Source organism: Leiobunum rupestre, chromosome 3 (genome assembly GCF_980474605.1).
Source record: "Leiobunum rupestre chromosome 3, qqLeiRupe1.1.hap1, whole genome shotgun sequence".
NCBI lineage: Eukaryota > Metazoa > Arthropoda > Arachnida > Opiliones > Sclerosomatidae > Leiobunum > Leiobunum rupestre.
This window is the reverse complement of record NC_143386.1, coordinates 20,778,229-20,922,407: the sequence shown is the minus strand read 5'-3', so window position 1 is coordinate 20,922,407 and position 144,179 is coordinate 20,778,229. Positions and strand designations below refer to the sequence as shown.

At 35.2% G+C, this 144,179-nt stretch overlaps 4 protein-coding genes across 6 annotated transcripts; 2 read left to right on the top strand and 2 right to left on the bottom strand.

The window, feature by feature from the left end:
- Window positions 1-31,611: 31,611 nt before the first annotated feature.
- Shark (SH2 ankyrin repeat kinase) lies at window positions 31,612-62,507 on the top strand. Of its 2 annotated transcripts, XM_090167914.1 has the most exons (16): window positions 31,612-31,730; window positions 33,171-33,313; window positions 39,350-39,514; window positions 39,577-39,714; window positions 46,119-46,303; window positions 48,081-48,221; window positions 49,132-49,237; window positions 50,933-51,000; window positions 51,515-51,652; window positions 54,605-54,731; window positions 54,802-54,821; window positions 56,039-56,129; window positions 57,180-57,250; window positions 60,356-60,706; window positions 61,145-61,236; window positions 61,968-62,507. In XM_090167914.1, the coding sequence occupies exons 2-16, from the start codon at window positions 33,205-33,207 to the stop codon at window positions 62,323-62,325; spliced, it is 2,160 nt and encodes a 719-aa protein (XP_090024040.1). In that variant the 5' UTR covers window positions 31,612-31,730; window positions 33,171-33,204; the 3' UTR covers window positions 62,326-62,507. The 2 variants fall into 2 exon arrangements, with proteins under 2 accessions (XP_090024040.1, XP_090024041.1); XM_090167915.1 differs by lacking the exon at window positions 51,515-51,652.
- A 738-nt stretch (window positions 62,508-63,245) lies between these two features.
- MED4 (mediator complex subunit 4) lies at window positions 63,246-67,366 on the bottom strand. Its single transcript, XM_090167912.1, has 4 exons — window positions 67,141-67,366; window positions 66,274-66,514; window positions 64,946-65,237; window positions 63,246-63,480 (listed from the first exon to the last, which is right to left on the bottom strand). Exons 1-4 carry the CDS (start codon window positions 67,200-67,202, stop codon window positions 63,311-63,313), a joined length of 765 nt encoding a protein of 254 aa, XP_090024038.1. The 5' UTR covers window positions 67,203-67,366; the 3' UTR covers window positions 63,246-63,310.
- Mpi (mannose phosphate isomerase) lies at window positions 66,893-101,924 on the top strand. The gene is made up of 8 exons (XM_090167911.1): window positions 66,893-66,972; window positions 77,733-77,860; window positions 80,373-80,573; window positions 94,766-94,907; window positions 98,063-98,245; window positions 99,009-99,161; window positions 99,849-100,051; window positions 101,585-101,924. Coding segments are annotated over exons 1-8 (1,230 nt in total). The 5' UTR covers window positions 66,893-66,971; the 3' UTR covers window positions 101,804-101,924.
- Window positions 101,925-103,269: 1,345 nt separating this feature from the next.
- Window positions 103,270-112,173, bottom strand: Upf3 (UPF3 regulator of nonsense mediated mRNA decay). Of its 2 annotated transcripts, XM_090167910.1 has the most exons (10): window positions 112,083-112,125; window positions 111,234-111,350; window positions 111,128-111,174; window positions 110,600-110,706; window positions 109,907-110,013; window positions 107,672-107,899; window positions 106,967-107,265; window positions 105,405-105,841; window positions 103,893-104,136; window positions 103,270-103,607 (listed from the first exon to the last, which is right to left on the bottom strand). In XM_090167910.1, exons 4-10 carry the CDS (start codon window positions 110,677-110,679, stop codon window positions 103,353-103,355), a joined length of 1,650 nt encoding a protein of 549 aa, XP_090024036.1. In that variant the 5' UTR covers window positions 110,680-110,706; window positions 111,128-111,174; window positions 111,234-111,350; window positions 112,083-112,125; the 3' UTR covers window positions 103,270-103,352. The 2 variants fall into 2 exon arrangements, with proteins under 2 accessions (XP_090024036.1, XP_090024035.1); XM_090167909.1 differs by lacking the exon at window positions 111,128-111,174 and having other exon boundaries at window positions 112,083-112,173.
- Between the last annotated feature and the right edge of the window lie 32,006 nt (window positions 112,174-144,179).

Here is a 144,179-nt window from a genome sequence, read left to right as displayed (position 1 = left end):
GGAAACACTACCTCCTTGTCATCGATTAATTTTCAAAATATATTGAAGTCGAGCTTATGCATGGTACCACAGCGCCTGCGGTGATAACGGCCATGAAAACTATCTACGACAGATTTGGAATACCCGAAGAAGTTGTTAGCGACGGGGGTCCACCGTTCGACTCTACAGCGATGCGAGAATTTCACAGTCAATGGAATGTTTCTCATAATATGACGTCACCCCATTATCCGCCTTCAAATGGGCAGGTTGAACGAGCTGTTCAAACTCTTAAGAAAGGCTTGGTCAAAGCCGTTGAAGATGGAAAGGACTTGCATCTTGTACTTCTGAATTATCGCATTACGCCGACACACGGTCTGGCTTCACCCGCCGAACTTCTAATGGGTAGAAGACTTAGGTCTCTTCTACCGTCACTACCAGAGCGATTGAAATATCATTACGATGAAGCTCAAGCTTCCAAAGAACTAGAGGTACGCCAGCTTAAGCAGAAAAAACACGGAAATCTCAGAACGAAGCCACTTAGTCAGCTGAATGAAGGAGACAGATTTTGGTTTCGAAAACGCCTTAAAGACCGAGACCAGAACGAATTTCCACCCCTCTTATCCTGTACTTAATTTTTGGACCTAGTGACAACTGATTGACAGCTCTGACAGCTTGAGTGACCGCCTGGACAATTCCATGTATTGTAGCTTACCTCTTTTTTTAATGCTCATTGTATATATTCTATTCACAAACAGTCAGAGCCGTCGGTCAAGCTGTCGACGCTGTCACTCAATTTTGCGGGGGTCTAAATTCGCGCACGATAAAATGGAATCTCTGTTCTCGGCCTTTAACGAAAAATGGAAGCAGGACTTATTATAAAGATTGGACCCCAAAAGCGCTCTTATGGAATTCTCATCATTTGATGGAGCCGTCTACACTCAGAATCGTTTTTACATTCGTCCAGATCACTCGACTGTAGAAGACTATCATTCAGATGATCAGACCACTGTTCCAGATACCATACCAGAGTTAACCCACGTTCCTGAGGTTATTCCGGATCCAATAACAGAACCAACAGTTCCAGAACTAGTTTCGGAATCTATCTAGTTCTTGAGTCACTTGTCAGTAGTATAATATTTCAGTGATTAATATTATCTTGTATAAGTAATTCGGTAAATTTTTAAATGCGGTTTAATTTGGCTCGTGATTAATTTTATATTGTACAAGCCCGTTCTGTAGCTTTTTGTACCTTTTTTACCTATAAATAGATAAAAATAAATAAATAAAAATAAATAAATAAATAAAAATAAATAAATAAATACATAAATAAATAAAAATAAATAAATAAATAAATAAAAATAAATAAATAAAAATAAATAAATAAATAAATAAATAGGTGACATATGTACTTTTTCGCTGAATTTTACGTAAACCTCATTAACGGGAAAAAATAGGTGATGATTTTCGAGGCTTTAGTCTTGTGCTATAGCATAAGTAACATAATAAGGATCGATAAGGATACGTATGACAATTAGATTTACAATGAAACTTATGTGGTCTAAAGTACGCGAGACTTCCGCCTAAACCGACATATCTGGTTTCAGATAGATAGGCGGAATATTAGGCTTCAATGATAAAAAAGAATGTATTTATTATGGTACTTATGGTTTTAGTTAGTGAAACCTAGGATCAACAAACACAATGTGAACGCAGCTAGCCTTTAAACACGCTAACGAAGGGTTGTGTACGAATTTCATTGGACGAGCGTCACGAGCCTTTACTCTGAACGTTTTACGGGCGGAGGGGAAGACAATTTCCGAATTTTCCCCTTCCGACGGCAGCAGGCGCTAAAGCGTCTAGCCAATGAAAAACGTACACAAGAAAATCCATACCTAGGGAGAATGTCTATGTCGAGACGGTTTTTAGTCTTTCTCTCAATCCACCCGTTGGTCCCCCCAGTACGCTCCTCCGCTTAAAATAAAATGAATAGTCCCGGTATTTCATTGGCTGCTTAAAATTTACGTCACCTAACGCGATGGTAATCAAACGCCGGTGACGTTTTGTCTTTCCCCCGCGCGAGACTGGGAAAGGCGTTCAACGTGCCCGGCGATTGTCGCAACATAATTATTCTTCCTAAATATAAAAAAATACATTCTTGCTAAGATCTATTGTTCTGAAAATTTAGTCCCGCTATGGTTGTTTTTTTTTAATGACAGTTTTTGGCACTATTTAAATTTTTAAGTCTTCGACCAGTGTAAGTTTCTTTTACCATTTTTCGTCCGAAATTAATTTTAAGTGAGCAAGTTTATTCGGGGTTTCCATGCCTCATTTTCCCGTATCCAGAAAGCGACGAATTGTCGCCCGCGAACAGTGGGTCCATACGGAAAATATTTGTTCAAATCATTGCCTTCTAAATACTAGGATGATAAAATACGCGAAAAAGTAGATAAGTCCATAATTAAAAGGGATAATATAGCTAAATCCTAAACAAATTTGAAGAAATTTAAAAACTTACTAATAACTCGTACCGATAGGTCTTCGAGTAACGCGAAACTCGGATCAAATAGATCTTCGAGTAATAAACTAAATTAAAAATAAATAAAATAGTCAGAAATTCCAACGGTAGACCGGTTTCGTTCTATTTGGAACTCATCAGTACCGTGCGGGAAATCTGGCTGGCGACTATCAAATCGAAAAGAGAAACTAAGCCTAAACATTAAAAATTTCAAAACGCGTTGCATATAGCAACGGAAAGCCGAAAAGGGGGGAGTGTGGTGGAGAATAGTATATACGATAAGTTAAGTTAGAAGAAACCACCTAAATACTAGGCCGGTAAATGTAGACCGTAGAGATTTTTTAAATGAAATTTTGAATCTGCACCTATGCTCCGTTAGGTGTCTCTCTTTTGCGGATTTTTTTGACGATCACGTGGTTAAAATCATTGCTTGACGTCCTTCTAATATGGCGGACGAAATACGGCCGAAGAAACTCACAGGTATTTATGAATTATATTTTCCATAATTTAGAATAAATTTGGGAAATAACGTGTAAATTAAATAATTGTATCTGCAAGATTACTCATTATTAGTAACCCACCAAGTTTTATTAAGAATTGTTGTCTAGGCATGATGTTTTACTTAAGCCTTGGCAATAGATGGTATAGATTTAATGTTTTTCCCTTTTTCTTTTTAGGTCTCCGTCTGATATGTGCAATCTAAAATAGAAAGTTCCTATATTTAAATGCTTTTAAAAAGTTCCTGATTTTTTTAGTTAAAATGGTAAATTCCTGCTTCATTAAGAATTGTTCTTCTAAGGACTCTAATAGTAAAGTGGAAAGTACAAGTACAACGTCACATGTATTAAGTTATCATTCAGTTCCTAAAAGTAAGCAGTTGCGTGATAAATGGGAAGCTGTTATTTTTAGAGAACTACCCGAATATGCAAGAATTTGTAGTAAACACTTTAACGACTGTGATTTTAATATCTCAACGAACAGAAAGAGAAGACTATTACCAAACGCAATACCATCAATATTTGATGGCGAACCACTTATTAAAACATCAAAACTGGTTATGGGAAAAGACGCTCAAGTTGCAAGTTCTAAAATTCAGAATAATGGGTACTCTCCAGTGCAAAAGTTAACAACTCCCGTCTAATGTACAAAATCCAAGGAAAGGCAATCGCCTCAAATGATCAAAACTTCAACACTCAAGATGAGGTCGCCAATGGCACAAGTTCAAATCACAGCTTCAGTTGTTCCTAGTAAGCAGGTCTCTAATAATTTCTCACGGAAAAGGCTTTTCCAGGACACTGCCTTCTATAATACTAGGCCTAGAAGTAAGAAAAAAAAGGGGCTGGCGGTAACGATTTTGAAATATCCGATAGAGGTCGCTTTTTTGGGTAGGGAAAGTGCGGGAAATTCAAACGTACGCGAAAAATTTAAATATTAATAGCGAAAATACACTTTATAATGTCAACATTCAATTTAAAGGACTTTAATTTCTCTTAACAAATAATGAAATAGATTTAGTAAAAAAAAATATTTAAAAATAAGCTTGGATCTTCTACACGTTTTTTAATCCATTAAAAAAAAATACAATGTAATATCACATTTTGACATGTTTGCGTGAAATTGGTTTAGTGTTCAATTTCTTGACCCGTTGTTTTAAATCAGTTAGATCTTTGGCATAGTTATCTAATAAAGGTCTAACAAATTAAGTTAGAAGGATTTCAGATAATTTTATGTAATTATCACAGTTGCACTTTAAGGATTTTGTAAAATAAGGCTGAATTATGTATAAGAAGATCTTTAATGATCCATGTTTGTAAACGTATGGCATGGCTTCTCTTACAAAGTCCGAAATCACACTTAAAATGTTTATCAGGTACTGACTAGGGTATCTTAAACCTCCTCGATCAAGAAAGTTTACCAAACTCAAAATAGGAGAGTTCGATCTAGCTCTCTTTCTTGATATATTTCCATTAATGAACTGCTGGCTTTTCATGCTTCAAGCTTGCCTTTGAACTAAAGGTGACCTCTTCTGAGGTCTTGGAGTTTGGGTACGAGAAGTTTTTTCAACAGGCAGAATTGATTCATTACTTTTTTGGTTTTCACTGACTGAATAAAAACTAGGAACTGGAGTTGAATGGGTATCCAGACTTGTAGGAACTTGAGTGGACTGAGTATCCAGATATATAGGAAGTGGAGTTGACTGGGTAGCGAGAGGTATAGGAACTATAGGTGTATTTTTTATATCCAGCTTTAATTTCCTAACTATTGGTTCTCCAACAAATACTGAAGGAATAGCATTTAGTAGTAATCTCCTCTTTCTACTTGAGGAAATATTAAAGTCTGCGTCTTTAAAGTGCTTGCTGCAAATTCTTGCATTTTCAGTAACTTTGCAATTCAAAACTTGTTGCCATTTTTCCAGCAGTAACTTATTCTTGGGAATAGAATGAAGACTCGCTGTTGGGCATGTATTTGAACTTTCATCATTTAATTTAGATTTGTTAGTTGAACAATCTTTTATTACGCAGGAATTCACCATTATTAATCTTTAATTATGACTAGAAAATCCTTTGGGGGGAAAAAACGTTTGGTATGACCAAGACTTATTTTTAAAACTTTTTTTAAATTATTATTGGTAATTATTGAATCGGAGAAAAATTATATTTATGTATCATAAGCTCGAAATGGGTTTCAATATATCACTAACCAAAATCATATGTATTAAGTTTAAAATAATAAAAGGATAAATACCTGACTTTTTTAGGCATTTAATGTTTTGAAGCCACCAGTGATAGGAGACTGCTGATTGGCCGCAGCCGTTTAACCTTTTTACCCCAAACCAAAAAACCCCAAAAGAGCGACATCTAGCGCGAAAAGTGGGGTGGCGGAGTGGTTAGCACTTTCGCCTCGCAGCAAGAGGAGCCGGGTTCGATCCCAGCTTGTGGCACTGGGTGAAAACTCGGAACAACTCCTTCTGCGTTGAGTTTGCAAGTTCTCTCCCCACTGGTTTAAGGGGTTTTCCCCCGAGCTCTTCGGTTTCCCCTTCCATAAAAACTTGTTGAGGTTAACGGTAATAGTGAGTGTAGGGAGCTGTTGGCTCGATCGCGTGGCATGCAGGGCTTGCCACCACCCTCCTACGCATTGTAACCCGGCCACCTGAATTAATGGCTTCAAAAGTCGCATGATGACTTAGGCCTAAGGTGGTGCCTTGGGTATTAGCCTAGCTGATTATTATTATTATTATTATTAAAAAAATCATGTCAGTTAGAAAATGTCACTTAAAAAATCGACGTAGCTACCATTTCTAGGCCTAGTATTATAGAAGGCAGTGTCCAGGAAAACTTAATTCAATCAGAGGGCATCAATCTAAGCCCTACAACAATAAAGAAATCCAAGAGCATTCTAGCTTTCTTGTTTCCTGAAAATCCAAAGAGAAAAGTTCCTAATATGATAAAAGAAATTCAAAATGTTCATTTATGTCCAGATCCTATAACTGAAGGCAAAGATAATTTCAACGACAGTATTAGCCACTTTTATGTTGACCTTAATGAACAAGTTCATATTTTTGAAAATTCGTCAAGCATACCTAAACCTGTTGGCATAGGTATTCAAGTTTCAAGCTCAGGAAGAAAATACAGAAACACACCAAAAACATCATCTCGTAAACAAGGCCGAATTATAGAAAAACTTTAAAAAAAATTGAAAAATGCAGAAGCTCGAGCCAAAAAACTTGTATTAGAAGTTACAGCATTGGAAAACAAAAGTACAATTTTAGGGAAAAGTGTAATACCACAGTTAGTAAAAATTAACGCTGCTGTTAACGAAGGAAATTTAAAAGCAAACTTCTTAATTGAGCAACTGTTTTGTTTTGGAAAAAAGAAAGCGAAACACCAAGAATCAACATTGAAAGTCAGTGTTTTATGGAATCAAAAGTCTCCAGCTGCGTATCGTTATATTAGAGAATTAGGCGTTTTGCATTTACCCCACCACCGTACCTTAAAACAATACCTCAGGAGAAACCGGTGTAACTTCACTTGTGAAATTTAGACTTAAGGAAGAATTTAAACGTCTAGAAAGCCAACATCAACGTCTTGGATCATTGATTTTTGATGAAATGTCCATAAAACCAAAGTATCTTTATGATCAGAAGATGGATTTATTCTTTGGAGGAAACGACATTTCACGTGAGGAATTAGGTGTATCAGAAACTTTGGCGACCCATCTTCTTTGCTTTTATTATCAAAGCTTAACATCCGACTTTCGAATGCCAGTGGCATATTTTTTTGTAGCAAAACTCTATGGAGAAAGCCAACACAAAATGACCCTGCAAGTGATTGAAGGAGTGGAACACGAAGGGTTTATAATTACACATTTAGTCAGCGATAACGCTAAAATAAACGTTGCAACCTTCAAAATGTTATGTGGCGGTACTATGAAACCGGTAATTGAACATCCCCTTGATAAATTGCGTAAATTATTTCTTGCATTTGATCAAAGCCACATCCTTAAGAATTTGCGAAATCAATTTTTGGCTAGAGAGTTTATTCTAATTGGCTCTGTCGTTTCATCCAAGTTTATCGAGAAGCTTTATCAGCTTCAAAAAACAAAGTCGTTAAAGCAGTCAGAAACCTCACGCGTAAACATGTTTACCCAACGAATGTAGAAAAAATGAACGTATTAAGAGCGATTCAGCTGTTTTCCCCTGAGATGATATCTGCTCTTAAAACCATATTAAAGCTCAAACACTGTGACAATTAAGAACGTGAAGATTTAACAGCAACCATTTCTTACATGGAATATATCTCAAAGTGGTTTGATATTCACAATGTGCGGAACTTGAAACAAGGTGTTATAACAAGAAACGAGAATAAATTGCCATTTTTTGATATCACCGATGAAAGGCTGGATTGGCTCGAAGATGATTTTATCCCATTAATGACCATGATTCAAGATACTGCAATGGACAAAATGGGGAAACTAAGTGAGGAAACATTCGAGTCAATGATGTTAACTTCAAAATCTACAGTAGCTTTGGTGAAATACCTCCTGCAGACTGATTTTATGTTCGTTCTCACTAGCAAATTGTCATCTGACAGTGTAGAAATGTTTTTCAGTCACCTTAGACCCAAAGGTGGCTAAAATGATATGATGGACGCCAGGTCTTGCACGACTTCAATTGAAAATACCCTAAAAATCGGTCTTATAAAGCCATCCAAATTTGGTAACGCATACACAGTACCTGAGAAAATGGAGCAATTTACCACCACTATTAAGTCATTAAAAGAATCGGTGCCATTGAGACCAAAGATAACCCCAGAGGAAATTGAAAAACAAGTAAAATCATTGCCAGATTGGGTAGTAAATATCCTCTTGAGAATTACTACCATTTCACCACAAGATTCTGTAATGCCCACCTTAACAAAACCTGCAATTGCATTAATAGGGGGTTACATTGCTCGAGTAACGGAAGAACAGAGCAAATGCGACATGTGTTTGGATAGAGTTTCGCAAGTTTCGCAACCAAGGTCTAATTCCAACGCTTTAAGTCTGATACACTTTTTGGATCGAGGAGGATACCGGTATCCCAGCAACTTTCTTATTAATATTTTAAGTGTAATAGCAGATTTTGTAAAAGAGGCTATGTAGCCCAGGGCAGATAGACTAAAAAAGGGCTTGACCCGGAACATTTTCCCATAAATATGAAAATTGGTACATAGGTAGTTTTTGACCCAAAAAAAATATACTAAAAGTCCCCACCTCTAGAGCGTGAGCTTCCGGCGCCATCTTGAAAAATGGCCGCCAAGCACGCCTGACGTCATAATGAAAGTGTCCAAAAATGTTAAAAATTGGTACATTATATATTTAGGGCTTTCTGAATTGTATTGTAATTTTGTTTTTGGTTTAAAACCGTTATTTTTGCCGCCATCTTGGAAAATGGCAGCCAAAACGGTTTTCCACGTAACTTTCCACTATATGTTTCAATATGATTGAAAATTGGTATATAGTTCGTTTGCGGCTGTGTGAACATAATTACAAAATCTTGTGGATCTGCGTCCATTATTTCGTCCACCATCTTGGAAAATGACGGACTGCAATGCTGAATTTGGCCTTCAAAATTGTATGATATAGTCCGATTGTTTTAAAATTTGGTACATTTTCTGTTTAGGACGCTGAGAACACTATTACAAAATCTTAAAGGTATCTGACGGTTACTTCGTCCGCCATCTTGGAAAATGGCCGTCTGGTAAATACTCACTTTGTTGATAGCATTTTTACAACTATTTCGAATCGCTTTAGGGTTAGATTGTTACCTTTTAAAATACGGAAAATGAAAACCAGTGATACAAATGTATATGTATATATAAATAATATAACACATTAAATAATAATAATATAACACATTTAATTAGGAAATTCCCAAAACTATTTAAATATTCTTAAAATACTCAATTAAATATTTATCAGTTACTCCAGCTCGTACAGTCCTAATCCCAAATAATAATAAATGTCGTTGCCCATCTCTCTATAGGCCTAGCAAGACATTTTGAAATTAAAATACACCGGTTTATTTATGTAGATATTAAAATTTAAAATCTAGTAGTCGTTACATGATTAATATTTTGCTAACTAACCATTCTGGTGGAAGTAACCGTTTTCTGATTACTTTGAAATTACCACTTTACGATAGAGCGTTTGCCTTTAAAACACGTACACACACATATTCACACTCATTTCGTGTAACTGTAGAACGACTTTCCTTAAAAACTGCGATTGCAAAAGATCTGGTGTCATTTGTTCTGAAATGTGTGGTATGAGCTGAAGTAACCCTTAGATATATTTGATTGAAGAAGACGACAAGTTTTATAATTTGCGATTTGTAAATATTAGGAAGTAGCTGGGGAGCCCGACCTTTGACCGGGTTCCACATAGTTGCATTGATCGTATAATTCGTAGAGCCATAAATTTAATAACTGATATATTAAAGGTTTTGTATTTCCAAAAATAACTGTGTACCACTATAAGAAACACAGTTTATCCTTTAGAACCGATTTATTAGATTGTATAACGCCTATACTCTAAAATTTCGAAGTACTCCTATAGACTCCTCTATGAAACCTTTTAGACTGCTTTAGAACTCGTACTCATATCAGTAACCTAGCTGATCCCTGTAACGTCGTGTACCGTGTTCCTCTATTAATATCAGTGTACTCTTATAAGGAGCCCCATGAACCTCTTTATACTACCGCCAGAGCCGTGCTAAGTGTTTTTGACAAATGTTTTAGACCCTGGGCTCCACTAACGTTTTCAAAATGTTGTTGACTTTCTCTCCCTCCTTGACCTAGGGTCCCCAATCAGTACCTCATGGGCCCTTTACCGCTAGGACCCGGGGATATAGACCGTTCTCTATTAAATGAACACACGCGGCCTGTAGAGATAAAGGAAAGCCCATCGACAGTTCTAATCCAAAACGATACATCGCCAAATGGCGAATACGAACCAAAGAAAACATCATGTGCTTATTATATAGTTAATTAAACAGTTTTGGGCATTTCCTAATAAAATGTTTTCTACAAATAAATGTGTTATATATGTATCATTGGTTTTCATTTTCCAGATTTTAAAAGCTAACAAACTAACCCTAAAGTGATTCGAAATAGTTATAAGAATGCTATCAACAAGTTGAATATTTACCAGACAGCCATTTTCCAAGATGGCGGACGAAGTAACCGTCAGATACCTTTAAGATTTTGTAATAGTGTTCTCAGCGTCCTAAACAGAAAATATACCAAATTTGAAAACAATCGGACTATATCATACAATTTTGAAGGCCAAATTAAGCATTGCAGTCCGCCATTTTCCAAGATGGTGGTCGAAATAATGGTCGCAGATCCATAAGATTTTGTAATTATGTTCACACAGCCGCAAACGAACTACATACCAATTTTCAATCATATTGAAACATATAGTGGAAAGTTACGTGGAAAACCTTTTTGGCTGCCATTTCCCAAGATGGCGGCAAAAATAACGGTTGTACACCAAAAACAAAATTACAATACAATTCAGAAAGCCCTAAATGTATAATGTACCAATTTTTAACATTTTTGGACACTTTCATTAAATTTATGACGTCAGGCGTGCTTGGCGGCCATTTTCCAAGATGGCGTCGGAAGCTCACGCTCTAGAGGTGGGGACTTTTAGTATATTTTTTTTGGGGTCAAAAACTACCTATGTACCAATTTTCATCTTTATGGGAAAATGTTCCGGGTCAAACCGTATCTGTCCTGGGCTAATGCCTTTTATTTAAAAAAATGGTCACTCGATGACTTAGGTCTAGGGTGGTGCCTTGGGTATTAGCCTAGCTGATTATTATTATTATTATTATTATGGTTCATTATTGATACTAGTCCATGTCATTAAACCTTATTTTTCAAGGGCTTTGAAGTGTAGCTGTGATACTTATCTCCCACTAACGGAAATTTTGTTAATCAAATTTGTCAGGCCGTTACTTGATAATTATGCCAGAGACCTAGCAGATCAAAAAGAAAAGTACAAAAAGCTCTACTCGAAACCACTTTCTCGTAAAATAGTTAAAATGTAACTGTGATATTTTAAACAAATAAACTATTAATGAATTTTAATATTTTTGGTTTTATTTGACCTAAATTCTATGATTATAAAAAAGGAGAAACTTCGTTAGATTTGCATATTTAATTAAAATCTATGATAATTACAGTGATTAGTTTAAATGCTTTCAAAGTGTTTAGCATTTTATCGTCTGATGACAAAGTGCTTAAACACTTTGAAACTGGTGAGACTAATCACTGTGAATATAATTGATTTTAATTAAATATGCAAATTAACAAAGTTACTCCTTTTTAATAATCATTAACCAGCATATTGGACTAACAAAAATCAACTAAGCCTTATAAAATCCATGTACTTAAAATTCCCTTCAAATTTACCTCAGGAGAGCGACATCTAGGGAATTTTAGAAAATCTATGTTTACACCCCTTTATTTTTGTATCTCCAGGCCTAGTATTTAGAAGGCAATGTTCAAATACTCTCGTTTATATCCTTTCTTTTGTCGAGATTATCCCGGCGCCTCGAAATCGGGACAACACTTGTACCGGTTTTTAGTTCCACATCGAGATATATATATATCGAAGTGGGACTATTGCTATGGATGGATTGTCGTTAAGTGTTGTTTGTTTGTTTGTTTGGTGTGGAAAGCAACGACACGGAAAATAATTTGCAGTTTTGGCGAAAACGGGATTCGAACTCACAAACGGCCAGTCAAGAACTCCAAATTATGACGCTTTTACGCTCTCGGCCACTGGAAGCTTACCAACATATGTTCGGGACTTCTACTGTATTCTCGTCAGCTTTAGCGACGCGGGGGGAGTTGTCTAGTTAAGTTGTCGATATTCTCGTCCGTTTTTCCGCCTTATTTTACGTATATCTTCGGAGTTTAAGGTCAAGTGAACCTCAAACTTCGCGTCGGGTGGTGGGCACACTCGCTTAAGATGCCTCACTCGAAAGTGAGTACTCGAATAAACGAGCTCGAAAATTTTAAATGTTCGGGTGGTGAGCAGTGGTAGGTGGGCACACTTGCTTAAGATGCCTCGTTCGAAAGTGAGTACTCGAATAAACGAGCTCGAACATTTTAAATGTTCGGGTGGTGAGCAGTGGTAGGTGGGCACACTCGCTTAAGATGCCTCGTTCGAAAGTGAGTACTCGAATAAACGAGCTCGAACATTTTAAATGCCCTCTTCCCCATATGTATTTATAAATGCTCTAAAAGCCCCACAATGAGATACTTATTTTCTTATTCAAATAAATCAACAAGAGACATTGAAAAACTTCATCACTCGTTACACCACACAAAAGGTTCAAAGACAAACTACGAGTTCAATCCACACCTGACGAACTTCCTTTTGGGTAATAAAAGCAATAATGGAACCATAAAGAAACAATAATAAATTGAAGTAACTATCGGGAGAAGGTATTATATTATTAAGAACACGCGTACGCTTAAAAAGTTAAAGCATTGAAGACTCTATTTCCCTTCACACACTTACGTACCGCCATTATTAATTATTGGACTCCCATACTCATCCAAAAACTAGGGGCATTCGGGCATATGTATTTTTATATCTATGAATGTAAATTTTTATTACGATAATCTTTGCCGTATACCATTCGCAAAACTTAGGTATATTAACTTACAAGTTCACGTAAAGACTACCCGTTTATAGCTCTACCACAAATAGATCGAAATTTAAAATATAGCTTTTTGTCAAATTACCTTGCAAGTTAAGTCAAAACCAATATGCATTAATCAAGAATGAATTTATGTATTTAGAATATGGGAGACCAAAAAATCCAAAGCAGTCGGACTTAAGCTTAATTACATTCAAGGGTATCTTTTTTTTGAATTTGTGCAATAATAGGAATTTTGGTGTTTGAACCATACCCAAATGTTTGATATAAATTTCCTAAAATAAACATATTTGAATCCCAGTTTCATAATTTCTTTAAATAATTTTTCCACTAATTTCAATAATTAAAAAAAAAATTATGTTTGTCGTGTTTTGCTTACCTATTTCACCTTTGATACTTTACGTCTATCTAACGATAGGAAATCAAATGGCCTCAACAGCTTATGAATTGGTTTGCCCACCCGTGTATCCTGAGGGTGGGCGGTGGCCACTCTTTAACATAGGATGGTAAATAGTATATCTAACTATAGGAAATCACATGGGCTCAACAGTTTTTATATTAGTTTGCCCACCCGGGTCTCCTGATGGTGGGCGGCATCCACCCTTTCACTTAGGGGGGCAATTTATATATCCAACGATAAGAAATCACATGGCCTCAAAAGCTTTGTATTAGTTTGCCTACCTATGTCTACTAAGGGTGTATGGCTTTGCCCACTCGAATACACTGATGTGGAACTAATATTACGGCCTGGGCCGACTTGTTTTTATCGTTCTTCAACGCCCGCGAAATCTGCCCAAGGCGGTTACGGTTACATGGGGCTCTGAACGTCGACGTTCCGAAAAGGGGAGCGGTTACATGATCGTCGTTTCAAAAAATACAACGGATTTTTCCCTCCAAAACACGGTATTTTGGCGCTTAAAAATATGCTTTACTTGCGTTTTATTAGTATATAATTTTAGGTAAAGTTTCTATTGCTATTCAATTATAAAATAATACATTTTTAAATATAAATATATCAAGTATTTCATATAATAATAATATATAAAATGACATCTTTCATACGTTGATTAATTTATGATATAAATTAATTATAAATTATGTTCATTATATTTTCAGTATAATTTAAAAAGTTTCATAAATTATAAATTGCAATTTGTAGTTAGTAAATTGTTTCGAAATATTTGAAATTATTTATAAATTAATAGGAGCGTCGACGTAAGGAAACGTCGACGTTTATTTTTCTCATGTAACAGCACGAACGTCGACGTTAATGAAAACTACCTTGTACCGTCGATTTAACGCTTTACGTCGACGTTCGGCGCTGCATGTAACCTCTTTACGACGACGTTTCCTTGGCTAGTAGGGATTTTTCCTACCGCAAATCCGACTGTTCCGAAATAAATTCGTTTTAATTTGAGTTTTTTTATATTATTGACTAATTTTTTATTTTTATATTTATATAATAATTATATAAATATTATTTTATATACTTAATTCTATTTCCTATTAATTTATAAATAATTTCAAATATTTCGAAACAATTTTGCTAACTACAAATTGCAATTTATAATTTATGAAACTTTTTAAATTCTACTGAAAATATAATAAACATAATTTATAATTAATTTATATAATAAATTAATCAACGTATGAAAGATGTCATTTTATATATTATTATTATATGACAAACTTGATATAATTATATTTAAAAGTGTATTATTTTATAATTGAATAGCAATAGAAACTTTACTTATTAAATTTTTTGGCTTGTAACTAGTGGCTGACGAAGGACTACGGTCCGAAAGCTCCCAATATTTTAATCAAAATAAACAATTATAAATCCATGAAGTAGCAGTCTTTTTATTATAACTTTTCAACCAAAAACGGCCCTTTTCAGGGCTTCTCTCATTTTGGTTAAAGATACTTAAAGGCCGAGTTTCACTTTGAATCTGGAAAAAAGGGTTCAGGTGGGTATGTGGCTACCCTTCTGACCCCTCTATTCATCTCGGACGCACGGTGACCGTCCCGCTCTCGCTAATTATCGGCTTATCTCTCCCGCGCTCTTTCGGGTTAACTGCACTACAAAATTAACTTTTCGCTAAGGATATAGAAATGCGTGTACAAATAACATGATAGCTTGTTAGCGCAGCCATATGCTGGGCAGGTTAAGATTTTCACTCCATATTTCGCAAGGAGTGAAATCAGAAAAAGAAAGGGCGAGTCTAAATTGTAATATTGTGCGATAATTTTATATTCTTAGTTCTAAAATATAACATGAAAATATATATATTTTATTATTGGAATTTTACTTTTTTTTAATTTTTTCCGTTTGACTGATATTTCCACGTATATAAGGATCATTTCCTAAAAATTTTGAATTTTAAAAATATTTTAATGTAAATTTAAATCGTTTTGGATTAAGATATTGAAAGGAATACAATTTGAATAGCAGCTAAATTTTATTTAATTAGTACAATGGGTTTACTACAATTATTCAATAAAAAAATGTTAAAAATGACCGCCATTTGTGAGCCATATAGTCCACCCCGTCCGGATTAGGATACCTATTCCTTACACAATTTAAAACACATTTTGGCATAATTTGCCTCCGATGAAACAGTGTTCAAATTGTTCCGGGTCAATTCTCTACTTTTCATAGCTAAGTATCTTGGATCGGTCCACGCTTCGAGGTTGTACAACATTTTCCAAAAATGATCGTACAATGTTCTCCTTGCGCGACTGTTTCTATCACACGGAGGTCTTCCAGGTCCCATAAAATCATTCGGCCTGCTAGTTGCACAAGGCAATAAATGGCGATATTCGCATTCATTGACTGAAACAAAACAAGTACATTAGTAAAAAGGTTTCCTTTCGCAAGAAGCTAATACTTTGAAACTTCTTACCAAAGGAATCACAGTGGATTTCTATCGTTCCCCAGCTCAACAACCTCACTCGTTTTGTGCGACAGAGCAGCGGGATACTCCACCATCGTCGCAATCACTCGGTCGAACCCAGCTCTCCCTCCTGTACACCAACATCGACTCGCTTAAGACGAAGCACTACGCACTCCATGCTTACATTGATACACATCGTCCTCCCTTCATAGCGCTCACCGAAACCAAGCTAGATGCTACCATATCATCTTTCTAGCTTTTTGGTCCTGACTTCGAGGTCTACCGGAAAGACAGGAACTTAAACGGAGGTGGTGTTTGCCTGGCCGTCCACAAGGACCTCAAGTCCTACCCATTGGACCTGAAGACTGAAGTCGAAGCGGTCGCCGCCAGGGTGACCATCGGCTCCTCATATCTCCGTCTCTGCTGCATTTATCGGCCACCGTCAGCCACCCTCACGTACACCAAGAGACTTAATTCCCTTCTTGGATCTCTTGCCGGGGGGAAGTCCGATCTCATCATCACCGGCAACTTTAACTTTCCCAGTATTGACTGGGTTATGCAGACAAGTTCCTCGTCAGTGGCAACGAGCTTTCTACATAATCTCCTGGCCTCTCACCTCAGCCAGCGTGTCACTGAGGCCACCAGGGTACGTGATTCTGCTGCCCACATCCTTGACCTCGTTCTGGTTTCCGATGACAACATTCTTGAAACTGTCAGTGACCATGATTTTCTCCTGCTCAATATTCGTGGGATCCGCCCCTACCAAGGAATCCTCCTCGATCGGTCCCTGACTTCAACAAGGCCGACTTTGCGTCCATGACACGCTCGCTCTCTGATATCCACCTCCCCGATGCCACTTCTATTGAAGAGACGTGGAGCGCTTTCACCTCGGCCGTCAGGCAAGCGGTGACGGACCATGTTCCCACTAAGCATCTATCCTCCAGGCATAAACTCCCGTGGGTAGGGTCTTTCCTCAGATGTCTGATGCGCATCACAAAGCGTAGGTACAACCGCTCCCGGAAGTACCCTTCTGCTGCCAATGTACAAGCCTTCAGTCAGCATAATTTGCACTCCGAGCCCTCCGCTTTGCTGCCATCGTTGGCTTCGCGTGGAGTACCTCCATGACGAGGGTTCTTCATAACTATAAGTGGAACACCATAACTGCGCGCCGCCGTCTGAAGAGGCTTGTCATTGTCAACTGTGTCGTGCATCGCGCTTCTGGTGCCCTTGCTCCAATTTCGACGGTCATTTCATGTAGCCTCCATGGTCCTCCCGGGTTTCCGTCTCGCATTTCGGAAACATTCGTTTCTCCCCTCCACCGTCCAAGAGTGGAATTCCCTTCCGGAACACCTGAAGGACATTCCAAGTCACGTGCAATTCCGGAAGGCGCTTTCCTCGTTCATAGACCTCTACGAGTAATGCTTCCCTGTCTCGACGTGATGGGTTTTTTAACCCTTTGTTGAGCAAAAACCGAACTCAAGAACTCAAGAACTTGACGCTTCCATTTTTATACGGCTTTGGCTTCCCAATTGCACCACAGAATCAGTTCTTGAAATGACGTCGCGTACGAAGAATATATGAGAGGTCCGAGAGGGTTTCTGCCTGGTCAGAAGAACTGGTTTTTCATTTAGTACAACACCATTCTTCTATATGCAATCGCCCATTAAAAATTTCAAATCACAAATATAAGGGGCACGTCCTTGAAATGGTAATTCAATGCGACTGAAATCATAAAATTCTTATGTCGTCATCCGAAAAAGTTGGTAAAAATTATTCCGCTAATATCAGTCTGTATTTAGGATTTTTATCAAGTGGAATGTTACAATCACAATACAAAAAATTTAGGTACGGCTCTGACAGTGTGAGGGCAAAAACTACTACTACACAAATAAAACTTTCGAATTGTTTAAAAGATTATTGGAAACCTTTTTTTGTCTAAAGGCGTATCTTTTACAATATAATTATAATTTAATTGTTCTGTCTAACCTTTGTTGTATATAAAAAAAAATAGGTATTTAAATATAATCTTCTTTATACGGGTTTTATTATTTGAATTTAGCTTTAAAATTTCTAAATCAACATATAATGAATATAATATGAATATAATGAATAGTATATGTATATATATATATATATAATATCTCATATAAAAAAAGAATATAAAATACAGGAAAATAAGTAAAATTTCAATAATAAAATATATAGGTTCATGTTTTATTTTAGAACTAAGAATATAAGATTATCGCACAATGTTACAATCTTTCTTTTTCCGATTTCACTCCTTGCGACAGACAGGGTTCATACAAAATTTTGAAAATTAATTTCCCTGATATTTCCAGGTTTTCTCCTGGAAATTTCCCTGATATTTCCAGGTGCTAAAGCACCTATGTTTTCGTTTAATCGAAAAACATTATATATAATTATTGAGGCACTTCCAGACTCAAACGAATTTCCCTGATAAATCCAGGTTTTGGTTAAATATTTAAAATTTCCCTGATTTTTTTGGAACGAATCTGTTTCACTGACTACTTACAGGCATTATACACTTATGCTAGTATAGTCGTAATCCAACCTCCTACTATAAAAATGAAACGTACGCAGTATTCAATAGTCGCGAATTTCCCGCCAAACCGCAGAAGCGTACAACTTGAACACGCAGGGTTCATACAACATTTTTAAAATTAATTTCCCTGATATTTCCAGGTTTTCTCCTGGAAATTTCACTGATATTTCCAGGTGCTAAAGCACCTATGTTTTCGTTTAATCGAAAAACATTATATATAATTATTGAGGCACTTCCAAACTCAAACGAATTTCCCTGATATATCCAGGTTTTGGTTAAATATTTAAAATTTCCCTGATATTTCCCTGATTTTTTTGGAAAGAATCTGTTTCACTGATATTTCCAGGTTTTCCCGGTTCTCCAGGTTTGTATGAACCCTGTTGCGAAATACGGGGTGAAAATCTTAACCTGCCCAGCATATGGCTGCGCTAACAAGTTATCATGTTATTTGTACACGTATTGCTATATCCTTTGCGACCAGGCCCGTACATGGGGGGGCGCCAGGGGATGCTCAGCGCCCCCAAATGAGTACTTGAGCATCCCCAATTTACTAATTTCATAGGTGGGGAGATAAAAATAACTCAAGGCATTGGCACCCCCAAAAAGAATTTGAGCGCCCCCGAGTTTTGGCGGCTGTGTACGGGCCTGTTTGCGACACGTTAATTACCTCTCCAAGAGTACTATGTAACCTAGGAGGGGTTATACAATCACCGTGTCTGTGTGTGTGTCCTGCGAACGCGTTCGCAGTTTCGGGGCAAAGCGTAATGCGTAATCACTGCGTACGCAGTTTCTTTGATTCTAAATTGTGGCAAAACTGCCGTGATGGTGAGAGTTAACGGATAATATTTGCGTTTGGGGTTTTTTGGTGTTTTGTTCGTCAATGCTCACTGTCACGACAGTTGTGACTTGGTAGTCTTTTTCGAGATGTTGCGATTGTAATGTAGATGTATATTGTGCATTTGTGACGTGTTGTGGTTTTGTGATGTTAGTGTTTCGTTTGTGTTCTACTCTTCAACGTCTATGTATTGACTTTTCGAACGGACCGAATCCCCTGTAGCACATGAAGTCGTTTTAGGGTCGGGGTACGGTCGAAAAGTCGCTTTATAGTCGACGACCAAATGCCGACCTAAAAACGTCCGAATGTTTTTCGACACTAAAACCGTAAATCCTTTTTTGGGACTATTTATGGTCGGTATGCCGACAATTATCCGACTTAAAATAGACCTTACATTTAATTATTACCCCTGCGATTTAATAAAACAAATTGAAATATTTTTCAAATAACGTCCTTTCTATATTATATATTTTTCGAAAAAGATAATATATTCAATCTGAGAATATTTCCTTATTAAAAATATCTCAGCTCAAGTAGGTTACATTCGTATAGCTAAATATGTTAGGCTAAGATATTATTAATGAAGATTTAATCGTTACTCTTACTAAGCCCCAAGAAACTCTAGAACTCTGTACTCTACATTCAAGCGCTTTCCGATTGATGGAAATAACCTCACTCCCGTTCATGGGACTTGACCAACTACATACATGTATATAGCTATATTTACGGTTTTATTTGGTCATTTTCTGTCACTTAAAATATCAAAAAGTAAGTCGTTTCGATGTAATGATACAGTACATTCTAAGTCGGGATGACGTCGTTTCGGAGTCGGTTCTTAGGTCTATTAAAAGGCGGTAAAGAGTCAACGTTTTGTAGGCGGCGGCCGACCCGTTTACCCCTAGGACAGTTGGACCCTAAATCCAAAGGTCGGCCGACCGTAGTCCGACTTTAGTGTTTAGTACCTTTTGCCGACGTCGGCCCGACTCTAATTTGCTACAGGGGATGCTGAGGGTTACGATAAACGTCTCAACGTCCATAAGGTGGGTTGTCCACCAAATGTTCACGGTATACGTCTTATTATCAAATTGCGATCGCATCGAACGGGTTTTGAGCCCGGACCCTCCTGCATGACAGGTAAGTGCTCTAACAAAGAACCACCGATGCTTGATTATAACCGCTGTTTTTAGAAAACAGCCTTGACAAAAGTCCTTTCCGCTGTTATAAAGTTATTAACGTCACTTAATCCTATACCGTTTTATTACCTCTCTGAGGTACTATGTAACCTAGGAGGGGTTATACAATCACCGTATCTGTCTGTCTGTGTGTGTGTGTCTGTCCTGCGAACGCGTTCGCATTTTCGGAGCAAAGCGTAACCATTGCGTATAAATTATATTAATCTTATATTTATAAATTATATTAATTACCTCTCCGAGGGGACTATGTCCCCTAGGAGGGGTTATACAATCACCGTGTCTGTCTGTCTGTCCGTGCAAAGATTATCCATTGCGTACGCAGTTTCTCGAAATTTCTGCGTTCGCAGTTTCTCGAAGGGTTGGCAAAACCACCGCGTGACGGTGAGCGTTAACGGATTGATTTGCGGTTAGCTTTGGATGGTCTTTTTTTCGTCAACGCTCACCATCGCGACAGTTTTAATTCAGTTTCATTGGATATTTCGTTATTATAATGTTTATTAGTAGGTTGTGAATGTTGAGTTCGTGTTATAGCGGTTGTGGATGTTCAGTTCGTGTTAGGACGGTTGTGTTTGCGTTATGATGGTTTGTGGACGTTGAGCCTGTTGTGTTTGTACGGGTGTTTTCTCTCCATCTTCTTCTTAATGACTTTGGGACGCACTGAGTGCTGAGTGTTATGCAACCTCTCAACTTCCAATGGCAGTGTTTCCACCAATTGTACACGGTATTCGTCTTATCAATTTGCACCGGCCGGGAATCGAACCCGGGTCTGCCTGGTGCAAGAGATTTACTCTAACCACTCAGCCACCAACGCTTGTTAAATTACAGTGTTTTTCTAAAAAACCGCTTTGGCGAATGTCCGTTACAAAGAAATAACATTAGATACTATAATTTATTCTACATCATTTTAAATATTTATAAATTATATTAATCTTATATTTAATTAAATATTTATAAATTATATTAATCTTATATTTAATTAAATATTTATAAATTATATTAATCTTATATTTAATTAAATATTTATAAATTATATTAATCTTATATTTCATTAAATATATATAAATTATATTAATCTTATATTTAATTAAATATTAATAAATTATATTAATCTTATATTTAATTAAATATTTATAAATTATATTAATCTTATATTTAATTAAATATTTATAAATTATATTAATCTTATATTTAATTAAATATTTATAAATTATATTAATCTTATATTTAATTAAATATTTATAAATTATATTAATCTTATATTTCATTAAATATTTATAAATTATATTAATCTTATATTTAATTAAATATTAATAAATTATATTAATCTTATATTTAATTAAATATTAATAAATTATATTAATCTTATATTTAATTAAATATTAATAAATTATATTAATCTTATATTTAATTAAATATTTATAAATTATATTAATCGTATATTTAATTAAATATTTATAAATTATATTAATCTTATATTTAATTAAATATTTATAAATTATATTAATCTTATATTTAATTAAATATTTATAAATTATATTAATCTTATATGTAATTAAATATTTATAAATTATATTAATCTTATATTTAATTAAATATTTATAAATTTTATTAATCTTATATTTAATTAAATATTTATAAATTATATTAATCTGTTATTTACTTAAATATTTAAGTATTTTAATGTAAAATTTGATCGTGATCTGGAATTGAACTCGGGTCGCATTGTTACCATGCGGATAGTTCACCGCCGAGCCATTGACTTCCTTAGGGAACATATTAAAGTAAAGGAACCGTTATGATAAGGCGGGTTTTGTTACTAAACGGATGAATACAATATATGTGGATATTTTTTATTGTACTTTGTTTTTTAATTTTTGTGAACTTGTTTTTATTTCGTCGGGAATTGAACCGAGAGCGCGGTTTTAGGACTTTGATTCATTGCCGCTGTGTTATTGATTCCTTTTACGTTGTGTTTTAAATCTGTAATATATTATTCAATGACGATGTTAAACTGTTTAATTGTCAGTAGGTCTAGTTTTTTCGGATACTCTTTTTTTAAAATAATATGTATCTGGGTTTTAGGCAAAGGAAGGATCGTATGTTATTTTTACTGATCGAGATAATGTTGTTTTTTGTCTATTCTTTGATTTTATATTTTCATCTTTTGTTTTTTGAGATTATTTTTTTTCCACGAAAACGTACAGTTTTGGAGGAGACTTCATAGTGTGTACGTCGTGTTGTTTAGCTTATCCGGTTTCATGACGTAGCCGTTACACATATCTCACCCTGATTAATCAGTTATTGTGTGTGTGCTGGTGTCTAAGGCCTCGGGTCGACACCGATGTTTGTGTATCTCAAAAAAAATCCGGTTTCATGATAATAACGTCAAAAATTCCTGTTTGTTAATGGTAAGGTGTCGCACTAACTATTCCGTCTACGGTCATTTATTGATATACGAGCTGTGGTTTAGTCAAGTGGCTTTCTGTGCTTTGTGATGGTAAGTTTTTCGCTTCTAGTTAATTCATTTTTATTGGTGTTGGTAGTTGGACATCTACGATTCCTAATGCAGTCATTGATTTCCTGGGTGTGCGAGTCATTATGTGATATTGGAAATTGGACGGTATTGGCCTTTTTCATGCGGCATATGTCACAACGTCAACTGGAGGTTTACGAGTCGTCCACCAGAGCCGTAACTAAGTGTTCTAGCGCCCTTAGCAAATTGAAGAGTTGGCGCCCTCTGAGTGTTGTAGCAAAGGGGGGATTTCGACCGCCGAGGGCCTTGACCAGCAGCTGCCTGGTACAGAGTTGGCAAAACTCTAAGTGAATTTGTGTGAGTGATTTTTCCTCACACTTTTCTCACTCCACTCCCTAATAAAAAACCTCCAGGCGTAAGAGTGTAGTTTACACTTTTTCGTCACTCGGCGAACTCGCTTGCGTGAAAAGAGGGAAGATAGTCAAGGACAGCTCTTTCACTCTTTTCGGTTTCTAAAACTATTAAAAGATCGCGGGAAATTTGAATTTGAATTTAATTTAATGACTTTACTGGAGAGCGTGGTGCCAACTATTAATGGCAAAGGAGGCTAAAATACACTTTTTGGACTGAATTAAACTTTCCCGCCTTAAAATTCCAGTTTCCCACCAAGAATAAGAGTGAAATTGGTGACCTTGACTGATCTCACTCTTTGGCGAAGAGTGCACTCCGCGAGTGACGAAAAACGATAGTGGCAAAGAGTGAACATTTTTATTTAGTTCCACTTTCACTCTTGAGAGAGAGAGTGAAAATCTAAAAATCACTAGCGATTTTGCCCATGTCTGGCGTGGTATGCCCATAGGGTCGGAAAAGGCTGTGCGCCCATGATGGTGCCCCTTTATTTTCCCGTCCGGTGCGGCTTTTATTACAAAGTCCGGGCCTGTCCATTAACGGGGTCGACACAACGATTGGAATATTACACTAATAAGAGCCGACATAGTTATAAAATAATTTGCACTTTCCGTTAGAAATATAAACATACATTACACGTGCTAGACCTATGTTTCAATATTAAACTTTTGTGAAAACAAACTTTAAAGTAAAGACAAACATGTGACGAAATAATATTAAAGCGTATCTTCCAGTCTAGGAGCTTTGAGTGAAGCCAATCTAGAGGCTGGCGACCTCTATTAAACAAATTTGAAACTGCTTTTAATATTTTTTAAAGATTACTAGCAGTTACAATTTAGTTCAATAAAGGTCGCCAGCCACTTGAATAGCTTCGCTGAATGTTAATTTGAATTATTTTCGTTGTTGACTTTTCTTTACCAATTAAAAGCCATTGTTTCAATAATTTCGGTGGGTAATTTCTAGAAAAATATGGCAGGGTCGCAGTGGATTAAAAGTTGGTTTTTGTCGGTGGCCTTCGGAGGTCCTTCTTTACTGTATCTTATACCACGGCCAACTTTGATCACGCGCTGTTCGCGCTACTACGGCCAACACATTCGTCGAAATTCCGGAGCAAGGATTTTCCCCCTATAAACTGTACTATAATGTGTAGGAGTTCAGCGCCACGCTCGGTGGTTATATTGTCTTCAATGTAAAAACTATACTAAAAATAATAATCCGCTAGGGGCGCTGACGTCATACACATCTTTTGCTCATAGGTTAACACAGAAACGTCAACGAATGAGATGGCCGCTGTAGCGCGAGAGATGCGCGAGAAATCAAAGTTGGCCGTGCTTATACTGAGTCACCTCCCCTGTAGAAATTCTATATACCTTAACCGGCGTACATGAAATGAAGTAAAGACGGACCCCCGAAATGTGTAGACAAGTACAAAGCACATAGAACACTCTCGGCGGAAATCTGTATAGCTCGGCACGAAATTTGAAATTTAAATTCCTATTTGTAAGCAAACATTTATATTTAATCAATTTGAGTACTAAATGGTGCCCATCTATTTTAGCGCCCTTGGCAGGAGCCAACCCCAGTACAGTTTTGCTACAGATCTCCGGCTTAAAGTGGGTCTCCTTGGCAATAGGTTTCAGCTTTTTGAACGTCAAACGCCGCCCCTTACCCTCGCGCGCCCTTGGCGAGGGCCAACCCCGCCAATGCCTTGTTACGGCACTGTTGTCCACTACCAGATGTCGAATATAGCTATTCCATGGTATCTTCATCAAGGACGAGTGTTGAAATAAAATGAGCGTTAAAGATGCGGCAAGTATGTCGTAAGCGAGAAAAATTCAAATACCCTCTGTAGATATTTCTTTCATTAAAATTTGCTTCGTATTATATTTAACTGATAAACTTGTTCTGCAAATAGGGTTAAATTCGATTGTGCATTGTTTTAGTACGTCTAACTTGCTGTTGTAACTACTTAATTTATATTATTCTGAATAAATTAAACTCGGTTGTTTCGTCTCAATTATTTTAAATAAAATTAAAATTTTATACTGGGCGGATTTGAACCGGGATTACGTTTTTAGTAAATAACTCTGAATTGCGGAGATATCTTTAAGGGTCATCTCGAGAAATTAATACCACTAGGGACAGTTCTTCCGAGGAGAGGTATATTTTGGCTTGCCAACTTGTTTTGTAGTGCAGTTAACGCGAAAGAGTGCGGGAGAGATAAGCCAATAATTGGCGAAAGCGGGACGGTCACCGTGCGTCCGAGATTAATAGAGGGGTCAGAAGAGGTAGCCACATAGCCGCCTGAACCCTTCTTTCCAGATTCAAAGTGAAACTAGGCCTTTAATAATGTATTTAACTCATTTTATATAAGAAAAAACCTTTTCAGTGGTTTTCGCTTTAAATAGTGCTTTTTATAATCACAACATCCCTTTTTAATAGATCCACTTAGAAAGAGAAACATTTAAATAAGGTTACGTTTAAAACTTGTAAGAAAAATTTAAATAGGCTTACGTTTAAATCTTAGGACGAAGAACATTTAAATAGGCTTACGTTTAAATCTTAGGATGAAGAACATTTAAATAGGCTTACGTTTAAAACTTGCAAGAGACATTTAAATCAGCTTACATTTAAAACTTGCAAGAGACATTTAAATCAGCTTACCTTTAAAACTTGCAAGAGACATTTAAATCATCTTACGTTTAGTACTTAGGAGGAGCCGGGTTCGATCCCAACTTGTGGCACTGGGTGAAAACTCAAACAACTCCTTCTGCGTTGAGTTTGCAAGTTCTCTCCCCGCTGGTTTAAGGGGTTTTCCCCCGAGATTTTGGTTTCCCCTTCCACAAAAACTTGTTGAGGTTAACGGTAATAGTTAGTGTAGGGAGCTGTTGGCTCGAACGCGTGGCATGCAGGGCTTGCCGCCACCCTCCTACGCATTGTAACCCGGCCACCTGAGTTAATGGCTTCAAAAGTCGCATGATGACTGAAGCCCAAGGTGGTGCCTTGGGTATTAGCCTAGCTAATTATTATTTTCAAATCAAATCAAATAAAATCAACATTTAAATCAGCTTACGTTTAAAACTTGTAAGAAACATTTAAATCAGCCTACGTTTAGAACTTAGGACGAGGAACATTTAAATAAGCTTATGTTTCAAACTTGCAAGAGACATTTAAATCAGCTTACATTTAAAACTTAGGACGAGGAAATTTTAAATAAGCTTACGTAAGCTTACGTAAGATAATTATTACTAGGAAACCTTATGAGTTTAAATAAGCTTACGTTTAAAACTTAAGACGATAAACATTTAAATAAACTTCTGAAATATATGGGCGTCAGTAATGAAGATTCGGCAAATATCGGGATATAGAAAAACTCATCCCAAATGCCGAGCTCCCCCTTTCTTATTTGTAACGCGCTGGCGACGGTTCTGATAATTTTTTTTAAACCCCAAGCCACCCCCCCCCCCCGTTTCAATACGCTCTTGGCGTTAAATGTCTTGAACGTCATGAAACTGACGCCTTTACTTATTTTTGTCACTTTTACCAGTGTAGTTATGAACAAATATCATTGATAGATTATTGTGATAACGGATAATAAGTGCATCACTTGACCGGAAATAAATAACCGATACAATGAAGCTCATAAAATTAAAGGCCTAGGTTTTAAATTTACTTTCAAACTTACTTTGCCACACAAATACCCTGGTGGTAGGCCAACCGCAGAACACGTTGGCCTACCACCAGGGTATTTGTGTGTGTGGCAGGAAAGTAGATATATTAAGTAATGAGAGACCAGTACAATGCATCGAAAAATCACAATTTCTAAATTAGCCACTAAAGTGTTATAATGAATTTAAATATTTACCGTAGTATTATATCTCGGGCGAAAACATTGAAATAAGCTTACTTTCTACACAGGACGAAAAAATTTAAATAGGCTTACTTGCTATACATGGACGAAAACTCTGAAATAAGCTTACATTTAAGAAATCTTACATTAAATAGGTAAGGAAGTTCTCTTACAATAAAAATAAATAAGCTTAAAATAAAACACAAATTGGGCACCTCACAATACGAAGCGTATGTTGTTAAGTATGACTTCATCGACTATATTTCATATCATGAAGCTCGTACAATTAATCTCACAAAAGTAAACTGCATTTAAAATTTTTCCCAATAGTTCTTTCTATAAAGTAACATGGCCTTCTTGTTTTAATGTAGCTCTTACGTCACTCTATTTACCTTCTCCAACACTAGGAGCGCGCGCTCGAATAACAAGGAGCTTCCTATTTTCTAACGCTCGTGCAAATCGCGCGTGCTAAAATAATTCTACCAAAGCCAAGTCTTGTGACGTAAGAGCAACATGTTATACTTCTACTTTTAACAAGTTGGATAAGCGTAAAAAATTTATAGAAAGAACTATTATTAATTTTTCGACGGTTTTAATAAATAGAATTTCTGAATTCTCAGCCATTAAAGGGTGAAAAAATATTGAAATTCGAAACTCGCGCCCTTTCGAAGCACGCCACGGAAATGAAACAAGTGGGTCACGTGACCCAAATAATAGTCTTACACGAGCTTACTGTATCGAGTTTGTGAGTTAAACTAAGCCAAAAATAAATAAGCACGACGATTTATTTGAGTGTACATATATTTATTAAACTACTATTCCCCAGCGCCAGTCTAAACGTAGTGACGATTTCCGCGTCCTCTCCCCAGCCATTTGCGGTACAGCTCTACCCCAGCGCCAGTCTAGACGTAGTGACGATTCCCGCGTCCTCTCTTGTGTGTCACGTGACTCTCCCGTGTCTCTTTCTCTAAGAGTTGTAGGAAGATTATTCTAGCTTTTGATTGTTACTTCTAGAGGCTGATTTCCTCGCGTGGCTGTTATTCGAAATCGCGTGCGAGGATTCTTCTAAGTTTAGTAGGATTTCTACGGCGGCGGCGGCGGACGCCGGACAACGGAGCGAGACCAGGAGTCTTACTAAGAGCCTAAACGGCTCGTGTAAGACTAAAAAGCGGAATCGAGAGGGACGAGAGCGTCGCACTTTTAGAAGTGCGGTTCGACGAGAGAGGGACTAATACGCTCTTCGCGTAGAGCCCACAATTGCAAGTGCGAGAGGGAATCAAAATCACCACCCTTTTTTCTGTCGCTCTTCCTCCGGGGGGAGAGCGCATAGAGAGAACGTCGAAAGAGGGGAAAATACGCTCTTCGCACAAAGCAAAGAATATATTCTTTGCACAGAGCTTACAATCGTAAGTGCAAGAGGGGAACGAAAATGTAACTCTTCAATCTGGCGCTCTCGCACTAGAGGGAGAGCCCGAGAGCGGAGAGCGAACTTACTTTTGCCCATCTCATGACATTGCCTGCTATTTTAAAATTTGGGCTTAAATATTTTCAAAGAGAACCTAAACGAAATCTTATTTATCTTCCTCACAATGGCATTTAAATATTCCTTATAATAAGTAAATATGAAAAAAAAACTAAAAGTTCAAAAAATCTTAACACTATTATTAAATAAAAATCCAAAAACGTTGAAGTGATTCATGTGAAAAATTCCAGCAAAAACCCATGGGAATTCTGCGAGCTTGGATCGGATCAAGGATAATAGCTAAAGGATACGAAATGGCGAAGCGAGCTCGTACCTCTAGCGTGAAAGGAGTCTCGCCCGACGGGTGGATGGGGTGGGTGGAAAAAGTGGGGATGGCATCCTGGTAAAACGCTAGCTGTCCTTGCTGTTGCCATCTAGAGGCAAAAATCTTCGACTCTTGGCGCCAATAATCTGTGATTCGATATAGGCTTAGGTCAAGTGGCGGGATAGCTTTAAGACTTTTAACTTTAACGGCGATTTGATTTGAGCTTTGATTTAAATAGTTATTTTGTAAAATGGTAAAATACTGTTCTTTAATCTTTTTTTGCTGCGCCTTAGTAGGTTTTTCCAAAGCCCTTGATGGAAAAACTAAGGATATTTGAAAATATCCTTAGTAGAGAGGGCGCTACAAAGTGGTCTTACCAGGATCATACACATTTCCCCCTTTTTTATATAGTCCCCCCTTTTCTCCCATCTTGTGGGAGTGAAACTATTACGGAAGGGGAGTGAAAATCGCGGGTTATTTCGTATCTTTAGCTATTATCCTTGATCGGATGGATCCCGTAAAAATTGTCTGAGCTTCTACTATTTTTAACCGCCATGTTATGGCGCTAGCGGCTTGCCGTAGTCAATGAATGGCCGCTGATTGGCTGAAGCTTAAGCAAAGATTATATAATCATTAGTCGTTGCTACAAAATGTCTTGGCGTCAGGTTCTCCCGTAGACTGGAGCATTCTAGGTAGGAGTTCAGCGCCACGCTCGGTTTTTATATTGACTTCAATGTAAAAACTATTCTAAAAATAATAATCCGCTAAGGGCGCTCACGTCATACACATCTTGTATAGGTTAACACAGAAACGTCAACTAATGAGATGGCCACTGTAGCGCGAGAGATCAAAGTTGGCCGTGGCTAAAACAGTGCTCTGTTAATCCTGTTCCTTGCGCGCACTTGCTCCGCGTGCGGTCTGTGGAGGGAAGGTGAAAGAAGATGGCAGCTCGCTTGGCGGGTAAATTTCGCTCGTTTAAAAATTAATTTCTCGTCAATAAAAAAAGTTATAATTTTAAGACTGATATTTTTGAGTATATTTAAACATGATCTTTCAAATAGACATAAGTTTCAAGTTTTACCCAACGTGGACTTTTCCTTTAAGAGAAACGTTCTTATGACTTTTAGCATAGAAATAGAAATTAGACTAGAAGCACGATTGGATTGGGCGGGGACGTACCAGCTAGAAGGCTGCCATCAGAGTGGAATCGCGATAGTCACGCCATCCCATAGAAACAATTTAAACTAAATAAATAAATATGGTCACGTCGAATAACATAAAACAGATGGTAGGCAACGTATTAAAAACTTTTTTTATTTATCTGACATTATATTAAGTTATTTAAACAGCTTTAGGAAAATCATTAATATCTTAAGAATCTACTATATCTACCGTGTCACCCTTAAAGTCACACGTTAACTTTGCGCAATTATTGTAAGTCTGAAATACCACAAATCATCACAGTTTAACTAAATTTTAATTATTTCAGTGTGGTTTAAAATATGCCTGTATTAGTCAAGTCAAATTGAGTGGTTTCCGGTAGTTCACTTTTTCCGTAAGTTTTCTGAAATAACCTCTGATAAATAGGGAAACTAAATAACAATTACTAAAATCAATAAATTGGCATACTCTAGAAGATGTAAATATGCTTTGTTCTGGGATAGATATTTTTGGGAGCTCTTTCAAATTCTTGTTTTAATAAAGAAATTATTCATATTTCAGAATGTATAGGATAATTTTTAATTGTGTAGGTACAGCATTTGCTTTCAAATGGTGTCTTCCATTTTGAAAGTAAATTTCATCCGGCAGAAAATGTTTACTACACACAAAGTCATATGAAGTAATTGAAGATGGAGTCCAATTTTCGCGATTTACCGCTAAACCCATTTTCCTAGTAATTCAGCATTTCTCAGAGGAAATCTTAGTGTAAAAAAATCTCTTATTCCGAGATTATTATAAAATATTTACTATAATATTACATACTTATGAAATGAGAATTTTATTTCTTTCCCAGATCTCTCTTTACAATGTGAAAAACCACAGTTTTAAACCATTTTTGCGGATATGCTTTTAGACGCAAAAATTTAAACACGAAAAGACCTCCACTGCGCACGACGTGCTGCGCAGTGGATCGCCTTTTTTTTTCCCTATTCGAAATTCGCGTCGTAGCCATGTCGACAATGTTTAATGCGTTTGTCAGATGGCGCTTCCGTCGCGATTCCATCCTAATGTCAGCCTTCTAGCTCGCCTGTTTCCCTTGGGATTGGCGGAAAGGGCAGTGCTTCTAGTCTAATTTCTATTTCTATGCACGCTACCGCCGTTACGCCACCTAGACTCGTTTTGGTCGGGAATTGAAATTAAACGAAATCTATAATTTTTAGATCGGGTACGTTCAACAACTAGGAAACGGAGTCAACGGTGGCAGCGTTGGAGCGTTGAAAGTTGTTGAACGACTTTTTGAACTTCCGGTATTGACGTCACGATGCTCAACGGTTGAGGAAAAAAGTCAACGCCTAGGGGAGACGTTGTAAGTACGTTGAGTGCGCTAAAAGGTCGTCTGCAGAAGCGTCTGATCAATTTTGCCAACCTAACGCTACTCTTTTGTTAAACCGGGATTTTGAATGTAACTCCAATATATCATCCTCTATTTCATCGTCATTAACGAAAATTATAGAGGCAAGCTTCCTTTTCCTTTCCATGATTTTTGAATACGACGCCCAAAAAAATTCAACAATCCAACGCATCCCCCGTTCAACAAATAAATTCTCAACGCTGAAGCGTTGAATTTATTTTGCCGTTCAACAACTGATGACGTCACGATACCCACCGTTGAAACGTTGAGTTTTTTTTAAGATTACGTTGAATGAACGTTACCTAGTTGTTGAACGTACCCGTTTATATAAAGCTCGCCTAGAAAATGCCGTCTGCTTTATTTTCTGCCCTATTTAAACAGCTGCATGGACGATAAGTCACTCAATGCCTTTATGGGTTGTTTGAATTTATATGGTAGAATAGAGGTAGGTATTTTGATTTGATTTTTATTGTCGTATTTGAAACGTGCTAAATACTTGCACAGTTCTCTTATCTCTGTACTAATGACATAGTTGAAAGTTTATGAAAATGCAAAATTATTAGCTATTGTGTGATTTGTGACTTACAGTACTGTTGGAGTAATGATAAATTGAGTTGTTTTGGTTATCTATTCACGCAGGATTGATTTCAGCCTGATCAAAAAAAATACTAAGAAATAAATGGATAATTACAATGGAACATTAGTGTTTTGATTTGACACTTATTTTATCTGGTTATTCTCCAGCAACACTCAATGCTCCATTGTAATCGTTGTCTGGTTTATCATTGTAAAATGTTTTGTTTTACAAAGTCACTGGCTGGAAGAGTATATTTTATCTATACTCAAATTTATAGTGAGACTACGATAATCAAAGAATGACATTTTTAATTGCACCATAAGTAACAGAATAAACATAAGTATGACACTTCCTATCCTCACAATGGCATGTTCTTTAATGATAGTCTGTTTCACCAATGACAACATGAATCATTATGTGGTTAAGGACTGACCAGCAATTTACTATAGAGTAAAGGCAGTGCTATGTCACACGATGTCACCCATACTTTTTCTTATTTATAACAAATTTGCAATGGCGGCCATGGCCAAAGCTACGGAGTGGTACTACTCTATTATATTAGTTAGCTATTTTCAACTTTGAGACTTGAGTGCGTTTTCGCTTGTATTTATAACCATCAAACTAATTTGACAGTGATTTTGCCAGCTAAGATAAAAAGAAGGGGCGAGATTTGTTAATATAAAATAAAGCGTCTGCTTTTGATGATCTCCTTTCGCTAATTGTGTCTCAAGCCCACCATGCTCTACGCTTCCCTTGTTGTCATCTTGTTGGTTTCTCTTGGAAGGAACTAATTGTTCCTGGGGGGGGGGGGAAACATCTCTGATGATACTGTGGTCCAGAGAAACCACAGCAGGAAAATAAGGCAGACAGGTTCAAAGAAAGACATGACTTTATTAAGATAGTTCTTTACTTAGCTACATTTTATTATTAAAACCACATAAATTAATACAGAAAGCCTAGCTCCTTTGGAGGCTAGGTGTGGAGTGAGGGACAGAGGTTGGTACTGCCCTATATATATCTACCCTTATCTTGGCTAGGTTTACTGATCGTGAGTACCAAGCGTGTATATGCTACTCTTTCCTTCTCGGCTGGAGCGCCATCTATGGGGATAATTTATGTGCAAGGAACCCTTGGTCCCTACACTCTTTTCCCATGTAAACCTTACATGGTGCAATGGAAGGCTGAGATTTTAGTTTGGGTCCTTAAGAACATTTAATGGCGAACTATAGAATTGCTTTGGCGTGTCAAGCTTCTTGTAGTGATTAACTCTATGGTAGAAAATAGTGTTAATAATTTTTATTTTTCAAGGTATTTTCTCTGGAATACCAATCCGTAACTCTCTATGTTGACAATTAAACAGCCTCTTTCGCCTCGTCAGTCGCCAGATGAGGCTATAAGCTGGTACCATGGGAAAATCACTAGAGATACAACTGAACACATACTTACAATTAGTAAGTTGGTTTTTAATACATTGTAACCAATTTATAAAAGAAAAGTGAACATAATAAAAAATTTATGAAAAATTAAAAAATATTAAAAAAACAGTTAAAGGAAAAGTCCAGGTTTGGTAAAACTTGGGTCTATTTGAAAGATCATGTTTAAATAAACTCAAAAATATCAGTCGTAAAATTGTATCTATTTTTAATGACGAGAAATTAATTTTTAAACGAGTGAAATTTACCGCCAAGCGATCTGCCATTTTTTGTTTCGGGGTGACGTTTTAGGACTTTAATCACGCGCTGTTCGCGCTATAACAGGCTTTAACAGCGCTCTGTTCCCCGCGCGCGATTGCTCCGCGTGCGGTCTGGTGAGGGAAGGCGAAAGAAAATGGCAGCTCGCTTGGCGGTAAATTTCACTCGTTTAAAAATTAATTTCTCGTCACTAAAAAAAGATACAATTTTACGACTGATATTTTTTAGTATATTTAAACATGATCTTTGAAATAACCCAACCTGGACTTTTCCTTTAATATTATTAAAAAATAAAACAGATTCTGACAATAATTTTTTCAAATTTATTTTAATCTGAGAACAATCATTATAAATACATAATAAAAAATTAATAATGATGAAATTCTGTTCCTTTTTAAGTATACCTGTTGAGGTTTGGAAAATAAAACACTAATATTTGCGTTAAACGGACATAGTTTATTTTGTTAAATAATATTAAAACTCATTTATTTACAAGCTATGTACAATAAGTTAGGGAAAACATATTTTACGAAGTTATCACTAGAAGAGCTAGTCCAGAACTGACTGATTAGACAAATAGACAAAATAACCTGCATGATGACGCCCCCTAGTGGTGGTAGGTCAAAGTGACAAAACGTTTACACATCACAATACTCCCCCTACTTTGGCATGCCACACTCAGGTTTTAGATGTAGTATTTCAACACAATTATCAAAATTAATTCTACTTAAAGGTTTCGTAAATATGTCTGCAACGTTATCTTTAGATCTAACATATTTTATATCAAAAACACCTTCTGCATATTTTTCTCTAGTAAATTTATATCTTATATCTATATGTTTAGAATTATATTTTTCAATATTATTTTTAGTAAAATGTATAGCGGATTGGTTATCACAGAAAATTAATGTCTTGGGAAAATTTATACCAAAAATGTGTAAATCATTGATTATGGGCATCAACCATAAAAGTTCTTTAACAGTCTCTGATATACCAATGAATTCTGCTTCCATCGTAGATAGTGTGACACTTTTCTGCTTCATAGCTCTCCAGATGACTGGTGATGTTCCGACATAGAATACATAACCGTTTATCGAATGTCTTGAATCTCGATCTGATGCATAGTCACTGTCTGTGTATGCGACTAATCTGGTATTCTGTTGTTTCTGATAATGTAATCCCCAATCTGCAGTTGATAATACGAATCTGGTGAGCTGGCATAGATGTTTCCGGTGTTGAAACCCTGGATTACTGTTAAACTGCGATAGAACTATCACAGAAAACAGTATATCTGGCCTGGTTCTATGGGCTATAAATAATAAGCTTCCTATTAATGAACGATATGGAAATTTCTTCATATGTTCTTTCTCTGCCTCTTCAACTGGACAATCTTCTTTCGTCAATATTACACTTGAATTCATAGGCAGGTTGACTGTTTTCTCCAGATGTATTCCAAACTTTCCAGCCATTTCTTTGATGTAAGTCGATTGGTGAAGTTTCATTCCATTCTTTACATCTTCAAATTCAACACCTAAGAATTTCTTCAGAGGTCCCAGTCTTTTTATACTTTTTCGGTACGTATCTTCTAATATGTTATTATTCTTCGCTAGTACTGCCAAGTCGTCAACATATACTAGGATTATGACGTGATTGGGTATGTGATATATACAATTTGTTCCGGGGAATTTTTGAAAACCCAACTCTTTAAAAGATCGGTCAAGTTCCTTGAACCATTGCAGCCCACTTTGTTGCAATCCATACAAAGCCTTCTTCAATTTAATACAATGTGATAAAACGTTTGCCATTTCAAAACCAGGTACCATTGTCATATACGTCTCTTGATCTAGGGTTCCGTATAGGTATGCATTTTTTACGTCTAGATGGCAGTGTATCCATCCCATTGCGACTACAAAAATGGCAATAAACATTCGTATCAAAGAAAAGTCAACTACGGGTGAAAATGACTCCTCATAATCAATTCCTTCTACTTGAGTATAGCCTTGTGCCACTAATCTGGCTTTGTAACGTAGGATTTGATTGTTGTTGTCCTTTTTAAGTGCGTATACCCATCTGCAACCCAGGATTTTCTTATCTTCTGGTCTTGGAACAACTTCTATTACATCTCTTTGGTGTAACGTTTTCATCTCTTCCTCCATTGCTTCTTGCCATTGTTGATGTTGAGGTGACTTGATTGCTTGTTCATAATTCTTCGGTATAATAACCTCTGCATGATATGCTGCGTATTTATCTTCATCATTGTCTTCCACACGTAGATCTGATAAGAAAATATCCAAATTCTTTTTCGAAAAATCGAATAAGTTGAGATCTAAATTTAAATTGTGCGCCTGGAGATATTTTGCCACATCAGGTTTCGATCTTAAAGTATTTCCTCCAAAAGGACCCTTGTAATAAATATCAACATCTCCTTTCGTTTGCCCCTTCTTACGAACATGAACCTCCCGACTCCAGCCATCGGGTAATTCATCCTTAGATTTGTCAGGTAGTTCCGGAATAACTTTATACTCTTCCTCTGGGTTCTCTTCGACTACAGATGTCTCTTCATCTGATTTGGTAGGAATCTGAATCTCTTCTGGTGATTCCCAATGTATATCCTTATTTTCGTCTAGCAAAATTTCTACGCTCTTTACATTCGGCTCCGAGGTTGACCATAATGGGACTCGTAAGATTCCATGTTCTTGCTTTTGGACTGTACCAGAATCTTGAATATGAAGGACCCCAATCATTTCTTCATCAAAAGTGACATGTTTAGTATCTCTTACAATCTTGTCTTCTGGATCCCAGACTCTATAACCTCTGGTAGAAAAAGAATAGCCCACAAGAACTCCTAGTTTTGCCCTCTGTTTTAATTTGTTCTTTCTTCGTTGTTTTGGAACATGTACAAATGATAGACATCCTATTCGTTTCAGGTGTCTTACGCTCGGTTTGTGACCTGTCCAACGTTCCAGAGGTACTTGATTATCAAGCTTAGCATGCTTCATTCTATTCTTCAGGTATGCAGCCGTGTAAACGAGTATACGTACTAAACCAGTCTCTTCGGTTGCAAAAATGATGCGTTGCCCCAGAGTCAATAATCCACTGGTCTGTGGCGTTGGATGTACAAAAAGCCGTTGCCAAGAACCCCCGTCTTGACATCTCATTTGAACGACCTCTCCGACCCCGAGTGCCTCTCCGGAAACTCCTCCCACGTCCGGGTTTTTCTAGTTGGCAACTTTCCGCCTTGTGTCCTCTATTTCGACAATTGTAACAAATTCCTTGAAATTTATCTTCTTGTTGCTTCAGTGAGTTATCCCGGTTTTGGTTATCTTCTCGTGAACCATTTAACTTTTTCTGGACAACTAATGCATTACCGTTTGATTCCTGAAAAACTGCTCGGCTTTGCCTCCCATACTCGGCCAGTAAAATGTTCTTGATCGCTTACGACGTAAAAGCTGCGTCATCTAATTGATACATATGTTGAACCAAAGGTTGATATGACTCAGGCAATGATCCAATGAGTTGGTACGCAACTTCATCATCATCGATCTTCTTCCCAGCGTTGTCCAACTGTCTCTTAACTGCCATAACTCTTCCTATAAACCCAGGCATGGTTTCACCTGCTTGAAATTCAAGGTTGTTAAATTATTTTCTTAAAACAGCAATTCTTGCTCTTGACTTAGGCTCAAAAACATTTTGAAGGGCATCCCATATGCCTGCAGCAGTTTGTACACCCTCTATTATACTTCTTAAATCTTCATTAATGCTTAGTGCTAATATAGAATAAGCCTTGGCCTCTCTCTCTTTATATTTTTGTTTCAGTTCCTCTTTAGCCTCTGAGCCTGGCGCAGTTTCAGATTTATCTACTATTCCCCAAAGCAATCTTTCGTTTAGAATCATTTTAATTTCATATTGCCAACTTCTATAATTATTGCTTGAATGTAACTTAGTCATATGAGCAACCAAAGATATGCCTTCCGCCATTTTGTTATCTTGACTTATTTGGTTTGCAGTTCTTTAACTTGAAAATCTTGTACAAAACATTTTAACTGGAACAATACCTTGATACATCCTGCAGACCAAACCCTTGGCCAAAATCGTTTTCAAAAACCATGCATGTCCAATGAAGAATAGGCCCGTTTTTAAAACCGTTCTAAAAATCGGCGCCACATTGAGGAAAGTAACCAAGCGTCTGCTACCACTTGTTGAGGTTTGGAAAATAAAACACTAATATTTGCGTTAAACGGACATAGTTTATTTTGTTAAATAATATTAAAACTCATATGTACAATAAGTTAGGGAAAACATATTTTACGAAGTTATCACTAGAAGAGCTAGTCCAGAACTGACTGATTAGACAAATAGACAAAATAACCTGCATGATGACGCCCCCTAGTGGCGGTAGGTCAAAGTGACAAAACGTTTACACATCACAATAATACCAGTGTATGCTTGCTGTTTTATCTGATCACTCACCGCTCTTTAGTACAAGATCCTGAACTCTTTTAGTACAAGACTTTAAGTGATCAGAATGCCACTCTATTGGCCCTTGAAATGTAAATTTGAGCAAATTTAACATTGTTACTTTTATCACCTTACATATATAAAACTCTTTCTTCAACTGAGCCAGCTCAGGCTGCGCCAAAAATTATCTCAGTCTGTTCGTTTACAGCGCGTTGAGCGAGATTGGCTGATTGACGCCCTAACATGCTCACTTTTGAGCGCTGCGTCCTCTAGCGGCCGAATAGTGCACTAGAAAGCACTGCCACATAGTCTAGAGAGATTTGCCAGAGCGATTGAATTCATCTTTTAAAGCTGATGGACCTAATTTTATTGTCTACGTATGTAATCAGTGGCGTACATAATGGGTCGGATGCTTCTGGAAATAATGATTATTATATAATAACTTATTTTAAGGCGTTTACAATGATTAGAAGCCTTCAATATGTTTTTCAAAATCTATTATGTTAACTCTAGCAGGCTGCCCTTAAAGTTGAAATGTCTGGTTTCAGCTTTTTTTATACTAGCCTATATGGAGAGATAACCCTAAAAAAAGAGTGAACAAAGAAGATGGCATCAACGGTCACTGTCTAGCTGAGGATGTGGCAGACGACCACCTGCTGGGTAGTGGGAGTAAAAATACCTTTTTTCCTTGGGGAAAAAGGGGATATAAAACCTTACGAAGGAACTTTTCGAACTCTATACGTAGTGATGTGTAGGCAGTGTCAACTCAAGTTCATACGCGGGCTTGCTAACCATACGTTCCAATTAGGATAACAACTTAATTATGCGCCATAGAAATTCCACATTTAATTTTGCAGGGGTAATCGGTTTTCACTGCAACTAAATTGTTTTTTAAGTGCTCGCTCACTGCAAAGGATTTTCAAAAATGAGCGCTCCCAATTTTTGCTCATCTCTGAACTGAAGAAGTTAGTTAACCACATCTAAAAGTAGACAAGATTAAAAACGTACAGAGCATTCTACGTTAAGGTTTTAGTTTTATTTTCGTTTTGTACATCTACTCACTTTGAAATTCTATCCAATCAGGAAGAATCTATATTTTATCTTCAACCAATAGAATAGCTTAGGCGTTGCAAAGTTTTATATTTTTAGTTTCATACACTTTTCAAAATAAAATCTAATATTGGTACTTGTTTAAAATAAGCTTCTCGAGTACTCGATATATAAGCCTTGGCTTCAATTTCAAACTGGAAATTGTTTCAAATTTCTCTTCTAATGGTTTTTGAGTGCTCGCACATGCCTAGTTATACTTCATATATCAAGATTGATTTGTTTTCACAGATGGAAAAAACGAAGGCCAATTCTTAGTGAGGGAAAGTACCACATCACCTGGGGATTACGTTTTAAGCGTTGTTAACGAGGATGAGTTTATTCACTACCAAATTATAAGAAGAGGAGATGATGCTTTTTACAGTATTGATGAAGGTCCAATTTTACATGGAATAGGTTACACTTTTTCTAAAGTCAATTTGCAAATTCCATGATGACCTTTGATATATTTTCTCTAGAAACTCTGGTAGCGTATTATCAAGAAGGTGAAAGGGGCCTTATATCGAAACTTGGTCCATTTTGTCCAGGACAGCCACCTCCACCAGAAATAAGATGCCATGGAAGATCAAATTTACTGCATAGAGCAACATCAGGAGGTATTGTTTCATTATATTGGTTAGGAAACTATACATGAATACACTTGGAATGTCTAAGGATCCGTTGCTCCCCCCCCCCCATTGCTGCAAAAATGCATAGAGGCATGGGGGGGAGCTTAAACTACATCTAATCCCGAGTAAATTTGGGGAGTAGACATTTGTAGCTTTGATGAGTGCAAGTTTGCACGTGATCCTGTTTCCACAGTGGGGAGACCAAAAAAAAAATAAAGTTTACATTTAGCTATCAAAGAACACTGTGCGCTTGGCTGATGGAGTAACGAAACCAGTCTGTCGCCAGATTCAATAACGTACTGAACCTGCTCTTTTAAATTAATAAAAGAAAACCTTAAATTTTTTAAAGGCTAATTTTTTCATTCTCAAACAACTTCAGTGAAGTTATTGGTTGTTCTGAAATACATTTTCTGGCTGGTTATTGTACGTTATCAGTTTATTATTAGTAGGGATTGGGTCAAGACTAACCTAACAATTCGACCAGAGGTAGGTCCATTGTGCATAAAAAGCACAGACACAGGACATGAGAGGAAGTTTCTATTAGTATTTTATGTATTTTCTTAATCATAAATTAACTAGTCTTTGTTATATTAACTGAACTGAATAGTTCTGAACTAAACTGCCAGGTAGCACTGTACAAGATTCGGAATCAAGGAATTTTAGTTGATTCTCGTTGATTCCAAAAATCATTTTTTTCATTTGATTCCATGATTCTGCCTTAATTCCATTCTGATTCTTTCGTAATCCAAATTGATTTTTCTGATTTCACTTTTGATTCCGTGGATTCCTTAAAAGAACCGTTGATTCTGCTTGATTTCAATATTCTGCTAAAATTCCAAATAATAACAATTTTACGTAAATTCCGTATTTCCTAATTGATCCCTCATACTCTTATATTTAAAGGGAACAGGAAAGGCAATATTTGGCATTTCAAGGGATCCGTAACCCATGTTGCAGCATTTGAAATTATCAGTCTGATAATGATATTTTGTATCCCTCTACCAGCATCAGCGTTCACTTCACCCAACTTTTTCCATTTCTCTGCAAATTAAGTTTTTGCATCTATTGAAGATAACGATAAAACTTTCTATGTATATGTAAAAACCATCCACGTTACGATGTTTTGTTCTCAAGGTTATGTCAGATAAGAATCTGCCTTGTTTTTTATTGTACAGTATGTATACTTGCCTGGAGCTCATTTAGTGTGTCACTTGGGTTCCTTTAGCAGCTCACTTCGCTAAGGCGCATTACCAGTTAATTTAACATGTTGATTTTATAAATAAATTACTTTCATATTTAATTTATATACAGGGTGTTATGGATAGAGAGTACCGAAATTTTCTATATGCATTCTATGGGTCTCTATGAGTAAAAAATGTCTAATAAACATGGGTCCTAAAGTGCTTCGTTTCAGAGATATGGGCTCCCAAAAAACTACCCCAAATACCAGACACGGCCTTATATCTGGCAAACAATATTCTTCCTTGAACCAAATTGTTTTCATTATTATTATTGTTATTATTATTAATGAAGGGGTGAAGGGCTAAGAAAATGCCCGTTCGCGCACGTCGACCAGAGGTCCATTGTGCAAACCCGAACCTTAAGACTTAAAAAGTCCAATATCCGACACAAAACGGAGAATCCTCTTGGCTGGCATATTATAGAAATCAGAAGTTTCCAGTTGATGCATACCAAGATGCTCGAATCTTTGGGCCACGTAGTAATCGCACCTACAAAGCACATGAGAGGCGGTTTCCTCCTCAGCCTGACATGCCCTACAGATTGGATCATCACTGATTCCAATCAGGTAAAGATGTCTGTTAAGGAGACAATGACCTGTTAGTAGGCCAACGAGCAACCTGATACTAGATTTGGAAAGCGAGAGACACGCCTTAGCTCTCTGCCTAGAGGGGCCCGAGATAAACTCTTTAGCCTGCCTTTGGCCATCCATCTCAAGCCAAAGCTTGAGTTGACGGTCAGTCATGGCGTTAGAGATAAGGCCGCGAACTATGCTAGAGCTGATAGGAACGGCAGGTTCAGGACCAAATAACCCGGCCTCTGTCCCCTTCTTGGCTAAGACATCGGCCCTCTCATTACCATAGTACCCCCGATGGCCAGGAACCCAATAGAGCTGAACTTTATTGTTGGTGCCTAGCTCCGAGAGGAGGTTCAAACAGCTATAAACCAGTTTTGAAGAGACCTGAAACTGGTTGAGAGCCTTGAGGGCTGCTTGACTATCCGAATAAATTTGGATAACCTTGCCATGAAGCTTTTTAAGACAAAAGTCAACACAGAAGCAGATAGCGTCAATTTCCTCCTGGAAAACACTAGCATAGACACCAAGGCTTTCAAAGAAGCCGAGATTACTAGTAAGACAATACATCCCCGAACCAGAGCCAGAGCGGGTCTTAGACCCATCGGTAAACCAGACGATTTCTCCTCTGGCCCCGAGGGTACTATGATTGGCCCACTCTGTACGGCTTGGAAAATAAGTATTGAAAGACTTACTAAAATGTAGCTTCGTAGTCATCATATCAGAACCCATTAGATAAACAGGTAACTGACATGAAATTTCCCGAAAGATCTTGGTGTGGCTGTTATCAAAAGTATTCGCCTTCCACCAACCATTCTGGTTAAGCCTATAGGCTCCCATAGCAGCAGCTTCCTCTATGAAAAGATGAAGAGGAAAAATGTTTAGGAGAATTTCTAGAGAAGCACTTGGGGCTGTTCTCATAGCTCGTGTGATGCTGACACAAGCCAGGGTGAGCAGATCGCTCTGCACAGTCTTAATACGGACTCTTGGCCACCAGACCACTGCAGCATAAGAGAGCAATGGTCTGACGATCATGGTGTACAGCCAGAAGACCACTTTAGGGCTAAGCCCCCATGACTTGCTAACTGCACTCCTGGTCCTCCAAAGTAACATCTTAGCCTTCTTAACTATAGAGTCTAGGTGAGGCTTCCACGTTAGTTTGTTGTCGAGAATAACACCAAGGTACTTCACCTCCGTGCTTTCGCTTAAAATAGTCCCAAATAAGGAGATTTCATTAAAAGAGTTTTGCAACCTTTTACGAGTAAAAGGAACAAGTACCGTTTTATTAGGATTGACCGTAAGACCAAATTCCCTGCACCAGTTTTCCACTGATGCAAGAGCCCTTCTTACTAAATCGCTAATAGTGTTGGGGAACTTTCCCGTAAAGATGGCGATATCGTCGGCATAGCCGAAGTAGCGGCACCCATCTCTATCTAGCCTCACCAAAAGTTCATCCACAACCAGGCACCACAGCAGAGGTGATAGAACACCACCTTGCAGGCAACCACGGCTGGTAGTGACCATAAGGGATTCACCGAGCAGGGAGGATACCACCACACGATTCGTCAGCATAGCTTTGATCCAGAGACACAGTGTCGTTGATGCCAAAGCGCTTTGCAGCCTTCATGATGACTGCGCACTTATCAAAAGCGCCCTCAATGTCAAGGAACACTGCTAGAGCTATTTCCTTAAAGTTAATAGCCCTTTCAATGCAATTAGTTATGCCATGAAGGGCAGTCTCAGTAGATTTGCCTTTTTGGTAGGCATACTGAGCCGTCGAGAGAGGAGTATGAGAAAAAACCTCTCCCCTAATATAGTTGTCTACCAATTTCTCCAAAATCTTTAGAAAAAATGAAGTCAACCTTATGGTACGCAGTGAGGGTTTGCTTGTAGGCAACCCAGTGACCCGACCTCTTAGCTTTGTTAAACAGCCTTCTGGACTCTTTGCGAAGCCTGCCAATCTCATGGCTCCACCAAGGAACTAGCCTTGGCTGGTTGGTAGACTTCACCGGACAGTTACGGTGGTAGGAGTCGATAATGGCATGTTGCATGCGATCAACAGCCAAATCAAAATCCAGCACCGATGACAGCCTAGGCTTATCATCCTTCAGATGAAAATTTAAATCATCCCTAAAACCAGACCAATTAGTTCGCCTGGGATTACGAAGTTCGGTATAAACCTGAACCACTTTCATCCTGACTTTATAGCAAATGTGTCTGTGATCCGACAGTGATGGTTCACTAGACACATGCCAGTCATTAATTAGATCTGCGACATTTTCTGTGCACAGCGTGAGATCAATGACCTCACTTCTGTTACGGGTAACAAAAGTTGGTTCATTGTTTTTATTAAGAATATGAAGTTTCGTACTGACCATGTATTCCATTAGCTTATCACCACGATCGTTGCAGTTGCTGCTGCCCCAGTTAACATGGTGAGCGTTCGCATCAAAACCTATGATGAGTTTATTCCCGACCGCTCACAGTGGTTGACCAGATTGGTCACCTGTGATGGTGGGGGCAGAGCATCATCGTAAGGAAAGTAAGCATATGTCAGCGTGAGTTCATCATTCCCATCAGCGAAAGGGGAAATGATGTTAACCACGGCAGTGTCCCTAGAGTGATAGATTGAGAGCGGAAGGGCATGAATGTCCTTGCGTACCAATATACAAGCTCTAGGTGAAACGGAATTATGGTCATAATAGACATTACCTGCACTATCCTGACCAAAAAATCACTGCATAACAGTCGGCCCTACCTATTTTTAGTAACGTTGTAGACCAAACATCAAGACTATGTCAGTCGGCGCTACTTAATATAAGTGAATTTGCTGACCAAACATCAAGCTTATCAGTCGGCCGACGAATATTATGCTGTTTTGCAAAAATGAAGGCTGTATAGTCATAGGCTCTACCAATATATCAATTAACAGTACTAATTTAACATGGATGTAATTAAATGACAAACATACATTCTTAAATGTTTAAGACATTTTAATAAAAACATATTTAAAATACTTTGGCTAACAAACTTTTGCTATGCTCGAAAAAAAAACTTAATTGAACAGTTTGATATAATATTTATAGGTCAACGTTTAGACACTGTTAATAACTTATTTAAAATGATTGATAAAAAGATAAGATAATTCATGACTAAAATTTTAATGTAATAATGTAATATTTTATTTTCAATAGGAGTTTTCAAACCGAAGTTCGTTTTCAAGTCATAGTTAAGCATGTACCCAACTATGGCTTGAAAAGGGACTTTGGTTCGAAAGCTCGCCTATCGGAATAAAATGTTATATTAATATTAAATTTTAGTCATTAAATATCTTGTCTTTTTTATTATACATGACTTATTTTGTACTGATAATCATTAATTTAAAAAAATAAGTTTTAAACACAAGTTCCTGGTCATTTTTAGTTAGTGTCTTTTGACTCCATTGCTTTTAAGCTTCTCCTTAGGCGTCCCCCGTTCCTATCATTTGCGTGTTTGAACCATAATTTTATTAAAGATTCTACATCTATATCTTTTCCCAGTATCAAAATGGTTGATCGTTTTACCGCTTCTAGAAGGCGATAAATCATAAGGTTAAATTGTTAAACATGTATTATTATTTACACTATAGTACTATCCCTTACCAAAATATAAGTTGGCTAAAAACCACTTACAACAACTTGTATTTCAACTTGGTTTTCAGTTTGTATTTGGGACAAATGCCTACTAAAAAATAACTTAAATCGTCTTTATTAATCAACTTATTTCCAACTAAACCAGAATCAACATTTACATTTAACTACTTAAAAGCAACTTAAATCCTACTAGGGAAACATCTAAAAACCAACTTAAAAATATTATGTAATTTCCTGACTACTAAAAACCAACTAATTATAAACTTAGCAAAAGCAGTATTTTCCTACCAACTGAATAACAACTTATTACCCCTTTAATTGTAACTTGAAATATGCTGACAACTTGAGACTACTTAATACCAACTCAATATCAACTAATAATGTGTATACAAACTAAATACAAACTGAAATCCAACTTATTTTTTGGTAAGGGCTACCCAACCGTAAAACGCACTACGTGTGCTACTGGGGTAAAAGCAACTTAAAAATAATATGTAACTTCCTGACTGCTTAAAACCAACTTAAAAATAATAAAAACCAACTAATTACAAACTTAGCAAAAGAAGTATTTTCCTACCAACTGAATAACAACTTATTACCCCTTTGACTAGTAACTTGAAATATGCTGACAACTTGAGCCTACTTAATTCCAAGTTAATATCAACTAATAATGTGTATACAAACTAAATACAAAGTGAAATCCAACTTATTTTTTGGTAAAGGTGCAATTGACCAAGTTTCAAATAAAAAAGTTTAAGCGACTCATTCTAGGACAAACAGCGTTAATTTATTAAGTTGTTTTTCTGAACGTTACCAATAATAACTCTCTTCTTATAGTTTGTTTTAATTCTGTGGTTTAGTATAGGTCCAATGCATTACGTCACTCATGATAATCAGGGGAATCATACTAAACTTAAAAAAATTTAATGTTCTCTAATATGTTTCAGGTGATTTGGTTGTAGTGGGGGAACTTCTTAAGTCAGGTTACCATAGCTTAGATGCTAAAAACCAAGATGGTCAAACTGCTGTTCATCTGGCTGTTATAAAGAACAACACTGAAATTTTAAATATGCTAATTGATTCTGGAGCCAGTCCAAATAATAAAGATTCTGAAGGACTAACACCATTGCATGTGAGTACTAAAGTCCTAGCGTGATTAACTTTCACCTTTAGGGGTACTTTAATATGAAAACATGGATTTACAGGCCCTGCAATGTGGGCCCTTGGGTGTCAGACTAGGAATTTGGTAGACAATTAATTTTTGTGGATTGTACTATTGTGTTTAACATTCCACTGAAAAATATCGTTTTGCATTTTGCACTGCTCTAGGGCACTCTGAGACCACCCTGATTGAAATTTCTCATTCCTTTTGTGCACTCTGATCTTCTATAAGCCATTTTTTCTCTAGATTTACTCATAAAAAATGGATGAAGAACCCAATTCGATCAAGATTTTTGTGTAAACCACATTTGGGAAAAAAATTGCATATTCTTTTTAGTGCAAGAATTAATCACTACAATCCTCAGTTTGTTCTATTTCTCTCAATTTGGGTCAAGAGCAATATGATGTCATAGATTGATTCCAAGATAATCTTTTGGTGTCAAATAGAAAGTGATATTAATATTAATAACTGATTTCATGTAAAGTAATTGTATCATGTTTTTGTAAACAAATCTCAGTCAGATCAAGATGGCAGGATTAGGTTTATCCATTTCTTCTATACATTTTCGTATGCTATATTTTTAAATTTATCTCTTACTTGGAACTTATTTCATTAAGATGTCAAAAATATTTCATTTATGTATGTAATTATGTACAGATCTAAATGTTAGTTTTACTAGTCCCTTACCAAAAAATAAGTTGGCTAAAAACCACTTAGGACAACTTGTATTTCAACTTGGTTTTCAGTTTGTATTTGGGACAAATGCCTACTTAAAAATAACTTAAATCCTCTTTATTAATCAACTTATTTCCAACTAAACCAGAATCAACATTTACATTTAACTACTTAAAAGCAACTTAAATCCTACTAGGGAAACATCTAAAAACCAACTTAAAAATATTATGTAATTTCCTGACTACTAAAAACCAACTAATTATAAACTTAGCAAAAGCAGTATTTTCCTACCAACTGAATAACAACTTATTACCCCTTTAATTGTAACTTGAAATATGCTGACAACTTGAGACTACTTAATACCAACTCAATATCAACTAATAATGTGTATACAAACTAAATACAAACTGAAATCCAACTTATTTTTTGGTAAGGGGTGGTACACCCAGAATTAAATAAAATTAGTCTGTTGAAAAATTGAAATCAGTAAGTTAGTGAGCCACTGAGTTTTACATCCCAGTAATTTTCAAATAACAGTTTAGTTTTATAACAATGTGTAAACTTAATAAGAGCACATTTTTTATGTTGAATTTGTGAAAGGTTGGTAAACCAAATTTAACTTTGCCATATATTTGCATAACCATTAATGATGTCCATTGTCACCAGGGGGCGCTGTATTACTGTGATAGTTTTTGTTTCCTCACTCTGCTGGCTGGCTACACTGCGACCATCAGTAACTCTTTTTCTTTTATACATAGTATAACGTCACTTTAGTAGAATATTTTCTAAAAAATTCTTTACATTGGCATTTGAATATGCAATTTATTCTTAAGTGGTTAAATAAATTCATCTTATTACGTTAAATAGCCAGTGGTGTAGCCATTAAGCAGTGTTCATTAAGATCCATAGGTGTGCACTAGAAGGCCACTGCTGGGCTAGGAGCTAATCCTAGTGGCACAAAATCAGTGTCAACTGTATACAAAAAAACAGGCAGAAAAAGGAGAGAAGGGACCTCAAATATCTTGATTTTGTTAGGCTTGCAAATGTTTATTTTGCATTTATTCTATTTCAGTATGCCGCTCGTCTTGGATTATATGAGTGCTGTAAAATTCTTCTTCATTATGGAAAAGCGAATCCACAAATTAGAGCTTCTGAAACTGGTTTTGTGCCTTTGCATGAAGCTTGTATGAATGGAAATGCTGAAGTTGTTGAGGTAAATATTTTTCTAGATATTTTTTATCAATTACTTGTACCAATAGCACCCAGTACTTATTTAGGTTATCGAGAATGTCAATGTTCTTGGCCTTTTGGGCGTGAGCTATTTCCCAAAAAATTATCAAAACCAAAATCATTCGTTTTCCAAATTGTGTAGTAAAATACTATATCTGTTACCATTAAATGTGGCTGGAGAAGGACTATGGTCCGAAAGCTCCCGAGAATTTTAATAAAATAAAATCAAGCTAAGTAACAGATCTTATATTTAAAAACTTTTTTAATGACCGAGAACACAGTTAATTTCCTTCCCTCTAATCCTGTACTCGATTTTTAGACGAGTGACAACTTGATTGACATCTATGACCGCTTGAGTGATTGCTTGGACAATTCTGGGTATTGTTCCTTACCTCTTTTATTGATGTTCATTAAGTACCTTCAATTCAAGAACAGTCTGAGCTGTCAGTCAAGCTGTTCACGCTGTCACTCCTCAAAAAATCGACAAGATCAGATATGTGGGGGTCAAAATTAGCGCACGAGAAAATGGAATCTCTGTTCTCGGCCTGTAATTACAGAAAACCATGGTAAAGAAGGAAAATATATACGACTATATCGGTTATGTGAATGTTTCTTTTATCTTTCAAGGGAACGTCTCTTAATTAGTTATGGAAAAGTTCATGATTTTCACTAGCTGTTAATTTAAATATTATAAATCTTCCAAAATAGTGGTTATATTCTCAATTGTTGCATAAGAAATATCCCATAATAAGTCCCCCACAAAATGGCTTTACTTTTTCCGTTTGAATTGCCAGCTTCAGTTCGACTTGGTCACACAAAAATTTAAATATTTTAAAATGGCTTTAATATTTTACATATTGCTGGAAAATACCTTGATGGAATTATGTTTTTAGGTTTTGTTAGAATATGGAGCACCATCACATCCTCGGACATATGAAAATTTCACACCAACTGATTTAGCGTGTCAGTCTGGTCAGCTCAATTGCATATCTGTTATTGGTAAGTAATTTATGTTTAATTTTCTAACTCACTTTTGGTCTGAATTTAATGTATTCAAGTTGTATTTGAAATTTTTACTGTATTTTGGCATGTAACAAATCATAATTAACGTAATTCCTCTAAGTATGACACTTGTAGCCTTGCTCATGCATTTTTTCTTACTACATCCCTTCTTCACCACCCTCCTACGCATTGTAACCTGGCTACTTTCATTATTGGCTTTAAAAGTCGCTAGATGACTTAGGCCTAAGGTGGTGCCTTGGGTATTAGCCTATAGCTGATTATTATTATTATTATAAATCAGTAAAATGACTAGCTACTCTGTAACCCTGAAGTTTCACCCTTTTTGTGATTTGAATTGATCTATTGGTCATCCAAAAGGAATCAGAGCTCAAATTTAGCCAATTATATAGTACTCCAAAAAAATTCGTCTACTGCGTAACCATAGTGGGGCTAAGCCAAAAAATGGTGGAATTCAAAATCGTGCTCCAAATTCCCGGAATATCACCTTAATGGAAGTTGGGTTAGATTAGTTCATGGCGCCGCTACAGGGTGACGCTATTTACAATAAAAAAATTCAGAAAGAAAATAAAAACCACATTTGCATAGTAAAAATTAAATAACATTTATTAAAATGCTAGTCACGACTAGTTTCGCTACCGTTCGGTAGCATCATCATGTTATTTAATTTTTACTATGCAAATGTGGTTTTTATTTTCTTTCTGTATTTTAATGCATAGGGTTAGCTATATCTTCTCAATAAAAAAATTGCATCACTGTGAAGAAAGGATGTTGTAGAAACATTTCTTAATGTCATACTTTGAGGTATTATGTTACTTATGAACAAAGGAAACACAAATGTGAATTAAAGGGAATATAACCTCTTGTGGGATTTAGGGGAAATAAATTCCTACTCCCGGAATTATAGTTGGAAGTTCTACTAAAATCTGTAACTATAGTACAAATATACTACAAATTGACTTATGCAACTAATGTTGTCAACAGTACACTTTGGAAACTAGGCATTTAGAAAAAGAAAGGAAAAGAACTCTGTTAAGTATACCTTAAAGCCAATTTAAATTAATTAAATCGTATCAAAAACTAATTTTGTTTTGACAAATATTGCACATCACTAAAATTTTGATTTCTGTATATCTAGTCAAATGACGATAATGTATTTTTTCTAACCTAGGGAGAATGACTATGTTGAGGTAATTTTGTGTTCTTGTCCTGACCACCATATAATTTGTTTGAATACTCCTCCCCTAAATTTTACCTGGTACTTTTTTGGATGTAAAGTGATGGAAACACACACGGTTGCCTTTTATCATTCACCCTCTCATGATAGGAGAAACTAAAACATGCGAAGGGCTTTTGTATCATCTCAACATAGTTATTCTACTTCTCTATAAATAAATACATGGAAAGAGCTACAATTAAACTATAAAATATGCTTCAGCGTCTAGGGTGGCAGAGAAAGTTTTGGAATACTGTAATATATCCTTTAAGAACTTAAGAGTTTTTGATAAAATTTGTGCACACTCGGGTTTAAGAACCGTTAAAGGGGTTTAAATTTCAGTATTTCACATTTGGGTCACCATATTAATCAGAAGTTAGGGGTATAACTGCAGCAGACAATTTTTCAATTTAGAAGGTTTAAGATTACTTTTACACTTCTTTTTTTTTTCACTCCAGAAAACTTTGAACCTCCAAATCCTAGAATGACTAAAACATGTTGGCTACATAGAACTATGCCTAGAGAGGTAAGTCTGAATTTTTGTATATTAATTACCCAGTTTTAAATATGGATAAATAAGGTAAATAACAATAAAGAAATAAAATTGTGGGTTACAGTTCAAGCACAAAAGTCATTTCGATTGTGATATTTATTAATTAAGTACACATTAGAGTTTGATTTGAGGCATAAAATGTTTATTAAACCATGCTTTAATTCCTTTTAAAAAATACAATTCCTAAATTAAACTTTGGTAAATTTACCAAAGTTTAAAGCTTGCATGTGTACTTTCTTCCAGTAAATTATCAATAATAACAATAATGAATTACATTAACTGCGAATATGAAGGCCACACTCTGCTCAGCTTGTATTTAAAAAAACCCAGGCCTCTTCCATCTAAAGGGGGCCCACTGTGAAGACTATCGTCCGTAAATCACGGAAGGAGAAGTGGCTATAGTTGCACCTGCATATTCTCAGTTAACGTGAATTTATTCTTGATAATAATTCTTCCAAAACTGAAATATTTTTTTTTTATTTCTTAGACTGCTGCTGCTTTGCTAAATCATCATGGCATGACTGACGGCCTTTTTCTTATTCGAAAGAGTAGTAGAAATGTGAACAATCATGTTCTTAGTATGGTGCACTCTGGTCACATATATCATTTTGAAATACATAGGAAAGTGAGTGTTGTTCCAAAAATGGAAAATGTGGATGTTGTTTATTATGAAAAACCATACACTTTTTACATGATTTATGTGCTGCAAAGTTAGTACTTAGATCACTAAGGACCTTGGACCCATTCAATGTCCATACTTTTCAGTATGGTGAGTTCCTAAAAGCTACATGTAGCTAAATCTGGAGGTTACAAAACTAGGATATGGTATTTATTGAATGATCTCTGCTCAAAGTATAGGATCTTCTGTAGGGTTGTGAGAGTAGTGGTTTTAGGCAATCGAGTTGGGTACTGAGTATTTGAAATTTTTTGGTTGAGCATCAAGTCTGGTAATCGAGTACTCGGTTAAATAAAAAAAATCCTTTTTCACGTAGTAGTTTTTTTTTATTACTTTTCTTTAATTATTCATAACAGTACTTGATTATTCAAAACTGTATTAAACTTGTAAGGACCAAGGGTTCCTTCTAATAAATTACGTCCACAGCCACGAGATGGCGCCACCCTTAGTAGACCTAGAGGTAAAGGTCAGTAGATAAGATAAAGAATGGGTATATAGTCTTTAATAGTAGACCCTCACTAATGTTCATCACTCGACACCTAGCCTCCAAAGAAGCTAGTCAGCCTTGTAATTTATGTGGTTATAATAAAATGTAGCTAGTATTCAATATGTCTTTATAATAAATCTAAGTTAACTTCTAAGTCTGTCTGCCGTATTCAACGCTGGTCTCATCATGGGCTCTTAACATTGGTATCATCAGAGACAAATTCAGTAATAGAATTTAGGTTCATTATAAACTTGATGTATGATCATTCATAACGAATTAACGATTTAAAACTTAATAATTCATTGACAAGTTGACTGATTAACTGTAATAAACATTTAAACTACTAAATTGTTACCTAAGCCAAATGGTGCCGTAACTGCCAAGCCGCCATCCGAACTCAAGGAGAAATAAAGCTAGTGTTAAAGTGCAACTGATGTATATTTTGTAAACCCAACTTACCCTAGGCTTAGTGGTTTACCCACTTTGGACACGCCTGACACTCCTACACCTAGATTATTTTTATTTTAGTCATAGCCCTTACCAAAAATTAAGTGGTCTAGGAACTTGGTTTTAAGTTTGTATTTGGAACAAATACCAACTAAATACTAACTAAAACCATACATAAAAACAACTTATTACCAACTAAAACCATACTGCCAACTTACTTATTACCCCTTTAACTAGTTTATTGAAAAATGCTGACAACTTAAAACCAACTTAATACCGACTAAAATGTGTATACCAACTAAATACAAACTAAAAGCCAACTTATTTTTTGATAAGAGAGTCATTCCAGAGAGATGGCGCTAGTTGAGGAGAGAGAGGGAGCAATGTCGAAGGTCAGGGGAGCCAACAATATTTAAGCTCGCATCCGTGCTGGGAAGGGGGATTCTTGACATCTAATTGTCAGCATGTAGTTTACACCAGAGAAGCTCGCCTGACTCAACCTGGCAGCACTGTCCTTCTTCAGAATTTAATTGCAGTGGTGTGTTTTCTCCTCCACAAGTTACATAGGCCTGATGTCTTCGTGCAAAAATAACATGGCTCTCTCCTCTCTGGTAATGTTGATTGTTTATTATACTGCTATTATTTATACATCCGCTGATATTTATAGATAAGGTTCGTAAATATTGTAAATACTTTTCCACTCCCCAAATAGTCTTTATTTATTGAAATAAGGTTATTTTATTTCTATCAGAACCGATTCAGTTTCCCCTAAGTTGTAGATCGGTTACAAAAGTGACGCTCAAAACCGAAACTAAAACTTAACACTAGTCGAACGAGGAATTTCAATTAAAAGGGTTTTTACCATTCAATTATTGTTTAGCTCCCTTCCCTTAATCTCTCTTTCAGTTAAAAACCTATTCTAATATAGTAATATCAGAGAGCGCCGCGTTGAAATTATTACGGCGTAAACACAAAATAGTAAAATACTCGTTGAATAGACAAGTACCCAAACATGATGGGAAAAATAATAATCCAACAAATTCAGCAAGGCAGCATATTCAAGTATTCGAGTACCCGACTATGTAAATTTTTTATACTAGATAATCGACGAGGATTGCATTTTTCTTCACAAGAGTTACAAGTTCGGGTACCTGACTTAAAGAAATGTTGAGTACTCGATGATTATAGAGTACTCGCACAGCCCTAATCTTTTGGTTAAATATAATATAAGATCTGAATAATATCTTATGGACCTAAGTACGTTCTTGATAGTGCTAAGCTGTTAAGTAAAATTATCTTGTTTTCATACCCGGCTGCTATTCCAAGGAATTTGGTTATATTTTGTGTATGTGAATTTGATTTTTAAGTAGGTATGCACTGATATATTGGTGTATTTTTATGATGTCTGTGTTGGCCAATATGTCGATATTTAAAAAAAACAAAATAAAAAATCTTGACTCCCATTTTGTTTTCCAATTTGATTAATATACTAGACCAATATGTGCTCTTTGTCTCGCCATCATAGTGAGCATATACACCGAATTGTGCCCAGCTTGCGATAATTTATTTTCAACTATTTTTTTTAGTATTGTTTATGTTCGCCAAGTCAACATATTACTCCTTGCTATTAAAAATTATTTTGATTAACTGGCACACTTATGAAATATAATTAGACTTATGGTTTCACCCATAAAACTGTGTTGTTAATAAGAACTTGGAGTCTAAATCAGAATCTCAAAAGAGATTGGATTATTGCAAAAATATAAAGAAACTGTTTCCAGTTTATTTACCTGGAATGCCTTTAAAAGTAAAGACTCAAAATGAACAAGACTGCCTGGCTGTTTATTTTCATTTTATTTCAACTTTTAAATACAAATTTAATTAATAATCAAGGAAACAAATCATTTAAAACCAAGCTTGTTTGTAGTAATATTTTCTATAAACATTTCGTTTATTTTGTATTTTAGGGTGAATTTTCCTTTATAGACGATGGACCATATTTCCTATCACTTGAATTAATGGTTGATTATTACAGTCGACTTTCAGACGGCCTTCCAAATCGTTTAGTAAAACCAGTTTTGCCAAAGCAGTTTGGTAAGTAATTAGAATGTATTATGTCATTTCATTCGAATGAAATATAAAATTATATTTTTTTTTGTTGTAGATACCAATACATCAGGCAAAGTAAGTTTATATTTATAGCTTTTTCCATTTTATTGCACCAGATTCGCTCCGAATTAGAGTAAAACCACAAATGAAACATTCCATTAACACATTCCAGCGCTTTGTTGTTTTTAGTCTGCTAGTAATTTAAATTTTCGCGTCTTGGTTTGACATTTTGCCAAAAAATTAAAAGGAAAGCGCAAAAATTTTCAATATGTTGATCTGTCAAAATCAGCAGATCAGTTTTGGGCAATCTCTGAGCACCCGACAGCGGGAAATGGACCACGCTAAACTTGATAGGAGCTGAGCTGAGAACGCAAATGGAACATAAAATGTTGTATAAGTCACGTTAGAGATTAAGCATTCACAAACATAATTATGTAAATAACATGACAAAATACTGTGTAAATAAATAGTTTGAAAGATAAGGGTTTGGGCACAAATTTAACTGGAACCAGTTTTCTTTAATGAACAATTTAAGCACCATAGTAATATTGCTCTTCATAACCTCTTGTACACATAAAATAAAAAATTTGGGTGATCTTTCTCGTATACTCTCTATCATACTGAGACTACGTCTTGTGATATTTAAAGGATATAGTATATATTGTTTTAAAACAAATATTTTTGATTAAAAATATTGAAATTTTATAGCTAGTAACTGGACCTTTAACTTAAAAACTAGTAATTGGAAGTGTTTATTTAACTTTTTTAAACATCTTTTTCTTGTACGTTTATGGGAAATTCGTGATTTGTGAAAAGCTCCAATACAACATGGCTGATATTAGTTAAATCAAAGGACAACGATATTTCAAAAGTGCACAAGAAAATTTTATTAAAATTTATTTAAAACATTATTAAAACCAGACTAGTTTCGGTAGCGTTCTCGCTGATGAAGCGATGACGTTGTCCTTTGATTTAACCAGTATTTCTGTGCAAGTTGCCAATCAAACACTTAATATGGCTGATATTCTTAAAATCAATTTTTCAATAGAGGTTTTTAAACCTGTCTCAAGCATCCAGCCAAATAAATATGTACATAGTGAGTGGAAAATGGGGAATTTAGAATGTTTTCAGATAAATAGCGTAACTATGCGTTATTGAAGGATCAAACCTCCTTTTAACTGCATAATCCCCCCTGAGATTTTAGGTGCAATAAATAAATCATGCATGCACTGTTTCATACAGTTTATAAAATCAGATAGTGCTTTCTCTAAGTTAAAAACTTTATTTTTTAGCTGAAACAGAAACCAGGTGATAGTCATGATGAAGCTCAACTAGAAATATTTTTGGGGCCAAATCTCATTCCGAAAGAATCTATTTTTATTGGTGAGTTGTGCATTAATAGTTATATAAACCATTCAATGGGCTGACTACTTGCCATAAAATAAATAAAATCAGACTTTCGCTTGTTTACAAAAGAGTCCAGGTTGGATTAAATTAATTACACAGTCATTATAAGATATTCATTTACACTTTTCTTGAATAAGTTCAGAGTTTTATATGATTTCAAGTATTTCGGTAGTTTATTCCAAGCAGCAATTCCATCGTCTTTCACACTTTTAGGTCCATTTTGTTTAAGTATTTCCCATATTAAAGTTTATTTGTGATCCCCTTGTATTCACTCTAAAATTCTGTTCATAAAACCAATTTAAAATATAATTAGGTAGTTGATTATTTTACTTTTAAATATGAATACTAATAGATCTAACATATATAAATTATTAAAGTTCTGTATATTGGCTATTTTTCTAGCTTCATTGAGTGAAGATTTCTTTGGTTTCTTAGCTATTATTTTTATAGCACAATTTATAGCTGCTACTATTTTACCTATTCATTCTTTTTTGCATTACCGTAGAAAATAATGGTATATTCAATTATAGGTTTTATTAACGAATTATATAAGATTCTGGTGTATATTCTGACTGAAATCACCCAGTAATTTCTAATGCTTCTGTAATCATTAAGTAATTGATCCGTAATCATTAACTGACTTATTAAGCGGTGTACAGAATAATGTGAAATTGTTAGCCCAGCAATACTATAATAATAATAATAATAATAATAATAATAAAAGTACCAAAAATTAGAATTTTAAACCAACAGGGGTCTTATTCAAATAAAATTTCCTTACTCACAAAATTACATATATATAATATTAAGTCAAACGCCAAAACGTTTGGTATTCACCCAGAAGCCGTATAGGATGAAGTACCGCGCTTGTTTCCCCTAAATGTTGATCTCCTCTTACCTTTTCGCGTTCAACTTAGTACTCATTCCCAGTCCAACGGTGGTTTCGGTCTTTTATCTGCATATATATAATGTACTTTTGGTTATAAAATAGTGCAATTTCTGTCATTTTGTTAAATATTCTTATAGGTGAAGCAATAGGAGTTGGAGAATATGGATCTGTAATGTGTGGAACCTGTATCGGACCTGGGAAAATAAAGGTGGGTAAAATTGGGGTTTAGTTACAAGCTAGGAGCAATTAAAACACATCCCAGACAGTCATTGTGCATGCTCGTCTAAATACTAATACAGAAATCGGTGCACTAAAATGGTTCCAGTCAAAGAAAAATGCATTCATCTGTGGGGTTTTTCTTTAGCAGGGTTTTCTTATAATTTTTCAATGTTCTTAACGTCTAGCCAATTAATTTGAAATCAAAAAGTGTTATATTCAACATGCTTTAAGACCCACCCTTTTCTTCCGTTGTATTTGCATCAATGTGATGTAGTTTTAGACATTCTAAATATATACATTTTATTATTTTTTAAGTATCATTTATAAGGCCTTTTTTGGTATTTGATCGAATATCGAATAACATTTCTATTATTCAATAAATATTATCTCCAATCGACCTGTTCATCACATAGCTGTCTACGGGGAGGGTGAAGCCAAAACCTGTTTTCGGGGGAAGAAGTTTTAGCAACCTCATCTTGTTTTAAAATTATTTTCGGCGGATACGATAGTTTGACGCGGAAATTACGATGGTATTTTTTTTAGGGCCGCAAATGATAATTTATTGTTTTAATTTAATTGTAAAGTTTTGGCAATTTTTGCAAGTTCCTAGATTTTTGGTTGAAATTCTTTTTGTCATGTGATCGCCGACACCATACTGTTTTAAAAACTTGCTAAAGAACAGTTTTTCGTGTTAGTTTAAGTATTGGCGCCACCCCAGCCCCATATTAAAAAAAGCGATGGGCCTTCTATAACGCAACCTAGAGGACAGTACCTAGGCATACCCTACCAAGTATATTCGGGCGTGGGAAACATAACAGATTCTTAGAAACTCTCGGAATGTCACGTGGAGATTATGTGAATCAACAACGCAAATAACAACAAGAAAGTAGCGCAATATCACGTGCAAATTATTCGGAGCGAACAACACATGGTGTGGGCTACTGAAACTGCAAGTGTCAGCGAAAACATGACAAAAATAATAACAACAATCGTGAAAAGGCCCAAAAAAGTGATGATAAAAAACGCGAAAAAGTAGATAAGTCCATAATTAAAAGGGATAATATAGCTAAATCCTAAACAAATTTGAAGAAATTTAAAAACTGATAGGTCTTCGAGCAACGCGAAACTCGGATCAAATAGATCTTCGAGTAATAAACTAAATTAAAAATAAATAAAATAGCCAGAAATTCCAACGGTAGACCGGTTTCGTTCTATTTGGAACTCATCAGTACCGTGCGGGAAATCTGGCTGGCGACTATCAAATCGAAAAGAGAAACTAAGCCTAAACATCACAATCCATAGGTGGTTTCTTCTAACTTAACTTATCGTATATACTATTCTCCACCACACTCCCCCCTTTTCGGCTTTCCGTTGCTATATGCAACGCGTTTTGAAATTTTTAATGTTTAGGCTTAGTTTCTCTTTTCGATTTGATAGTCGCCAGCCAGATTTCCCGCACGGTACTGATGAGTTCCAAATAGAACGAAACCGGTCTACCGTTGGAATTTCTGGCTATTTTATTTATTTTTAATTTAGTTTATTACTCGAAGATCTATTTGATCCGAGTTTCGCGTTGCTCGAAGACCTATCGATACGAGTTATTAGTAAGTTTTTAAATTTCTTCAAATTTGTTTAGGATCTAGCTATATTAGCCATTTTAATTATGGACTTATCTACTTTTTCGCGTATTTTATCATCCTTCTCACAGTCCATAGGTGGTTTCTTCTAACTTAACCAAAAAAGTAAAAAATTTTAAATTAAATTAAAAAATTAAATTAAGTGTTTGCGGCCTTAAAAAGACAAAACACCTAGAAATTTCCCAAAATTCCCAAAATTAAGAAAACTTGTAATTTACTTAACAAACTACCGGAATACCACGTGGAAATTTATTTTTTCCCTCAAACTACCGGAATACCACGTGGAAATTATTAGGACTGAAAAACACGTGGTGTGTGCGAACACACGATGAAAATAATAACAACAAAAAACGTTAAAATACCCAAAGAAGTTAATTTTTTTAAATTAAAAAATTAAATAATCATTTGTGGCCAAAATAAAAAATACCCACGCTACCTATGTGACAAGGTCTATCAGGCGCAAACAAAATAACAATTAAAATCAATGAGGTTGCTGTAGTTAACTTCACCCTAATTGTTCATTAAAATAAGTTTTCTAGAGCATATCAGAATGTTTCTTTTCATTTTACGTGATACATATTTTCTATCATACATCGAATTTCGTTGCTTTTATTTGTATGCACTCATAACCCCCTGTCTAAAAAAAAGGTTAGTCTAGCTTCTGAAGTCTGGCGTATGTGTCGCGGACAGTCAAATAAAATACCATATTTAGTTATTTAATCGAGAAATTTCTTATCTTTCAAAGTTTTTATCACTTAAGCTGATATTGGCCGATACTGATATTAGAAAAATAGGCCGATATTTCGGTGCATTCCTAGAACCTATAGCAGCAGTTCCCAATTTGTTTTGGCTATGTAACCCTAAATTATCCACCTAATTCTGGCGGAACCCCAACTCATTTTTTTTACTTATCTTAAAAGACTCTTGACTTAAAAAAAGATGGCCGTGCTACGAATTCTCGTAACCCCTGTGACCGTTCCACAGAACCCCAGGGTTCCGCGGAACACCTTTTGGGAACTGCTGACCTATAGCTAGGTAATTCTATATTAAATAACATGTGTCAGTTGGCTCTCAGCAGATACCATTTTGTGTGTACAGATATTTATTTAGGTCAGAGGTCACCGATGACATTATTCGATTAATAGGGAGCTGTTGGCTTGCATGGCATGAAGGGCTTGCCACCACCCTCCTAAGCAAATTAACCCAGCCTATTATTCGACAAATATTTTATAACGTAGTATTTGCTTTAAGCCTAACTATTCGGTATTGGGTTCAAAAACGACCATTCATCTTGGTAATCGATTAGAATAATTTTGGATGTTCGTCTTGATAGGGTAAAAGTGCTATTCTCCTAGCTTTTATAATTTATCAAGAATAAATTAAGTTCTTTCAACTTAAAGCATCGGCGAAATCAGGTTGTGATTCAACACAAATAATGTTTTATTTTGCCTTTTTAGATTGATGTAGCAATTAAAATGTTACATAATGAAAGAGTTCAGAAAAGCAGAGACGAATTCATAAGGGAAGTGGAAGTTATGGTTGCTCTGAGGCACCCTTGTATTGTTCATTTGGTTGGCGTTTGTTTGGGTCCACCATTAATGATGGTTACTGAACTTGTTCAAATGGGATCCCTCCTGGACTACATTCTAGATGCAAAATTAGAGAGCAGAACTGATGTTGACGAATGGAATTTGTATCTTCGTCTCTGGGCAGGGCAAATTGCAGGAGGAATGACTTACCTTGAAATGAAAAGATTTGTTCATAGAGATTTAGCTGCCCGTAATATTCTTCTTTCAACTAAGGAGCAAGTACGTTGTAATATAATTTTAGACGTATTAAAATAAGTGTTTCATTAAATTTACACATTTAAAAATGTTTTAAAACTACTAGTTTTATGTAAGTAGTCTGAGTCATTTACTGGAGAAAGACGAAAACTATTCAGACCACTAGCTAAGTCTATAGTTTATAATAAATTTCTAAGTATGAGTAAATATAATACTATAATTAAGTCTTTTAAATACGCACATTGCAAATAGCTTTCTTTTAGAATATTGTGGTCTTAATCTTAGTGTAATTTTTTTATTTAAAGTACTGTAGATATGCTATGAATTTTTTTTCATGATTCCAAGTATTTGTGTTGATAGTGCACATTTAGTTAATTTTATTAACAGTATATAAGTTAGTTGCGGAAGTATGATACCATTATTTTTTTAATTTTTTTTAATTGTTCAAATGCCTTTTTTTAGGTGAAAATTAGTGATTTTGGCCTTTCGAGGGTATTGGGAGCTGGAAGTAACTACTATAAGGCTACTAGTGGTGGTAGATGGCCTGTTAAATGGTAAGAAGACCTCAATAAACTAGATTTAAAATCACTGCCATGAACGTAGTCAATAGCATTAAATTAAAAAATTTGCTCAAAATTTACCATGGCAACAAACTACAGATAGCTCCCTACAGCTGATATTTCGTAGGTCGTGTGCCGGAAGTGGGTAATCGCTTAATCACAAAACCGTCAATAAAAAAGCTAGGGTGACTTTTAAAAATTTGTATGATAGTAACATAATACCTATTTTTCCATTTTGTTTAATAAGTCTTTTAGCCAGTTTATTTTAATAGTCTTAATGTAGATAAGGAATTGCAACTCTTAATTGTGAGTTGTGGCACCATCCCTAGATTCATAGAGCTATTTGTTAAGGAATGACTTAGAGACGGTGTTGTGCAAAATCTCATCTGCTCGGCTGTCCCATGACAAAACCTTTTAACCAACACGAACGTAATTTTGAGATATTTGACTTTTTTAAAACCTAAGTTATAAGATTTTAACGTGGTTTTTAATGCGAAAATTATAAAATCCAAAACCATTTTTTAAGTCATAAATAGTTAAATATTCATGACTTTCACCTGAAACTTTTACAGTACATGACTTAGTAATACTGATGCGTAAAAATCTAATTTTTCAAAAATTTGTTGGTTATAAGGTTTTGCCATGGGGCAGCCGTGCTATGACTAGAATTTTTTGTATATTTTAACCAATCTTGGGTTGATTATATTGTTTTAAATAATTTCTAGGTACGCACCAGAGTCCGTGAATTTTGGAACATTCTCTCATGCTAGTGATGTCTGGAGTTTTGGGGTTACCCTTTGGGAGATGTTCACCTTTGGGGGCCAACCATATGGCGAAATGATGGGCCAAGAAGTTATGGAACTAATTGAAAATGGTCAGCGTCTTCCCAAACCATACAGAGTAAATTTTATTGGACCGAATGGTGACACTTACGATTGTCCAGATGATGTGTATGAAATAATGTTAAAATGCTGGTCTTATTCTCCTGATAAAAGACCAACATTTTCCCATTTGCATCAGCATTTTGTCAACTGTAGTAACATTATATGTAACTTAAATGAATCCAAGACTGATGATATTTAAATTAGAATTGTATTTAAAACGTGATACAATGAGAACTTTGTGATAAGTAAAAGATCTTCCATGTAATTTTATTGAAATTAGGCATAAATATTTTTATGGAAAAAATTAAATATTTGCATAGTTGATTTAAGGATTGAAAAAAGTAATTCTGGTAAAAGAATTTTGATCTGAAATCTGAACAAATGTTTTTAACGATTGTTACAATAAATTATTTTATCTACCTTTAATGCCTTGCACTTTATGAAACTTATTAAAACTGGTGGTTTAAAAATGTAGCAAAATATATTCGGTAGTGAAACCATCGATTAGGCCAGGCTTACCTAAAATTTTTAACAGTAGTTCCAAACACCTTCCGAAATTTTTAAATTGTATCGAAATTTAAATGTTGAGGAGAAATCACCATATTTTGTTAGCTTAAAGAAATAAAATTTGGGCCCCACTTATCTGGCCTACCATTGCCACGGAATATATGAGAGGAAACTATTGTCATAATTAAAGCACGCTTTCAGCTGGTGTAATATGAAATAAAAAAAAAGCTAACCCTTAGTTAAAATTTCACAGAATTTTTAAAATAATGGGATGTACCACATGTTAAGAGGTGTACAACATGTTCTGCTACAATGAATAGACTATCATATTTAACCTAATTGTTAGTCTCTAACAGTATTTCTTCACCAAAGGTCAGTTTCATTAGTTTGGATTCCATTAATAAACAGCATCAAGAATGGGATCCTCAATAAAGACAAACATACCTAATGAATTTGGTCATAGTGTAGCAGATAAACCTTGGTTCTGTATTAAGATTATTTGTAAAATTAAGAATATCCCACTTTTAAATGGGTGTTCTTATGGAATCTTTTGCGGTTAGTATAGGTGTTTAGCATAGATTGTTTCAGTGTTATTTAATAAAATACCAACCATTGTTATACTTAATCGATCACAATTTATTTTAAAAATAAGAGATATTAAATAAAGTTTTTTCAATTTATTGGCTATCACTAGAAGAACTACTGGAGGAGTCTGTAGACATAACTTCCACGTCTTCACTTTCTTTGTGTCCTTTAGTTTCCATGGCTACTGAAGAGCTTCCAATAGCAGGCTTAATATCTCCCGAGTGTTGCCATGTGTAAGGTCCCGCTTGAGCTGATGGAGTATCTAGTAGAAAAATAGATAAAAATCTTTAAAAGGCTATAAGGAATAATGTAACTTATTTTACTTTTTGGGCCCAAAACCAAACCTTTTTTTGAAATTCCAGCCCCGATAACCCTTTAAGATATGAGGTGCTTGAAAATATATGCAAAAGTGGCATAAGATAAAAAAGTGTAGGAGAAGTTGTTGAGAATACATAAAAATAAAATAATTTGTGTGGCATTTTAGGACATTTCTATGCACGACTAAAGATAAGAGAAAATCATGACAAGGACAAATTAGACCATATAGACCAAAGATAATGCTTCCAGTACATAGCCATCTAGTGGGATTTGTAGTCGATGGTGAGACTAGGTGTCAGTTGATATATTAAAAGGCGAAAAGGTAAGGCTGACACACTTTTCGGTGTTATGTCGGTTTTTATATAAGCTTGTCCAGAGTTTAATTGGCTGGTTTAAATCATGGTTTAAACCAAGTGATTTTTTAAAAAACCAATAGTTTTTTTAATTAACTAAAAATTATTACTAAAATGATTATATTTCTAAAACATATACAAGGTGACCACATTTCCGATATTTTCAATACCTTCCTATAAATTCTTAAGGTTTTCTCATGTATATAACCCTAAAACATTCAGTCATCGTGCACCCTTCTTCATCTTATATTTCACTTGATTTTATCTACTGTTTTTCAGTAAGAATCCTTTTTTTTGCTTATGGTTTTTCTTATACTTTCCTTTAATTTGCTCGAAAATATATTAATAAGAATGAATTTCAAATCTCTAGTACCATCATAAGTTGGTTCGATTTTTGGTTTCCAATCAAATCACCCAGTAATAGTAACCTTTCGCAAGGATTTTACATGTAAGTCATAATTGTAAAAATTAATGAAGTATTTAAACTTAAAGTACCTCAAAAAAATTAGGTAATTATCATTATTGTTCATTTTGTAATAAGCATAAATAAAATGGAATTGATTCCCCTAGATGTTATGGTCAAAATAGCTTGTAAATAAGGCCAATCTAAATTTTACACATTTATGATTGGTGCACTAAGGAAGCCACATTTCATCCTCTATGTTGTAACCAACATGGTCATTGGCAGCCATGTTGTTTAGTAGACCAAATGGCCAGACCTCTTATCTTATTAGGCCTAGCTCTCAGGGACGGTAGTGTAGGAGTTAGGTTAAAAGGCCAGTCATCAGAGAGATTGAGGGCAGAGAGATTAGTAGCAGGCAGCAACTGATAGGGAGTAGTCAACTCCCAGCCATCTTGTTAGTGATAGCATTTCCCCCTAGTGGCTGCATTCTCTTCCCTTGGGGGAAATGACTAACAGTTAATGACTATTCTAGTATAATAAGACACCAATATGTGACCTCATCCTAAGCCCCTGGGCCATGTTTACCCAGTGTCCGAACGAAGGGTGGTTATAATGTGTATTTATATTATTGGTAAAATCCTGTTAATACTAACCATGAGGTGTTCTTGGAGGAGCCATATCACCCAATGTTCCTTGTTGTTGCGTAACCATCATGTTACCACTAATTGGAAGATCACTTAATCTTCCGAGGAAACCTAAACGCATTTCAATGTCTGTAGGATATGGCCTTCTGGGATCGCCTTGTTGCCAATTGTGTGGGGCTGCAACAGCATTTGATGAACTAATACGGTGAGCATATTTAATTAACTCTTCTGATGATGTTGGACGGTTTGAGGCTTTGGATATTGCGTTAATTTTTTGCTTCGCTTGGTAAATAGCTGTTGCCTGTTAAAAGATAAATTGATGTTTAAAATTTCCAGGCCGTAAACTCTGACCTTTTTTATGGTGTTATAATATTAAAGCAAACAAATTAAGTCAAAATTAATTTATAAGAAATGAGAAATGCTCGAGCTGTTTGTGATGGAAGATAAGTGAGCACAAAAATTCAAATAAGGAAATAATGCTTTGACTGTCATCATTAAGATCATATAACTGCAGGTCAGGGTTTTTTTTAGTCGGGGTTTTCCAAATAAAAAAAAATTAATAAACGCTTGAGCGAGCGTTAGCTACAATGGGGCAAGCCAGCAGTCTATTATCTCGGCGACTTTTCTCGTTCGAAGGTACAAAGGTCGCGTCACATTCGCCGTGGGTTTGATTTCGTTTTTGGTTTTAACATAAGTCTATAATATTGTTCAATAAGTTTGTCACTTTGGGAAATATCGCACTGAGAGATAGTAACGAATTGACGTCATCACAAGAAGAAAATCTAACCCTAACGAGGCGCTGTCAAAGCCTACGTGTGACGCCGGTGCAAGTGGACGCAAAACGGTGACGAAGCCTGTAATTCAGTCACTTTTGTAATTAGAAAACGCTCAAAATTAAAAATTCCAAAAAACTCCGACCCAAGCCGGTTTTTCAGGGTTTTTTCTCTCCCCGACCACGACTCAAATGTCACCCCGTACGATCACTAATGGGACTCTAGGTGTTGTTAATAGGTTATGATATCAAAAATGAGGCATTCAGAAATCGTAACCATCAGAACACCTAAATTTTTTTCCACATAACTAATCACACTAACAGAAGAGACTTAGGGAGCAACTTCGAATAGCCAAATATCTTTTAAATCCTTATTTCAAAATAATTTTATCCCTTAAACCATAAGACTATCTCCAGCATTAGCCTTCTTGGGAGATTAGCCAAGAATTACAAGTTATCTTCCAATTTTGCAATCGTTCTATGACAGACTATCACTATCCCTAATCTTTCAGTGTCACACATGTCTATTTTGTTACATAAAATAAGATAGAAAAAACTGTTTTACTAGAATATGTTCAGCTTCTTTCAAATGCTTTTGAAGTTGTCTGATATCTTGGTCTTGTTTTTCCACTTCAGCTTGTAACTCGTCCATTTTCTTTTGAATTTCCGCTTGCCCTTCAGCTTGTTTCAACGTATCTTTCAGCTCCTGATCCTTAGAAACTAGCAATTCTGCTAACTGAGAATGCTCAATAGAAACCACTTTTTGACCAGGTACTTTTGGTGCTAAAACATTCTCCAGTAACTCTCTACAAGATAAATAAAAAGCTTGAAATCATGTTACGTTTAATTGTTCTATAGTCACCAAAATTGTGTTGGTATACAGGAAAAAAACCTAAAATTATGTTCAGTGTGTCAGATAGTCGAAATAATTCGTGATGCGTTGTGTAATATAGAATTGTATTCCCCTTGCAAAAATACGAATGAACACTTTAAATACACAAACTCTTAAGGATATTACAATAATCCCACTTGAGAAAACGTTTTCTACCATCTCCTCAGGCTACCCAAGATATTTATGGTCAGTCTAAAAATTTCAATTTTTCAGATTCGTTTTAGTTGCGTCTAGCCTTTTCCCCTTCTCGTACTCAACTACACGCACTAAATAGTAAATCCTGAAATTGGAAACTAACGACGATTCCTCTTACACCTTAAAGAAAATTTTAATCGACTAGTTTCGGCTTTCGACAACTGTTGACAATAATTAGTAAGTTATCTTACGTACACAATCTAAAAATAACACTGTTTTAAAGTCTATTGTGAAGACGCATTTTTACCGACGATAGAAGTTAACAGTCCCAATTAAAATTATTTCATATTTTTGCCACAAATATTTAAGCCTTGTAGGGGATAATTTAAATTTATTTCAACTTACTTCGATATAATTTCAATATCGTCTATTAACTGTAGTAATTGTTCCCTTGTACTCATTGCCATATTTAAAAAATTTACACTTCAAAACTATTTACTATTTTATGTAACTTTTAATCCGGAAATTATTTCACCGACGTTGTACTTTCGTATTTGTTATGTCTAAGCTTTTAAAATCGAGATCTTTTTTAGTGAAGGAGGACTCACGACTTTGTATTTGACGGTTTTGTTTTGACGCTACTAATGACTTACTAATTGATTTAGTTTTTATTTAATATATACAGTCTAATTTATTTTTGTTGAACTTTAGCCCGTAATTTAATTTTAGCGTCTGCATTCGTCAGTGGCAGAGATTGAGACAGGTGGTTTATAAGCAGACATTATTAGCTGGGAAGGTCCGAAGGTGTTAGGGATTTGAAGTAATTCATTCTGAAGCTCTGGGATAAATTTACAATGAGTGAGACCATTTTGAGTTTCTCAGTAGAGATTGACTTAGTGCAAAATTTGCTTGATATCAAGTTTCCCAGTAGAAATTGCCTTAGTGCAAAGTCAAAACCAGATTGTTTGATCCATCAAAATTTTTGGATCAACTTCGAGGTGCTGTAAATCATCAGTTGAGATAAAAATCTCATGAGCTCTTTGTAGAATGACAGTTTGGTGTAAAATCTTAAAATAAGGTCTTTTCAAGCTCTCAAGATCTGCACAGCTATCTTCTAGATTTCAAATAGTCTCCTTGCCATAGTTAACATTTTTTGCCCTTATTTATGATCTTCAAAAATATCCTGTAATTTTATAATGTCCATCTCTAAATCGTTCATGGCTTGATAAAGGTGATCGTTGGCATTTATTATTATTTGAAATAATATTTTCAATAAGATGAGTTGTAAGTAAGGTAGTGTCCCTTACGAAAACCAGCTTGGTACAAATTTATAATACAATTTTTATCTAAGAAATCAGTTAACGGATCAAAGGCAGATAACTCAAAAGGTTTCGATAAAACAGCTAAGACAGAAATTTGTCGTTAATTATCAGGATCCTTTTCTTCCCCTTTCTTATAAAGAGTAACAACTTATGCAGTCTTAAGTAAGTCCGGAAAAGTGGAAGTTTTGATAGAATAATTGATAATATTACACAAATTTAGGTTCAGCTATTTCATTTTTAATAGCTTTAAGGATGAAGGGAGGAATTCCATGCACTCCCGTGGCTTTCGAAAGACAAATTTTATCCATATACTTTTTAATGGTACCAATATTAACAGAAACTAGATTAAATTGAAATCCACTAGTACTTCTAACTTCGTGATGTTTTTCTTTGAAGCTTTCCCATGATATATAATTGACCTTTTCACTTATTTTAGTAAACTGATTTTTGAAAAAAATTTAAATTACAAGAGACTCGTCATAAGAAACACACTCATACTCCAGAACAATATTCCGGTGCTTCTTCTTTTTCCTTTTATATTTTAATTTATTAAATTTTTGACACAAACATATCTTTTAGCAAAGAAGTTTGCTTTAGCCTTCCTTATTTCATTTACAACCGAATTCGGAAAAATATGGAAGTTTTCAATATGATAAGTACCATTTGGACCGGAGATTCTTCTTGAATTAAGATTACTTTTAGCAATCAAATACAAAATATCCAAAGTTATCCATGGCAGCGGATTTCTATGCACCCGTCTTTTTATCAATGGGGCAAAAATATCCAGGGCATTCAAGATCAAAGAACCAAGTTTTTGGCATGATGATGTAGAAACATCAGTGGCGAAAAGCAAACCATTGTAATAATGTTCTCACAAACATTTAATTTAAAATGAAAAAGATCAAACTTATTATAACATCTGGTAGTAACAAAGTGTGTTTTAGATTTGGAGCATTTACGCCTTCGAAAACAAATAATTAGGTTGTGGTCTGAAAAAGCAATGTTATGATTTTCATGAGCAATATGGAGCCCCTTACTAGAAACAAACATAAGAATGTTTTTAAGTATAGTGGACTAATTTCTAGAGTAGGATTCAAATAATTACTTGGTTCGTTTAGTCTAACTTCATCTACGGCTATAGATTGTTTCCTGTATACCCGATGTCTTTTAATTTTATAGGGATATATGGCCAATTTGTTAGGTTATAGCCACTCTTACTCTTGAAGGTTGGGTAACGTGCCTTCGGAGGCCTTAGAGCGAACTATACAATAATTATCTGTTGAGGGATCCTCTATATAGAGGGCGCTGTTAGCGTTAATCATGTAAAGTGAAGGAGGGGGCGTTACCGATACACGAGCGCATTCATTGACAACGCAGCTTGGTAGACAGCCATGCAATCTTGTATAGAACAAACTTGTAAATATCATGTTAAATAAATACTATGTTATTTTTAATAATAGCTTTATTAAATAACATAAATATGGTGTCAGAAGTGGGACGGCGGCAAAGTATCACAGTACAAGGCAAGGAAGTTCAATAATTTATTAAAATCATACTTTGCTCCGTTTATTAATTCACTGCCAAGGCCCAAGGTTCCCGTATATTTTTTAAATTTTTTCCACGTCTACATTCCGTTCGTGCTATCATGGAGGCACGCGGCCCTTTTCCCAAACCGATGCTTGTCAAAGGAAATTTAGCACATAATTTCGTCGAATTTCGGGAAGGCTACGAGGATTATTTAACGTTCACGGATTTATCTACCAAGAGTGACGAATTCAAAGTTGCGTTGCTGCGCTCCTGTATGGGTGAGGAATGTAAAAAAATTATGAAAAGTCTTCCTATTTCAGTGGATGATCTGAAAATAGATAAGAAGATATTAGACGCTTTACAAGCCCATTTTCAACCAAAAGTAAATGTACTATATGAACGACAACTTTTCTTAGCAGCATCCCAATTACCGTTGGAAACAATAGATCAGTATTATGTGCGTCTTCGGCAGTTGGTGCAGGATTGTAACTATACCACTGCTATGAGTGATGAGTTTGTCAGGGATAAGCTTGTTCTGAGCACAACGGATTTAAAGACCCGTGATAAACTTTATCACTTGGTCACTACGGAGCAAGCTTTGAATGCCCTTCGCATAGGTGAGCGATCCCGAGCCCAATTACAACAAATTGATTCCCAGGGGGCCAGGATAACAAAGTTTCCGGAGGATACAGACTCAGTTCACCAAGTGCAGAAGAATCGCTCCACTTATCCCAGGCGGGACAATTACAGAGGCAACTGGCGAAGTTCAGTAACACAGACCCAGCCTGGTAGCCAAAAAGGATGCAAATATTGTAAGAGTGACACATTTCATGTAAATCGGCAACGCGATTGCCCAGCTTATGGTAAGACATGCGGGTACTGTCACACGTTACATCACTAAGATATGCGAATACTTAGATTTCAAGTACTTCCAGGAAAAGTCACTCCTCTCCTATCGGCGAATACGGCTATTGCCTTGGGATTGGTGACTATACATAATGTACACCAGACGGAAAAGGAAAATAGAGTCGATCAAGCGAAAACAGTAACCGCAGGAAGAAGAATGAACGTATTGAATCAACAATCAGACCCATTAAGCCAAGCACGACGCGAGGCCATGGCCATTGTAGATAAATTTCCCGCAGTGTTTGAGGGCATCGGCAGTATTGGAAAGCCTTACCATATTGATGTCGATCCGAATGCCATTCCGGTACAACATGCCCCGAGACGAGTCCCAGTAGCGCTTCTCGAACCATTGCGAACTAAACTAGACGAACTTATTCAACGAAAGATCATAGAAAAAGTGACTGAGCCTACAGCTTGGATTAGCAGTTTGGTACTGGTATATCGAAATGACAAGTTGCGTATATGTTTGGATCCTCACGACTTAAATTTGGCTGTACGACGCCCGAAATATCAGATGCCTACATTAGACACGGTACTACCACGACTGAAGGGAGCAAAAATATTTTCGGTACTCGATGCCAAAGACGGATTCCACCAAATTGAACTTACGGCTGAAAGCTCGAATCTAACCACATTTTGGACCCCATTTGGTCGATACAAATATAAACGATGTCCTTTTGGCCTCACCTCCGCTCCCGAAGAATTTCAACGTAGACTGTTGGAATTAATAGACGGTTTAGACGGTGTGGAAGACATCGCGGATGATATTTTGGTGGTAGGAAGAGGGGACACGCCGCAAGAATATATTGCAGATCACAACAGGAATTTAACAGCTTTACTGAAACGAGCTCAAGACAGAAAGTTGGTATTAAATCCAAGTAAGATGAGGCTGGTAAACACAGAAGTTACATACATGGGACATCTCATTACAGCTCAAGGTGTTCTCCCAGACCCTGCCAAAGTACGGGCAATAGTTCAAATGCCACCACCGACAGATAAAAAATCTTTACAACGATTCTTAGGTAGTGTGAACTACTTAGCTCGTTTTCTACCATCAATGTCGAAAGTTAGTGAGTCGTTACGAGTACTGTTAGAAAAGGATACCATGTTTACATTGCAACAAGCTCAAAGTACAGCATTTAGTCAGCTTAAACAACTTATAGCACAAGCACCAGTACTTGCGTATTACGATTCACAGAAGGAAGTGACAATTAAATGTGATGCTTCAGAATCTGGATTGGGCGCAGTATTGTACCAGGAAGGTCAACCCGTGGCATTTGCCTCACGGTCATTAACAGAGACTGAGCGCAATTATGCGCAAATTGAGAAAGAGTGCCTGGCGATCTTGTTTTCATGTCTTCGCTTCGACCAATATATAGGAGGGAGGCAATTAACAACAGTTCATACAGACCATAAACCATTGGTACCGATTTTTTCTAAACCAATCAGAAGTGCGCCAAAGAGGTTACAGCGTATGATTCTTCAGCTCCAGAATTACAGATTACGATTGGAATACCATCCAGGGAGCACATTAATAATAGCGGATATGCTCAGTCGCGCTTCGTTACCCGACGTAGCATCAGAGACGGACCATTATTATTATTATTATTATTATTGATGAAGGGGTGAAGGGCTTTGGGAATGCCCGTTCGCGCACGTCGACCAGAGGTCCATTGTGCAAAACCCGAACCTTAAGACTTAAAAAGTCCAATATCCGACACAAAACGGAGAATCCTCTTGGCCGGCATATTATAGAAATCAGAAGTTTCCAGTTGATGCATACCAAGATGCTCGAATCTTTGGGCCGCGTAGTAATCGCACCTACAAAGCACATGAGAGGCGGTTTCCTCCTCAGCCTGACATGCCCTACAGATTGGATCATCACTGATTCCAATCAGGTGAAGATGTCTGTTAAGGAGACAGTGACCTGTTAGTAGGCCAATGACCAACCTGATATTAGATTTGGAAAGCGAGAGCAGCTCCTTAGCTCTCTGCCTAGAGGGGCCCGAGATAAACTCTTTAGCCTGCCTTTGGCCATCCATCTCAAGCCAAAGCTTGAGTTGACGGTCAGTCATGGAGTTAGAGATAAGGCCGCGAACTATGCTAGAGGGGATAGGAACGGCAGGTTCAGGACCAAAGAACCCAGCCTCTGCCCCCTTCTTGGCTAAGACATCGGCCCTCTCATTACCATAGTACCCCCGATGGCCAGGAACCCAATAGAGCTGAACTTTATTATTGGTGCCTAGCTCCGAGAGGAGGTTCAAACAGCTGTAAACCAGTTTTGAAGAGACCTGAAACTGGTTGAGAGCCTTGAGGGCTGCTTGACTATCCGAATAACCTTGCCATGAAGCTTCTTCTTAAGACAAAAATCAACACAGAAGCAGATAGCGGCAATTTCCGCCTGGAAAACACTAGCATAGACACCAAGGCTTTCAAAGAAGCCGAGATTGCTAGTAAGGCAATACATCCCCGAACCTGAGCCAGAGCGGGTCTTAGACCCATCGGTAAACCAGACGGTACATAGAGTGGAATCAGTACTCCAGGAAGTAGCTGAGACGGATCAGGCTCGATATTTACCAATCAGTACGGAGACGCTAAAGTATATTCAAGCAGCCACAGATAAAGATGGAGTTTTGCAGGAGCTAAAACAAGTCGTTTTGGAAGGGTGGCCAGTGGCTAGAAGTCAAGTAAAACCGGAAATCCGAGAGTACTGGGAAGCTAAGGAATTTTATATAAAGGACCCAAAATTATAATTCCCAGATCCATCAGACAAGACATCTTACGAAGAATTCATTATAGTCATGTAGGGCCAGAGGCCACAGTCCGGAAAGCAAAAGATGTTGTGTACTGGCCTGGTATGTCAGCCGCGATTCGAGAATATGTGGGTCGATGTTGTGCGTGTAATACGTTCATGGTAAAACAACGTCAAGAACCCATGAGACCTTATGAAATACCTAGACACCCCTGGCAAATGGTGGGGCAAGATATATTCACTCTGAATGGACTCAATTACCTAATAACGGTGGACTATTACAGTTTTTACTGGGAACTAGACGTACTGCCATCGACGACAGCACTCGCACTAGTTCGAGCCACTAAACAACATTTCTCGCGGCATGGAGTACCTCAAGTCTTAGTGACAGATAATGGGACCAACTTTGTCAGTCAAGAATTCGACAATTTTTCTCGTCAGTGGGGCTTTACCCACATTACAACGTCCCCATATCATAGTCAGTCGAATGGAAAGGCAGAATCGGCGGTAAAAGTGGCCAAGCGCCTAGTGAAGAAAGCGTTGTATAGTAAACAAGATATTGGATTGGCCATGCTGGAGTGGCGGAATACTCCAAAAGAAGACGGCGTCAGTCCTAATCAAATGTTCTATGCTAGACGAACTCAAGGTCTGTTACCAGTGTCCAATGAACTATTAATGCCTCAAGTGATTCCAGACGTTCCAGAACGAATAATGCATAAGCAATTGCAAATGAAGAAATTTTACGACAGAGGAACTCAAGAGCTTCCCCCATTATATAATGGTCAAAAAGTGCGAATAGATCCAAATAAACGACATACACCGTGGATACTGGGGATAGTAGAAAAAAAAGTAGGACCACGTTCGTATCTAGTGAAAACAACTAAAGGACAACTGTTTCGAAGAAACAGAAAATTTCTCAAAGTAACACTGGAATCCGAGGTTGAGATACCTAAAGAGGGCGTTGAAGTTAATCAGAAGGAGCAGACTACACCGGAACATTTACCTCATAGTGTGAGGCAAGCTAGTCAAACGTACACTCAAGTGATGGAACACCCTCATCCTGATAGGAGGTATTGGACAAGAATACCGACGGTGCAACCTGTCCAAGCACAACAACTTGGACAACCGATGCAATCTTTTCATCCAGCCCGAATACACCAGCCTGTTCCTCCGGCGCAACCGTTCAAGCCAGCTCGGTCACACCAGACTCAACCGGTCCAGTCAGTTCAGTCAACGCAGCTAGCCCAGCCAAGGGCAGAATCAAATGACAGTATACCAGGGACGCGAAGTGCAGAGCTTCATCATGATCAATCAGCAGTATCGGACGGTTTAGATGTGCGAGTGCGCCTCCAGACAACGAGCAATCAATTGCCAAAATTGAGACCAACGAGCCAAAGAACTAAACCAGTGTGGCAGTCAGATTATCTGATGTAATGTTACTTTCATTGCGAAAAGGACTAAAAGGGGGAGATGTTGAGGGATCCTCTATATAGAGGGCGCTGTTAGCGTTAATTATGTAAAGTGAAGGAGGGGGCGTTACCGATACACGAGCGCATTCATTGACAACGCAGCTGGGTAGACAGCCATGCAATCTTGTATAGAACAAACTTGTAAATATCATGTTAAATAAATACTATGTTATTTTTAATAATAGCTTTATTAAATAACATAAATATTATCCTATCATAATGAGATACTAGTATTTCTTAGATATTCCCACCAAGGGAAGAGAATGCAACCAGGCAGCCACTGGGGGACCAACTACAACTGACTAGTGGGCTAGCTGGGAGTTAACCACTCCCATACTATTTCCTGACTGCTTCTAACCACTGACTCTACAGTTCTGCTTGAATGCCCTTAATGCCTCTCTCCTACCTCCTTTTATACTAACTCCCACACCGGTGCCCTTGGGAGTTAGGCCTGATAAGATAAGGGGTTTTGGCCATTTGGCCTACTAACAAATATGGCTGCCACTGACTAAGTTGGCTACAAGGTCAAGGATTTCATCATCTTGGTTTAGTAACGAATCTATTATAAAATACAATTTCCAATTTTATCGCTGAGTTCCCGCAGAGATCGTTATAAAATCCCTGTTCACACCTATATCAATGAGGTGATTCATAAGTTCCGGAATCGTAACATTTTTTGTGCAATTTGATAACAGGTATTCATACGTCGGTGAAACAGATAGTTTTAAACCCGCTTCATCGTGATTTGTGCCCCAAATTTTGCGATTAGTCTTTCGACCAGAGTCGAGTTTATGGCATGATATACCAATCGGCCAAATTGAGCCTGAGAGAACCATATCCGAGTCATTACATGTGTTAATAATAACTATAAAACTATAAACTCAATTCCTTGGGCTTCAATAAAAACAGACATTTGTTCCTCGGTTGATGTAACTGAACAGTTTCCAATAAAAAAGTCAATGGAATCTCGAGGTATAGTTAATTTGCAAGAGGCTAGTCTATCATTTGGCATGCAACCTTGATTCTGCTTTGGAATTCTTGAAAGGTTTTTCTGTTTAGTAGTAGCAGAATTTGTCAGCCTTTGATGTTTTAATTTCTTTGGAACTCCTCCATTTTCTGAGTCTTTTGAAAGATTTTCCACAGGTGGTTGTCTATTTTGATTTGAATTTTGAGTGTTTGATAACTGTTGCAATGGAGTACATTGATTTAAAGGAATCCTTGAAGACGCAGAATGATCCATATTTTGAATGTTTTCTTTCATATAATTATTACTAGTGAAGGCTTCTAAGAAACTCTTAGGTTTTAGATTAGCATTGTTGCAAGGATTATTTTCAATTTTGGCCTCAAGAGCTCCAATACTTTAAACATGCGAAATTTTTAGGATATAATTCTGGTCTTGAAAATATGCCTTAGCTTGATGATTAATCTTTCCAAGCTCCTGCTGAAATGCTTTAATTTGTTTCTTATAATCCAATTTGACTGTAGCAAGTTGTCTTTTGATTTCGATCAATTCTATTTTATAAGTTTCTGTTTGGACTGGGCCTTTGCAAGAGTAAGAGTTTAGAAGACGTTTTCTACAAAATTCACAATAATAAAAACGACTGGCTTAATTGTTTTAATGTAATATTTACACACGTCATATGAAAATCTTTTAGAATTATATCACATCTCACAATGTTGTTTTCCCGAGGATTACTGCATCCATTAACACATATTGGTTCACCATCATTGTCAGTGTTGAAGTAATTGCTCAACGGCAAACAGTAAAGCTCCCGAAAGGATGACGACGAGGATAAAATTACGAGAACTGGTTTATTTACATATATATACAGAGTTACAAGATGATGTTAAAGTTAGAACTGTACTACCGAAATGAGCGAAGCTAATGAGACAAGTTACAATAATAAAGCAGTTATTATATACGCATTAATAAAAACATTATTGTCGGGTTATTTAGTAAAAAAGACGTTTCCCGATAATCTATCAGGGTAAATGCATTTCGGGTCGAGAGTCCTCATCGCATTATCTCCAACAGTCAGACATAATTAAAATTTTAATATACTTATTTGCACTTTAAATTTATCAGTTTAAAATAAAACTATAGTTTAGAATCATTTCAATGAGTTTGATAGAAGCCACTCAAAAACAGCCAGCCTTGTACTAAAGCATTGGCTCTTATGGCTGGTAGTGGTTTTAAGATGAAAATATTACCTTGATACATAGTCATATATAAAGTCTGTGATGTAATATTACTACTCAACCAAAGCATTTTTTTTATCTTTGTTCATATTATTCCTATAATTTCTTTTAAATTCGCTGAACAGAATATTCTTATAATATCCTATATTTTCCTAAAAATTACTCCTATAAAATGACTATAAATTTTTTATTTTTCCTGCTGATGTTATATTATTCATTATGTAGACTTTAGATTAGCAATCCTGCGTCAGTGGAAAATGTGCATTTTCCTCTGTAAATTAGTATATTGGTTAAACCAAAATTTTTATGAGGTTATTGAAAGAATGACTGCTATTTAACTAGTTATTTTCTTTCTACTAGGGATGCACGGATATGGGTACAGCTGATATATCGGCTATTCTTGGCTGATATAAATAAATAAATCCGGCTTTAACAAAGTTATCTATCATAACAGTAGTGTAATGATAAAATCATTGTAAAAGACAGTTCAGTATATTGTCATACCATTTTATTCTCATTTTTAATGAAAAAAAGTTTGCAAGAGCATATCGTTGTTTTTTATTTGATCTAGCTTCTGAAGTCTGGCATACGTTGCGCGGCCAATCAAATAAAATATTATCATTAGTTAATCGAGAATTTTCTGAAAATATTTTTCTAATACCAGTATCGGCCAATTTTGGCTTCGCTTAAGCCGGTACTGATATTAGAAAAAGAGGACGATATATCGGTGCATCCCTACTTTCTATTATTATTATTATATGGTTAGTGTAATTTTGATTTTTGTACTTTTTTGGTTTACATATTTACTCTACCTTCATACAGTGTTCCCAATTCATGGAGCTGTACAATCTTATGCCTGGGGAAAAATTGGAGAAGAAAGTCTAGTTGCACAGCTGAAAAGAGCTGGATGTGAAGGTTATGAAGTGGAATCTAAAAGTTCTTATGCAGAGGTATAATTGTTTTACCAGGAAGTTATATTTGCAAATATATGAAATGTCTGAGGCTTCGTTGCATCCAGAGGAAAATAGACTTACCGGACACTGGATTTATTACCAGACACCAGAAGAAAATAGGGGGAAGTACGCTGCTAGTCAGCTTTGGAAAGGCGTCACTTTTCACGAATTTTCGCGCAGAAACGGTTTGGCATGAAATAAATTTTTCTTAAATTGAACAATTGTAACATATTGTCCTTCTCATTCTCTGCTAATTGAGCTAAGGCGTATTTGCTTTCGTCGTTTATAACCGTGTTGAATCAAAACGAAAGTGGAACTACTTTTTCAGTTTGGTTTATTATGCGTAAAAAGGCATTTTTGTGGGTCACACGACGACTTCTACGGCTCAAAGCAACAGATACGTACTTCCCCTATTTTCTTCTGCAGACACTGGGTTTAACAAACCCTGATTTATTTTCTCTTGGATAATTTAAAATGATCTTGCTCTTTACTTAAACTTAACTTTTACTTTTAAAAGACAACGCAAGTGGCCATGTAGGGGGGCGTTTGATTTGGAACTATGTTTTTTTCTACAAGTCGTAAGTTGGTTTTCCAAGGAGGATTTTAGACAGCGCGGAAGCCTTTTTCTCCTTGGTGTAGCCATGTGGTGCAACAAACCGAGGACTTTAGGCTTAGTTTAATTTATTTATTATGGAGAAAAGAACTTGAGTTAGTTTCCGAGAGTTTGACGTTGATATATTCGATTTAACAATGTTTTTGAAACATTAGGCCTTGGTCGCGGTATATCTCTGCCACTAGCCTCACACACTTGGCCCTATGTAGTATAGATTTACCCCTATATCCCTTAACAATTTCCAAATCAATATACCCCGACAGAATCTTTATCTTTGTTTTATTATTTTTTTTTTGTTTAAAGGATACGATTTGTTGGTAACCTCGAAAACTTCACTTTGCTCGGAATGCATGGATTTTCCTATCGCTTAAGCATGGAACTATGGCGTAATAACCGCGAGAGGCGCATTTATGCAAAATAAATTCACCAAATATGGTTCTGCTTTTTTTACAGAGGGAAAGGCTATATGGCATATAGCGCATGCCCAGTCATTCTTTTTATCTATAAGATAATTTACCCCCCTGCATGGCCACTTGCATTGCCCTTTAACTAATTTGGAAAATATCAAAGCAATAGCACTTTTACTGTATATTTTTCCCTCAGACCATGTTTTCAAAGAATTTAAGTTTAAATCTGTCTTACAGTAACATATTGGACTTTAAAAAATGGTTCAGTGTTAAAATTAGTTGTAGATTAAGAATCTAACAATTGGGTTGTACTAGCTTCGGGGGGGGGGGGGGAGCCATGGGGGGGGGGGGCAGGGGTGGATCCGTCCCCACTAACTTTTTTCTGGAGGTGGCAAACTAGACATTTCAATCTTAAAGTTGGCAAACTTAGAATTTCTATATTTCGAAGTAATGTGATATTTGCTTCAATGTTATTTAAAAAAACTTCAATTCGTTAAAATATATTTAAAACTATATAATGTAAATTTTTGTTTAATTATGTGTCGCTCCTCCAGATGCATTGGTCCCAAAATCCCAATATATATTTAGCTTTTTTCCAACTCTATTCTATCCTGACTAAATTCCCAACACTGTTTTTTATTTAATTTCCATAGACAAAGTAGTACCATTGTTAAAACTGTTTTTGTTGAGATCTCTAAGCAAAATAAGCCCATTAGATAGTAGATGTAGGTCTACCATGTACGGCTACTTCGACTGCATAAAGGACACACATGGTAATACGAGAGAGTAAATTCAATGGCTTGAAATGGGCTTAAGACTATCTATTAAATCAATAGAAATATTACTTAATTGAAAAGAGTCGCACGAGCCTAATGTTAACCTAGGTGGAGGGCTAGTATTTTTACTACAATAGGGTACATGACAACGAAATTCAAATCACAAACTATGAGCTTTTTATCATAATTGTTTAAGCCTCGTCAAAGCACTTCTCATTTCTTCGTGTTAGCGCAAAAATACCTAGAGAAGGCTCTATCCATTGTAAGTTCGTAACTACTCACCAAACACTCTTTGCCTAGCTTTTTAAACCATAGGCTTACACTAAATATTTCCCGAAATCCATTAATGTTTTTTTAGATTTTTAGTGAAATTTTTAAATCAAAGCCATTTACTATGAATTTAATTAGGCAATTGATAGTGAAAAATATATTCCATGAAGTTGGCTGAGAAAAAGAATAAATCCTCCGAATCCCTCACATGTACCTGGCCACCTATACTACCTCTTGCCATCTACGAAGAGCCTATCGTTATAATCCCATTCATTTCAAACTTAGGGGGCCTTTTGATAGTCATATGATAAAATTTACGATTTTGCATACATCAGATCGGTAGCTTTACAACCTATTTCAATTTTCTGAAGCAGAAAATATATAACTTATCAGACATAATTATATATGTAGCAGTGCCACTTATATATCCATTCAATTTTTAGCTGTGGATGGGAACACACCCTTCTGGACCAGCTATTATTAAATGTCCTCAGCTTGAAAGTTATGATGGTAGTACACTAGAAAATTGGCTCAAAGACCACAAAGGAGCCATTAGTATCAATTCAACATCAAACGAATTACCCTTTCTTTTGAAAGTACTTTCCGTTAACAAAGCACTGTCCATTCAGGCCCATCCAAATAAAGTAAGTGATTATTTGTGTTTGAAGTTGTGGGCTTATGAAGGAAATCTGAATAAGAAATTTCAAGTTGATAACAATAGTTTGGTGATTTAAAAATGTATATATTAAAATAAAAATCAAGATCCATATTATATTAATGTTAATAATTCAATGATTCAAAAAGGGTTTGTATCTAGGGGCTAACCACCGATTACAGTGAACACGTAATACATTTAGTACAGTCAAAACTACAGGCTTGTACACCGATTACGGATTGTGGTCAGCCCCTCGATCTGTATTTTAAACCCGGTGGTTAAGGAGTAACATAATGAATATAAGTATTAAATTTTTTATTGAATCGAAATTTAGTATGAAATGAAAAAAGTCCAAATTTATGATCATATCTCCCTGTTTAAAAAACGATTTCCATGATCTTTCAAATATCTTGGGGTCATGATAGACGATAAGCTTTCCTGGAATGAGCATATTGACAATGTTATTAAAAAGGTTAAGTCACAGCAATGGTTATAAGACCACTACAGAGATCTTTGAATACAAAAACTAAATTTTTTGTAAAAGTCTTTATTTTTACCAATTTTAATAATAATAATAATAATAGCATCTTTATTTAGGATATCAACATTAGCTTTTTTCAGATTTTTTTTATATTGGTCCTCAAGTTAAATTAAAATAAATAAATAAATAAATAAATAAATAACAAAAGAGAAACAATGGTAACAATGATTAATAGATATCTTCCAATTACTTTTAAAAAGTAAAAAAAAAATTCCAGACATATTTTTTAGGTTTGCTGGAAGGGCTTTCCTTAAAGTAGAGACACGATAAACTATACTATTTTTACTAATATTTGAAGTTTGACCATGAATAAAAATATTTCTATTGTAAACTTTGGTATTATAAGAATGGACAGTACTAGCTGACTTTTATTAATTATATCATTGATATAAGAGGGGTACATTTCATGGTACGATTTAAATACGAAAGAGGCCATATGAATTCTTCTTTTAGTTTCCAGCAAAGTAATTGACAATTTTGTATGAACAAATTTAGTTGACGTACTCCTTTTCACTTCTAAGATTAGGTATACCCATCGTATTTTGAAGCACTTGCAGTTGTGTTAGACTTTCATGATACAAAATATCATATAAAATATCACCATAGTCGAATAGAGGAAGCACTGCGGCTTTATGCCTCATTAAGAGAATATTATTCGGGAAAATATTTCTAACAATGCGCAGGATACAAATTCAAGATTTTATTTTGTTTATAGTATTTTCAATGTGTGGTTTCCATGATAGAGTTTCATCCAGAATAAAGCCTAGATACTTTACTTCGGTTACTCGTTTAATCTTGGATGTTGATAATTTGATAATGTTTTAAACTTGGGTCAATTTACTTTTTGACCCAAATAGAATGAATTCAGATCCTCAGGCATTTATTGACATGTCAATGTCTTCAAACCATTTTTTATAGTTTCTAAATTCTTCATCAAGTTTATATATGTACAACCACTTTGGGGTTTTCGTTTCCAGTAAGCATTGCCATGTCGTCAGGGAATTAATATGGTTTAGTATACTTCAAAGCAGAAGAAAAGTCATTTATGTATATTAAAAAAAAACGATCCAAGTATACTGCCCTGAGGGCTTTTGACAGTAGGGGCAAGGGTATCTAGAGCTTTTAAAATACTCCAGCAAAGCTTCTAACAGGAGGAATCTGAAACATCGTTATAAGCAAGTAAATCATTTTTAAAAATATTCTTGGAGATAATTTTTTTTTAAGTGAGAAAGCTTGAATTTGTGATAGTTTCTTGTAGTTACAAAGTGAGTTTCTGATTTAGAACATTTGCGTTTTCTCACGCAGAAGATCAAATTATGATCAGAAAACCTATATTATGATTTTCAGTGAGCAAAATATACATTGGATGAGACCTGTAGATATGATCAATAAGCGTACCAGATTTGGGTCTAGTAACAGTTGAAATGAGCTGATTCAAATCTTCAGTAATATCTTTGTAGCAAGAGAGAGTTTTGGTTAGGAGATTACAATTGAAATCACCCAGAAGAATCAGCTCAGAGTTTGTTTCAAAAATCTGATCAATAATATTTTTTAAATTAGCCATTATTTAAAGTCACTGCTTGGGCTATTGTTAACTGAGTTTTATATTTCGTGTTTTGGTCAAAATAATAATTCATTTAAGGTGAATAAACAGGTTGGGTGAAGTGTAGTACAGCGGCCTCATCGAATTTGATATTAATTTTAGTTGCGCCTGATAGACCTTGTCACGTAGATGTCGAGGGTATTTTTTATTTTGGCCGCAAATGATTATTTAATTGTTTAACTTAATTTTTTTAATTTTAAAAATTTATCATTTTCATTGAATTTTATATTAATTTTGGTTGCGCCTGATAGACATTGTCACGGAGATGTCGAGGGTAATTTTTATTTTGGCCGCAAATGATTATTTAATTGTTTAACTTAATTTTTTTAATTTTAAAAATTTCTCATTTTCATTGAATTTTATATTAATTTTGGTTGCGCCTGATAGACCTTGTCACGTAGATGCCGAGGGTAATTTTTATTTTGGCCGCAAATGATTATTTAATTTTTTAATGTAATTTTAAATTTCTAATTTTTGGGCATTTGCACGTGTTTTGTTGTACTTATTTCCGTCGTGTGTTCGCCGGCAACACAGTTTCGGTGTCCTAATGAATTCCACGTGATATTCCCTTTTTGTATAAAATCAGTTACAGTTTTTGTTCATTTTCTCGGTGTTTTGTATTTTTGGGCCACAAAGTGATATTCCCGTACTTAATCAAATCTTTTACAGTTTTTGTTCATTTTCTCGGTGTTTTCTATTATTGGGCCACTTTGTTTCTGGTTGAGATTAAAAGTATATACTTGATGCGTAAGGCTTGGTACTGTCCTCTAGGTCGCGTTATAGATGGCCCATCGCTTTTTTTAGTATGGGGTTGGGGAGGCGCTGCGCGCCCCCAGCGCTTGAGCGAAGTGAGTGCGCGGCGCCGTCAGTCGCCAATACGGGGAGTTTAGTAACGTCTTTTACGTGTTTTGGAAGTAATTATCTTCGTCGGGTTGTCGCCTACACCACGGCTTGTTACTGTTTGTTTAGGTTTCCACTCTACTAACTTTTTAACATTAAGTTAATTAATTTAATTATCATTTTCAACCCAAAAACAAAAGTTTCGTAATCAACGCGTCAAGTGCTACATTCTCCGCCACCCAAAAATACAAAAACACGGTAATTTCCTACAATTAGTACATTTTTAACATTAAGTTAATTAATTTAATTATCATTTGCGGCCCAAAAAAATTGTTTCGTAATCTGCGCGTCACGCGTCAAGTGCTACATTCTCCGCCACCCAAAAATACAAAACCACGGTAATTCCCTAAAATTAGTACATTTTTAACATTAAGTTAATTAATTTAATTATCATTTGCGGCCCAAAAAATTAGTTTCGTAATCTACGCGTCAAGTGCTACATTCTCCGCCACCCAAAAATACAAAAACACGGTAATTCCCTAAAATTAGTACATTTTAACATTAAGTTAATTAATTTAATCATCATTTGCGGCCCAAAAAATTAGTTTCGTAATCTACGCGTCAAGTGCTACATTCTCCGCCACCCACAAATACAAAAACACGGTAATTCCCTAAAATTAGTACATTTTTAACATTAAGTTAATTTAATTATCATTTGCGGCCCAAAAAAAATTAGTTTCGTAATCTGCGCGTCACGCGTCAAGTGCTACATTCTCCGCCACCCAAAAATACAAAACCACGGTAATTCCCTAAAATTAGTACATTTTTAACATTAAGTTAATTAATTTAATTATCATTTGCGGCCCAAAAAAATTGTTTCGTAATCTGCGCGTCACGCGTCAAGTGCTACATTCTCCGCCACCCAAAAATACAAAACCACGGTAATTCCCTAAAATTAGTACATTTTTAACATTAAGTTAATTAATTTAATTATCATTTGCGGCCCAAAAAATTAGTTTCGTAATCTACGCGTCAAGTGCTACATTCTCCGCCACCCAAAAATACAAAAACACGGTAATTCCCTAAAATTAGTACATTTTAACATTAAGTTAATTAATTTAATCATCATTTGCGGCCCAAAAAATTAGTTTCGTAATCTACGCGTCAAGTGCTACATTCTCCGCCACCCACAAATACAAAAACACGGTAATTCCCTAAAATTAGTACATTTTTAACATTAAGTTAATTTAATTATCATTTGCGGCCCAAAAAAAATTAGTTTCGTAATCTGCGCGTCACGCGTCAAGTGCTACATTCTCCGCCACCCAAAAATACAAAACCACGGTAATTCCCTAAAATTAGTACATTTTTAACATTAAGTTAATTAATTTAATTATCATTTGCGGCCCAAAAAATTAGTTTCGTAATCTACGCGTCAAGTGCTACATTCTCCGCCACCCAAAAATACAAAAACACGGTAATTCCCTAAAATTAGTACATTTTAACATTAAGTTAATTAATTTAATCATCATTTGCGGCCCAAAAAATTAGTTTCGTAATCTACGCGTCAAGTGCTACATTCTCCGCCACCCACAAATACAAAAACACGGTAATTCCCTAAAATTAGTACATTTTTAACATTAAGTTAATTTAATTATCATTTGCGGCCCAAAAAAAATTAGTTTCGTAATCTGCGCGTCACGCGTCAAGTGCTACATTCTCCGCCACCCAAAAATACAAAACCACGGTAATTCCCTAAAATTAGTACATTTTTAACATTAAGTTAATTAATTTAATTATCATTTGCGGCCCAAAAAATTAGTTTCGTAATCTACGCGTCAAGTGCTACATTCTCCGCCACCCAAAAATACAAAAACACGGTAATTCCCTAAAATTAGTACATTTTAACATTAAGTTAATTAATTTAATTATCATTTGCGGCCCAAAAAAATTAGTTTCGTAATCTACGCGTCAAGTGCTACATTCTCCGCCACCCACAAATACAAAACCACGGTAATTCCCTAAAATTAGTACATTTTTAACATTAAGTTAATTAATTTAATTATCATTTGCGGCCCAAAAAATTAGTTTCGTAATCTACGCGTCAAGTGCTACATTCTCCGCCACCCAAAAATACAAAAACACGGTAATTCCCTAAAATTAGTACATTTTAACATTAAGTTAATTAATTTAATTATCATTTGCGGCCCAAAAAAATTAGTTTCGTAATCTACGCGTCAAGTGCTACATTCTCCGCCACCCACAAATACAAAAACACGGTAATTCCCTAAAATTAGTACATTTTTAACATTAAGTTAATTAATTTAATTATCATTTGCGGCCCCAAAAAAAATTAGTTTCGTAATCTACGCGTCAAGTGCTACATTCTCCACCAAAAAAAAAACACGAAATTACATGAGGCCGCTGTAGTGCAATTTTGCCAAAAGGTTTAATGTTTAATCAAAAGGGTACATGTTACGTTTAGGCCGACGGTACGCAAGAGAAGACCCCGTCGTCGTTAATACCAACCCGAGGTAGTCTAAACTGGGTTTTCACCCCTAGCGAGAGAAACAAGAAAATAGGCAAAGAAATAGAGGGGAGCTTATGAGATTTGACTATGATGTCTGTCTGAAATATCGATAACACTACGATAGAATTAGCAACCAATATAAAATTTAGCAGAGCCTTTAAAAGCAATCACAATCTTCGTCCTCATTTTGGTCCTAGACCGATAAAGGCAGATCAAGATTGTAATAAATGAGGATACCCCCGCCTCTATGAGCCGAGACCCTCGCCTCTATGAGCCGAGACCCTATCATTTTGAATTGCACCAAATCCTGAAATTTTGAATAGGGAGTCTGGATAAAGATTACATAGACGAGTTTCAGAAATGCATAAAATATCAAGTTTATGTTTATTCAACAATAGTTCAGCTTCAGTAAGATAAGGAATTAACATACAGACATTTAAATGCCCAATTGGAAGACCTTTTGACGAGTTTCGAGAAACTTTAATAAAGCCCCAGGTGCCTAATGATGAGTTATTAGCTGATGTAATTACTTTATTAGGACTGATTTTTTTAGATGAAGTTGAGCATAATGATGTTGTTACTTGCTGTACAGTCAGACTTCATCCGTAGCTAATGAAGGCTTCCTAATTTCACGATAACGTCGAATTTTATATGGGTAAGGCCAGTTTTCGTGATCTAAAATTTCATCATTCTGATTTATTATAGACTCGATGATAAATGTCAGTTTCCAATTATTTATCTGTTCTGGTTTTGACAACGTTATATAGTCTTTATCAACTCCTATGTCTAACAAATGATTGATAATTTCCTGGATAGTTAAAGTTTTTGGACAATTTGAAAGATGATACTTTAAATTTGGGGAAAGAGATAGCTTTAGCCCATCTTCATCATGGTTAGTACCCCAAATCTTTTGGTTTCCCTTAAGACTAGAACCAAGCCTATGACATGATATGCCTATCGGACAATTTTGACATGCCAACACAATATCAGAATCTGATGAAGAGTTTAAGGTATAACTTCTTAGAGTGGCTGCCGACCGAGTCTTGAGATTTTTTTGTTAATCTGATTACATTTACATCAATTCCTTTAGCTAAAATATACTCTGCCATAAAGTTCTCACTAGATTTGGTAGAGCAATTTCCTATAAAATAGTCGTATGAATCTTAAGGAATTGTCAACTTACAGGACGCTATTCTATCGGTTATTGGCATCTCTCCCAGATTCTTTCTAGAAGGTAGATCTAGACAAGTGCTGATGATTATTCTTAAGGTTTTTACGCTTTAAGTTTTTCGGTTCCCCTCCCTTTCCTGTATTTTTAAATAACTTTTGAGTAAATGATGGACCATAAGTATTTTTCTTAGGAAGAATATCAGTATTTCGAAAGACCCATGGTAGAGATAATATACGGAATAGCTTTTTATTTTTCGGCAAACATCAATCACATTAAATAACTCTCGTCTGTTGTATATGGAGCCACCAGGTGGGGCTAAATGATGTAACAAACAATATATATAAAAAATCTGGCACTGGCAGACAGACCAGAATAAAATGTAAGAATACCATGTATTAAGGTATTCATGTGATACTATTAAAGTAACAGTATTAAATATAATCTTGTATAGTTAATTAAGACAAGTATAGTTTAAGAATATAACTATAACAACTATTATAACATGGTGGCAGCTGCGAAGAACCATTTTTCGAACGCCAATTGGAAGTATTAAGACCTTATCACCTTAAGCCTTGTTTCCCGCGTAAAATTCCCATTGTTATTATGTCGCAATCACATTCAACAACTACCTCCATTAGGGGTCTTGATCATTTCAAACCGGGTGCAGACCCTGCTACAGCTTGGGAAGATTATAAATGCAGTTTCAACATATATTATACTGCTATGAAACTTAATAAAGATCCCATTGATGTTCAAGTTGCTCATTTTCTCCACGTACTGGGTCCAGCTGGTCAGAAAATATATAAAACACTTACCATTCCTGAAACCGGAAATGATCGCACTGTACAAGTTATACTTACAGCCTTTGATACTTTGTACGCTCCACAGAAAAATTTACTGTACCTTCGCTATATTTTCCTTACTGCAAGACAAACTGCTTCTCAGTCTTTCACTGATTTCATACTTGATCTGAAAACTAAAGCTCAAGACTGTGATTTTGGAACTTTGAATGACTCCCTTGTATGCCTTATGATTGTTTGTGGCATTAAAAATGACAAGCTTCGCAAAGATCTCTTGGCCAAACCTAACTTATCACTTGACGCTGCAACCCTACTCTGCCTTTCGGAAGAAATGGCAACAAATCAGGCATCCGCTATGGTCACTTCTCCTCCAACTACCTCTACTTCTGATGAGTCTCAGGTTAATGCACTTCGTTTTAACTACAACACTCGTCCTTCCACACCATATAACAACTCTTCCTCCTTTCGTCCTCAAAGCAATCGACGATCCTCATCACAAATATCGCACCAACGTCCTTCTTATGGAACACCCTTTACTCGCAATATCTCCCCACGACAATACTCGGGAACTGTAAATCCTCCACCAGCTCATTCCCGTCTTCCACTTTACCAACACCAACCTCAATCTCGTCAAACTAAATCATGTCATAATTGCGGAAAATCACACCTACCAAACGAATGTCGTGCAAAGAAGTCTCGTTGTCTACGCTGTGGTTCATTTGGACATTGGGCGAGTAAGTGCGAAGCATTTTCTCTTGATACTGACACTTCCAATCCACAAGATCTTTCAACCTCTTATGGACACCCTAACGAATCTTATTATTTTGATTGTGATCAATCTGACCAAGACCTTCTAGAAGAAGATTTTGATGACTTTCACCTACACAGTCTTACTCTTGAACTAAATGAAGTCAATACTCCAAACAGACTCAACTCCTTTCCTCACGATATCTCTATTTCCCACCTCATGCTGGACAGACTTTATATTTATAACCAACTAATAACCCTCAAACTGGATACGGGCTCCCAGATTAACCTTCTACCTGAATACATCTACCGTTCTTTTCCAACTCAACCACCACTTAAACAACCGACTCATCGTGTCCTCGCTTATTCTGGACATACCGTTCCAATATTGGGCATTGTCACTATTCCATGTGCTTCCAAAACATACCAAGCCGACTGTGATTTTTACATAACCACTTGCTCCTCCCAGCCTATTCTTGGAGCATTGGCTTCCATCACATATGGCTATATCAAACGTTTAAACAATTCTTTGATGGATTCGCAAACCAAATATTCCTACTCTCTGGAACCTGCTTCTACACTATCTCGTTCTTCCCGACAATTGCCAAGTGTTGACCTCACTCATATCTCTCCTACCGAAATAATTGAACAATACCACCCAATATTCGACACAATCGGAGCCCTTCCTGGTCTCCATGACATAAAACTCCGATCCGATGCAATACCAAGTATTTCTTCTGCAAGAAAACTTCCTCACGCACTCTCTGCTAAGGTCCGAGCAGAACTTCACAAGATGGTCGAAGCTGATATTATCACCCCTGTCTCTGGACCATCGGAATGGGTGCATCCCATGGTGATTGTTACCAAACCTGATGGCTCTCTCAGGATATGTCTTGATCCGCGCAAATTAAATGGGGCCATTAAACGGGAATATTACCCTATGCCCACCAACCAGGAAATTTATGCCCAGTTACATGGGTCCACAGTATTCACCGTTTTAGACGCAAAAAGTGCTTTCTGGCAAATACGATTGACTGATAAAAGCTCGAATCTATGCACTTTTGCCACCCCTTTCGGCCTGTACAAATTTCTACGACTACCCTATGGAATCACTACCGCTTCGGAAATTTTTCAACGCACTATGAAAGAACTTTTTCCTCCTTCTCTTTTTCCCAATCTCCATATTTCTACTGACGATTTCCTCATCCCCTCCTCTACACTTGATGACCATAAACAAGACCTTCTTGATGTCCTCAATACTGCAAAAGATAAAAACCTTACTTTCTCTACTCGTAAGATGCAACTGGCGGTTACAAAGATCACATATTTAGGTAATGAAATTACACCTTCTGGTGTCACCATTGACAATAAAAAGATAATTGCAATTACCTCTATGCCTCCTCCAGTTGACAGGAAAGCCCTTCAGAGATTCCTGGGAATGATTAATTATCTTGTGCGTTACATTCCCGATGCGGCGCACCATACCTCTACATTACGTCAGCTTCTAAAGAAGGACTCTACCTTTACGTGGAATGATACCTATCAAGCGCATTTTGACACACTCAAACACCGGTTAACTACCTCTCCAGTCCTTGCCTTTTTTCAACCCACTGTACCAATCATTATATCTGTTGATGCTAGCCCAACCGGTGCCGGAGCCGTCTTGCTTCAAGATAGTCATCCAGTGGAATATACTTCCATATCATGGACCACCACTCAATCCAGATATGCACATATAGAAAAGGAACTTCTGGCCATCGTGTACTCATGTGAGCATTTTAGTTACTATATCACCGCCACCAAAGTCACTGTCCATACCGACCACAAGCCACTACTAGCCATAATCCATAAACCTTTGCACTTACTATCTCCTCGACTTCAACGCCTAGTGTTGAGACTCTCCCGATATGACATTAACCTTGTGTACGTTCCAGGTTCTACTCTTCACATTGCTGATACACTATCAAGGGCTCATCAGTCTATCTCCCCTTTTAAATCGGATGATTTAGATGGCCCTACCACTGCTCTCCATGCACTTACCACTCTTTCTGATGACAAATATCAAGCATTTAAGTCTGAATTCCTTCAAGATCAAAGCATGGTTACCTTACGTCGACTCATTGCAGATGGTTGGCCCTCTTCTCGACAATCCCTTCCTAAAGCATTGTACCCATATTGGCAATACCAAAATGAACTACACATCTCAGAAGACTTACTTTATCGAGGCTCAACTTTACTAGTACCACCCACACTACGTAATGATGTTCTATCGCAACTTCATGTTACCCACCAAGGTATTTCTGCATGTATTGCTAAAGCAAAGCTGAATGTGTTTTGGCCCAATATGGTCATGGATATCACCCAGATGATCCGCTCTTGTTCTCTGTGTCAATCCCGCTCTGTTTCTAACTCTTCTCAACCACTACAACCGCACCCCGTACCAAGTCTACCGTGGGAAATTATTGGCACTGATCTTTTTCACGTCGACTCCAAACCCCTGATTTTGCTGGTAGATTACTTTTCTAAATTTATTGAGGCACAGGACCTCCACCACACCACAGCCAAAGATGTGATTGCATTTATGACACCTCATTTTGCCCGCCATGGCGCCCCAACTACGTTAATCTCCGACAATGGTCCTCCGTTTACCTCTGCCCAATTTCAAGATTTCCTCAAACAATGGGGAGTACGTCACATTACCACAAGTCCCTATTATCCTAAATCAAATGGATTGACTGAACGCTCCGTCCAGACGATCAAGAACGCTCTTATTAAAGCTAAAGCTTCTGGCAAATCCTTGAGCTACGTACTACTTGAATATCGGAGCACTCCATTAATTAATTCGTCTAGCCCTGCTGAACTTCTCATGGGCCGTCGACTTCGGACACCATTGACGACCACCAAAGAAATTCTTCATCCACATTATCCCACTCTTGCCACTCGTCAACAACTACAGCACAAACAAGAACTTATGACATCCTATCATGACCGTCACTCTCGTGTGAAACCTTTGGCTCCTTTATCCAATGGTCAAAGAGTATTGCTACAATTAGGTAACCGTTCTTGGGTTCCGGCGATTGTAACACAGATTGGACCGGAGCCGCAATCTTATATTGTCACCGATTCTCAAGGCCGCTCTTATCGGCGCAACCGAATTTTCCTCCGTCCGGATCTGAGTCGCTCCACTCTCACACGTGTTTTCTACCGCAAGACACCTGACACCCATACTACACCGCCCATATCCTCACCACCAAAACCCTCTTCACCGACTCTATACCATACCGTCACGAGCTCTGACTCCACGCAATCTACCTCCTCTTCTATACCCATCACTACCAATACCTCAGTAACTTTCTCTCAACCGTCATCGCACAGCTCACCAACTCCCATACCATCAACTACTCAATCAACAATGACACACCAACCTCTCACCACTTCTACTTCAACTCCTCCTAGTCCATTTACTCTTCATCATCGCCCTCAACCACGATCTCATGATGTCCTGCCACGGAATACACCCATTTTCCCCACACGTCCTTTGGATTCTGTTGTTCCCGGTAATTCTCCTCACCCTACGACACATACTTACCGGAGGGTCCCATCACCTGCGTATTCTGATGTTCAACGTTCTCCAATAATCGAATCTGCCCATAACCCTACTACCTCCACTCGCTCTGGGCGTGTTATTCGTCCTCCACAACGTTTCTCTGATTAACTATTACTAACTTGTTAAAAAAAAAAAAAAAAAAAAGGTTGTTGTATATGGAGCCACCAGGTGGGGCTAAATGATGTAACAAACAATATATATAAAAAATCTGGCACTGGCAGACAGACCAGAATAAAATGTAAGAATACCATGTATTAAGGTATTCATGTGATACTATTAAAGTAACAGTATTAAATATAATCTTGTATAGTTAATTAAGACAAGTATAGTTTAAGAATATAACTATAACAACTATTATAACATCGTCTAGTTATGATTATGTTTCAAAAAGTAACTGAGCATCATCCATCAAAAGATGTACTTGAAGTTTTAAACTGGATAACATAAAATATACTCGTTAGTATTTTTGCAGTTATGTTTAGAGTGAAAAATTCTAATCAACCGGATTACGTTATGAAATTATTTCAAAAGGGAAATTTAATAATATATATTAATAATAGTAATCACAATACTCAGGGTATAAATAGTAATTTTTATAGCCCAGCGGCAAATTCTAAATTAATTAATACTGTTAAAAATTGCCAAACATTAAACGCCTTTAATAAATCTCACATATTGATTGTATGTACTCTATTTATAAATTTAAATAGATACCCTTTTGTAAATCAGTGTATCACACTGAAAATGATATCTCTTAATGAAAAGCTTTTATTATTATTATTATTATCATTAGAATAAATATTTTCAGTGAGGTGCTGCAAAATATCAAAATAGCTATAGTCAATATTGATTTCATAAAATGCATGGGTTGACAGTGTCATACTTATGTTTATATTATTATGCTGGTAGGATAGTTTCTTGTTATGTGTGGAATGAAAAACTTCTATACTCGTCCAACCCTACCTAACCTAAAACTGCTTGAAAGAAAAATGGCATCCAAAAGTCACATATAGCAGAAAAGTGGGCAAAATTGCACTACAGCGGCCTCATGTAATTTCGTGTTTTTTTTTGGTGGAGAATGTAGCACTTGACGCGTAGATTACGAAACTATTTTTTTGGGCCGCAAATGATAATTAAATTAATTAACTTAATGTTAAAAATGTACTAATTGTAGGAAATTACCGTGTTTTTGTATTTTTGGGTGGCGGAGAATGTAGCACTTGACGCGTTGATTACGAAACTTGTTTTTGGGTCGAAAATGATAATTAAATTAATTAACTTAATGTTAAAAAGTTAGTAGAGTGGAAACCTAAACAAACAGTAACAAGCCGTGGTGTAGGCGACAACCCGACGAAGATAATTACTTCCAAAACACGTAAAAGACGTTACTAAACTCCCCGTATTGGCGCCTGACGGCGCCGCGCACTCGCTTCGCTCAAGCGCTGGGGGCGCGCAGCGCCTCCCCAACCCCATACTAAAAAAAGCGATGGGCCATCTATAACGCGACCTAGAGGGCAGTACCAAGCCTTACGCATCAAGTATATACTTTTAATCTCAACCAGAAACAAAGTGGCCCAATAATAGAAAACACCGAGAAAATGAACAAAAACTGTAACTGATTTTATATTACCCTCGGCATCTACGTGACAAGGTCTATCAGGCGCAACCAAAATTAATATAAAATTCAATGAAAATGAGAAATTTTTAAAATTAAAAAATTAAGTTAAACAATTAAATAATCATTTGCGGCCAATATAAAAATTACCCTCGACATCTACGTGACAATGTCACGTGGAATTCATTAGGACACCGAAACTGTGTTGCCGGCGAACACACGACGGAAATAAGTACAACAAAACACGTGCAAATGCCCAAAAATTATAAATTTAAAATTACATTAAAAATTAAATAATCATTTGCGGCCAAAATAAAAATTACCCTCGGCATCTACGTGACAAGGTCTATCAGGCGCAACCAAAATTAATATAAAATTCAATGAAAATGAGAAATTTTTAAAATTAAAAAATTAAGTTAAACAATTAAATAATCATTTGCGGCCAAAATAAAAATTACCCTCGACATCTACGTGACAAGGTCTATCAGGCGCAACCAAAATTAATATTAAATTCAATGAAAATGAGAAATTTTTTAAATTAAAAAAATTAAGTTAAACAATTAAATAATCATTTGCGGCCAAAATAAAAAATACCCTCGACATCTACGTGACAAGGTCTAACAGACGCAACCAAAATTAATATCAAATTCGATGAGGCCGCTGTACTACACTTCACCCGAAAAGTGAATTTGTTTTACCCAATTTTACTGAATTTTTTGTATTTTAGAAACATGCAGAAGAATTGCACAAAAGGCTACCGAATATTTATAAAGATCCTAACCATAAACCAGAAATGGCTATTGCATTGACAGAATTTCAAGCTTTGTGTGGCTTTAGACCTTTCATTGAATTACAGAATGTTTTTAAAGGTATGTTTAGGTATAAACATTTTCTCTAAAAAAGCAACAAAAATTTAAAGCAAGTGTCAGCAAAGATGGGCACTATCATATCTTTTTTTAATCTGATACTTTTATTGATCACATACCTTATAATTCTATCAATTTTGATACGATTTTTAACCCAAATAAAAATTGATTGGTTGTGATTATAAGGATTTTTATTGATGTTTACACATTGCAGGATTTTGAAAAAAATTTATCAAGATAGTGATATTGGCACCATCTAAATGATTTTGAGAGGTAAATGATAGATAGGATAAATTTGCACATCTTGTTTCTGACGCGTTTTTCATTTCAACCCCGTCCCCCCACAAACTGACATTCGAGAAGAGATACAAATTTTATTTTCACCTTCTCTAGCAAACGCGCCACCGTGATGCGAGTAGGAGTATGGGGGCTGACAAAAAAGGGGGTATAAGCTCGTGGTCTTGTTGGTGCTGTCTGTCTCAGTCTTTTTTTACAAAAAATTACTTTGAAACACATTAAAAAGTTCAAGGTTTTATTGTAACTCATCCTAAGCACAGCCAACTTTGATCTTGCGCTATAGATTAAAGTTGGCCGTGTGCTAAAAAAGGCGCCAGCTACAGTGATTACGTGGGCTTGGGGGCTAGCCGAGAGCCACGAAACTCTGCATCTTTTGTGTAAACTGTAAACAAATTCTAGAAATTTCTTTAGGGGGCGGTAAATAAAACCAAACCATACATATTATTTGCAGGATTAAGGTGCGTGGCTCGCACTGCGATTTTAAAGCCTACCATTGTGAAGTCGTTTGACTCGTTTCAAATTTAGAATTTTTGTTTAAAAGGTAAAAATTATTTTCATAAGTTATAACTTACTACTTGTTGTGTAACTTAAAGGGTTTGATATAAAAATTGATAGGGATTTGATAGTGGTGCTTTCTAAAGAATTTTGAAAGGTAAAAAAATCCATCAGGTAGGAAGTACTAAGATTTGATTTTAATTTGATTTTTAAACTTTGTGGGGTTTTTTTTACAATTGATCGGGTAGAAAGTAATTATATTTGATATACACTTGATATTTAAACCTTTTGAGGTATTGATAGAAAATTTTATCGGGATAGTGATAGTGGTGCTATATTAAAAAATTTGATCGGAATAGTGATAGTGGCGCCATATTAAAAAAATTTATAGGAAAAAATTGATAAATTAAAGTTATTCATCTTTGATTTGAAAATGATAGTTAAACTTTGCGGGGTTTTAAAAAAAATTGATCGTGATATGATATTGGCGCCATCTAGATTATTTTAGCGGTAAAAAGATAGATAGGCAAAAAAGTGCCCATCTCTGACAATTGTGAGTGTGAGCTCAAAGTGAAGTAGCTCTTTTTTCAACAGGTGTGACTAGCGTTGAAATCAAACAAGATACTTAAGCTACATTTTGACTCAAAATTTGGGACATAAAAGTATCCCTCGTGTTAATTGGCTCGTTTGTAAATTTGACAATAACTTAAAATATAATAATTTTTAACAATATATTTTAAATGGGATGTATAATTTAGGTTAAAGTTCACTAAGTATATAGGATAAGTTGTCTAATCATAATACTCTACAATGGCTCTCTGACAATGTTACTATTTCGCTATTATGAATTTTAGTTTCCTTTGATGGCACCAAGCTCTCTAGTAAATTAGTTTTTTCAAAGAATATGATGGATTCATTTCCATCTCTAATAACCCTTACCAAAAAATAAGTTGGCTAATAACCCCTTAAAACAACTATTATTTCAACTTGGTTTTAAGTTTGTATTTGGGAAAAATTCATACTTAAAAATAATTTGAATCATCTTTAATAACCAACTTATTTCCAACTAGGCCAGAATCAACCCCTTACATTTAACTACTTAAAACCAACTCAAAAATAATGTGTAATTTTCTGGCTACTAAAAACCAACTAATTCACAACTTTAAAAAAGAAGTATTTTCCTACCAACTAAATAACAACTTAATTATCACCCCTTTTAACTCGTAACTTGAAATATGCTGACAACTTGAGCCTAATTAACACCCAAGTTAATATTAACTAATAATATGTATACAAACTAAAATCCAACTTTTTTTTTGGTATGGGAACAAGGCAGCCGACAGTTGCTTTAAGAAATTAGATTTTACAATTTTTACTTTTATCTGGATAAATTTATTTATTAATTGTTGTGCAGGTGTTGGCATATTATGGAACAAGAATTACAATTGTTCAATTATATTTTAAAATTTTTTGAACCATCATCTATTTCCGTTTCTGATCAGACGGAACATTGATATTTAAAAGTAACGTCTTAAAGCATACAATGTGTTGTGTTTGTCAGTTGATGTTGTTGTATAAGAAATACAGGATGCAGATAACTAATAATATTCATGGATTAAAAATATGAACATCATATATACTTAGACTAACCTGAAGTATATAAATACTTAGACTACGCTGAAGTATAATCGTTGTTGACGTGGTCTAGACTCCATACATTTATAGCATTTTCCATTTTACTCCTTGAGATTTGCTCCGAATCCGTTGCTGATATTTTTTAATCTCACTTCAACTGACAGAGAAATGGAAAATGCTATTAGAAAATTACTAGAACCAACTGAGCTAGTAAGCTATCTAGTTTATATTTGTTTTTTTTTTATCACAATAACAGATTTGCATAATATGCAAATTGGTTGGGCCATTTGTCATCAGATTACAAATACAACACAATGCAATGGACAAAAATTTTGTCAGTAAAATAATATGGCGGTTGAAAGTTTTCGTACATTTATAATTGTGCAGTTCAACTTGAAGCTAATAATAAGGCTGCCCAATTGTTCAAAAGTTATTTGTGATTTTTCTAAACTCGATATATTTTAATCTTTTCTAGGGGTGTGCAAAATATTCGATCGAATACCAAATCGAATATTCGATTCGTCGAATCGAATATCTCTTGGGAAAGTTCGCGAATATTCGTTTTTCTTGATCAAATAGTCGAATATTCGAAAAGATAGGAAAAAAGAATTTGGTATTTTCAAATAGTTTGCAAACCTCAAATCTTTTCTTTTTTGTGATTTTAAAAAATAGGCCTCTAATATGATTGATATGTGAGCCAAAATTAATATTATACTTATGTATTTTTACAGATGTACCTGAGCTGATCAAAGCTGTTGGTGAAGAAAATTCAACTTTATTTCTCCAAAACTCATCATCCTCGGACAAATCTAAGATATTACAAAAAAGTTTCAAAGATTTAATGACCTGTCCTGAGTCAATATACCAACCAATCATAACCTGTCTTTCAGAGCGTTTGAAACATAAAGCTAATAGTGAGTATAATCAACGTATTTAGGCTACTGAGAATTTGAGTCTACCTTTAGCACTGGTAGTGTGATCTCTATTGAAATATCCATTTTCAAAATTGTTTAACATCATCTAGTATCTTGTTAAATAATGTTACATTTTATCTTCTGAGAAAATTATATATTAGTTATGAAAAAGTTTGATTTAACTCTTAATTGTGCAACTTAAATAAAAGCTTAATTTGACTATTTATTGAATTTAATGAATCATGAAAAGAAAAATTGTTAGATTGTGTGAAAAAAAATACTTTTTGAACTGCAATTTTTTTCAGTTTGATAGTAGTTCTTGCTTTTGTAAACAGGTTGCCTCATATATTCTTGAATTAATTTTAATAGAAGAGTGCAAGCATTTAATGCTGTAGAGTAAAAAATAAATTACCTTGAGCATAGACAAATAATACATAACATTCTCGCCTGATGAAATTTTGCAAATATGGAATCATTTATTATATCATTAGAAAAAGCTGCAAAGCAACCTGGAAAGTCAAGTGTGTACTCAATTCTGGTTCCTCCATTTTCTCATAAGCTTCATTATATTGAAAGTATGAGAAGTTTGGTATGGCCAATTGTATTGGATTTGTCATGGATGAGGTCTATTATATGTTTAGGCTTTGGAAAGAATCACACCTGTGACCTTCGGTTTTCCTACCAACACCATTTAACTATTATACTTTTAATTATCCTTGCGGTACAAAATTACAATATAATGTATCTCATAATTGTTTCCTAGAGTCGTCTCATGAGTCTTTGTTCTTACGGATTTCTGAAGAATTTCCTGGTGATATAGGATGCCTTGGTTTATTCTTTTTTAACTATTTGACTTTGCAACCTGGTCAAGCTATTTATCTGGCTGCTAATGAACCTCATGCCTATTTGAAAGGAGGTATTTATGCAATATTTATTTACTTAATAGAAACCACAACAATCATAATTTCTAAACATTAATAAACAATTTGAAGCATAAGTTTATAATATATCGTATTGTAATGAACACTCTTCACGTTAGAGATATTACACTACTATTTTATCTTTATTAAAATGAGGGACACTTCAGTTTAGGTTAACAAAGGTAATTTTATTTCAGACTCACAATTCCTCCTTCAAGCAATCCTTTCATCTATTTTAGACGGGTCCCCTAGCTCTCTTCTCTCTCTCTGCTCTGTTCTGCCACACGTCTCTTACAGGGGCTCTCTTTATATATGTTTTTTTTGTTTTGATTATACTTTCGGCACCAGGGGATTTACTCTTTCTAGCGGCGCCCTCTATCGAGTCCCTTACAGTATCATATTAATCTGCATATACTGTTAATGTTTTTCACTTGAAACATATACCTTCGTGCGTTTAAAAAATGTTATAATTTTTTTTTGAAACCAGCTAGGTGATTCAGTAAATCATAATGTTTTAAACAATTAAAAGATGTTTCTTGTGCTTTTACTGAGAGCCCCAAAGAGTGACCATTACAAAAAGCAACCACTGCAAAAATGTTAACGCATACTAGTGTCACATTACTTACAATACAATATTGCACAATCAGCCATTCCTCGTTACTTACTAGTATAATGTTTTTCAGATTGTGTTGAATGCATGGCTTGTTCAGATAATGTTGTAAGAGCTGGTTTGACACCAAAACTAAAAGACGTTGACACTCTTTGTTCTATGCTGACATACGAAATGAAGAGTTCAGATGAAAATATCTTTAAAGGAATTGAAGAAAGCTCAAATGCTACATTATTCAAACCAGAAGTTCCTGATTTTGCCTTAGTTCATATCAAGGTTAATTTTTTTTAACATTTATTTTTTCTAGCCTGATATTATTAATTTACATAATATTGTGTTAAAACTTTAAATAATAAACTACTCTAGATTTATTTAACTTTGATATCTGAAAAAAGAAGTTCTTATATTCGAAATATACTAAAAGGTATACAAGTCAAGTTGATTATATTTAACCAAATGCAACTTAATTATTATGGAGATCCTTCAAATTTCTAAAGGTGCTTTGAATAAACCTAGAGAAATAGCTAGGGCAATAAACAACATTGAATGTAAGATGTAACACCTATTTCAAAGCAACTGTCGACTCTAGCTATCACTGCCACCTGTATTATGAAAAGGCTATTATTAGAAACCACATTTCCAATTCTTAGAAAAAAAATCGACTTTAGTGGAGTGTGTGGTGCCATCTATTAATAGCAAAGGAATTCAAAATAGTCAAATGATAACGTCGTCAGAGCCATTGTAGAGTATTATAGTTATACTCTATTTAGTGGGTTTTAACCTAAATTATATATCCCATGTAAAAAATAGTTTCAAATTACTGTAATTTATATTTTTGACCAATTTACAAATGATTCAATCAACACGAGGGGTACCTATAAGTACCACATTTGTGTCAAAATGTAGCTTAACTATCTTGTTGTTATTTGACACTAGCAGCATCTGTTGAAAAAAAGAGCTTCTCAACATAGAGCCGGCACTTGCTTTAAAAAGTATCATCTCTTAAAAGCCACACCACAGAAAAAAATTAATGCCATTTACTTTATAAGTAAACTTGCCAATAAATGATTTCTAGACATATTGATCTTTTTAAAACAAAGCTAAATGTCAAATTGAAACAGAGCTTAGCATAACATGGCGCAATTGAAGATTTCATCTGAAAACTACATCTGTTTCTGTAGAAATCATCAGGATCGCAACACTTGCTTAGACATCCAAGTGTATCCCTTACCAAAAAATAAGTGGTCTAAGAACTATTTAAGTTGGTTTTAAGTTTGTATTTGAGACAAATACCAACTAAATACCAACTAAAAACCTACTTAAAAACAACTTAAACCCAACTAAAAACTTACTTAAAATGTTACTTAATAAAGACCACTTAAAGCCAACTTAAAACTTACTTAAAATGTTACTTAATAAAGACCACTTAAAACCAACTTAAAAAATATGTAATTTTCTGACCACTAAAAACCAAGTAAATACCAACTTAAAGAAAAAGGCATTTTCCCACCAACTTAAAACCAACTTATTACCAACTTAACTAGTTTACTGAAATATGCTGACCACTTAAAACCAACTTAATATCAACTTAAATGTGAATACCAACTGAATACCAACTTATTTTTTGGTAAGGGTATGCATGTATAATTTTCGTTAGGACTTCTTAATTTTAAACTACCATAATAAAAATATGCAGAAAGTTGTAACCCCATAGCGTTACAATATTATTTAAACCAAATTATTTAAAAAATTGAAAACATCTTAGCTTAAATGTAGTATTTACAATTGTATTTTCCAATTTAATTGCAGGTTTCTTTTCCTGAAGATATCATAAAAATTAAGAAGCGAGACACTGCTAGTATAATATTAGTCGTTGAAGGAGAAGGAACATTGACATCTGATGAGGAATCTATTAGTTATTCATTCGGTCCAGGTTCAATATTTTTTGTCTCATGTGGTTTGGAATTAGAAATTAAGGCTCCTAAACAGTCTAAATTGTCAATCTTTCAAGCTTTTTCATTTATGTAATTTTATATTTATTTTAAGAAAATTTGTAACTTTTAACCAAATTAAGCTAGTTTAGTTAATATATTGATGTTCAAGTTTTTTAAATATTTACCATGGGTTAATGTAACAATATGTACTTCCTTTCAATAAATACAACAAGTAAATATATATTTTGTGACTAAACAAGTTTGTTATTATTATATGTTCCAAGTAATAGTCCTTTCCAAAATTCCTTAAAACAGGTACAATCACATGTTGAGTCCCTTACCAAAAAATAAGTGGTCTAGGAAATACTTTAAGTTGGTATTTGTCTCAAATACCAACTTAAAACCTACTTAAAACCAACTTACAAATAATATGTCATTTTCTGACCACTAAAAACCAACTAAATACCAACTTAAAGAAAAAGGCATTTTCCCACCAACTTAAAACCAACTTATTACCAACTTAACTAGTTTACTGAAATATGCTGACCACTTAAAACCAACTTAATATCAACTTAAATGTGAATACCAACTAAATACCAACTAAAAACCAACTTATTTTTTGGTAAGGGGTGTGATCTCTAGAGCTTTGAGCTATTTTCTAATTTCAGAAAACCAATATATGCAATCTAATTTAATTATTAATAAGAAAGATGTTTTGGGAATATCAGCATTGGGGGTAAACAAGGGTTAGTCCATGGAAGAACGTAACAGCTAGTGTATAAGCTTCCCTTACCAAAAAATAAGTTGGCTAAAAACCACTTAGGACAACTTGTTTTTCAACTTGGTTTTCAGTTTGTATTTGGGACAAATGCCTACTTAAAAATAACTTAAATCCTCTTTATTAATCAACTTATTTCCAACTAAACCAGAATCAACATTTACATTTAACTACTAAAAGCAACTTGAATCCTACTAGGGAAACATCTAAAAACCAACTGAAAAATATTATGTAATTTCCTGACTACTAAAAACCAACTAATTATAAACTTAGCAAAAGCAGTATTTTCCTACCAACTGAATAACAACTTATTACCCCTTTAATAGTAACTTGAAATATGCTGACAACTTGAGCCTACTTAATACCAACTCAATATCAACTAATAATGTGTATACAAACTAAATACAAACTGAAATCCAACTTATTTTTTGGTAAGGGTTGGTACAATTGGTTATTGAAAATCTCTTGAAATAAGCAGGGAGAACCAAGTCTTGAGATTTGGAATCGGAAAATTTTTGAAACTCTGAAAATTAAGCAAATTGTACCTACACAATCCTTATTTTTAACCTTTGTCAATTTTAATGAAAATGGGAAACTGAAAGACTTATTAGAAAACCCCTTTCAAGAGTTGTTTTTCATTAATTTCACAAAAAAAAAACCTAGCAATATCAAATGCTTAATTTTTCAATTGTTAAAGAATGGAAACCAGAATACATCAATAATGGTACATTTAAAAATTCAACACAGGTTTTAATTTTGAGGAAATGATACTACCTTTATAGGTTAATAGATATCTCTTCTCATTTATTTTTACAACAAGCCATTACAAACAATATATATGATTCCAATAATATCAGACAGAATATTAACATTCAATATCATCAGACAACCTTTGATTTTCAAGTTCTGCACTATCTTTATTAGAACTTAATTCGCAAGTAACTGTTAAAAATGGTTCTTCATTCAAGGGACTGTAACTTCTTGGTGAATTGTCAGCGGAGTTATCATTTTGGGAATTAGCTTGTCCCGATTCAACTTTCCCAGAATTTGAAGAGCCACCTTGAGGAGTACCACTTAAGCGCCTCATGCCAGGGCGATAAATTTCCAAAGACGGTCTATCCTAAAATATGGAAGGTGATATTAAATAGCAGACCCATTCTCCTAGGCTAAAATAATATTTAATTCAAATTGAAACATTGCATGAGGACTCGTTTAAAACTTTTTTATCACAATAAAAGTAACAACTGACATGTTATTTATGATAAGTTAAATCATTAAAGTAAAATTGCATGTACATTCACAGTAACTATAATTACACTTTTCTCAGAAGATAAACAACTGATACGGGTGCGACACAATTGGAAAATGGAGAGTTTAAGTAAAATAAAAGTTCTTGTTCACTTACTTTATTCCTAATACGGCGTTCCATTCTTGGATCTTTATTCTCTCCACTTGAAGAACTACCTCCTTCATTGTTATTATTCACGTAACTAGAACTAGATGATTTAGGTTTTTCAATAGCTGCAGCAACAATTGCGGGATCATCGGGGATAATTCCACCAGCTCCTTGAATGTTACTTGACTGTGATGAAGAGCTTTCCCTCTTAGATGCAAATCCTTTCACTTTATGAGCTTCTGTTTTGGCATTTCTATAAAAAGTAGAAATGTTATTCTAATAAATGGTTTTATCTACACAACAATTTTTTTAATACATTCCATAATGTATAGGAAAATGTTTAGAGGAAGCAATTAGCTCACCAGTAACTAGTTCCACAATTAAACTAAACTACCTTTACTAAAAAATATTGGTCAGTATTTTTGACAAATGCAACAATAGTGCAACATTTTAGGTGAGCCAACCCTTACCAAAAAAAGTTGTTAAGGAACTACTTAAAGTTGATTTTAAGTTTGTATTTGAGACAAATACCAAATAATATAAACTAAAAACCAACTAATTACCTACTTTTACCTACTTAGAGAAAAAAGTATTTTCCCACCAACTTAATAACAACTTATTACCCCTTTAACTTGTTTATTGAAATATGCTGACAACTTGAGATTACTTAAAACCAACATAATATCAACTAAAATGTGTATACCAACTAAATACAAACTAAAATCCAACTTACTTTTTGGTAAGGGAACCGTGCTAAAAATGATAGTGAAAATCTCTACTAACGAGTTTCTATGGGCACAATCGCAGTTAACAAAATTATTAGCGCAGTGCTTCAAAAATGTTTTGCATATAACATAAATCCGAAGCCTAACTATTTATATACTAAAAAATACACCAGAAATGGTAACCAATCATATTAGCTAATTTCGTACGCCAGATGTTGAATGGAGTGGAGTAATTAAAAATTAAGTTCATTAAATTTATAATGCTTCCACTCTCAATAGGAAAAATAAAGAAAAAGGTATGATTTTATATTATGCTTTGAGTACCAATGGCAAATTTTCAGCCATGAAATGTTATCTTTCTCTAGCTACAAATACCATTAAAGGGTGCCTTGGGTATAGCTTAGCTGATTATTATTATTATTATATGGGTTTGGATCTAAATTACATAATATTTTTAAGTTGCTTTTAAGTAGTTAAATGTAAATGTTGATTCTGGTTTAGTTGGAAATAAGTTGATTAATAAAGAGGATTTAAGTTATTTTTAAGTAGGCATTTGTCCCAAATACAAACTGAAAACCAAGTTGAAATACAAGTTGTCCTAAGTGGTTTTTAGCCAACTTATTTTTTGGTAAGGGGATCCCAACTATGATTAGGCAAAAAATCATGTACTAAGCCTATTGACTTGGTCTGAAGCCAACCAAAATGCCTCAGTAAAAATTAAACATGTTAAAACTAGAGAATTGACACTTATGTGAAATCTCCACTAAAGCGTAAACAAATAATACATTTTAATTACTTTTTCTCTTCTTTCTCTCTTTGAATCTTTGCTCTCTCCCTTTCCCTTGCTGCAGCAACTTTTTCTCTCTGGCGTTCTCGTTCTCTTCGGGACATGAACCCTTTATCATTTCGGTCCCTTTCATCTTTATCCCTATCATTTCTGTTATATTTTCCACTATCTTGCTCATACCTCTCAGAATCTTTATCAGACTTGTCCATTGTGTCATCTTTATTCTTTTCCAGTTTATCTGGATCTCTTTCTTTATCTCTACCACTTCGTTCTCGATTTCCTCTATCGCTTCTATATCTTTCGTATCTTTCGCCATCTTCTCCTACTCGGTCTCTATTACTATGTCTCTCTCGATTTGAATAATTATCATGATAGGAATTAGAGTGAGTATTTCGTGATGAGTTTGTACTAGGACGTCCTTCATCTCTTTCTGGATTTTTAAGCAGCTAAATTTTAAAAAATATATATTTTTCATTGAAAGTTCAAGACATAAATGAATAGACTAAAATAAATAGGAGTGGACTTTTTTTTACCAGCTATCGATAAAACTTCGGACTGATTGATATTTTTTGTAGCTCAGATTTTGAATTTTGGTTGTCAGAGGGGATACAATTCTATTTGAAGAAGTGGCAGCTACAGGGAATTTTTCCATTCCTTCCTACCCCCCACTTCAAAAAAATCTTAACACAAGGAATTACATTACAATTATTAATATTATTACTATGTTAGATATGAGGTATGTATAACAGCCTCTTTTGTATTGTAAGTAGTTCCACACACAATCTTAATGTGAGTTGAGTCTTCCATTAATTTCGGTGGTTTAATCCCTATTATTATAAAATCATTATAGTCATTCTCCTCAAGTATAAATCTATGCTAAACGGCATTCAGTTTAATTAACTGTAAAAGAACCCAAAGGTTAGGGTTTCATTAATTTATCCCAATGAAGAGCAAATTAAGTTATAAATTAAATTTAGCGACATATGTAAATATGTAACATCTGCCCTTGATAGCCACTCAATTAAAATTTATACATAGAAAATGCTAGAGTTAATTATTTAAATAGAAAATATTTTAATAATTTGTAATTTTATAATAATATATTTATCATACAAGAGATCTGCCTATAAAGCTAATGCTTGAAATATGTATCTTCGCAGGCTCACACGCAGGAAATATTAATGAATTCAAACCCCAAGGAGCAGGCCAGTAGTCCAAGGGGGGCCAGTACGGGCGGCGCCAGTACTGGGATCTCTTTCGCCCGACCTAGCCTTTTCTGCAACTCAACTCCGACGCCCCCTTTTGGGACAATTCGCCCCTCCTAAAATATGGTTCGCCCGCTCTATATCGATGTCATGGCTACGGCCCTGCCAAGGAGTGTAATTTTTACATTTCATATCAGTAGGTAGAGTAATACACATGGTAAATTTTGAGCCATCAAGTGTTGAAAGATCCATGTTTTGCTAAGAAATTAGCTGAAACAGATGGTTACTTCTCTCCTAAGAAGTATATCATATACTTCTGATACAGGGTATTGTGAAATTTGGTATAAACCAAAATTAAAAACTTACAGTTAGCTTTATATTGGAGTTATCCGCGTCTTTACGAACATCCTTTGAATCTTTGAGATTGGAATAATAATGTCCTCCACCACTTCTGTTGGATGTGGAATCTGAACCATCTATTTTATCGTGACTGTTTGAATTTGCTAATTTTTTTTTCCTCCTCTCTTCATCTCGAGCTTTTTTCTTCTCTATTTCCCTTCGCTTACGTTCCTCTCGTTTCTCATCCCTAACTCTTTGGCGCTCTATTTTACGCTGTTTGAGATATTCAATCAATGGTGTTGTTTGCTTTGGTGCTCCTCCATTATCTATAGTTATTTAATTTAAAATTTAAAAAAATTATTTGTTTTAATGATTAAACTTTTAAATTAATTAAAGTAAGTGAACCAAAGTTTCATTTATGAAGTTAAAAGGCTTTCAAGGAACCACCATCCGATTTGTATTGTTTTTGTTAGAAAAACAACGAAATGAACTCGTGCCTTATGTGACATGAGCCCCAGAGCCCGTGGTTAAATTTGCTAACTCAATGAATAACTCTCATGACTTTAAAGTAAGCTTGCTAAGTTGCATTTTTGGTCTATACACATACTTGCTAGGCCCAATAGATGTTTACTATATTCATCTAAATCTTCTCAACCACCTCTTCAAAAGCACTAAAATTGCTGATCACTTTTAGTGAAGTAAGTATCAATTTGTCAAAAACAAGCGACATGCCTTTAAGATCTCTTTCTCTGGCTTCAATTTCTTCCAAATAAGACTCTGCTGATGGTAATGGACCAGTTCCTCCTTCCTCTGCCTCATCAGGGTTTTCAATGTTACTCAGAAATTTGAGATATTCAGGATCTTGAGCCAGGATGCCGCATTTGGCATCTCTCTTTTTAGACCTCCTTTTGGGTATTTTTTGAAAAGGCGCAAATTCTACAATTGATGGATACTCATTTCCTAGTAATTTAAAAAATCAAAATTAATTATTATAATGATTTCAAGAATATATGTCCTATAAGCCTATAAAAACTACAAAAAGATGGATAACAGGAAATTATATATTTACACTTGGCCATCATACTGTAACAGATAAAAAAGTTCGAAGGAGGCAAGTGAACTTCTATTTAAAGGGTTCCATCAGCCACGTAAGGGGATGACAGGGGGGGGGGGGAGGGTGAAATAGCTCTATTTTTTTAAATGTGGAAGGAGAAAAAAATTCGGATTTCAATATTGGTCGCAACAGACTTTTTGTCACCTTGGCCTAGTTGGCTTTTATTGGAATTTAATTAGAATTAATATGGAAAGTTGTTCTTGTTCAACGAATTGTGTTTGATTTTCTTTTCTTTTATCATGTATTTTATTATAAACCATTAATTTCGTTGCTTGACATTGTTAAAAAAGAAATTTTTTAAAACAGACTGGCGAACTAGAGGAGGAATACTGCACGATCATCGTACATTTCGTTTAGCGCGACGTGCGCCCTCTAGTGGCGGTAACGGAAATCAAAATCCGGACAGGCTAGGGGGGGCGCAAGTTTCTCCCCTTACAAGGCTAATGGAACCCTTTAAGACAAGGCTTAATGTTGCAACAGCATGGTTGGAAGTCTAAGTTGGAATCATCACCACCATCATCATACTCGCTTAGACATTCAAAGTGTATAACTATATAATTTCCACCAAAAAAGTGTGCTTCGTAAATAATAAAAAACTTGAATTGTTTATGAACCTCAGTTATTGGAGGTTTTAATATTTAAGCAGCATTTTCCCTAACATGGATGAAGAGCATCAAGTTTCAGTGTTGGTCTTTGTCATTTCTCACTCTTTCGCTCACGAAAACGAAAGAGATCCTATTCAAGTGCATCTGGTATTTGAGGGTAAGAATAGGGACTCTTTAGTCACATAGATTCAAAATTGTCCCATAGATTGGAAATATATAAGAATGAAAAGAGATGAATCAGGAAAAATGCTGCTTACGTTATAGTTATTATTTAGAGCATATGTAACATAATTACTCATAAGTATGCCACTGTACCTTTATTCCATTCAAAAATCTTCACTAACAGTTTGTTTTACCACGAAACAGTAAAAAGGTGGACTACGTTAGATTTTAACCTTTTTATTCATCCTAGTAATTTTGGGAGTTACACTATTGGCTACTAACATATGTATTTAAGCCAATGGAAAACCTCTAAATTGAGAAGGAATTTTGTGTGTCAGAATTTTTGTCAGCTAGGTAAATGTAACTTTATTGAAATTTATTAACTCGCTCAGTTTGTGAGGATGAAGTTAAATAATGAGTAGTTTAAAAAAATAAAAGGTTGGGGAAAATGACCAATATGGTTTAGTGATCGCTTTCTGAAAATGGAACAAGTCGTCGAAATAGGATATTGCACCAGCAATATTAAAACCCATACCAAGCCTAGAAGAGTTATGCTTAGGCTCAAAATAATCTGCAAAGACTCCAAACATGCATATATATAATGTATTATATATATCCATGCTTATGTCGCTTAATGCTTTTACGTTTTTTTGGGTAACATTACTAATCTTTCTTTAAAATATTGGAAATTAGATAAATTTCAACTATTTTTTCCAATAAACCTTCTATTTGTGACAATGCAACAGGGCCATAGCCAGGCTTTAGATGTAGACCGGGCGAACCGTAATTTAGGAGGGGCGAGTAGTATTAAGTGCCGTCTTTATAGATTTAGTTCGAGGAACGCCAGGTCGGGCGAAAAGTTCAGTTCTTCATAAGTAGCTCATGTTTATACCCATGCTATTAAGTTTACATCAACAATGATATTAAGACAACCAAGTGATATTTTTCAAAACAGGATCATGTGGAATTTTGCCTTTGTGATCTGTGACAGAGATAAATGTCATTGCAGTGACGAATACTACCATATCACAGAAAATCTAATGCAAAAAGTGGTGTAGATATGTTTTCAGAGATATCTTATCATACCTTTTGTATCTATAAAGACATATCCATCAAATTTGTCTTTGAAAATGAATACATCATCTTGGTTGATAAAATTCAAGTAAACTCTTGAAAATGCATTAATTCCCAAGCTGAAAATTCAAAATAAGGGATTAACTTTTTACGTAATGATATATACACAATACAGAGTATTATACATTTACAGGAATCTACACCTCTACTTGGAATGCTTATCCTGCCGTATCGCGTATGGCAAGATCACTCTGACGGCTTTGGCCCAGCCTAGAAGATAAAAAATCCCCTCTCACGTAGTTGTTTGTTAAGTTAACATAGTTATGTCAAAAAAACGTCAGCCACATCGAGACAAAACTCTGCCGCGATAAGTATTCCAAGTAGAGGAATGGATTCCTGACATTTAGCATAAGTCTATAATATTGTTCCATAAGTTTGTCACTTTGGAGAATATTAATAGGTGTCAATCTGTGTAATTTCACAGATTGTCACCTATTCTAAATGTAAACATATTTAATTATCTGGTCAAAGCCATAAGCTTATACACCAATTATGATGAGTGCTCAGTCCCTCAATCTGCTCTTAGAGTTAAATGTCGTCTTTATAGGTTTAGCTCTGTTTTGATAATTCTTACCTCTAGCCCATTAAAATATAATTGTAGTGTGTTAACGCCTCACAAAAAATAAATACAGACCAACCATTTACCTCAAGTCAGCTTTAACGAAATTAAAGTAGTCGTTTGGTGGTACAGGAGCTACTTGCTCTATAAATTGTGGTTCAGTCATTGATGGAGGGAGCCTACGAATGACCACCTAAAATCAAAACAAAATTCTGGAGTATTGGAACACATTGTAGGTGAACACATTGCAGATAGAACATACAATTCCTTTAATTGCTTCACTTTTTTTGCTACATATTATTGTTTAATATCTAACGTCCAAAGCTGAAACCATTCTTCCATATAACATGCATTTTGATATGTATATAATTGGGTTTCAAAACAAATATATTTGCAAGCATTAACCCTAACTTATCATTAGTACAAGCAACAGAAATTTTAACACTTATAAACAACATATGAAATTTGAACCAGTCATTTAATTTAAAAAAATATGCCAGATTTTCAATATCCAGATGGCACTTCAACAAGATCTCAAAAAGAAAAATTATTTTACGAGAGGTTATGTTACATAAATTATTAGTTTGTAATAAAAATGTTTTTCGAAGATATACATTATCTATAGGACTTAAACTTCGTATACAGCTAGTGGAGTTGGTAACTGAAATGTGCATCAAAAACATTTATGATTTGAATGTTAAACGAGACATTAATTCCTACCTTAGTTTGGAAATTTTTATCCCTTTTGGACTCCCTTGATTTAGAGCCATCAATAGACTGCTTGACCAAAGGTGTGGATGTTGAAGAGTCTTGCGTCATTCTAGATCCGTTTAGTTTCTGAAGTTCACGTTAATGAATGAATGAATAAAAACAGTCTTAAAGGGATACAATTGGCTATTGAATGTGATAGATTACTAGTCTTATTTTCAGGTTGAGAAGATGAATATTTATTTATAGTTTAATTATTCACCTAAAAAAATGTATTAAAAACATCACATCGTTTTACCAATCATTGCTTACAAACATCCTCGTTTAATTCAAAATTTAGTTAAAATTAAATTTAGAAAACATTAATTGTAATCAGTAATCATAGATATAATTTAGTGTCTTATTACGGTGTTTATTATTATTTTCTTTACTTTTATTCTCTAGTACCGAAAAGTGTGCTCTCTTTAGTTCCTGGTAATGAGAGTTCAAATCCCGGTAGAATAAAGGAAACATTACGAGTAACCCACGGGGAATATAGTGCCATTTAAAGGGTGGTAGTGATAGTTGCTGGCTATTATTACACCAGCAAAACAAACAAAAGTGCTCTCAAAATTTGATATGTCACTATAAGCGTTTGAAGGGAACATGGTCAATTATCTTTATTTTAATGACATGTATAATATTTATTATATTATAAACTTGCTTATATTACAGCACACCTTGGATTAATTACTTCAAGAGCAAACACTAAAAAAACTCATTTAAGTAGGAATAGATTATTAAATGTTTTATTGACATCGACACTCGGGGTGATAGAATGGTAGTACTTAATAAATAAATTTTTATATAATACTATCTTACCTTCCAATTAAAATGATAATTACATGTATCTTCCTTACAAAACTATGTATTTTTAAATGACTCGATCTAACACTATTACAACCAGAGTCAATTCGGCAAAATCTCTAATTGTCGGAAAAATAAAATATAGCGTACAGTAGGGTACTCGATGCGGCTAAAAATAATTTTAGACCAAACTAAATCCAAATAAGTTTAAAATTGTCTTTACACAATAGAAACGAAATAGAAAATCAAGTTTTCAATGAGAATTACCTTAACATAATTTAAAATATCCCAAAAAACTACTTTTAGACCAAAAAAGGGCGAAAATTTTATAATTTTCAAAAAACTTAAATAGATGGCAGTGCAGCTCCATTCGGATTAAGAAAGGCGCGAACAAAATCATTTGAATTTTTTCGAATCCTGGAGCGAGTATATCAAATCTATTTGTAAATTACGAAAATAATACTATAATTAACGATCTATCTAAAGATACCTTCTATAGAAATAAACCTTATAACGGCGGAGACACTACCAAAGAATAAAGGAGTTAACTCTGTTTCGCGTTTTCGTCTTTAATTTTCTTAAATATGACACGGTCAAACTAATTTAAATTAACGAAGTTTAAAAAAAACTTCACGATCTATCGAAATATACCAAGTATAGACGTGTACCTCTTCTAGGGGATAAATTATGAATTAATTAATATTACCAAAGAATAATGGCGTTTACTATGTTTCGCGTTTTTCGACTTTAATTTTCTCAAATATGACACGGTCAAACTAATTTAAATTATCATTTATAGAAGACTTCACAACCTATCGAAAGATACCAAGTATAGAAATTTTTATTTTGGAATGACGGATTTGAATAGCTGGTCTCAGGGACACGTTGACGACGCCGCATACTACTGTTCTTGTGTAATAAGAACGTATGACAAAGAGCTACATCATGAATATTGTAGAGCACGAAACATATTTTATAGAATTTATTTCCTAATATTAAAATTGAAATACACCAACTACTTAGACGCTACCTATCATTTGATGTTCGTATTAACTAAATTAAGATTAATTTTTAACTTTAAAAAAAGGCATAATACATAAATACTACACATTAAAAAATGACATAATACGTAAATACTACACATTAAAAAAATTTACATAAAAAAGCTATAATGTAGAACGTTTTTTTGAAAATTAAGTAGTTCAAAACAACAAATACAAATTTTTATTTCTAAAGTGTTTTTGCATTTCCTGGGCATATTTTTATTAGAAACTTTAAACATAAGAATTTATTATATATATTTTCGTTTTTATCTTTCTCTTATTCGGTTTCCTTTATTTGCGATGTGATCCCCATTTTATGATAATCAACGAATTTCTGTAACAGGATTGTGATAAATTGATTGTTTTGTAAGTTATTTTTAAGCGTATATTATTATATACCTTTTGGAAAGTTTACCATAATGACTTTTTTCGAAGTGGTAGTTTTATTGTTTTTTGAGGTATATTCCCATTCGATCAAAATCCCATTCGACCGAATTCAATATGTTTCCGAAATATAGCCCAAAAGGCGGATTCGGTTCATTGGGACCTTTTGTTTTGTTTTTTACTTTTGCCCAGAGATATAGCAGGGTACGGAAAAAACGTTATACCTAAACAAAATTGCTACAGGTGTACTAACGGTAAGGTTAGGTTAGGTTAGGTTAGGTTAGGTTAGGTTAGGTTAGGTTAGGTTAGTCTCTCACTTCCCTAGGGTGGCGCGCTTTTATAAATATATTTATGCTTTGAACTTTTTATTTATATCAAGAATACAATAATTCGAACAATTTCATTTTTTAATGTGAATGGTTAAGTTTGTAGCAATTGCTATTTTCGCCATTTTAGCTAACTGGCTCCAATAAGACTATCAACACTTATTTATATAAGAAGTAAACCTATTTAAAAAACGTCTCATAAAAACGAAATTTGATGTACTATAAAAACAATATAAACGTGCAAAATTGGGCTGTAAACCGCACAATTGGGGTATTTTCGATCGATTGGGACTCAATGTTAAATCGTTTTCGAACGAATGGGATTTCGGTCGAAAGGGACCAAAGCATTTTTGAAGGCTATAAACAAATGAAACAATTTATATTAGTTATATGTTAATATGATAGTTATTAATGTTTTTAAACCAATTAGTTTTCGCTTTTATATTTATTTAAATTATATTAAAACAATTAAGTTTTTAATATAGTTATTATCGTATATAAACGCTACTTATGGCACACAGCCACGTAAAGGCATGGTTTATTGTGGCCTGTAAAAATATTTATAAAAATAAATTGACAAGCTTGAGAATTTGTCATTTTATTTTAATAAGTATTTTTACAAATATGTTATATTTCCTTTTACGTTTAAAGAATTAACATACCCCAACCCACCCCAGCAAATGCCTCGAAAGAAGCATATCGCTTCTGTTGGGTGTTTTCAGTGAAGCATATCGTTTCTGTTGGTGTTTGCAGTGTAGCATATCGCTTCTGTTGGTGTTTTCAGTGAAGCATATCGCTTCTGTTGGTGTTTGCAGTTAAGCATATCGCTTCTGTTATTGTTTGCAGTGAAGCATATCGCTTCTGTTGGTGTTTGTAGTGTAGCATATCGCTTCTGTTGGTGTTTGCAGTGAAGCATATCGCTTCTGTTGGTGTTTGCAGTTAAGCATATCACTTCTGTTATTGTTTGCAGTGAAGCATATCGCTTTTTTGGTGTTTGCAGTGAAGCATATCGTTTCTGTTGGTGTTTGCAGTGAAGCATATCGCTTCTGTTGGTGTTTGCAGTGAAGCATATCGTTTCTGTTGGTGTTTGCAGTGAAGCATATCGCTTCTGTTGATGTTTGCAGTGAAGCATATCGTTTCTGTGGGTGTTTGCAGTGAAGCATATCGTTTCTGTTGGTGTTTGCAGTGAAGCATATCGCTTCTGTTGGTGTTTGCAGTGTAGCATATCGCTTCTGTTGGTGTTTGTAGTGAAGCATATCGCTTCTGTTGGTGTTTGCAGTTAAGCATATCACTTCTGTTATTGTTTGCAGAGAAGCATATCGCTTTTGTTGGTGTTTGCAGTGAAGCATATCGTTTCTGTTGGTGTTTGCAGTGAAGCATATCGCTTCTGTTGGGGTTTGCAGTGAAGCATATCGTTTCTGTTGGTGTTTGCAGTGAAGCATATCGTTTCTGTTGGTGTTTGCAGTGAAGCATATCGCTTCTGTTGGTGTTTGCACAGAAACCTTTACCAGATAATAACTAAATAAACATATTTATTTACCCACGCTCTATGTATATTAGAAAGGTTTGGTCGTGTAAATAAATAAGATTATTTGAGCTTTATGTTAATTTTTTATCAAAAACATTGCTATTTTAATTTAATTTTTTGTGTTATATATCTGATTTAAATATATTTCGACAATTAGTCATGTACGTTAATAGATTTCCCTATACTTGGTGTCTTTCGATAGATAGTGATGTTTTCTTTAAATTAACTAAATTTAAATTAGTTTGACAGTGTCATATTTAAGAAAATTAAAGGTGAAAAATGCGAAACAGAGTTAACTCCTTTATTCTTTGGTAATATTAATTAATTCATAATTTATCCCCTATAAGAGGTACACGTCTATACGTGGTATATTTCAATAGATCGTGAAGTTTTCTTTAAACTACGTAAATTTAAATTAGTTTGACCGTTTCATATTTAAGAAAATTAAAGGCGAAAACGTGAAACAGAGTTAACTCCTTTATTCTTTGGTAGTGTCTCCGCCGTTATAAGGTTTATTTCTATAGAAGGTATCTTTAGATAGATCGTTAATTGTAGTATTATTTTCGTAAATTACAAATAGATTTGATATACTCGCTCCAGGATTCGAAAAAATTCAAATGATTTTGTTCGCGCCTTTCTTAATCCGACTGGAACTGCACTGCCATCTATTTAAGTTTTTTGAAAATTATCATTTTTCGCCCTTTTTTGGTCTAAAAGTAGTTTTTTTGGATATATTAAATTATTTTAAGGTAATTCTCATTGAAAACGTGATTTTATATTTCGTTTCTATTGTGCACAGACAATTTTAAACTTATTGGGATTTAGTTTAGTCTAAAAGTATTTTAGCCTCATCGAGTACCCTACTGTACTCTATAGTTTATATTTCCGATAATTGAAGATTTTGCCGAATTTACTCTGGTACAATTACATCAACGAAGCACAAAAAGATCTGGAAATGTCTGAAATGTTGCAGTAAAACCGCTCTATTGACGAATTAATTAAAAAGTTTCAGACTAAACTAAGCTCGTGCTAGAAAAACGAGAAACACGGTTGGTCTAAAGATAACATATTAACCAACGGCGAAAAGGTAAAAAAGACCAACAACGTTTGGGGAAACTAAAATATATTTATTTATTTAAAACTGATACGTGGTGCTTCGGCAAATTGGCGTAGTTCTGTAATCCCAAGCGTCTACGAGCTTCAAACACCGCACCCCACATAAGGAGAACGCAACCCGTCAAAAGGCGTGCATTTTCTTGTGTACAGTTTTCATTGGTTAGACGTTTTAGCGTCTGCTGCCGTCGGAATGGAAAAATTCGTAAATTGTCTCCCCCCTTTCCTTAAAACGTTCAGTGTAAAGGCTCGTCCAATGAAATTTGTACACAACACTTCTTTAGCTTGTTTAAAGGCTGGCTGGGTTCTCCTTGTGTAGGGTGCTGTGTGTTTGTTGCTCCTAGATGGCCGTGTGAGGACGCCCACCAATCCCCCAACGTGTAGTTTGCCCGGTGAGTCCCTCATTTGCCCGGCCACGGTCAACTTCGATCGCGCTTTAGCGGCCCCATCAATCACCTTAATGTATATATTTTCCCACCAGGGCTCCGCTACGATCAAAATTTAACGTTAGTTAGATAGAAAAAATCAACTAAAAACAACTTTTTTTAAATAAATTTAAAAAAAACATTTAATTGAACTGAATGTAGGTTAATATTTAAATAATAGTATAATATTTTTTTAAAAGATCCTAATTTTTTAACGGTGTTTATAAATTATAAAAGAGTTAAATAGAAACCAAGAACTTTAGATGCTGCCAGCAACATAGTATTATTGCGTAATACCAGATACTTGAAACACATGTAAATAAATAAATAAAACAAAAAGTGAAAATAAGATTCAATATAACTTCAGGGTAATATATTATAATAAAATTTTATATAAATAATATTAAGTTAAAATATATTATTAGCACAATAAATTCTAAGCTTTCGTCTTTTTAAACTTAGAATAATATGGTATATTTAGTCAAACAGTATAAAAACTACGTAACCTAGAGATATAATGACGGTCGAAAGCAGTAAAGGAAGTTGTAGCAACCGGGGGGGGGGGGGAAGGCACTCAGTGAATTTGCACTTCAAATTTCGGTACCGCAGCGCCACTACGGCAGTATTTAGTACAATATATAATAAAACCGGAGAAAAATGGCAGTTACGGTGTTGCGGAGGTGCTAAATTTGGCATTTTGGATATTTAATTGTCTAATATCTGTCAATTCAAAAAAGTGACAGTAATTGGTTACTGTTTCGTGAATTTTTTAGTTAGAATTTGTGGATTCGTTGTTTCGGTGTTTATTTTCAAAAAGTGAAGAATAAGGCGTTTGTTCTCTAACGTTGCCAAGTCCTAAAGGTAACCAATTCCTTAATGAATTTTCAAGAATTTTGAACTAAATCAAAATGATTGCCACTTAAAACTGCCGTAGTGGCGCTGCGGTACCGAAATTTGAAGTGCAAATTCACTGAAGGACTCCCCCCCGGTTGCTACAACTTCCTTTACTGCTTTCGACCGTCATTATATCTCTAGGTTACGTAGTTTTTATACTCTTTGATTTAGTAAGGGTTTGTTTGTGAAGAAATAGCAGACGACTTTTGAATTTGAATGTTCTTTAACTGAAAGGTTCAGCTTTTATATCGTGATAATTTTGAATGAGCAGACAGCTTTCACACATTCGATTTAAAACTCAGTCGGTAGGCGGCGATACTTCTGACCAAAGTTTAAACTACGCACGAAGCTTGTAATATGATACGCAACACGAAGGCATTGTTATGAATATTTCTATCTTTTACCTATTTAGTTCCAAAGATGTACCCAAGTATCTTTTATTTTGAATTATATTAGTTTTAAGATATTCTTACTCTTAAAACTAATTAGATATACAGAAAATACTACCTAAGAACGGTTATAAACTCGTTAATTGCTATATATATACTGTACATTGTGTTTTTTTCTCGAAAAAGTGATTTTTTTCAAAAACTATGTTTTCTAGAAATTTGAAATTTGTACTGTACATTATACGTGCCGGGGGACACTTTCTACCAAAATTACATCTAAATCAAAAACAATTACACGTTTTTTAAAAATTTAAATTTTAACCGCTAGGTGCTATAAGAAAATTGTAGAGCATCACCGAAAACGTACAAATAGCGTTGGCGCGAAAAAATAGACGTCTTTTTCACTGAAAAAAATACAACTTGAAAAAGTGACAAGCTGGGCAAGCTAAAATAACTTTTTTTGAATTCCATTGGGAGATTAGTGTAATTAGTGTAATTTCTTAATCTGGTGTTTAATGCAATAAACACCACTGAAAAATCGAGGAGACAATGGCGAAGAAGGTATTACACGATTTAATTTCATAGGATGAAAAATGCAAATTTTTTGAAAAAACAAAGAGACATTTTATTTATCTAATTACAAACAAAATTACGTACGTTTCGAAAATAGCACCTTCGGCTGCGATGCAGGCTTGGGCGCGAACAATCCTATTGTCGAAGGCGGCTTGAATCATTGCCGGGGTTACTTCTTAGCAAGCGCTTACAATAGGCGATATTATAAAGTCAGATATGCTTGCTCAACTTGTTAAAATGGGATAACGAAATAGTACAGTTAAAGCCTACGGATGAATTCATAGACTCTTTGGTGGGAAAGCTAATGGAAGCATAGTGGAAGGTGGTCTTTCCCATCAAAACAAGAAGGCCACGTACACCTTGTCCTTGACGAAGCCCCAAAGAAAGAAATCCAACGGAGTCAGATCAGGCGACCTTGCTGGCCAGTGTACGGGACCATTTCTCCCTATCCATCGTTGTGCAAATTCGTTGTTTAGGTAATCTCTCACGGCTCTGTGGTAATGAGGCGGGGCACCATCTTGCTGAAACCACAGTCTTGCTCGTTGCGCCAACGGCATTTCGTCAAGTTGTTGTTCTAGCTCATTTCTCGATTTTTCAGCGGTGTTTATTGTATTAAACACCAGTTTAACAAATTTCTGACTTTCATAAAGTTACACTAATCTCCCAATGGAATTAAAAAAAAGTTATTTTAGCTTGCCCAACTTGTCACTTTTTCAAGTTGTATTTTTTCAGTGAAAAAGACGTATATTTTTTCGCGCCAACGCTATTTATACGTTTTCGGTGACGCTCTACAATTTTTTCATTGAAAATTTCCTAATAGCACCTAGCGGTTAAAATTTAATTTTTCAAAAAACGTGAAAATATTTTTCGATTTAGATGCAATTTTGCTAGAAAGTGTCCCCCGGCACGTATAATGTACAGTATAAACTTTCTAGAAAACATAGTTTTTGAAAAAAATCACTTTTTCGAACAAAAAAAACACCCTGTATATATACTATTAATTGACGGCGTAATACCTCGACCGAAACTAGTCGGGCTTAAACTTTTAATAATAAAATATTTTTTGTGTAATTTCACTCAATATATACTATTAATAAAGATTTGTTATTATTAAAGATTTATAAAGTTTAAGAGAGACAATATTTACGCATCAAAACGCTCTAAACACCTCTACAGCCTTCAAAACTTTGTGTTCTAATATGGCGCCTTCGCGTAAAAAAACGCGTCTCTTTTTCTTCATTTAATATTTATAAAGTAATATTTTTTTAACTATGAATTATACATAAATATATTGCGAAAAGATAATATAACTTATTATACCTTTTTTTTTCTAAAAAAGTAAGTGGAAAACCGAAGAAAAAGCATTTTTCCGCGATTTCGTTTGTATTCCCCGCCTTTGGCGATAGTAGGTTTTTGGTCGTACGTAGCACCCCTATCGGGATTATTCCTACACGCAAATTTACATTAGATGCGACTTGCGAGGCAATTGACGGGGCCGCTAAAGCGCGGTACGCGTGATCGAAGTTGGCCGTGGCCCGGCGATTCTTTTTTCTTTTCTTCCGAATATTCCGCAAACAGCGCTGCAGTATAGCTTCCCTCAAAAATCCCGCCTCTTTGTTTGGCCGTCAAATCCCACGCTGCCTTTGGTTTTACCATAAGTCTATAATATTGTAACAATATTATACACTTATGGTTTTACTTTTACTTTCAAAGATTCTAGAACTTTCTTCAGTTATAAACTCAGCCTCTGCCACGACCATCTCTTGCCATGGCCATGTCTGCCACTTTCCGGGGCCCAGAGTATTTCGATCCAGGGACGATGAATCCGACTGCAGCTTGGAAAGAATACCAACGACTGTTCAAGATTTACGCCACGGCTTCCAAATTATCGATCGAGGAGCCGCAAACGCAAGTAGCACATTTCTTATATATTGTTGGCCCAGTCGGTCGTATGGTCTATGATAATTTCGTACACCCGCAACCTGATAATTCAGAAGACATATTTGCAGCATTCGATCTCCATTATGCTCCATACAACAGCCCTGATTCTTACCGATATAAATTTTTTCATACGAAGCAAACTGCATTTGGGGAGTTCCTAGCGGATATCCGTTCTCAGGCACAGAATTGCGGCTTTGATCAACACTCTGACTCGCTACTGCGGTATCAAATCCTGGCGGGTATTTACAAATCAGATCTTCGGAAATCGCTCTTTGCCAAGCAACACTTAACCCTGGCTCAAGCGATAGCTATATGCCAAGCAGATGAGACATCAACTACACATGCTGATCTTGTACGCAAGCAGGATACTTACAGTTCACATACGTATGGTCCAGCCGCAGTCAATACCTTAAATGATGGCCATTACCGTAATCGCCAGCATTATCAACCTCGAGCTCTGGCTCCAGCTCGTCCTAGGGGTCCGGCGTTTTCATATCAACGAGGCCAATGGCATCCGTCTAATACAAGACAGGGTTCTCAACAATCACGAAGACCATTTGCTCACCAATATCGGCAAGGATTCTCCAGACCACCTGGGTACCACCCTCCTGCTTCACACCAGAACTGTCCGAACTGTGGATTGTTGCATTATCGTCAGACTAGATGCCCTGCCATGAACTCGACCTGCCACAACTGTAAAAAGCGTGGGCACTGGGCAAGCCTGTGTAGATCTAACTCTTCACAATTTCTTGCTGCCATCCAAATGGAAGATGCCCCAACGGAACTATCACAACAGTGTTTCACGTATGATTCTGAATTTACATATCCTCTACAGCTTCCCACATATACAGCAGAAGACAAGGAACCACCTCGGCCACCCATTAACTTACAAGACCAACTATATCACGACTCGTACTTTTTGGAACCATCTGCACCACAGAACACAGAATACTCGAACCTATCACTGTATACTATACTGGCTCTACATACCAACCAGCTAGAGCCCGCATCTACAGATGTTCCCGATGATGAGTGGTACGAACCAATTTATGTATGTAATGAGAAAATCTCTTTTAAATTGGACTCAGGCTCACAAGTTAATATATTACCTAAAATTGCTTTTGACACTTTGACGGTTAAACCACCTCTTACGCAGCCAACACGCCGAATTATAGCCTATACAGGTCATAGTGTTCCAATATTGGGAGTAGCTGAAATACAATGTGCCTCCTTTGCGGTAAAAACACCTTTGCCATGTTATGTGACTACAAGCAGCACGACTCCGATATTGGGGGCCAGAGCATTAGAAATCCTCAAACTGGTACAGCGCACGACGTAACCAAAATTACGACTACCCCTTCATCTACATGAAACCACCAACAACGAATCAACCGAGGAAGACCCGCTGACTATTATACGACAATTTCCAGAGGTCTTTGACCGAATCGGAAAACTGCCGGTAAAATATAACATTGAACTAAAACCTAATGCAATACCTTTTGTAGCCACGCCTCACAAACTCCCACATGCCCTATACCAACCGGTATACGATGAACTTTAACGAATGCTAAAAGAAGGCATAATTACCTCCGTACAAGGCCCAACTGACTGGGTACATCCGATGGTCGTCCAACGTAAACCAAAAGGCGGAATACGCATCTGTCTCGACCCTCGAAAACTAAATCCGGCCATAAGACGACATCCACGAATCATGAACACTCCTCAGCAGATCTTCTCAAGACTGCACGGAAGAAAAATATTCTCTGTCCTGGACGCCAAGAACGCCTTTTGGCAAGTAGAATTAACGGAAGCAAGCTCGTTTTTATGTACTTTTACTACCCCATTTGGCACGTTCCGGTTTTTACGGTTGCCATATGGTATCTGTACGGCTTCCGAGGTGTTCCAGAAAGTGATGTCTGATTTCTTCCCGCATGATGAATTCCCGGACACTGAGATTGCAACTGATGATTTTTTACTTTTGGACAAAGATATAAAATCTCACAAAAACCATCTGTGCCGCATTCTGGAAAGGGCAAGAAGCGTTGGTCTTACTTTTATTTCTAACAAACTGCAATTGGTCGTAAGTAACATTAAATATCTAGGGCATTACATAACACCCGACCAGATATCCGTCGACCCAGACAGGGTGAAAGCAATTATGGACTTGCCTCCACCAGCTGATAAAAAAGCCCTTCAACGATTTTTAGGAATGGTCAACTACGTCACGTAATTCCTTCCGGCATATTCGGAAAAAGATGCCGTATTTTGTTGGGATGCACACAAACAAACTACATATGACTTTTTAAAACAATTAATTTCTTCGGCTCCAATTTTATCAGAATTTTCTCCACAGAAACCTTGCATTATATCCGTCGATGCGAGCTCCAAAGGTATCGGTGCAGCTCTTCGAATACGCATCTACCACTCTTAACGCCACCCAACAACGTTACGCCCAAATCGAAAAAGAACTTTTGGGTATCGTATACGCTTGTGAAAAATTTCATTATTATATTATAGGTATAACAGTGCGTATCGAAACAGACCATAAGCCACTCTTGGCAGTCGTACAAAAACCTTTACATCTCCTCTCACCTCGAATGCAAAGAATGGTCCTACGTCTCATCCGATATAGCTTTTCATTGACATATGTCCCTGGCACAAAATTGCCTATCGCCAACACCCTATCAAGATCGACCCTACCAACATACAACATCGATACCTCGGAAATGGAAGGACCTCAAGCAGCGATTCACACTCTTACGGTGCTTTCGGATGAGAAGAAGACGTCACTTATAGAAGCTATTTCAAAAAATAGGACATATAAAACACTAATCAATTATATTTACGAAGGTTGGCCATTATCGCCAAAAAAGTTGGACAAGGAGCTCTTACTATATTGGCCATATAAGGAAGAGCTTCACGAGGAGGAGGGTCTTTTGTACAGAGGGACAAAACTAGTTATTCCGCCAAACATGAGAGAAGAAATCATCCGCCAACTCCATTCTATTCACCAAGGGACGTCCGCATGCGTAGCTAAGGCGAAAATGTACGTCTTTTGGCCTAACATGGCAGCTGACATAGCAAACACCATCAAGACTTGCCACACTTGCCGCACCAGGGATCCCGCTAATCCGCCTATACGATCCCATCCTTACCAGGTTCCAAGCCTTCCATGGGAACAAGTGGCTACGGACATTTTCCAAGTACACAACGATAAAATAATTCTATTAGTTGACTACTTTTCTAAATTTATAGAAGCTAAAGAGTTGAAAACCACTGATGCGTCCTCTGTAATAAATTTTTTGAAACCCCACTTTGCCCGTTACGGTGCGCCTCAGCGACTCATTTCAGATAATGGTCCACCATTCCAGTCACGCCAGTTTCGCGACTTCCTGAAAGAATGGGGCGTCCAACATATCACCAGCAGCCCACACTACCCTCGCTCCAACGGTATGGCTGAAAGATCAGTACAAACTCTTAAGAACTTATTAATCAAGGCACCTACGACAACTCGCTCCGGTCGCATAGTTATAAAACCAACGATATTCAACTTATAAAAAAAAAAGTTTGAAGTTAAAGTAAACCCGGGGACGATAGAGAAAAAACTAAAATTAGAACAATAATAGAAAACTAACAACGACGCGGTGATTTTAAATGTAAATAGTTTTTTAGTATAGTATATATACATGTATAGTTAGAGGTGATGCTCGCACTGTACATACATCGAGCCGATGTGTAATCTAACGCCTCGCAATAAAAGTATATCATAATTATGAATTTCTTACGTTACTTCAAGTATCAGCATGAACCTAAAAAAGGGCTTGCCACCACCCTCCTACGCATTGTAACCCGGCCATCTGTTTAAAGGCTTTATAAGTCGCTAGATGACTTGGGCCTAAGGTGGTGCCTTGGGTATTAGCCTAGCTGATTATTATTATTATCAGTTTGGACGCATGTTCCATGTTTCTACATGAATGTATTCATTTCAACAATGAATATAGAACTATATCATTACCCTTTCTACCATCTGCGTTTTATGTAATCACTTGAGCCAATCAGGATACAGGAGGATGTCGTTGACTCGATCCACAAAACGTTTCCGGGATTGCGCGATTTAACCAGCGAAGAAAATGACTAGTGCAGTGGCGTAACTAAGGACCCGCAGACCCCACGCGGCGGAGGGCCCCCACGACATTTTCACCAAATAGGGGGCCCTTTCGTTTTAAGTATTAATTTTTTAATTTAATTAATATTTTTAAATAATTAAAAAAATTATGCTTAAACTATTGGTAAAAATGTAGAAATCTGGCACATATCCCCAATATTTTCAGAGAACTTGTAAAAATGGGGAAAATAAAAAAAAATTGTCTTTTTATAAAGGGCCCTTTTGATATCATGCGGGGGAGCCCAAATTTTGTCGTTACGCCACTGAACTTTAATCAACCTGATGGAAGATTTTGTTGATAAGAAGTTCAGAATTTACAATTCCGTGAAACCCTGCACTTCAATAAGTCATATTTCGGTAAAAAGTTGGAAGACGTATTTTGAACCCGATATCCAAGAACTGCACTGGCAATGCGCTTGTCGACTTCTGCTGAGAGAAGAGTTACAAATTTTTTTCCTTTCAAATCCAAAACCGATGCTTTTCAAGCTAACATTCTAAGCGAGGAATTAAAAAAGTGGGTTTAGTGCAAAAAAGCGGACACTACATTGAGTTCATCCACAAAGTCTTTGCGGAATATTTCGTTTTCAATTATTTCCAACAAAATCTTAATAAGGCAGAATATCAAGAGGCCATTCAATGTTTGTTCTTCGAAATATTACTGCGTGTAGAATTAGGAGTGATAAGAACCTTTCTGGATAACAAGCTCAATATCGTTCGACTGACGACGGTTTCGTACAACATAAGTTAAACAATTAATGCAACGGTACATTGATTCAGTTGAAAGTACTTGGGAAAGAGAAAAAGGAACTTTTTAAACGACCATCAAGAAACCGCCTTTTTCAGACTGGAAAACAAAGACCATCTTCTCAATGCTATTATCGAACATGTAAATGGTAAAAAGTCTTACTTCAAAGAACCAGGACGTAATGGAGATTAAGTTTTGCCAGAAATGCAAATGATGTTCTCTTGAACTTCTCAATAAAAACTGGCATAATCGTTGACACCACGACTAAAGATAAATCGACTCCTCTCCATGTAGCGCATTCATTGATTCAGAGCGGGGCTAATCTGAACGCCGTAGATAAATACGGGCACACGTCACTTCTGTTGGTAGCATGCTACGACGGACGTCGGGAACTTGTGCAACTACACATAGAAATGGGCGCGAATGTCAACGGCTCAGATACATATGAAGAACCTCCTCTCAATGCTGCAATTCGAAACCATCGACCAGATACGGCGGTTTTACTAATTCAGAATGGGGCTAATGTGAATACCGTAGATAAATACGCCACTTCTTTTGGTAGCATGCTACGACGGACTTCTCGAACTTGAAGAGTTCCTTATAGCAAATGACGCGAGTGTAAACGTCTCAGATAAAGATGATGAAACTCCTAAGAAACGAACAGGACAAAACCGCATCTTTTCTAATTCAAAATGGAGCTAATGGGAACTTGTCGGGTACCATTGAAAAACTGAAACGGTAACCACAATTTTAACCTGAATTAAAAAAAACCGTCTTTAAAATCTGTCTTTTTTTCTCCTAAATTAAACGCCCGGCTTTGTAATTTTTATTATGGATCAATAAATTTATCTATCGTTTCTGAAAAAAATTTTGTTTAACTCCCAAATTAAGTCTTCATAAAATGTTGGGTGCCTCACCTTTACTCTTTGTACGGTATTTGTCGAGTGGAGTGTGTTTAAATGTTATTCGCGACCCGAACCGTCCCTTGAGTAGGGCGAGCGGGGCAGTGGCCCAGGGCGCCAAAGTTTTAGGGGCGCAAAATCAAAGATTTTCATTTAAATTGGATATTGAAAATTTAAAAATTTCTACCTAAGGTTCTGGGGGCGCCATTTTGTTTTGGTTTTTTGACCAGGGCGCCCTTTGGGCTAGGCACGGCTCTGTTCGCGACCAAAACGAGTCTAGGTGGCGTAACGGCGCGGCGCTAGCTTCTCCGAGGTTGCGCCTACACAGACAAATTAAAAAGTCATAAGAACGTTTTTTCTTAAATAAACTTATCAAACTATAATCAAACGATGCAAAAAATATATTAAAATGCAAGTAACATTATTTATGAAGTAAAATTTACGAATAACGATGAGGAAAATCTAATAGCGTCTGCCCATACCTATCTAGCTTTCAATGGCGAACCAAAGGAGGCGTAGCGATAATTTTCGGTAGCGAATAGTCAATATTAAAATATTAAAATGTTATTAATATTATGGATTTTAAGCAATTGGTAGCGAGATTTCGTAAGTATTTGAATAAACGGGATTTTTAAAATCCCGACAACTCTTAAGAAAAATATGAATAAAAGGTTGTAAGTTGTAACTCGGGTGGTAAAAGTGTCAAAGTTTATCATTTAAAATTAGATATAGAGCTACTTAATTTTTAATTACTATGTTAATTATTTCATATTGATCACAACCGCCAAATGTTTTCTTTGATATTAACTGTTCTACGAAGAAATATTTCCAGAAGCAAACTATTCCTAAGATTTAATACTTTAGACATAAACTGTTCTCAAAACACACTATCCCCGAGACAAATTGTCAAAAATTTTTCAGAATCAAAAAATTGTGTTGGAATCGTGGAATCATAAGGGAATCAACTTTGAATCACGGAATCATAGTCGAATTAACTTCGAATCCTGGAATCACCTCTAGAATCCGGAATCATCCCCGAATTGTGGAATCGTACCTGGAATCTGGAATCATACCGAAATCATGGAATCATACCGAATCATACTGGAATCATACCCAAATCATAGAATTATACCAAATCATGGAATCATACCGAATCATGGAATCATACCGAATCATACCCAAATCATGGAATCATACCGAATCATACCCAAATCATGGAATCATACCGAATCATACCCAAATCATGGAATCATACCGAATCATACCCAAATCATGGAATCATACCGAATCATACCCAAATCATGGAATCATACCGAATCATACCCAAATCATGGAATCATACCGAATCATACCCAAATCATGGAATCATACCGAATCATACCCAAATCATGGAATCATACCGAATCATACCCAAATCATGGAATCATACCGAATCATACCCAAATCATGGAATCATACCGAATCAGCGTGGAATCACGGAATCACTTAATCAGTGCGAAATCATAGAATCAGAGTAGAATCGCGGAATCAACGTGGAATCACGGAATCTTCATGGAATCACGGAATCTTCATGGAATCACGGAATCCAGATGGAATCAACAAGAATCAGCTCTAAGATTCCTTGATTCCGAATCTTGTACACATTTTCCTTAAGTGACGGACCCCTCGCAAATTGTCTGCCGTACAAATTATCAACAAACTAGCTCCGACAAAATATCTTTGAGACAAACTAAATCGGAGACTACTTAAACCTAAGACTGTTTATTCCCGAAACAAAGATCCCTGAGAGAAACCGTTCCCAAGACAAAGTTTTTCCTAGGGCCTACTTATTTGCGAATCAAATATTTCCGAGACAAACTCTACCTGAGACCCACATTCAACAAGAGTAAAAGTGGAGTGGCGGGGTGGTTAGCACTTTCGCCTAGCAGCAAGAGGAGCTGGGTTCGATCCTAGTTTATAACAATGGGTGAAAATTAAGAACAACTCCTTCCTTGTTGAGTTTACACCAGTTCCAAATACAACTTGTTGAGATTAACGCCTAAAGTGAGTGTCAAGTGTCTTGAAGGGATTGCCACCACCCGCTTTAACTATATACTATAATTACCCGGCCACCGGAGTTAATGGAAATTGAACCTGGTACAAACCTGCTTCGATAAATGATTTACAACAAGGACATGCGCTGTCGAGACAGCATAGCCACTGAGATAAACCTTTTCCGAGTTTAAAGGGAATATAACCTCAGGTATTTGGTGTGGAACACCAACGCTTGCAGCTCTGGCCGCTCTTGCCTTTGGCTTTAAAAATGTTTGGCGCCACTGTACAGGGACATTTGAAAAATTGAAGGGGTCTTCCATAAAGATAGCTTTGCAGGTTATATTCCCTTTAACTATTCCCCGGACTACTTATCCGCGAAATAAACTAATCCCGAGGCTATTTACGTAAATTACCCCGAGTAAAACCTTCCCGGAGTAAGTGATGTGTTGCCAATGTTCGAAAGTTAAAAATCCCACAGTTTCGGTGAAAAACCGCCCAAAAGCCACAACCCCGTTACATTCACGAAAACTCCTCGGAAAACAGGTACAATATTTTGGGACCGAATTAAATTAGGTTTTTTTTGTTTTGTATTTTATTTTTTTTTATTTTTTGGAAAAATTACTAATGTCATATTTAAATAACTAGTTTACTTTATCCTCCTTGCTTATCCATAATTATGTAGCAACTCTACCATTTTATTCATTATACATTTTTGAATTGTGGAGATCGAAATGTCGGGGTTCTGCAACATGGGTTAAAGTTAGTGCAATTGATATTATTGGCCTCAAAGCTAGATCTCAAAATGCAATATGCATTCCACAGTAAAGTTATGCTCTCCCCCCCCCCCCCACCCACCCATTTGACCCTTGCTCCTCTTCAAATTGGACAATGGACAGCTTCGTTTTTCTCTACTCCCAAGTTGTTTCGGAGATAAGACTGTGGACGAATTCCAAGAAATGCGAAGGCCAGCAGCAACCACAGCAGCGACCTTTCGCCTTTCTTGGAACTTAGCGCACGTCATGATCCCCCCCGTTCTTCCTTGCGGCTCGCGACGCCTTGCGTTCTTTATGGAGGGGGGGACTAAGGGTGGGTACAGTGGCTTATGAGAATGAAAAGTAAAAGTTAGGACCATTATCGAGCCGAACAGGTGGAAGGGGGTACTTTCTTTTCCCTCGGAAGCTAGTATCAATATTTCTTTAGAAAAATTTTCGTGGGTATTTTGAACTGGTGATCGAAAATCTTCCAAAAAGTGAAAAATCCCACAAAACCCTTTGATTTGGTTAAGAAAACCCATTATCCCATTTCCAAAAATAACACCCTAAAAATCCCACAATATGGGATTTATCCCACGATCTGGCATCACTGAAGTGATCCCCGAGACAATTGTTTTGGAATATTTGTGGTGCAGTAGCAAACGCGAAGATGATAATATCAAAGAAGCCGAGGCAAAAACGGTATATTTTATATTGCATAATTTTTATCTTGAACCTTGGGCGTTTAGGTTATTAGGTTTCCCATAAAGCTTTAAAAAGGATTTAACTCTTGAAGTGTTATGAAAAATATCCAATTAAAATATTTATATAATTTATAAAAGTAAATCAATAGTATTTAATTATTTTCGACAAAATAAGTTTTCCCGAGCTTCTATTTATCTACATGTACAATAGAGGGCAGATAAATCAACATAAAAACCCCTTCTTCATCAGTAGCCCCGTCAGAAATTTTCAGCACGTAGGCCCAGCCTGAAATCTATAATGTTTATTTTTAAATTATTTCTAAAAGTTACCCCTCTTCGATTAGATTCAATTCGACAAATCACGATTTATCGACAGTGTAGACAGATTTTAAAGCAAAAATTCTTTCATAGGTGTTCGTAAACATATTTCTATTCTTTTGAGTGAACTGAAACTTCCTTCTGATATAGTATTTGCCACAGGAATACAAGAAACAATTTTATAATACTTAACTAGTTCAGGGTACCCATCTGCCATTTTCATTAAATAGTGGAAGCAGTCGATTACGCTGATAAATTTCTTGGGGATAATTAAATTTCTGGCTATTTTAATTTGGCTTTTGAACGAATCCAGGTCGAATTAAAACCGATTGTATTTATTACAATGTACTGTTACGATATCGTTTTCGTTAAGAAAGTTTTCCGAATTAGGGTCAGACGCTATTATAACTTTAAATATTCCAAAGTTTTCCAATAGTCGAACTTTCATATCTGAAATAAATTTATCAACTAATTCTGCGATTTTAGTAGCTTCTAACCAAATTGAATCAAAGCGTTCCGAGTCCTACATTCTTCTAAGGTCTTAACCGTTAAAATAACTTTAGAACTTTGCAAGTATACCGACAGGGAATTCGTTACGCCGAATATACTTCGTCTAGTGCGACAATTAATATTAAGTTGTTAAAGTTATGTAATTCGCACGGCAGCTTCTTCAGGTTTTTAGTTTTCAATTAGATAATCCAAAGTTAAAACTACGGAATCGAGTCTAAAATTTCGAATATAACTAACACCTTTTTTTTACTCCACCACCGAGTGCACTTCGACCAGTGGTCCATTATGACTTAAAAAGTCCAATATCCGACACAAAAGTGACAAAACGGAGAATCCGCTTAATCGGAATGTTATAGAAATCAAAGGTTTTCAACTGATGCATATCAAGATACTTTAGCCTTTGGGCCGCGTTATAATCGCACCTACAAAAGTACGCGAAAGGAGGTTTCCTCCTCAACCTAACAAGCCCTACTGATTGGATCATCATTGATTCCAATCAAGTAAAAATGTCGGTTAATAGGCGATAGGCCAACGACCAGCCTGATATTGGACTTGGAGAGCGAGAGCAGCTCTTTTTCTCTCTGCCTAGAGGGGCCCGAGAAAACCTCTTTAGCCTGCCTTTGGCTATTCATCTCAAGCCAAAGCTTGAGTTGACTGTCAGTCATAGAATTAAAGCTAAGGCGCACTATGCTAGAGGGGTAGGTTTGGGACCAATGAACGCAGCCTAGGCTCCATTCTTGGCTTAGACATCAGCCTTTTCATTACAATAGAACCCGCGATGACCAGGAACCCAATAGAGCTGGACTTTATTGTTGGTTCCTATATCCGAGAGGAGATTTAAGTATCTCATAGCCCAGATCTTTTTGGGAGTTTTCAAAACATTCGCATCTAATAACCGAATTGTTTGAAAATTGTATATGGCCTGAACCAAACCAAGTAGTTCCCTAACTGCCGATATTTTGGAGCAACAGTCAACTAAAACTAAATTTAAGCGATGCGCGCGTAGCAATGCACGTATGGACAATGTCCGCCTACTGCCTCTTCTACTTTAAACCTCACTCCTTTTACGTGTCCACTCATTACACTTGCCCCGTAATAAGTCTGTCTAACGCAATTCTCCAGTTTTAAGCCACCCTCCGTCAAAATATTTATGACGTCTTCCTTACTAAATTTGTTGATAACATAAAATTATGATTTTCACGTGTGCAGATAGTACCTCTCTATTTCAAATTACGTCAAGTCTATGGTGGTCATTAACCTGGCACGCTATTGATCCAGGAGTTTTGGATTCAGTGTAGTTTAAATAAGGGCTAGTTGTCAAAAAGATTTCTTCGAAGTGAAGTGTTTTTCGAATTTTTTCGCCATATTTTTCCAATCCGAAAATCCGTTCAGGAAATCCATTAATTTTACTGCCTAAAAAACGACTGGAAGAAAAGCACTGAACTGCATTTTTTGCAACTGAATACTCAAGCATTTGACCAATTAAAGTTTTAGTAAAAGATTGAGTTTAGGTTGAACTTTAAGCCAATTCTTATCTAAACTAATATCCAGCGCGTGTAAGCGCACTTCTTTTAAATTGGATAAATGTTGCACATCGTCAGAGATAGATGGGTTTCTAATAATTTCGGCTTTATTACTTAGTGAAATGTCTAAAGCAGAACTAATGTTTGGAAGAACCTCAGAAATACTATCACCTTCAAATTCTAAGCCCTCTTTATTTCCCAAGTTTTCCCCAGAAATATCATTATGGCTCTTGCCTGACGATTTCAAAAAACGTTCTGACTACTAACAAAACTATCTTATCTCTTCCGCTTCTGGCGTTATTGGGCCCCAGATAAAAACTTTTTGGTGCTCATATTTAAAAACTTACTTAAAAACCTATTTTAAAAGAAGCTATAATTATAGCTTAGTAGTCTTGAAAAAGACCGTTTGTAATAGCTTATTAGAATTGAAAAAGACTGTTTGTAATAGCTTAGAAGTCTTGAAAAAGACTTTGTAATAGTTTAGTAGTCTTGAAAAAGACTGTTTGGGTAAAGCTAATAGTTAGTAATTAGCCTTTAAAAAGGCTGTTGAAAAATTAAATATTAAAGCTAGTTAAAATACTGGCTGGGAGATACTCGAAATTGAGAAATATCTTGATCAGGAGAAGAAAACGAAATGACGAAACGCGAGGCCCTAGTCACCGACGGACCCCACTCGGTGGTCACTGAAATCACATGACTTCGCCAAAGTGGAAAAAAAGAAAAACCCAAATCCCCCAATATTTGAGAGAATAACCCTCTCCTATTTCAGTAATATGCTTGGGCTTTACCTCTGGATCTTCTCCTCGTTTCAGAGAAAGAGAGACAATCCCACTTCAGGTCCTCTTCACTGACGTCGTCAAATTCCAAGAAACTAAACGTGTTTGTTGTGTGTGTAACCTAGGAGCAACAAACACAAGGATAACGCAGCTAGTTTTTAAACACGCTAACGCAGTGTTGTGTACAAATTTAATTGGACGATCCTTTACACTGAACGTTTTACGGAAAGGGGGAAGACAATTTCCGAATTTTACCCTTCCAGTAGTAGTAAACTAAATATGAACACTTTTTTCCAAGATGGCCGCCAAGATGGCCGCCAAGATGGCCGCCAAAACAACCCCCCCCCCCCAAAATATTTTCCAAAAATTTTTGTCCTTGGAAAAATCGAAAAACATATTTTTGTTTTCAATCTCAAATTTCACCTTGAAGATGATCCTTGACCTCGACGCCTGACACCTGTCCACAACCACTAAGCCTCGGTCTATCAAATCAACAAGTTTGGTCACGATCGGACAAGGTCGAACCGAGATATGGTTGGTAATATGTGACCCCCACGATTACGTCAACTTATTTACTTTTGGTGTCATTTTTTTCGTTTTTTCGTTTTTTCGCCGTTTAAAATGCTAATTAGTTATTTGCGAGATGGGGAAACGAATTCGCGACCTTCGCTTTATACCCTTGGTAACTTTTGGCCACACCCAATCACGTGATATCCTACTTACCCCTGTTGAAAATTAAACTTTATTTACTTTTTGGAAATAAATAAATAAACAATCAATACATAGTTTGCATCCCTACGTCATCAATGACGCAGTTCCAAGTATAGATATAAGAACCAAGAATAAATATTTAATTTGAGCTAGAATGAACTATGCCGCCATTTTGCCGGTGTAGATTTCTTAGTAAAACGGGAGTAAGAGGATGTCATGGGTTCGGTTCAACCAACTAACACAACTTAATGTTTATAATTTAATTTATGTAAAATAATTAAATAAATATTTAACCAACAGTTAAAAAATGTTTTATTTAATTTTTTATATAAACAAATATTGGTATATATGATTATATATAGAATTTGTTAAGATAGAGTTAATATAATTTTATTACAAGAAAACAACAATGTATAAATACAATTCCGATTAAAAAATTAACTGGGTATATATGACCAATTCTTTCTAAATCAGATCATCCCTACTATGATTGTTTGATGAATATAATTATTGATAAAATAAGTATCTCCAAGTTTAGTAATAAAAACTCAATAACGTATAATTTTTATTAACAATTGATAGCATCGACCTCAAACTAAATTTATATTGCCACACAAAATTATTTAAAAGCTTTAAAAATTATAAATGTGAAGCATGAAATATTTAACTGAGTTTGTAAAAAACTGGGATCAGTTTGAATTTTCTGAAATAAGTTGACAACAAAGATAAATCTAAGCGTAAATTAAACTTAAAATTAGGTAAATGAATATTAAAAGGTACCAGAATTTACGTACGTCTTATTATCTGGAATTTTTAGGTATCTTAACTACTATAAGCGTATTAAAACTTAATTTCATGTATTTGTCCGCGTGAAAAAATTTGCATTCGTGAACGTTTATCTTCGTGTATATGAACACTTTTTTCCAAGATGGCCGCCAAGATGGCCGCCAAAACAACCCCCCCCCCCCCCAAAATATTTTCCAAAAATTTTTGTCCTTGGAAAAATCGAAAAACATATTTTTGTTTTCAATCTCAAATTTCACCTTGAAGATGATCCTTGACCTCGACGCCTGACACCTGTCCACAACCACTAAGCCTCGGTCTATCAAATCAACAAGTTTGGTCACGATCGGACAAGGTCGAACCGAGATATGGTTGGTAATATGTGACCCCCACGATTACGTCAACTTATTTACTTTTGGTGTCATTTTTTTCGTTTTTTCGTTTTTTCGCCGTTTAAAATGCTAATTAGTTATTTGCGAGATGGGGAAACGAATTCGCGACCTTCGCTTTATACCCTTGGTAACTTTTGGCCACACCCAATCACGTGATATCCTACTTACCCCTGTTGAAAATTAAACTTTATTTACTTTTTGGAAATAAATAAATAAACAATCAATACATAGTTTGCATCCCTACGTCATCAATGACGCAGTTCCAAGTATAGATATAAGAACCAAGAATAAATATTTAATTTGAGCTAGAATGAACTATGCCGCCATTTTGCCGGTGTAGATTTCTTAGTAAAACGGGAGTAAGAGGATGTCATGGGTTCGGTTCAACCAACTAACACAACTTAATGTTTATAATTTAATTTATGTAAAATAATTAAATAAATATTTAACCAACAGTTAAAAAATGTTTTATTTAATTTTTTATATAAACAAATATTGGTATATATGATTATATATAGAATTTGTTAAGATAGAGTTAATATAATTTTATTACAAGAAAACAACAATGTATAAATACAATTCCGATTAAAAAATTAACTGGGTATATATGACCAATTCTTTCTAAATCAGATCATCCCTACTATGATTGTTTGATGAATATAATTATTGATAAAATAAGTATCTCCAAGTTTAGTAATAAAAACTCAATAACGTATAATTTTTATTAACAATTGATAGCATCGACCTCAAACTAAATTTATATTGCCACACAAAATTATTTAAAAGCTTTAAAAATTATAAATGTGAAGCATGAAATATTTAACTGAGTTTGTAAAAAACTGGGATCAGTTTGAATTTTCTGAAATAAGTTGACAACAAAGATAAATCTAAGCGTAAATTAAACTTAAAATTAGGTAAATGAATATTAAAAGGTACCAGAATTTACGTACGTCTTATTATCTGGAATTTTTAGGTATCTTAACTACTATAAGCGTATTAAAACTTAATTTCATGTATTTGTCCGCGTGAAAAAATTTGCATTCGTGAACGTTTATCTTCGTGTATTGAATAAACGTAACAAATTAAGAATAAATCGTTCTTATCGTATCTTAGTCTGTTTATTGTATTTGTACGTTTTCTGGTTCAATAGGCTACAATAAGTTTTGAAGATGACATATGGAGTTATTTATCTCCCGTCTTTTAATGTAAACAACCTATATTATGTGTAAACTATGAAATACATTTATAATTACATTTATTATTACCACTATTATAATTTCTAGAGGGCTGTATTTTTAATTTGAATGGTTTCTTTATTAAGCGTACAGTCAATGGTTTTTATTGTCGCTTGCTTATGCTTCATTTTAATTATATTTATAATTAATTTAATTGGGTACAAATATTAAATAATGGAAAATTTCGTTACAAAAATGTATGTATATTGCATTTTTAATACATACAGACATCTATTATTATTTTATATTTTAGCGTATACGTCACAAGATCGGTTTAAAGATTTAGTTATTGGCAACAGCAAATATAATATATATATAACTTAGATTAGTCAATTTATCATTTTCACAAGCTCGTTGGTATTTTATAACGACAAAACGATCGTTAGGTTTCATGGAAAACGAAATAATGGGCGGGAATAATAGAACTGGCACGTGCTTTCCATAATGATGTTAGTGTGATGATTAAAAAAAGAATTTTATTTAAAACCGGCACTCTATGAACAAATACCAAGAATTTTGATTTTTATGGATTTTGCCTATTTCATTACTTTTGACACATAACAGAATAAAATCTGTTGACGACAGTCGAAAAAAATGAGTGCTGAACAAAATAAGGAATTGTGTAAGGAGAATGAATTGTTGTCACTACAACATACAATTATAGAATTGAAAAAACAGAAACGAAAACTTCAAGCGGAATATATAGCAGAGAGAATACTCCTTGAAAGTTTGTTACCTTTCATACGAAAGGAACCTATCTAACGAATATTTGCAAAGGATTTCGGAAGAAAAAGATTATTGAGTTAAGATGAATTATCCACCTGGAGCTTTTTCGCCCTTTCTACGGTTTAATTGTTGAAAGACGGAAAGATTGTGATGTACCGTTAATAGTTCGCGGTAATCAGATTCATTTGTGTCCATTTATTCTTGCCAAATTGGAAATGTAAAATAGTATCACAAAAAAAAGTTAAAAAATTTTTTATTTATAATTTTTATTTCAAGGTGTAACGATAAAATATTTTTGTGTAACCTGTTTAAAATCGGGGTTGTTAATGTAGTTTATATTACGTGGTCTGTTAGAAAAAACAAACCACATCGCTTTCTATACAAACTAGTTTCGCTTTGATTTTTGTTGGCGAATAATGACTTATAAAGAAAATAAGGAACCGTTTAAGGATTATGAACTGATTAAACATTTAAATAAAGAATTGAAAAATCTAAATCGAAATCTTGAAATGGATTTAATTGCACAAAGAATGATATATTTTCAAAAAGAGCATAATTCTCACGAAATGCTTTTGGAAGGAGCCCCAAAAACTGGGTTCTTAAAGGTGATAGACGATTTAGTGGTTTTTATAGATAGCGTGTTAAATGTTGTTAACGATAGTTCCTTTGTGTCAACAAAAAAATGTTGTAAAATATTAATAAAAGTTTTTAATTTTAAATCAGAGTTTTTATTTTAGAGTGTGACAGCTAGAAGGATGTAAGATAATTTAAAAACAAATTATAACAATTTTTTACAAACATATTTAATTTCAGGTTCAGAGTTGAAAATTATTTTATAACATTGTATTATTCATTTTTGAGTTTTATGTTATAAATTTACATAATACTATTACATACTAAACAATCAGATAAAACAACCCTCATCAAGGCGGAGTTTCCCCAAACTGTCTTAGCCGGCGGGCTATCTTAGCGTGAGGGAAAACGTTACGCGCACCAACTCCAGGGTATACCGGGAGAAAAAACCTTACGATAAGGAAGAACGGTGAGAAACGCTCTCTATTAAAACATTCCTACACGTTTTATTCGATCTAGCTAGAACTAAATTTACTGTGTTTTATAGCCGTTACGTTGAATTTCTAATTAACTCGGCAAAAATTGTGTATTTTTAAAATAACTTATATTGTTTTAAAATTGTTTTTTTTGTTGTTGTAGTATCTTTAAAATTTAGGTCGGACAGTCGACTAGTTGTAACAGTATCAATTTTTTCGGAAAGAGCCGATACATTTAAGCGATCATACAAAATAGTAAGAAATCAATTTCATTACACGAAACATCGTTAATTTGTTTTGATTTATATTAGCGAGAAGCACTCTGTGATTTCGTAGAAATCTACGCTGCCTTTCGTATTTCACAGGATTATCAAGAGGAAGAAGATTTTTTGGATCAATTTATAGGTTATTGCCCATTTGACGTAAGGGAATTAATGGATCATTGTTTAAATGACGTACAATATTTAAAAAGTGTTTTAGAAACAATTATAAGAATTGAAAACATGTTCAAAAATAAAAGTCTTTCAAACTCATACTACCTTTTTTTTATTATTCAACGTAATATTTTTAGTCTAAATTACAAACAATTTAATATTTATTTATTCTTTTGTTTTAATTTAAATGTTAACTAAATAATATTTTTTATAGTACTCGATCGACCGATATTTTGCTAAAAAATTCATTATAAAATGCTACAAAATGGTTTAGATTTCCTTCGATCTAGACTGTTAATTAAATTATTAATTAAACAATAGACCAAAACCTTCTCGTTTAAGCTAGAATAGGGTTTTTGATTTGAACGATACTCGCCCGGTATATTACCACAGTTCTGCTTTAAAACAAATTTACATCTCGGGTAATATTTTGCGGGAAATTTTTAAACGATTGTATTCGTACGAATTCAGATCGCATTGGGCTTAAATTCCCAAGGATTGTTCGTTATGCGTAGCACGGGAACATTTTCTGTAGATTCATCCTGAACATATTTGCAATTCGGATACCGCTGTATATGAATTAGTAAAGGATGATCACCCTTTCTACAACTGCCAACTCGTTTACATTTAAAAAGGGTTGCCTTAAAATTTGAGTTGAAACTCTTTATCCTTTTACTTTCAAAATGTATTTTTTACGTATTTTACTGACTGTCAGTCATCGGAAAAGATTCGTTGATAAATGCTGGATGATTATAAAAATCAAGAAAAAGTTGCTGTAGTCACTCGTATCACATGATGGTTAAATGTGACTGGCGTCTTCTAGCGGTATTTCCCAAAACTAAAGTTTTACAAAGATTTGTAATATTATAGGACTGTTTAAATCAGCTACCTGTTTTTGAGCTAGTTAATGCCATTTGTTTTCAAAACACCTGCCACCAAATACCTCATGTTCCGATAAAATCCGTAGTTATTCTTCAATAATTCGGTCTATTTGTTCGTTGCAAGCAATCATCTATTTACAAAAACATTACATAAATTTACCCAATATTTATTTTAATTAGATAATAAATGTATCGATATTATTCCCATTAATAATAATAATCACCTAAGTTAATACCTGAGGCACCACCCAATGATAAATGAACTTACACTTAGTAAATTGAACTTAGTCAAAATTAAAAAACTAAACAAAATGATATTAATTACGCAATATCATTGGAATTTACCAAAAATTATTCAAATAAAAAATAACATTTGAATTTCTTAAAATTTATATAAATGTAGACAATGTTGTTTCTACTAAATTTATTTATTTCAATTAACCCAAGATACAAGCATTTACCAAAATGTATGTTTTCAATTTATTATCAAGTCAATCATAATAATTTCAGTTAATCCAATAATATAAGAACTTACCCAATTTAATATGATTTAGCCGAAATGTATTCAAATTTACCCATTTTATATGAAATTGTCCATGGGTTTTTCTTCAAATCACTAATAATATAGAATTTATCGCAACAAAAGATACATTAATTTGCGCTATTTTGCAAAAACGGTGCACAATTTCGTTCAAAAGAAATAGGATTGATTTACTCTGATGATAAAAATGTTGTCATTGTTCCATGTTATTTAATAGAACCAGTAAATCTTGAAAGATAAAGACTTTATTCTAAAATAATTTAATATTATCTCACCTGGAATGATTCTAAAATTTAATAATCACATAATTTGCAAAATGTTCTTAAATATCAAACTGATGGACTGTTACTTTTAAATTGACAATTGCATACTACATTAAAACTAAAATTATGGAAATGTTTCCTAATGCGATATTCTACTATAATCTTCATAAATACCGCAAAAATAATGTAATTCATAGTATGTCAAATCTGTTATAATATATTTTACATTTTAAAATTCAAAGCCCATTTGATATATTATTATATTGAAAATGGTCTTTAAGCTCGGTCTATTTATCTAATAATGTTCTTTTGGCATGTAAATATTTTACCTAGGACACCATTATTAATATGTTAAATTTGCTATGATCAACTTTAAAGGATTATTTGTATAGTATGTGGTAAATCCAACTATCGGAATAAATTAAACTGATTGTAATAATTGTAACACATTAATCAAGGTGATGGTCAATAAATCCTATTGAATCACAGAGAAGTGAATTGTGAACGTTCAATAACAGACCGTAAAAATAATACCTAATACCAAGGTGAACAAGCTCGGCAACATGATAACACCCCAGTTTTACCACAGGTTCGATTGACTACATTTTCATCACTTTTACCCACAGGTAAAACTACTAGAAGTTAATTACCTATCCATTAATAGTGTGGCCCCCGGCTAGAATGTGTTTTGCGATTCATATACTCTTCGCTCGGTTAAGTGGAACTTATTCTTGCCTGGTTTGAAATATTTTACTAATTCAAGCATTCAAAGTTTTAAATAACACTAAACATCGCGATAATTCTTATAAGATTTAATCATACGATTATTACATAATACATCCAAACATGCTTTTGTAGAAAATATAATAAACATTTCGTATAAGTGTAAATTTTCTTGTCCTATAATAATCAGACAATTAGTATTTTAAAGCAGATCAAATAAATAAACAGGTACTGTATACGAAAAATGTGTTACAATGCAAAAAATAGTAGCCCGAAACCACAAGAAATTTTTTAAATGTTTGCGTAATATTAGAAACGTTTGCCCCGAAGATAGATACAATATTTTATTTTTTTGCTTAAAATGTAGATGTTTCATTTCTTAATATTTTATATATTTTTTTAAATTTCGTGACGAAGATTTTGCGGTTTGATAAAATCTCATTACGAGATTAGCGGAGGTAAAATATTATTTAAAGGTTTTATTGCATTATTTTGGATATTTTTTCTTTATAATAAATATCATGAAAAACTAAATTAATTGAAATTTAAAAAATGGAGTCGATACATGTAAGCGATCATACAAATTACCAAGAGAACAATTTAACTATCCGAAACACCTTTATTTTGTAGGATTTATAATAACTTTTAAATCAATCGATTTTATGACTCTCTTTACTGTCTGATAAGCTTAGCATTCTGTGAGGTTGATATGTAAATTTTTGGAAATCATGGTTTACTAACAAATTTTGGGTTTTAGTTTTTAACACTTAATCTAGTTTACAACTAACGAGTGTTGCTTATTTGAATAAAATTGATAACATAACTTTTTTCCAAATTTTGTTTTTAAACAAAAATTCAAAATGAATAATACAGTTATAAGATAATTTTCAACTCGGAAGCTGAAATTAAATATACTTGTAAAATTGTTATTATTTTTTCGGAAAAATTGTCTTACATCCTTCTAGGTATTACACTTTAAAATAAAAAAAACTCTGATATTCAAATTTAAAAAAATACTTAATTAATGCACTAAGTTACGTTTAAAAGAACCTTTTGTAAACACGAATTCATCCATTTGTTAAACATAAATTCCAGATTAGATGTATGTATGATGGGTAAGACTTGTGAGAAAGATTAATTCTTATGAAACTTTATTCTGCTTTTAATACTTTAAAATACATTTCAAATATTAAAATATAAATAGAAAAATACTACTAAAATCCCTTTTTAAATTTTATAAAATAAATTTCCGATATGTTAATAGGTAGAATAATAATATAAAAATTCCTTCTTCTTCTACATAACACAACTCCGATACGCAAATATAGACAGAAAATACTAAAAAAAAACTCTTTACTCTACGTTCGATTCTTTAAAACACATTTCCGATACACATATATAGATAAAGAAATACCAAAAAAGGTAGAAAAATACTTCACATTAACCATTATGAATTTAATCTTACAACATCCTTCCCGTAGAGTAAAACATATTTGTTCAGAGTCAACTTGTTTCCTCGTTATCTTTATCTCATGTGTTTTAAATAGCGTATGGAATAAGTTAAGAATGTATTGAAATGGTTTATGTTAAAACGTCGTAGAACAAAGTGTAAAACATATGTTCAGTGTCGGCTTGATTAATAAGGAGAATAACATTGACGTTTCTGGTGTAGTCACGTAGGAAGAAAAATACTGCAACAATCTCTATACTCTACATTCAATACGTTAAAATATATTTCCGAAATGCCAATATAGGTAGAAAAATACTACATAGGCTTACGGTATTTCAAGTAATTTAACATCCACGATTTTCCTATTACAAATATTATTTCTTAAAGAATTTTTGTAAGATTAGTCGAAAATGATATGTCAATTGTAACAAGCTTATAAATTTAGGAATAAACTTATATATTAAAGATAGTGTTGTAAATAGGAAAATTAAAATTAAAAAAAATGTTTAATATGTAAATATAGTTATAAAAATAAGACAAAAACCACTAATCTATATTTTAAATACGGTAAAATTAAATTTTTACACACAAATATAGTCAGAAAGATACTATAAAAACTCTTTAATCAACTTTAATACGATAAATTAACTTTCCAATGTGTAAATAAAGGTCGGAAAATGCTCTACGTTCATCACGTTAGAATATATTTCAATGCGCAAATATAGGTGGAACAATAGTACAAAAACACCTAAATTTGGCGTTTAATACGTTAAAATACTTTTCCAATACGCAAATACATAGAAAATATTACAAAAATGTCTTAACTCTACTTTAAATCGGTTAAAATATATTTCAGATATCCAAATACATAGAAAAATACTAGAAAAACATCTAAACTCTACTTTTAATGCAACAAAATACAATTCCGATATTCAAATATTTAAAAATACTTAATTAATGTACTAAGTTACGTTTAAAAGAACCTTTTGTAAACACGCTTTCTAGTTTTCTGCTCTCTTCCAACTATCTTGCAATATTTTCAATCCAATTATATCTGTTTTTATATCCTTAACTGCAAATGTTTTAAACAAAAATAATACAAATACAAATTTGTTATACTAAAAAAATATCCGTACGCGTGAAGACAATATGGAATAAAGTCAAATATTTCATGTTATAAATGCAATAAAACATTAATCGGGTAAAATATGAATCCATAATGTTTTACACAAAATTAATAAAAATTAAAACATTTTATTCTAAAATATATCCGAGACAATATGAAATCAAGTCAAATATTTCATGTTATGTTAACGTAATTCTGATAAATGCAATAAAAACATTAATCGGGTACAATATGAATCCATAATTAAACCTAGCGGTGAAATTATGTAAAAATGTTATTAAATACAACACGGTTCAAATAAATATTTTATCCAATGGTTGACAAATTGAGGTGGTTTTAGAAAACTTGCTTTTCAAAGCAATAAACAGTAAATAACCATAAATAAATAAATAATAAATAAAATAAGACGTATGTATGTACCATGGCAATTACCTTTTATTTCTTATACTTTTAACTCGAAAAAATAGAAGTGTTATCTGTGTGATAGATAATATCTGGTGATTCACGCCCTATTAATAAATTTTGGGTTTTACTGTAGTGTAGTCTAAGCCTTTAAAAAGTTTAATCCTGAGTTCTACAGTACCACATTTCCGAAAAGAACACTAATATGATATCGGTTCTTTATTGTTAAGTTGTGTAATTTAAGAATTGAAATTATAAACACGAAAGAGTAATTTTATATTAATATTGAAAACATGTGTGAAATATTAATTGAATACGTTTTGCTAGAAGAGGAAGAACTTTTGAGCCACC

Bases quoted from the DNA above. Each gene is read 5' to 3' on its own strand.
- Shark (XM_090167914.1), top strand. From the start codon at position 33,205: ATGTTGACAATTAAACAGCCTCTTTCGCCTCGTCAGTCGCCAGATGAG. The intron at 39,715-46,118 runs GTATTGTTTCAT...AATATGTTTCAG, and splicing joins GCATAGAGCAACATCAGGAG to GTGATTTGGTTGTAGTGGGG. The intron at 51,001-51,514 runs GTAAGTCTGAAT...TTTATTTCTTAG, and splicing joins ATAGAACTATGCCTAGAGAG to ACTGCTGCTGCTTTGCTAAA.
- MED4 (XM_090167912.1), bottom strand. From the start codon at position 67,202: ATGGCAATGAGTACAAGGGAACAATTACTACAGTTAATAGACGATATT. The intron at 66,515-67,140 runs GTAAGTTGAAAT...TTTATCTTGTAG, and splicing joins GATATTGAAATTATATCGAA to AGAGTTACTGGAGAATGTTT. The intron at 65,238-66,273 runs GTAAAACAGTTT...ATCTTTTAACAG, and splicing joins AAGAAGCTGAACATATTCTA to GCAACAGCTATTTACCAAGC.
- Mpi (XM_090167911.1), top strand. The intron at 94,908-98,062 runs GTATGTTTAGGT...GTATTTTTACAG, and splicing joins ATTACAGAATGTTTTTAAAG to ATGTACCTGAGCTGATCAAA. The intron at 99,162-99,848 runs GTATTTATGCAA...AATGTTTTTCAG, and splicing joins TCATGCCTATTTGAAAGGAG to ATTGTGTTGAATGCATGGCT.
- Upf3 (XM_090167909.1), bottom strand. From the start codon at position 111,332: ATGACGCAAGACTCTTCAACATCCACACCTTTGGTCAAGCAGTCTATT. The intron at 110,707-111,233 runs GTAGGAATTAAT...TTTTGATTTTAG, and splicing joins ATAAAAATTTCCAAACTAAG to GTGGTCATTCGTAGGCTCCC. The intron at 107,266-107,671 runs GCATGTCGCTTG...AAATAACTATAG, and splicing joins CAGAGAAAGAGATCTTAAAG to ATAATGGAGGAGCACCAAAG.